The 144,179-nt window shown below is 39.9% G+C and overlaps 7 protein-coding genes across 8 annotated transcripts in view; 2 read left to right on the forward strand and 5 right to left on the reverse strand.

Annotated features, from left to right (window-relative positions):
* grm2a (glutamate receptor, metabotropic 2a) overlaps window positions 1–2,659 on the reverse strand; it is a gene marked incomplete at both ends in the record, with an annotated part of 20,203 nt that extends 17,544 nt beyond the window's left edge. The window contains one exon of one of the 2 annotated variants that reach the window (XM_079218529.1): window positions 2,132–2,659. In XM_079218529.1, the coding sequence (XP_079074655.1) occupies window positions 2,132–2,659 (528 nt within the window). The remainder of the gene's footprint in view (window positions 1–2,131) is intronic. The other variant, XM_079218530.1, reaches the window with a different exon arrangement.
* Window positions 2,660–15,113: 12,454 nt separating this feature from the next.
* Window positions 15,114–78,749, reverse strand: tex264a (testis expressed 264, ER-phagy receptor a; the record flags this gene model as incomplete). Its single annotated transcript, XM_079217773.1, has 4 exons — window positions 15,114–16,911; window positions 23,166–23,337; window positions 64,662–64,883; window positions 78,492–78,749. 4 exons carry the CDS (start codon window positions 78,747–78,749, stop codon window positions 16,547–16,549), a joined length of 1,017 nt encoding a protein of 338 aa, XP_079073899.1. The 3' UTR covers window positions 15,114–16,546.
* Window positions 78,750–81,086: 2,337 nt separating this feature from the next.
* On the reverse strand, window positions 81,087–97,677 carry fancd2 (FA complementation group D2; the record flags this gene model as incomplete). The annotated part of the gene is made up of 43 exons (XM_079219015.1): window positions 81,087–81,373; window positions 82,238–82,348; window positions 82,426–82,572; window positions 82,757–82,831; window positions 83,951–84,025; window positions 84,108–84,146; window positions 84,390–84,461; window positions 84,700–84,793; window positions 85,015–85,137; window positions 85,739–85,838; window positions 85,924–86,054; window positions 86,239–86,349; window positions 86,502–86,620; window positions 86,735–86,863; window positions 87,120–87,236; window positions 88,257–88,418; window positions 88,495–88,589; window positions 88,672–88,770; window positions 88,887–88,995; window positions 89,087–89,202; window positions 89,390–89,490; window positions 89,668–89,805; window positions 89,904–89,977; window positions 90,120–90,239; window positions 91,270–91,324; window positions 91,408–91,517; window positions 93,114–93,221; window positions 93,924–94,055; window positions 94,138–94,272; window positions 94,400–94,546; window positions 94,922–94,957; window positions 95,083–95,194; window positions 95,334–95,434; window positions 95,555–95,659; window positions 95,768–95,855; window positions 95,955–96,079; window positions 96,269–96,347; window positions 96,443–96,495; window positions 96,654–96,714; window positions 96,849–96,955; window positions 97,042–97,109; window positions 97,200–97,334; window positions 97,617–97,677. The coding sequence occupies 43 exons, from the start codon at window positions 97,675–97,677 to the stop codon at window positions 81,287–81,289; spliced, it is 4,362 nt and encodes a 1,453-aa protein (XP_079075141.1). The 3' UTR covers window positions 81,087–81,286.
* A 1,357-nt stretch (window positions 97,678–99,034) lies between these two features.
* On the forward strand, window positions 99,035–100,820 carry gpx1b (glutathione peroxidase 1b). The gene is made up of 2 exons (XM_079217659.1): window positions 99,035–99,294; window positions 100,202–100,820. Exons 1-2 carry the CDS (start codon window positions 99,070–99,072, stop codon window positions 100,550–100,552), a joined length of 576 nt encoding a protein of 191 aa, XP_079073785.1. The 5' UTR covers window positions 99,035–99,069; the 3' UTR covers window positions 100,553–100,820.
* Window positions 100,821–101,231: 411 nt separating this feature from the next.
* Window positions 101,232–112,802, reverse strand: usp4 (ubiquitin specific peptidase 4 (proto-oncogene)). The gene is made up of 19 exons (XM_079218370.1): window positions 112,676–112,802; window positions 112,365–112,510; window positions 111,528–111,589; window positions 111,216–111,362; window positions 109,969–110,086; window positions 109,674–109,847; window positions 109,427–109,585; window positions 108,884–109,108; window positions 108,589–108,672; window positions 108,397–108,491; window positions 106,373–106,555; window positions 105,916–106,250; window positions 105,592–105,813; window positions 105,422–105,492; window positions 105,222–105,337; window positions 104,988–105,137; window positions 103,975–104,078; window positions 103,512–103,600; window positions 101,232–103,303 (listed from the first exon to the last, which is right to left on the reverse strand). Exons 1-19 carry the CDS (start codon window positions 112,785–112,787, stop codon window positions 103,181–103,183), a joined length of 2,715 nt encoding a protein of 904 aa, XP_079074496.1. The 5' UTR covers window positions 112,788–112,802; the 3' UTR covers window positions 101,232–103,180.
* Window positions 112,803–116,849: 4,047 nt separating this feature from the next.
* Window positions 116,850–120,027, reverse strand: emc3 (ER membrane protein complex subunit 3). Its single transcript, XM_079218862.1, has 9 exons — window positions 119,915–120,027; window positions 119,304–119,475; window positions 119,153–119,210; window positions 118,913–119,006; window positions 118,549–118,653; window positions 118,335–118,416; window positions 118,136–118,215; window positions 117,695–117,777; window positions 116,850–117,610 (listed from the first exon to the last, which is right to left on the reverse strand). The coding sequence occupies exons 2-9, from the start codon at window positions 119,456–119,458 to the stop codon at window positions 117,482–117,484; spliced, it is 786 nt and encodes a 261-aa protein (XP_079074988.1). The 5' UTR covers window positions 119,459–119,475; window positions 119,915–120,027; the 3' UTR covers window positions 116,850–117,481.
* Window positions 120,028–121,436: 1,409 nt separating this feature from the next.
* LOC306736723 (RNA-binding protein 5-like) lies at window positions 121,437–131,702 on the forward strand. Its single transcript, XM_079218384.1, has 25 exons — window positions 121,437–121,490; window positions 123,642–123,694; window positions 123,770–123,935; window positions 124,051–124,209; window positions 124,743–124,812; window positions 125,190–125,263; window positions 126,027–126,110; window positions 126,868–126,928; window positions 127,070–127,141; window positions 127,231–127,391; window positions 127,497–127,594; window positions 127,828–127,915; window positions 128,237–128,305; window positions 128,390–128,459; window positions 128,550–128,647; window positions 128,764–128,881; window positions 129,004–129,095; window positions 129,215–129,370; window positions 129,461–129,610; window positions 129,993–130,067; window positions 130,159–130,338; window positions 130,635–130,709; window positions 130,794–130,894; window positions 130,975–131,104; window positions 131,298–131,702. The coding sequence occupies exons 2-25, from the start codon at window positions 123,678–123,680 to the stop codon at window positions 131,421–131,423; spliced, it is 2,490 nt and encodes an 829-aa protein (XP_079074510.1). The 5' UTR covers window positions 121,437–121,490; window positions 123,642–123,677; the 3' UTR covers window positions 131,424–131,702.
* The last annotated feature ends 12,477 nt before the right edge of the window (window positions 131,703–144,179 follow it).

Consider the following 144,179-nt stretch of genomic DNA (forward strand, 5'->3'; position numbering starts at 1 on the left):
CTGTCAGTTCCCCATGTTCAACCATGTCGCCATAGCAATAACGGTCTTTAAACTAACATTGTTAGTTGTCCTGTAAGTGCCTTGCCCCTAGGGTGAAAAACACACGCCTGACTTACCCGCCTGCCGCTCACACAGCGGGGCATGTATGGTACCCTTTCACACAGCCAGGTTGCTTCATTTAAAGGTCTGACTGGCTATAGATTATGCACAAACCATGCAGAAACAAAAGACAGAAACATTGTGTGGAGAAGGTTTCTGCAGAGCAACAACCAGCGGCAACAAAGAAATGCCACACATTCACATGCCCCAAATGCATATCTTAGTCCTCCAAAAATGCACATACACCTTATATTCAAAGGGCACATCCCACATAGCAAATCTGTAAAACATCAGGAAGAATAGATGTGTGGCAAGAAGGTAATTGAGTCAAGTGATTCCAAAAAAAATACAGTTAAAGAGACTTAGTTGTCTACAATGATCAGCTGCTCACAAAAAGAAGCCAAGAGAAAGATCTCACAACCAAACTGCACTACAATGTAGAGGATTATTCATGGTGAGAACGGGAAATGTGTCCTGTGGTGCGCTCCTACAGATGAGGAAGATTCAGTGAGGAGCTCGGGCAGACCTCAGACCTCAGGCTTGTAATAGTACGTCCATAAATAACCACAAGACAAGGGCACTCTCGCAGGAGCCCCACTTGCAGGGTTTCACTAAAATTAAAGCTCGTTTATCAAATCCTTTATTTCCAAACTGTCCTTTACACCAGGAATCCCAATATAGGTGCTCTGAATCCTTCTCTTGTATCATTTCCCAAGGGCTCTCACTCCCTGTTTAATGTATGTTTGGCCTTGCGTTGTCAGCAGTGAGGCCACAACATTTGTTTTACAGAAAACAGAGACGCTTGCAAAATCATAATAAACCTACTTTTGATAGTACAGTAACATTTAATCGCTAAAAAGAAAGTAGATACAACATTTCGTTTTTAACACACTGCTACAAACTTTCTCGACAGTTACTCTACAAAGCATGGACAGGGTTTTCGAGTGCCCACTTTTCCCTCCAAACATTTGTACGGCAGCAGATAGACACTGAAGCAGCAATGGCTGGGATTCATCTATTGTTGGCATATCAGTGCTGACATGTCCACGGCTGACAATACAAATCATGACTAAAAAGTAGGGAAGGATGCCACCGCTCGTCCAGTGTCCTAAAGTACCCACTTGGAGAGCTGTTAACAGCAGATTGACAATGGGTCCAATATCTATGGTTTATCAATGATCTGAAGACAATTATTTTATTTCTGGATGGGCAGAGGTGTGTTTCTGTCTTCAAACAAGCAGATATCTGGAACATGAGGCTGCACGTCTCGAGTGAGGTGAGCCATGCTCTTCATCCAAGACAGCAGACACGGTTTTCTGGCTGACTGAGCCAGGATGACAAGTTTAAGTTAATGCTATAAGGCACGTATATTTGTATGTATTTACCAATCTCAGTTCCACGTGACACACCATCTCTTTTCACAATGACTGAAAATTACACTGATGTGGCAGCCATATCACAGCTGAACATTTGGAGACCCAATTAGCAGCACCTTCATCGCGTCAGCTTGAGCGAGGCGAAAGGAGCACTGCTGCTGAAAGTAATCATGCTGTCACTAGTCATCCTGTCATCCCTACCCTTCTCGAGCACAACATCTGTAGCATGTCTCCCTCTGACAGGATCGCAGCCGAAGTGTGAATTACCGGGAAAGAGAAAGATATCCTCTAAATTAGATCAGCCAAGCACATGGGCGTACAGGTAAACAGATCCTCCTTGCGGAACCGATACTCATTAAGTCCCTGTGTTAACATCTCGCAAAGGGGTAATTGCACATGGTACTTAAGTCTAAATGGACAGTTATATTACCATCCATCACACTCTCGCTCTTGCTTGTACTGCCTTCTCTATGTCTCTCTCTCAGGCCTGTGGGAGCTGCTGATAGGTAAGTACACCTTTTCTAACCCCACTGTCTGTCTGACTGAATTAATGTAGCTTTTTTGCAACTCATTTCATGGTGTTAAACAAAGATGGTCTTCAACAACAGATATAAATTAAATTATTCTATTTGAGATCGACCCACAGAAGTTCCTACCTGAATGGAGACATCGCTGTAGGAGCCTCCTATGACCCCGGAGATAGCCAGAGGGACGTCATCATGGATGGCATAGGATCCATCGGGGCACGTGTACTCACTGTCATCCACTTTCGTGAGAGAGGCCCTGACAAACTCCAGAGACTGCTCTAGAGCGTAGGTGTCCTTAGAGCAAGTGTCCAGTATATGAGCTCCCAGTTTGATCCCAGGCAGAATGCGCTCATTGTTGTTGATTTCATCTAGTGCCAGCAGCATGGCCTCCAGTCTCTGGATCCCTCTCTGAGCATTGATCTTCCCACAGTCCTCTATTCCCTCACCCTTCTGGTGCACAGGGAACAGGCCGCCAATCATCAAATCTCCCTCCAGTGTGATCTCCCTCTTGGAGTCAGTGTTATAGCCTACCATAGGTAAACCCTGGGGAGCCTGGGCAAAGAGAGACACACATAAGCAGAGAAGGCTGAGGTGGGACAGCCAGAAGGGTCGGGGCACAGGGCGCACCCCCAACACAGGGGATTTCCCCAATGACATATCCCTGGGCAAAACAAGGTCACCGTCCTGCTTGTGGTTCCTGGTCGGCGTCTCGTTGGCTTTTAAATGGCGGCTCTGAAGAAAAGAACAGTTAGGCGCAGCAGCACCAGATCTCAAAGCATCAATGTTTTTATTCTGACAGAGGCCATTTACAGCATCAGCCCCATCCTCTTCGTCTTTCTTTTCTTCAGAGTTTTTTTTTTTTTGTAGATTACAGCCTGCAGATCAAACAAAGAGAAAATCAGTCACAGCCTTTGAGGTGGAGTACAATGATCCCTTTGTCTCACACACATTGTGTCTGCCAGAGACTGACTCGTCCCACGGAAATAAATGACATCAACATAAGTGAGTAAATATTTGTTTCCTTTGATGCTTATTGGTGATGGATGTGATATACAGTACAAGACAGAAAATATAGACAGGTCCTTATTAGTAGTCACCACAAGTGCTTCTACAAAACAGGTGTAAGCTAATCAACAAGGTGAGTTCACCATCAGAGGAGAATGTGTTTTATTTTGAAACCACTTTTCTCCTCCTGTTTCATTGTCTGACTGACCTCATACTTCCCTTCTCAGGCAGATGATTGTACAACTTTTTTAATCACATGTGCACATGCTCCTGTACACCGAAAGTCTCCTGTACCCAAGGATTGTTTGTCAAATCACATGAACTACTCACACAGTCTTACAAAAACATGATTTATGCACAACAAAAGCAAAACCAAATAAAAGGAAACAAAGTATTGAAATCTATTTCAAGCATACAAATGAATTTGGATACAAACAGATTTAATTTCGGTGATTTTATCTAGAGCAACTAATTAATTTGTTTTGCAGTCTCTAATGTGGAACATTATTTATTTGCAATACAAGGCGTGATGCAACTTTAAAATAATATGAGAACTTTTCATTCCCAGCAAAAAAAAAAAAGACAAAATGTGACTCATCCTGAGACCAACTGTGCACTTTGGGATTTCAGTGTTATTCGGAAAAAAACAACAAATGAAAAGATTTAAAGTCCTTGGATAATAAAGGCATTTACTGTTTGTGTTATTTAACCTAATACTAAATAATTTATAGGGACAGGTCAGAGATTAAGTTCAGCAAGATGGATTCCCTGGAGCTAGAAGAAAGAAGTGTAATGTCTGTGCAAGTTACTGCAAAACACAAATGAACCCAGATTGTAATTTAATGAGCAGTGAGTCTATTCTGCAGTACTGGCAATTGTTTCAAACCAGTCCTTCATGTTTGATTAGTTTAAGCCCACATCGAACCCCAAAGCTGATTTTATTAAATGTGTTTATTTATACTTTCCTTCTAGAAAAGTCCTTTGCCTGAAATAGTAGAATTTAGTATCAAGAAAGACTACAGAGTTTGGGTCCAAAGTAGAGCCCATGGATTCAAGGCGACAAACATAAATGATATGAATCATACAAATCAGAGACTCAAATCCTCTTAATATCCCCCCTTAATTAGGAACTGATTCAGCATTGGCTGGTAAACAGGGAGGGACAGTAAGCTGCATGTAGGCAGGGTTCATTATAGGTCATATAAGAGAAAAGTAGAAGTAAAAGACCTCCTTCACCCAGTTAAGTCATTAGTATCTTAAATAAAATGTGATTTCTCTAGTCACTCCAATTTGTCATGAATCTGGCATCAATATTGTGCAGAGCCACATCCCGATTGAATGTTATGCCTCACACTGATGGAGTTTATGTATGGATTTTCAGAAGAAGAGGCACAGGGTTTTTGTTCAGTATAGTGTCAGTCCCCACAAATCCCAGAGGCTTAATTATACAGAGTGTTGAGTGTGGGAGAAGTTTATCTGAGTAAATTATTGAGCCAGAAAGATCTGTCACATATCCACTGTTTCAACAAGTCAAGTACGCTGACAAGCAATAATTAACTGTATTGATGAGAGATTATGAAACCAGAGCAGGCGGATATTATTACTCATTACTCTTTTTTCCATTCCAAAGTACTGACTTACCTGGTGAAACAACGTATAGCTCTCAACAGGAATGTTTCTCTGATTCTCTCTCTCTCTCTCACACACTCTCACTCTCTCTCTCTCTTTTCTCTCTCTCTCTCTCTCTCGCTCACTCTCTCCCTGTTGTTTCCATGGAAACTTGCCGGTAGATAAAGAGGGGGAAGAGGAAGTGGAAGACAGACCAGGACAAGTGGGCCAGTCTGACCATGCATGGTTCTTGGTCCTGTGGGAAAACTAGGAAACCTGAACTGTGAACTGAGTCCAGTCAGAGCTCCTTTTTGTGTTCTGCCTTTATAAACACATCAGAACAAAAACTGAATGATACGACAATCCTCTGTTTCAAACCAGTTATCTGATCTTTGAACCATCACTTTTCTTACTTGTCCAGTATTGTCTTGGTGAAACACTGCAGTCTTTTAATAAGAAATAAGATGTGATATGTTGTATAACATTTGATAAACCGCCAGTGAAACTTAAAAGGTCCTTTTTCTTCCGCACAAAATGAGTGTGTGTTTATGAGACTTTGTCAACACGTGAAAGTTCATTGCAACAGCCTGTGCATATGGGCCAAGTCACTTTGAATTCCCTCACATACAAAGGCAACTGCATTTGAGCACAAACAAAAGAACGTTTTAATGTTTTGAGAGTGTATTCTGGTTGTACTGTAGCTCTGCAGCGTGTGAAACAACAAGTCTGGACTGTAAGCTGACTAAATGTGTTTATTTTGAATATAATTCTGCAGAAGGGAAATCTGCAATAACACTGGTAAAGCACTTAAGCACACAGCCTCAAGAGAGAAAGGTGACAAAATGATTTCTGGCTGTCAGTCTCCTTCCCGATCCTACATTCCCACAGGAGACCTCCATCTCACCAGTGGACTTTATTTCTCTCTCTGTGTCTTTGTTGACTACAATCTCCTATCTATCTCCTCAATTTGCAAAAGAGAATATAAAAGTATTTTTCAGGCCAAAGCAATTCCTATGTAGACTTTTACACTCTTCATTTGAAAATCACACTCGAAGCAATAGACATTTTGGAAATTTTTTGTCGAGAGTGAGAAGATTGACATCACTCTTATGTCAGTCTGTTGAATATGAAGCTACCACCAGCAGCCACTTAACTTATCTTAAAGACTTGAAATAGGAAAAGGTGGCTCTGTCCAGAGGTAACAAAATGTGCTTCCCAACACCTACTCACTAATTAACACTTACGTATTGACACAAAACAACATGTTGTGATTTTATCGAGGGGGATATTTTTATTTTTATTCAGGGGGATATCTGTATTATCTAATAAAGAATTATCTTATCTTATCTTATCTTATTTCAGTCACTCCCTGGAGTACTCAAGGTCAAGAAATAGTCCTGCGCATTACTCACTGTATAACTGTACACATGACAGTACATGTATAAATGCTATGAGCAATGCTGTGAACAATGCTTACACTTCAGATGTAATATCCCACCAAGGATTGTGTCTACATGTTAAGCTCAAAGAAAAAAGTATGCCTCTCATTTTACTCTCTCCTCCTATGCAGCCATCCCTGTTTCGCTCTTCACCAGATGGCCTTTTTAATTCAAGAGCGTAAAGCCTGCCAGCCTCTTACACACTTCAAACCAGACCGTGTGAAGGAATGGGAGGAGTGCCTGCCGGCCGAAAAAAAATAGAAAAAAAATAGAAAAAAAATACATAGCAGATGTGAGAAGGAAGGAAAAAATAAATTAAAAAAAGGTAGTGTGGGCAGCAGTGAAGAGGGATATGGGTGGGGTTTGAGAAAGATGCTATCCAGGCTGATTTTTTTTATGACACTCATTTGCCCCAGGAGTGGAGTGCAGCATTAATATGGTAATATACCCCAAGGCGATAGCAAGTGTTGAAGAGTGGAGGTCATCGACTGTATATGCAGCCCTGGGCCTGTATGAGCGTGGTTGGAGATCCCCAGTGGACTGACTTGGAGGCTGGCTAAGAGGAAGCAAAGGTAATGTGAGTCAGGCTTCCCTAAAATCACATTTCCAGCTGACAAAGAGAATGGTCTTTGGTGGGAGAAGACAGAAAATGGTCTGCTAATGGGACAGAAGGCTCAAGAGTGCACTCACACTTTACCTCACACGTGAAGCTCAAATCCTGGAAGCACCTGTGACAAATGGAAGTCTGCAATAGTTTACCATTTACCCTTTGATACTTGATTGAATTTTGTTTTTAATATTAAACTCTAACCTTAATGGCTGGTGATATTCTGGGGTTTTCTTGCGGTCAACAAATCCCACGACAAGACCAAGAATGAATTCATCCTAAAAAGCTTTTACTTTGTATGCCTATTAATTGTCTTTTAAAGACTGCCATTGTTTCAGAAGCCAACGTGTTCGTATATTTGCTCATTATCATCAACTAAGTTAATTCCACATACATTGTCCTGTGTATCCGGCGTAAAAATGTGCATGTATTAATCCTTAGCTAGAAAGGGGACATTTAAAAAATCTAGGGCTCAAAGGGACAGGTGCTTAAACGGAGCGTTTTTAGGTGAATACAGGTATATTAAGACAGCAATGTCTCCTCAGACAGCAACGTGTCAACGTGTCATGCAGTGTTTCGTATAATATACCACGAAAGGTTACTCCTCATTTATTGTGCGTTTTCCGAACAAAAGCCTTCAACGTGTCAATTTCTGCTCGTTACATGTACACCATCTTTTCAAATAAAATTTCCGTCTTTACAGGAAACTCAATTAGGTTTTAGGCAAAACAAACTATTTGGTTAGGTTGAGAAATAGATTGTGAAATACTTAGTTAGGTTTAGACAACAAACCTATAGTTATGTTTTGAAAAGATTGTTTTGGGGGTTAAAATAACCACAAAAGTGCTGTTACTGTACACAATGTGGTATATCTACAAAATACAGCGCATTATTTTTCCAGATAGTATGCAAAAAAACATGTATTTTTTAACACTACAGCATGTAAACATGTTCCAATATGAAACTGAAAATGAGCAGAATATCTCTCCTTCACAGATTTAAAAGTCTTGAATAGGAATAAATAGGCTCTGCACAGAGAGTCAGAGACATAGTCTCTCTGAGGTTACTGCATGCTGTGTTTTGGTCTTTTTATGATATGTGTTGATATTAAGACAAATATGGAATACTTTCAGCCTCATCCTTTAAAGATGTTTTTCACCAAAACTAGGAAATTGGAAGAGAGTGGAACTAGTGATTTCGAAAAAAAGGAGAAAATTCACATTTGAGAGGCAGATCATCACAACTGTTTTCTATTGTGTTTATAGACAACTGATTTCAGTTTCTTTAATTTGGCCATTGTAGTCATTTAGACTCCATGTTTGTCATCATATTGGATGCATAACCTCTGTGCAATTACTCATAATGACTCATTCAGAAAATAGCAAACAAGGCTCTTGAAGCTGTAGCACAATTGGTGGGCTGTTACATTTTAAAAGAGAGCATTTTCTTTGGAATATAGTGATTGCAGATAAGATATTTACAGGAAATCTGACATGGATCATCTCTGACTACTACAAGTATTTAAATCCAGTCCAATTAATGTTGAAAGAAATGTGACTGGATCAATAATAACCATTTAAGTTACATCACTAAAACAATGAAATGTCTCCCAAAAATACAACTGCTGACCTTTTCTGATAAGGTCATTTTTACAAGGAGCAATTAAAAAGCGAAGAGGTCCTTGAGGTTTGAATGTCGGAAGAGGAAATGTCACAGTATTTTTGCAAAGCAGCAATTAAGCATACAGGGATCAATTGGGAGGCTCGCTGCTTCCCTGTCAGGGCTTACTGTCGTATCGGCTGTGAAAGTCAGTAAATGGAAAACAAACCTCATATTCAGTTCCTGATTATCACACAATCCATCTCATTCAATGGATGCTTTCATGCTTCAATCCCCTCATCCATCTCCTCCTATCCCTCCACCTGTAAAAGGGGAATCCCTTGCATGTGCTCAATGGTCCCATCACCTCCCAGGAGCCGCATTCTGCCTTCCTCATCAAACATTCATCCTCTTTCTTTGTCTCTCACAGATCATTACTGCCATGCCTGTGATTGGCCGGAACACAGTGATGGATGTATATGGTACTTTTGTTTTAGAGGTTTTTATTGTATCTTTGCATTATTCATCATCACACCAGCACACTGTTAAAAGAAAGTGGCCTGAAACACCAGTTTTTGGGGGGGATTTAAAATCATTAGAAGTCCTGTTCCTGGACTGACAATAGAAAGTATTAAGCAAATTAAAATTATGAAGATTAGAGCTCACTTTTAATCGCATCATTTACATATATCCAAGAGCAGTACGGATTGGTTTTGCAATGTCAGTTTTATTGAAATTAGTTATTGCCTTTGCAAGATTAAAGTTTAATTGTATTCAGATTTGATATGTTTGGGTGAACAGTGGTATTTCCAACTTTATTTCAGAGAATCTCTGTAGTCACTTCGCTCTTTTCTTTTGATATTATATTTTTATAATTCAGCTGTCCACAAACACCCCAAAAATTATTTGGGAACTTGTGACGCAAAATTTCTGTTGATTCTGTTAATTTCTGTTGAGAGACTCTGACAAACAAAAGTGTTTACTTTAAATGTTCTCTATATGACATTCAGAGCATATATGTAACAACTATTAGAGTATTGGCTACCTGAGCTAAGAATGAAGTCTGTGTGTCAGTCCCTCTGTGTGTGTTGTTATCCAGCTTCTCTGTGTTCTAGCTACGGTCCACCAATTAAGCATACAGGCACTGCACGGCAAATACACCTGATAACGTCGTTCCGACCGGCGCCGTCATTGCAAATGTTCTAGCGGCCACCCTCCGGTTCCCCCTCAGATAAACACTGTTAGCTCTGTAAGCACTGTTACTGTTGTTCGAAGTGTTAGCATTGTTAGCACCATTAGGCTCAGCTGTTGCCATGCAAAGAGCCGTGGGAAGTCAATAGATATGCTCTGAATTTCGAAATTTGCACCTTTAAGGCATCACATGTACAAAAACGGGTTGGGAAAAACTGCATCAACATCAAGACTTCAAGACACTCAAAGCTGATATTTTTTTAACAGCTAAAACATTTTCTTAAACAGCCGATCAGCTGCTACCACGTTTCATGGTTCGAGACACTTTTAACACAAGAGTTTGTGTGTTTTCAGTTAATGGTAAAATGTTCTCATAAATATCCTATTTAACGTTCGGTTGTACTCCACCCTCTCGTGTCAATTCTGGTTGGATAAAAGCAAGATGGCGAAAGACAAATACTAACATAGAGACGGCGTAAATGTCAAACTGAAGGCTTCAAAACTTTAGTCCATAAACCAATGGGTGACATTACGGTGAGTACGTCCACTTCTTATTTACAGTCTATGTTGAGAAATCGATCTCGGATATTGGCAACCAGAATATAATGTTCATCTTTGTGCCCAAAATATGTTTTAATTAATAGCAAATACCTCACGACATTTAGTGCAAAGTCGTTTTCGCCGTGGAGATTTTTTGGACAGTTTGAAGCTAAATATCCATTGTTAATCCTCATATATGAAAAAGCTCTGTTCGTCTTGAGTAATTTGGATTAACTGCTCTCTTCCCGTTAATATTACTGAAGTCAGTATTTATTTCAGTAAGATGTGCAAGCAGAAGAAATTAACCATGGTGGATCATTACTCACAATTAAAATGATTGATGCAGCTGACCTAGGACTCACCTAGGAATGTCTCACACATACACAAATAGTGTAAAATAGGAATTAGTTATTTGCAGTCAGTACAGCCATTCATTTTGATCTGAGAGTCATACAGACACAATTTCACTTGGTTAGGAATCTACTGGATGTTCAGTGCTTTTTTTCTCACTTTAATGTGTGATTTAACCATGATTTTATCAGGACTGCATCATGAATGTATAGTAAGTGGACTTTACAGACTCATTGAATGAGTATGTTTGATCTCAAATGAAATGTATAGGGTGAAAAAACAATGCATACACATTGAAAACATTTCATTAATTCATTCTGCGCATCTAAAGGGCCAGTACTCTTTTCATTTGTTATTTTTTTATTGCCATTTTGCCTTTGTCTTTCACATAACAGCCACACAACGTATCTTATTACGAGTGCAAATGTAATATCAGCTCACGGAATACAAATCAGTACATACAGTAAATATTTACAGTGATGCAGAGGGACATTAAATATTAAATGTAACAGTATTTATTTTACAGTGTAAAGACCAGGCTTTAACTGATAAGATATTGGAAGACATCCAACTTCCAACCGATGTATCGTACCTGCACATGAGTGTGAGAAAGTACATGACCATAAGGAAGAGGAAGACAAAGGAAGAGGAAGCTGTCATTTTTGATAGGACCAGAGTGATTCATCGCACAAGTATTTCATCACTTGAAGCTAAAACAGCCCACAAAAACTAGTTGCTTGGCTTGTTGTAAACACAGACTTGTCTTGTCTGTAGAAAGATCAGGCATTTAAATTCAAGCTACAATGTAACATATCTGACAAAAAGCATTTTTTGCTTTGTTTTTTTTTAAGTATTTTTACATTGCTTGTTCCAACACTCTAAACATGCTGCTGCCTCGCTGCGGGTGTCCATCACCCAACATAATTAACATCGTTCTCCATCCACATGTTACACTGTCAATAAATCCAATGAGCATCAACTCAAAAGTAACAGGTGAGGCAGACCGCAATCAGGACTGAGCTGTGGAGGGAGCACAGGTCTGACAGCCTCAACTCCTCATACTTTTTTGTCTCTGAATTTAGATGAAGGCAAAGGAGCAGGGTCTTCTTCAGCCAGCAAGAACTGAATAAATGACTGTAATCAACATCTTCAGCAGTGAGTGCTGGGCTCGCACATTATTTCAGACTCTCAGTTGTATAGAATATGGACTTACACTGTTAATATCTTAAATTCTATGACATAAAATAAATAAGAAAATCTGAAACTCTTATACTAATGATCATTAAAATACTTTATTTATGTGCTAATACATTCAATAACTGTGTTGGATGAACTGATTACACTGCATTCTGAGGGGGTTTCTATCGTGTTGTATCTGCTGAACATGCAGCACAGATGCCCTTGGGACTGGAGGAAGCATCAACAGTACATTTTGCTTCCCTTATAATGACTTTGTCCAGCATTAGCAACACAGCCTATACATATTTGCGCATTGGGGTTTTCATTTAGATTCCTATAGTGTTTAAATATGTATTTTGAACTCCTGATGACATGATGATCGAAGAATTACAGAGAATCACTCCATAGCCACACACAAAAGCTCATTGTTTTCATGCCAATTTACAACAGTATGATACTAATCTGCACTGATGTTGTTCCATTATTTTGGATCATTATTTTATTTCGGGATGATAAAGACAGTAATAATTGTATTTATTATTGATTTTCTGAGTATCCTTAAACTATTAAAAAAAGACACCAAAGATTGAAACCAAACCAAACAATAAAGATTGTTCATGAAGACCATCTTCTTCTCTATAACACCTCACAAACTAATTATCAAGTTTTTTTCCTTCCGTTTTCCCCGATCATATTTTGCACTTTTTTATTATACAAATGATTTGCCAAATGAGCTAGATCGGAGATATGGTGGTTGTCGTGAGCTGCGGATTCTGTTTAGTAGTTTTTCAGCAACCTCGCACATGTGGAGGGTTGCTCAGCGAGTAAATGGCTGTGTAAAATGTGATCATTATACGGAATGTAAAAATCGTAAATACTGTCAATGAAAACAAAAAGAATAGTGCCGGATGTTGACAAATTACGCACATATTCCTCTATCCCTTTCGTCTAGATTCCACAAATATACTTTGAGGATGTGAACTACAAAGATAAAAGATGAGGTCAACTTCTTAACAAATTCAAACCTGAATACAAAAGATTTCCCTCTCTACAAACCAGCTAGTAGAAGTTCATAAAAATGCACCTTCGTGCATTCAATGTACAAATCAGTCGATACAAAAACCACACCGAATCTCTTACCTGCAGGGTTCCTCAGTTTCCAGCGCTGCGGTGTGATGAATGGAGCGTGCAGACCCAAGGCAAATCCTTTGCAGCAGTGTTGAGAGTGTTAAGCTTAAAACTAGATGTGAACTACAGTGGTGCTGGAAGAATGAATGAATGAAAATAGGAGGCGAGTGTGTCGCTGCCTGAAGTTTGAACCGCGTGCAGCTGAGCCGCGTTCCAGGAGCTGTCCGTGGTGCTGAAAAAACCCCCACAAACTACAACGACGAGCCTGACCGGATACCTGGAGGTCGGATACTGCTGACAGCGGTTCGAAATTCACATTTCCTAAGCAAATGCAATTGACGCCCACTTCATTGTTCTGATAGGGGGGGAAAGGCGTTGAGCATCAAGTGTGAGGTAATATAAATGTTAAAACCAATCTAAACAAACAAATGTGACGTTTATGAGCCTGATAGGGTGTCAGATGATCGGAAATAACGCGCAAGAAATTCGGCAATCGGAGACAAAGTTTAAAGTCTACCTGTTACTCAAGCAGTGACTGGTAATATTTTCAAAAAAAGATATTGTTCAGATGAGCCATGAACATTTTTGGACACTTGAACAAAGGCGCGGTTGATCCACGCATGAACAGTCCTGGAGATAGTCTGGTTCATCGCAAATGAACATTATGTAATTTAAAGCATGGTGGAAACAATTTCAGCCGCTTTGTTCTAGTTTGAAAGCTGTTGAATCGGATGTGGAGACGCTGTAAGAGTCGCTCCCTTTATTTGTTCAAGCGGTCAGGAGGGGGCTACATTACATTGTAATAATGATTCCTTAGAGACCGCTCATCTCCAGCGACGGAAATGTTCTTTGAGAACCACAAACAAGTTGTGACACGGCTCGGCAGAGTGTGAGGTCAGTCCCAGATGGCACAGCGATGCGCGCAGGGTGACATGCGCTTTTAGAGTGTGATCTGTGACCCTTTCCTCCACTGCCGAAAGCAGCTTCGGACACGCAATGGTTGAACATCTAATTTGCATGTTGAGACATCTCCTCCTCCGCCCTCCCGAATCTCTTTCCACGTGCAATGTAATGAGATTAATAATTAACATCATGGGAAGGCAATAGTACCCTGTCAAAGCTGCATGACACCCCTGGGTTTCACAATTAATCAAATCAGCTGTTGACCCAGTGTGTCATCACAAGTCTCTTCCAGGCTGATGTTCATTTTTGCCTTTGGACAAAGGTTGTGGTGCCAGGATTAAAAACTGAAAGTGCAACAGACATGTGGTGAGGGCATCTGTCCCCACAGACGGATCACACCTCTGTAGGCAGTACAGCCACCAATCTCATATCTAATCACAATACAGACTGTTAGGTGAGGTGTTTTATAACTTCACTTCTCTCTAGTAGTTCCAAATGATTTGTTCGTACAGCCAACAAGAGAGAAGATGCTTCATTTATATATTGCAGACATGCAAGAACAGAACAAAGTAAAGATGGAGGCTCAAATTAAAACATACAACATTAAGTATAAGGTTGTCCTACACGCCGAGGTGCAAGAATATTTGCAATGCTACTTGGCCTGGATTCTCAGAGTGACTGAACTCTTCTTCCAAACGATATTCTGATTTGTCCCCTGTGTATCTCGTGCTATTGACAATCTTTTCTGCATCTTAGAAAAGTCGACAATTGTCAGACCAATTTTGAATTTTGAAGGAACATACAGACATTTGAGAGCTTATAATAATAATATACATTATATGGTAGTGGTCGATATCCATTTCCTAAAATGAACATAGTATATACTGTGCTGGACATTTAATAGGTGATAAATAAAACTGGTCACCCGTGTGGACAAATGATGTAAGAATAACAGAGTTTCTAAATTACTTCAAATTTATCATTTCATATATTTATAATGTATATATTTATGATGATATATGCGTCATACATCCATATCCACCATTATTTTCTCCCTCTGGTTGATGCTGTATTAATCAGTGAAATGACTTGGCCTACTATGGTTGAATGAAAACATTTGTACGTATAGGTCACTATGCTCATTAAGGACTGGCTGTGTGTCCATCACACATCAATAGTGTGTTGAGGCACAGTCTTCCTCTGCTGCTCTACTCACAGCTGATTAAATAAACTCGACACAAATGCCAAACCTCTCATTCAAATGCTGCTTAGAATAACGCAGTTCCTGCGAAGGAGAATTTAGATACAATAACATTTTGTAATAATCTTTTAAGAGTGTTTGTGCTTTCCTTATGTGTATTATTTTGTGTGCATTGATTCAATATGTTAATGGTGCCAGGGGAAATTGCTCCCGCAGGAAAATCTTAGAATAGCTTTGCTTAATTTTCTGAACAGATACATAAATAATGCCATTATTGGCGCTTTCTTGAAAGTTTCTCTTTTATTCAGCTTTTAAATTCCATGTCCTTGCCTTTCCAAAAGAGGCAGTGGCAAGAGACAATCATTACAATGTGAAACCATGAAAGCAGTTAGCGCTTAAGAGAGCGCTTGGTAAGTTATTAGGGGCTAACTTTTAGACAACAATGGGTCCCACTGCCACCCACACTTTGTAACATTTCTCATATAAAAATGGAGAAGAATTTTCCTCAGAGTAGAGCAGTAATGAGGTGGCTTTGTTAAACACAACTTCAATTTTAGGTTTTAATACAGACAACTGTATAGAATTAGAGTTGTATGATTTTTGTGTGCAACAAAATCTAAGCACAACTTCTTCCTGTCGACTTTACTTTTCATTTGAAAATTTTAATACAGACAGAACGACACAACCATTGCAATGGGCTGTACATTACCTCCAATGTCTCACAAGACCAACAATTTCCACCTACAAACATTTCACAACTAGTCTCTGGAAGAGAGTGAATTTTGGCTACAAACAGAACTGTAGAGTTGTTCAATAAACCGACGATAGAGAACAGTACATTAAAAAAATAAAGCAATTATCCGAGCACAGTGAGACAATAAAGTTCTGTACACTACACTATCCAAGGGGAAAAGTTTACACCTTTGAATTGTATTTTAAATTATATTCCTGGTGACTTTGGCTATACTGTGAAGTTTCTTTACTGGTTTTGATGCAAGTTTTATTCTGCCTCAGAGTTTCCCCCTGTGAGATCTATACCGTCCAAATAATAATAAAAAAAAAAATAGTAACACATTTAATTAAATAGGCCCATCAAACATGTCTACGGCATTAGCTCCTGCACATTTTCACCCCTTCATTACTGTATATCAAGACACCAACACGTTACATACAAATCCTCAAACATAACCTTGAAAGTGGGGTACAATATCAACTTTCACACACAGGCAAGATTATGCTTTATTATGATCCAGGTTATCTGGCGTCAGTGTCCTTCTATTCAAGTGTATCATAAACTGAAGTGTCACCTCTAATCTGAACAGGAATGGAAAGGATTCACACAGGATTACAGTTTGAAATGAAATATAGAGTTGAACAAATCTTGGCTCTCATTTGCTGCACATGTGCAGAGAAAATTAGTTTTACTCAAGAAGACTTAACCAAATGGGGCTGTGTGTTGTCCTATCAGAAACAGAATTAGAACCATTTATTGTTTTCACATACAAGGAATTTGTCATAGCGGGTGGTGCATGACATGAAACAATAAATCCTGACACAATATAGAATCGGGAACTATAAAAAAATAAAATGAGATTGCACTATAACAAAAAGTACAGGCTTTAAAAAAAAAAGAAAGAGAATAATTAGAAGGCGCAGAAATACGGCATGGTGGTCATGGTATAAACAGCTTTAGATCCACCAACAAAATTACATGACATAACCAGTAACAACTGAGAAACTCTCGAGCATGCCAGTGTTACATGGCCTCATCTCTTATCTCTTCAGCATCCACCCTACTCATCTCCATCGCCCACGGGCTTCTTCTTCTCAGCCACCAGTTCAACTGCTTCTCTAGCTGCATCTTCACCCTCAGGGACCTCCGCCTCATCTCCATCTCCCTTCTCCTCTCGCTCGTCTCCCGCCTCCTGCTCCTCCTGATCCATGTCAAGCTCTTCAAAGGACGAGCCGCTGCCCATGGACTCGTTTGAGCCTCTCTCGCTGTTGTCCCTATGCTTAATGTCTTCATTTGCATCCATTACGTCCCTCAGAGGCAGGGAAGATGCCAGGGAGGCGGCTGTGGAAGCAGCCAGGGATGTCTCTCTGCTGTCCCAGGGCACACCGCCGCTCACGGAGCTCACATCACTGTGGGAGTCTGCACCTGCAGCAAAACGGAGAAAAGACACATATTAAAAAAAGGCTCTGCGTGTGATAAAAAAAACTAACAAATTACAGGCAAGCAAAACTCAATTAGAGTGAACTACAGGTGTGATGATTTATTATAACCTAATTTAATTTCCCTGTCAAATAAGTCACTATGTCCACAATTCAGAAGAGCACAATGACAAATAAAGCTTTAAATACAATATAATGGTTATTGTACCTCCTAAATGTTCACCCCACATTAGACACATGATTGGACATAGTGAGTCGTAAATCAAAGTGTTTTACAAATAAACATTTTGACCTAATAATGGAATCAGATGAAAAGCCACAAGGATAACCAAAGATATTACAATTTAGCCTCTGGGACAATAGTGCAAAACCACCCAAAACCACAAATCGACATCACTGTGGCGCTGGAAGGCTATACATATATGTCTGTACATCTATTATATACAATCCATCCAAATGTTTTTGAGATCATCCTAATTGGAGTATGGCCGGAAGAACAGCACGACAGAAATTGCCATTTAGAGCCGTGCACTTAGCATGGCTAAAAACATAATTATTTTCATAAAGGTTAATGATACAGTCACCAACATTAGCATTATACTTTGTCATAAACCTCATTGTAGATGATGCAAGGGTGTAAAGATGTGTGTATAAGCATTATCCTTCTCTGCCATCATTTGATCAAAGCTGAGCATAATAACGTTTGCGATATGAAACCTTTATGATTCTTTGGCCACTTAAAATTCACCAGATCAATATCTTTAAGTTACTTTAATATAATGATACTAACCGCGCTCTCTCTGCTTGAACCTGGTTATTAAAGCTCTTCGAGGGTCTATGTGCCAGCTGAGCTCAGACGAACCCGATTAAAGAGAGAAAAGATCTTTCATACAACTCAAAGACGAGTCATAGCTATGTTAGCAACATTACTTACGCCTGATGTTCCTCTATCGTGCTACGTTACAGCTAACTTTGCAGAAGATTTTTCTGCCGTCGTTTGCAGCACATAACACATATCTGAAATCATCGTGAACAACGTCCATTAGCTTAATTCATGACGAATTCCTCACTCACATGCTTTCAGCCTAAACCAGATTCTAATCGTCCCTTTGATCTATGTTTCTCTGTTACCACATAGCCATTCATTATTTCTTGCTACTGTTATTTTTAGGCATTTGTGTGGAAACGAACTAGAAGGTATAGCTGTAATGCTGTGAGCTGAAACACAATAACTGCAGGAAATGCCAGCAAGATGAAAATCTTACAGGAAGGTTGAAATGAATTAAGGTTAGAAAAAATAACAGCACTGTGTCAGATAGTCAAAAGATTACAAAAATAAAAATAAAGGATAATAATAACACAGTTATACATGGGAAACACATGACGGATAGGAGGTCTGTTGCTTATGATGCCTAACATTACAGATGAAAAAAAGGAATCAAGACTTAAAATTGTATGAGCCCAACACAACAAATATGACACATTGAGCTTTAAACTGTTGATCCTCTAGAATAGTGGTTCTCAACCTTTTTCAGTGATGTACCCCCTGTGAAATATTTTTCCCCCTAACCAGCGCAAAGCATTTTGGATTGAAAAAAACATGTAATACACTGCGCTGTGCCATCAGTGTTTGATTTAATATAGAATATATCAAACTCAGTTTCTGAAAGGATTTTTGAATGGATGGTAATTTTAATATATATATTTTTTTATCTCACGTACCCCCATTTGAGAACCACTGCTCTAGAACAGAGGTCCCCAACCACCGGGCCGCGGCCGGGTACCGGTCCGTGGGTCCCTTGGTACCGGGCCGCACAGAAAGAATGAAGAAAAAATGTATAAAACCAAGGTCGGAAAGATGTGTTATTTTGAAAAATGACAGGATACATCAGTCTGTGCGTAACCCCTCTTGACACATGTCAAGAGGTCACGTGATGTGTGATGTACGTTTCAACTCTGCCGGTGTTCTGGATTAAAATCAAGGCCAAAAAAGCTCTGAAAACCCTGCTTCGTCTTTGTGAAGCGGGTTCAAGTTACGCTGTAGACTGGACTAAAGGTTTAAGTTACGGAGTAGACCAGATATAAAGAAGACACGTCGAGTGTCGTTGTCTCCATTCACTCCGAGATGGGACCGGCTCGTTGCAGAGAAACAAGCTCAGGGCTCCCACTAATTCGGAGGAATGGTGAGTTGTATTCACTTTATTGTCCTCTTTATGCCGGTCGTATAATTTTATTACGTCTTATTTATCGCCTACACACAAAGGTCGGTCCGTGAAAATATTGTCTTACACAAAATCGTTCCATGGCGTAAAAAAGGTTGGGGGCTGCTTCAGAAGACACTTCAGAAACAGGAAAAAAGAATGTGCCAACACTTGGTCTGAAAAAAGCAGGTTTAAAACCTCAATGACAAATTCTGGGTTCAAGTTTGTCCAATGTTTGCCTCTCCAGTGTAGTATACTAAGGCTTTTCACTTTTTATATGGACTTAATATGTCTTATTTGGTTTGAAATGGACAGCCTCCATATAAAGTGTTTTCCATAAATAAAATCTAACTCGACTTGACTCGACTATCCCACAGGACACGAACACACTGTTGTCCGAGCCGTTTTCCTGCTGCTTTCACACTGCAAATAAATCTCATCCACACATCAAAGTGTGTTTGCACTAAATGTGTCATCTGGGACCAAAATACAATAAACAGGAAGTCTCCGCACAGCGCGCTGAGGTCAGTCGTTCTTTTTCATACATTTGAATCTCAACATCAATCAGCAATCTAATTATCACATGCAGCAGATTTGATCTTGTCAACAGTGAAGAATATCATAAATGGGAAGTCCTTTTAGGTAATTTATAATATCCATTTATAGGCCTGTTGATTAGCTAGCAAGTCCAAACAAAACCATTGGGAATTGTCGTCAGTGGATCAGCTCTGGTGTGAATGTCATGTGACTGAGATGTATTGCTTTAAAAATACATATGGTGTGTAGTTAGTTATTTATATTTCATTTGCATGTTGCAGTAAAAAGGACTGCTCCAGAGAGACTCATTTTACAATACAATGAATTCTATGGGAAATAATGGGTCTATTTAGGGTAATCGGGTGGACAGCCCCCCAAGGAAGAGCCTCAACACACTGGACAACTTTCACCTCCTCTACAACTGCAAGCAAGTCCTGAAATGGTTGAAGCCAGCTGTGCCTCTGAAAGTCTTTTAGATAACATTTGCCTAAATTAGTTGCTAAATTGGGCCCATTGGGATTATTAGCAGCGAATCAAGGTCTTGTTCTTCCAACTGTTTGGAACAGAGGAGAAGCTTTCTAAGGAGGTAATTAGAGACAGATAGGGCTGAGGCATACTGAGAGTTCGGAGAATCAGAGTCTGAGTGGAAGGAGAGAGAGTTGCGACAATAAAGTGCATACACAGAAGATCAAGAGCTGATGCAGTAGATGGATCTTCTTGTTTACGAATTAGGGCTGGAAGGAAGAAGCATTAAAGGATACTCATCATAAAGTAAACAAATATATTGTAAATATGAACATATATTGTTGTACATGTACAGTATGTCATGGTAAACGGTGTGTTTCTCTGGAAAAAAAAATCCAATTTAGTGCAAATTTGGAAATTTTGATGTTATTAAAAGGGCACCAGTCAAACCTCAATCAAACAGAAATTACGTGGCAAACATGATGTAACTAGAAGAGTACTTTGAGAGTGCAAGACCAATCCTCTCCCAAATGGAATGGTTCCTCTTTGTATATATATATATATATATATATATATATATATATATATATATATATATATATCCTCCTTGGTGGAGGTAAATATGGTATTTGAGTATCCTCATCAATTCACACATATCTGATCTTTCTGGATGCCACTATTTTTCATCTCAGAGGTCAACATCTTCTGTGCACAGTGGAGATGAACATTGAAGACTTTCACATGCTTCATGTCATAATGTATTCTGTTTCTATTGCACTTTATTGCATTTCCACCTCAGCCAAGTGTAGACTTTTTGCAACAAAAAAAAAGATAGATGGAAATAGAGTTCATGTTTCTTCTTAGTCAATAGGGTTAGGGCTTGTTGTAACAATCATCAAAACAGTTGATACCTCCCACAATTATCACACACTTTAATAGTGGATTATTACACTATGGTGTGTAATTGTACCATGATTACAAAAATAAAATATAAAATAGACTAAGTAGTAGGACACTAATTTCAAATTATTGGAACAAGCCTGCCATATTTTGTAAGGTTGTACCTTAGCTGGGTCCAGCCTATGCTATCAATTCTATAAAAATGAAGCCCATTTGCCCGTTTAAAACTGAGGCTGGTTTGTGTCCTCAAAAGAATAACAACTCGCAGCACTAACAGTGGCTGCTGTGAGCACCAGATTATCATAAAAGTGTTTTAATTGTGTCGTGTTTACTTGCTCTCAGTGTTCTGTGAACGTATAAACAGGACAAATGTCCGGGCACAAGCAGAGTTTATGGTCAAGACTATAATGTCTATAATGTGGGTACTGGAGCTGAGAGATGAAAAGTTTAAGGCAATCTCCGAGGTGCCGGAGCAGGATTTCCCGACAAAGCTTAGATCCACTGATTGATCTGTCTCTCATTAAGAAAGTTCAGCGGTATCTGGGAACATAAACACACTCAGTCTCCATTTCGGAGAGTGGAAACCCAGCCCTAAACCTCATGTACGACACCAACAAATAATCAAAAACCTAAACCAGCCATGGTGTAGGAAAACTGCACACAAATAGGAAGACATTCATACAGCTGCTTTCTTGTTGTCCTATGAACACATAATACCTGAGCTGACAGAGCATTTGTTGGGTACTGCACACTTTGCAATAGAAATGTGGTCACTCTTGAAACTCTATTTATGTTTCTGCTACCACCGATCACACAATAGCTGCTTCTCAGCGCTCCTGTGAACAATAAAGAGGCCCTGGGCGATGAGTGTTCGCAGAGGAACATAAACACATTCCTTTAAACAGAGCCTAAAGTGTTTTTATAGCAAATCAGCTACATTGTGATTCTAAAGGCTTGTGTTTACCTCAAGCTCCTCTTTTGTGATATTACCACTACTTGATTCCATGTGATGAACAAGAATTTGACTTTCATCATTAGATTATTGATAATTGATAGTAAATTGGTGATCTTTCAGGTGATTTTTTAATCAGGATATTACTTCTGTCTGACAGTTAAAGGACAACTCTGCATGCTTACTGTAGTTCTGTCTTTAAATGGTAAATGGATTGTACTTGTAAAGTGCTTTTTCCAGTCTCAAAGTGCTTTAACACTACATGTCATCATTTACCTTTTATCACTTATTCATACACTGATGGCAGGGGCTACCATACAAACCTGTCCATCAGGACTAACTAACATTCATACCAATTCATACACCGCAGGAATAGCCTGCGGGAGCAACTTGGGGTTAAGTGTCTAGCCCGACATGGACTAGCGGAGCCAAAGATCAAACCGCCGATCCTCCGATCGATCCACTCACATGTCCTCTGTGAGGACTCAAGGTTAGGCGATGTCCAACAAAACAAAAGTTGCCAAATATTTTCTTAATGTTTTCTTCTAAGCTATAGTATTAATAAAGCAGAAACCTGTGTTTTATCAACACACTTTATTAAACTGCAATAGGATGAAATAACAAATAATGACAGAAAACAACTTATCTATTTAATTGGTCCTCAATTAATCATTTTACTTTTTTTAATTGTTGCTGTCAGTGAAACAGACATTTCCTTTAGTCTCTGGAATTACGTTTTTTTTATTGATGCTGTAATTCTTTTTCTAATGAGGGCTCAATAACAACAGTGTTTGGTTGGAATTAGTTAGACTCACTGCATGTAGACTGTGGGTAAAAGTCTGCCATTGGCAACGTGTCTTATGCAGCATTCTGCTCCCCTTTGCTATTTGCACTGTTTTGCAAGGACACCACCACTGCATCCTGTGTTTTGCAGCGCCAATTACATTACATTACATTTCATTTATCTGACGCTTTTATCCAAAGCGATTTACAATAAGTGCATTATGTGATTGGTTTAAAGAAATACAAACAAGCCAGAGCTTTTTTTCCCCCCTTATACCAGAATGACAATGTGTGGAGCCAGACTTTCTCTAGCGCTGATAGAGCCTCTCATAGCCAGACCTTTCGCCACAGCGGAAGGCCTTGCTATGAGAGACTAGGTTGTATGAACAAAGTACACATTACCTGTAATGTCAGTTCCTCTGTCCTCGTCAGAGTCCTCTTCTTTAACATCTGTTTTAACCTCCTCCTTCATCTCTGGAACAAAGAAGTCTGTCTGGCGAGACAGTGGAACCATATAGTTGATGACATCTGAGCTACAGATCTCAATAGTCGGGAATGCACACAGCCTCCTCTCCTGTGAAAGGAGAAAGACAAAGTGGACAATTAGCTGTATGACACGAGGCATTTTTACATAGTTTGTACTCTGTAATAGTGCACAAAAAAACATAAGAAGATTGAAAATCGTTTTAAGTTTGTACAACACAGCTTGACAAGGATTTACAAGGCCGTCTTATTATGAAGGTAATAATTACACCTTGCTGGAATTGGAAAGAGAAAGAGACGAACATGGACGTTATTATAAAACTGCGACTAGAGTTAAATTATAAGGAAATAACTAATCAGATTAAAGTAGAAATGTGTAGAGTGTGCTCATGAAAGGTACTGCCATTTTGCTCAATCAACTGCTTCATACACTCAAAAGTATGCACAACATGGATGACGGTGATAGAATATCTCAGACAAGCAGAAAATATCAGTCATACTGTATGTAGCTTTAAAATGTCTTCACTTTGCTGACCTAGCACTATTTCTTTGGCACATTAATATGAAAATGCCCACCCATGTGAGTCCATTAAAGTTGCATTACCATCCACACCTATGTGTCTACACTTGCACCCTCCTGTGGAGTGTGCAGAAAGTGGAGAGTTTATAAATATTATACCATATTTTCTCTAAGGAGGACATACGCCTTACATAATTTTGCGTTATGCTTTTATATAGTCCTCAAGAGATTGCAGAGATGCGAGCTCTTCAATGGGCCGTCAGAATGCAGCAGGAGGAGGCCTGGGTGAGCTGCACAGGCTGGTCTCAGCAATGATCGGTCGCAAAGTGACACATTAATGTTTTAGTGTGAGATACTATGCAGGAATTCATGACCCAAAAGGTTTGACAGTAGTAGATTTAACTCAAGCAGTGCAAGTCCCAGTAAATCTAATTGATACACAATTTGCACAACATTAGTATGCTTTACTCTCCAATTTTATAAAACTAGTGCAGTGCCTGTTCGGAAAGCATGCGAGTTTGAAGCCGGCTTGATTTCTGTAAAGGCAGACATGTCTCAGTCAAGCTGCAGACATGTGGTCTCAGCTTGACTGAGTCTGCAGAGCCCTGACACCCTTTGTTTTAAGGAGCCGTTTCTCCAAGACTCCCTTCTCTTTAACATATACTGTACTTGCTCTAATACTATTTGCAAAGTAAAAAGACTGTATGTTTTAATTCTATAAAGTTGCTAAATGGTACATGTATGTTACACCTTTCTTTGTTTGGGGTCTCCTCTGGGTTTTACAACTTATATTTATGTTGACAGGTAGATCACACCCTACAACGCAATATAACTCCCTTTATTGGAATTGTTTTGCTTTCATGGTCTGGGCCTCTCTACGTGAGTGTTCACAGAATTGCGTAAATGTCTCGTCTCTAAATTGAAGTGATTGTACAGCCTTGCAATAGCGCCGTGGTTGTGCGACAAATATGTCTATTCTGGGCGATTCCGAGAGGGCAAAACAAATGTTGGATGGTCTCACACCAGTCAGTTAACTGACTAATTTTGCTCTGGGTCAGGGTGATCTAGTCTGATTGATTGGTTTTAATTTAATCCTCTGCAAAATAAGACTGTGGGAGCTGGTATGAATCACCTGGCTGCCACACACGGGGGCTCCAGCCCCAGAGCTGGCTATGCAAATGAGTACCCATCTCCTTGAACTTCCCTCGATAATGAGCTGGGAAATCTAGACAAAGACAGTTCACTGTCTGCACACACACACACACACACACACACACACACACACACACACACACACACACACACACACACACACACACACACACACACACACACACACACACACACACACACACACACAACACACACACACAGAGAGTCTCCAAGGGAGACTGTCACATATGAGAGAAATACAACAGCATGTGAGAAAGATATGTACCAATATATGTGTGTGCTTTACCTTGTTAAAACAGTAACTTGTTCATAATTATAATATATTCTCTCTATTAAACTCTCGTGCCAGCAGGGACTGCAGATTTTCCACTAGAGACAATCAGGTGATTTGACTGATTAACACACCATCGACCAGGTAGAAGGGACTCATGAACTAAACTACCTTGAGGCATTTTTTGGACTGGAGGAACTTTTTCATTAAATAGTTCTGCGAATCCCCCTTTTTTATGTGTTCACAATGAAAAAAATAGGAACTATTATGGTGCTCTTTTGAGGGGCTTTTGTAGTTCCTATTTCAGAGTAGGTACTCTCCAAGCACAAGAGGTACCATGTATAACATTAGTGTACTATGATTGGTTGAATCCATCAGCACCAACTGTCACCGTTTAAAAAAAATAAAACCTTAGCCATGTGCAACCGGCAACACAAAGCACGGACAACTCTTAACTAAATAAATGGGTGAAAATAAAAGGACAAATGTGACACCAAAGCTTAGAAGTTAACTTATTCATGACTACACTGAGCCAGAACAAGTGAGAGCTGCTGCTAAGCAAGCTAACGCAGTCGCACACCCAATGAGCCAAATAAGTAATTAACTAATTTAGTTAACAATATTTTCAGTGAAATAGGATTTCAGGTTTAATTTGATTTGATCAACTTTAAGAATTGTAGGTATTTTCCCATGTTTAATCTGTGATTATTCATTTCAGTTCTTTCACTTTCTTTTGATATCCAGAGAGTTTCCCTTTGATGTATTTCAAAGAACTCTGCGACTCCACATGTGACTATTAGGTTCTTTCTTATCACATTGTATTTCGGAAAACATATGTACAGTAGTCAATGGTGAGAAACAAATTTGTGCCATAAATTACACATGATGATTGTATTACATGGATAACTTGTAATATCCATTTTGGTCACATGCATTGTGCAAGAAGAGAAATGTAGTTTTAGTTTAGGTTCACACAAAACTAAATGATACTATGACAAATCTATGACAAACTGCGACTTTATTTACATGCAAAATAATCTTTAAAATTGACAAATATGTGCAATTCATGGCACAATTGAAACGGGATAACAAATATATGTGTTATTTGTCAGTGACTACTGTAGTTTTTTTCCACTATCAAAATAAGGTTTCTTGGGGGAAATGGAAGTGGCGCGACTTAGCCTCTGTAAGGGGGCGGGGCTTAGAGAAGTGTCATTTATTATTACTACATTCATTATATTATTACGGATTGTGTTTGTAATCAAAGTCATTATCAGAAGTTGCCCTATAAAATATTACATAAAATAAGCTCTTCCCTTCTTACATGTTATACACATAAGTATGAAATCTAGATGATATATAGATGAATATTATTATTATCATTAGTTGACTATTATTTAATTATTCTTGTTCACTGTCCTATTTGAGAGCCAAAAAAAGAGAAAAACACGACTAACATCTATTATTAAACAATGATACACTGCAGGTCTCATCTTTAGAAGGCACATTTCACTGTCCAGTAATTCATATTTCCTCTCACCAGGGAAATTAATAAAGAAATAGAAGATAGATTAACCATCCCCATCATAATAAAAACTCCCTCCTGGCATGCATGTTTTAATTATGACAAGCAAGATGTTCCATTTCCTCCCTGTGACCTTTTGTGGCCTGTCTATGTCTGATTGGGTGCCATCTATTTCCCTGTAGCCTATCATGGAGTCAACAAGCATTCACTTAACCTGGGTCTGTGTCCGGGAGTTGCTGGGTTTGAATGAAATGTGATTTCCTGCAGGAAATGAAGGAAAAGACTGAACAGTCAAAAAAACAGGTCAGTCGTTGTCTCTGTCACCTCAGAAGAGACTCAGTCACACATATTCTCTCATCACTGATTATTCATCCAGCAAATAACCAGCAAGTGAACAACCAGTTGGTATCAGCACCAATAAACTACAGACCATTTCCTGTTCCTAATTTATCATTATAGTGGTTCTACAAAATGGGTCACTTTCAGTCCTTGCCCTTCTTCTCTATGTTATGCAACCTCACTCTTAATAATTAATGGCCTTGCTGCACTGAAGTGTTTTGTCTAATAAACATGTTACATTTGAATTGGTGGAGATTAAGTGATAGATGGAGAATATGAGATCCTATTTTTATACAAAACATTATTTATTTTATTTCCACATGCAAATCACACTGCCTTTCATTTGAAGATAATATCCTCAAGCATGCGGAGGGGGGGCTAAAAAAATCACATCATGGATATATTTTTTAATTATGTGCAAAAACGTATACCGGTTTGAATTTTAACCAAATACCACACCACCTTTCATTGCTGTATGTCATAACAGCCTCTCACAGTGTTGGAAAGTATCCTAATTAGAGAAATCAGAGTGTAGTTTAGTTTGTGAGCCTCTTTAAGCACCACTTGAAATAACATGTATCTCTTTAGTAGTTTCTGCGTTACATGACAAGTTTGACAAAGTAAATGCAAATACCTTGATTTTTTTTTCAGGTATCATATTGGTTCTGTTCTGAAATCTGCTCTGAAGTGTCAGCCATACCTATCAAGTACTATTTAGCTTATTTATGAAACTGATATAATTAAATGGAGGCAAGACAAGCAAAAGAAACCAGCAACAAGAAGGAAAATTACAACACACAACCGCTGAGATTCATCAACAATGGAGCAGAGAATAAGAAGATCTAAGGATGCATTTTAATTAAAAAACAAGGTGACAGGATGGGGTTGGTGGTTAGAGGTCCTGTTCCATATTTAGAAGGTCACAGATTTGAATCTCACCATGTTCATCAATAGTTACGTCCTGTAAGTGTCCATGAGCAAGACAGAAAACCAAATTTTTCTTTAATTGGACTGGTAGCAACCAGAAAAAGAGTGACAACTAGAGAAAAAGCATAACGTTTAACTGTACAAATGCTTTCACTACTTTGCACTAAAGCTCATCCTTCCATCTATCTCATTTTTGTCACTGCCTTAAGCAAAGTCAGCAGGGACCGCTTTACTCTTCATCGATGTAAAGATCAAGGGTGACAGACTAATCAGGAAATGCTATTCTCAAACACTGTTCGTAGCTATAGCTATGCAAAGTAATGCACCGTAACTTGTATACGTGCAACAAAATCTATTTGTATGTATTGCAGATAAGGAAGTTTAAAGAGCATCAACCGCTGCATAGGGAGGGCTACTTTAACCCAAACAAAGATATTTTTGTAAACCTAAACTATAGTTTTGCTGTCTAAAACTAAATGATATTTTCTTAATCTCAACCAAGAACTGCTGTTGCCTAAATCTAACAATGTACATTTTGCTGGAGATTCGTTGGATAACGCACAACAAATTAATGAGGATTGGCTTTTTGTAAAATACCATAATACTCATTGCATGAGGATACAGCCATATTGTGCTTATATTTATCTCTCTCTTTCTGGCTTGGTTTTGGTCCTGTCCTTGGTCTTTGTCACAGAACTAAGAAGACCTCAGAAGAAATTACCTTTTGTTCTTATTCTTTATTATATACTATGATGACTGATTAAGACACAATTCATCTATGATGTCTGGCCTTATCCTGGAATGGTTTGATTCTAAAGTGTAATCTACATGGATAGACAGAAACAGTAAAGAATGTACAGGATCTCAGAAAGACTAAGTGAGAAAGAGCTGTAAAGCTGTCATATAACAGAGCGAAGGACACAGGTTAAAGCATAACTTCTGCAGAAATGCCCTTGACCAAGACACTGAATCGCTTGCACCCCCAGGGTACGATGCTTTAGTTGACCTTTTAGCTTACACACAGTAATTTCCCACTAAATCAATAAAAGCATCACATTTTTTACTATTATTGCTCACCAAGCTGCCTCAAAGGAATACTGTACTTCTAATTATAAAAATCAAAATGAGCTTCATCATCTTCACAAATCTTTGTCATTTAGGTGACAGAACCCAAACAGCTTTTCACAGAACAGAGGTGAAACAGAGATTGCACTCACACCAGGTGCAATCTCACGACTGAATTTAAATTAAAATTAAAAAATAGAAATACATTTGCACAAACTCATTTTATGGAAAATGTTGATTGTGTAATCTGGAATAATTGAGTGAGTGAGTGAGTGAGTGAGTGAGTGAGTGTGTAAAGTGGGTTGAGGGCCACAGAAACGGACCTATATGGGTGAGGGTCTCATGGGGCTTTATAGTGTCTTTGGCCTCTCTGGCAGCTGTTCCAATAGAAATACCAGAGGAAGGTAAACATAGATAACAACACCCCTGGAGCTTGATTCACTGCATCACTTAACTAACCCTCAAACATAAACATAGCCACGGAGTAACTGAACCATAAGTACAACAAAAGAGCTCAATACTGACGCTCTATGTTGTATTGCAGCCTTTCATATATGAAATGTATTCAGTCCTCTCAGATCTGATGAATAACACTGACGCAAACAATCTTCCACTTCCAGATGTGGCTTAAAAGACACACCATCAAGCAGCCATTTTCAAAGATTGATGCATTAGCTTCGTTCTTCTTTTAATGTCTCATCTCTCTCCTCTGTTTCTTTGCAGCTCAGTGGCTCTTTTGGCTGATGGCCAGAATAAAAAAGTGACTGGAGACTTTGGAGAATCTCCCTCTCAAGAGGCCTTCTCACAAAGTTGAGGGGCAAAATGCAGCAAATATCTAGAGGCCTGGCTGCAATTGTGTTTTTGGAGATGCACTGTATTTGTCTAAAGCATGGATACAACGTAAACATTGGATGTGCTACTGACGATGTACCCTGGATCCTTCTTCCCTAGTCTATTGTTTTCAGTCAGTTTTTTTTTGTTCTTAATGTCTCATCATATTTATAATATTTACTGCAACAACAATAACAGGATTTAATTAGATAGTTTCATTTTTCAATGTACATTTTTAGTGATCTATTATTAATGGTGCATATCAGATTTTGCTGTAATTTTCTCCAAATGGAAGTTTTTTTCGACACCAAAGTTTTGCATGATAGTTCAACAACCATACATGCAGGAATCAATAATAAATCAAAAACTAGAAGATAGTTTGTTACAGCAAGTAAAAGGCTCACACTTTTTTTGTTACAACTACAAAGGCACCATCCTGCTATTACTTTCACTCTCTCCACCAGCACATAAAACTCAGCTGGACACTGAAGGTCCTGTGGATTTGTCTAGGAAACTCAGAAGGTATTCTAGGAAATTCTGAATTAAATCTAAGTAGGCCAAGCAGGCGGAAGAAACATGTGGGCAACAAGAAGGTAATCACAAAACTTCATCACTACTCCAAAGATTCAGTGGGCATCCACTATGGAGGAGAGAATAAGATCTAATTAAAAAAACAAGGTGCTATGATGTAATGGCGCTTAGGGGTACTGCTCCATATCCAGAAGGTCACAGATTTGATCCTCACATTAAAAATGAGCAAGGCAGAGAATCGCTACTACCTCTTTAATTACTGTTAGTAACCTGAAAAAAAAGTGACAACAAGAGAAAATGCATTATGTTTAGCGACACAAATGTTCTCCCTAATTTGCACTAAAGCTCATCCTTCCATCTATCTCACTGTTGTCACTGCCTGAAGCAAAGTCAGCAGGGCCTGCTTTACTCTTTATATGCAGTGTTGGGGGTAACGAGCTACAAAGTACCGGATTACGGTCACGTAATTACTATTATAGGTAACGAAGTAAAGTAACGCATTACACTCAAAATATTGGTAACTACACTATTTTACTAGACCTCAGTAACGCGCGTTCCTACGTTACTCAAGACATTTTTACCAGTCCGAAAAGTTCTATTTTAGCGGCGCGCGAGTCACACGACACTTCCTGCATGAACAGTCTATCACAGAACTCTGATCTGAGTGATTTGAGTGACGTAGCTGCTGGTGCGTAGAAGGAGGGAAGAGGGGTGTGTGTGTGTTTGTGAGTATCCTGTTGTTTGTGGATTTTAAAGTGAGGCATATTTCTTTGGTCAGACAGTGTGAACAGGGTTGATGTTCGGTCAAGTTAAAAGCTGAGTTTTATATGCCATTTTGTTTTACATGTTTACAACTACAATACATGTGGAAAGGCTAAGAGATGCCCTTTAATGAAAATACAGTGATGAAAGGGCCATGATGTTTGTCCAGGTATCTTTGCGGTTAATTTGGACATTTGCTTAAAAAAATGGAAAGTAAAGTAACTAGTAGTGAAGTTACTTTTCAAATGCAGTAACTAGTAAAGTAATCTAGTTACAATTTTCAGAAGTAACTAGTAACTTGTAACTAGTTACTTTTTCTGAGTAACTACCCCAACCCTGTTTATATGTCAAGGTCAAGGGTCAAAGACTAATCAGGAAACTGAGTAACTGCTTTACCACAGAAAGATGATTCCCAAAACTTCTCAAAGTGGAGATAATGGTAAAACGGAAAAATACCTTCTGAACCAGTGCTTACCATGGACATGAAACACAGACAAATGTAGAATTGGATTAATATATTTGACTTTATTACTGATTAAAAGTGAACATTTAAAGTGGAAAATGATAAAGGTGGAAATGCAGCATGTTTGTTGTGCTTCCATAATAGCTCCTAGGCCACTTGGTCAATTGGTTTGGAGTCCTGGTCTTTCATGGTTCATGTTGGCTAACCTGATGCTACGTAGCCAAAAGGTAGCGAGAGCCACGGTGCCAATGTTCACAGGTTTGATTGAAAGAAAATAGTTCATGCTGCTTCCGTATTGCTCAAAGTTATTACTAATGGAGGAAATCATCACTTGAAAAAGAAGATGATGAAGTAGCTTGAGGGAAAATATGCACACCCAAAAATTTAATTACAACTCAGCATCACAGGTTGATAATAAAAAATACCATCCGAAGATGGATTTCTCCTTTAAACGGCCCTGCCTATCATTTGAAGAAACTTCTGATCCTTTGACAGAAAGAAAGTGTTGTCTTGCCAGCAGAAAAAAATAAGTGACAGCACACCTCCCCCACAGGGGAGAGACGTGAGATATGGCTGACGAGCGGTGGTGAATAATGAAAGAAGACAGAACGTTCACTCAGTCCTGTATTCACAGTAACAGCCTCCAACTAGCAAGGACCCAAGGAAATATATAGAAAGACCCTACCTATGGGTGTATGCCACACACACACACACACACACACACACACACACACACACACACACACACACACACACACACACACATACACACTCATACACACATCTATTTATAGGTGGATGATTTATCATCCTGGTCCCCAGGCACACAAAAAGGAAAATTAATATAACAGCCAGGCAACTCATGGTGACAATCCCGAGTTGTCTCTCCCCTGGTCCCTTTACTCCCACCGCACTAATACAGCCACCCTCCTCACACCCACCATAACCTCCTCTTCCCCCTTCCTATCTGTGGAAAGAGACAAAAACTCACTTCACACCTCGGTAGAGGTGTTCAATTCAGACTGTCCCTTATGGTCACACACTTCCCCAGAACAGTGTATTCTGCCTGCATTGGGGTTATTTTCTGCATCCGTCTCAACAAGCCCAGGCCTCCTTCCAAGACCTAGTGGAAGGGCACAAAGGTGTCTGTGGGTGGAGGTAGCGGAGATCTGAGGACTGAAAATGCTTTTGCTATAAAGACTGTGGTGCTGGAAGAGGGCAAGGCAGGGAGATGGGTTTATTGCCTCTCGCACCCGCGCAATCAATAAGCAGAAACACTTGATGAGCTTCGAGTATAGTGACTCTGTCAGCAGTTGCTGTGGACTCCAGAGGTCTTCGACAATTGATCTGGTGCGCTGGCGAGAGGCAATAAGAGTAGCTGGTCTCCCAACTGTGAATTATAACCCCCTAACACACATGTCACCAGGCCGAGTGTTTCACAGTCAGTCATGGTTTATGTTTACGTTTGGCATTGTGCACTTTGAATGCTCCGAAGTTGGAAATTTCAACTGGTAAAAAAGTGCAACCTCTCAATTATCTGTAACACACTGCAACCTTTTTGTTTTCTTCTTTGTTGTTTGGACCATTTCACTTACTGCACACGTGTCTTCGTAATAATCTACAATTCACCTTTGAAAACTGACTTTTTCAGAGTTATTTCAATTGTTTTGTGTAAATCCAAACGGCAACCTCCAATTCTCTGTAAATATTAGGTTATAGTCTAAATCGTTTACAGAGGCTTGGAATCTCATTTACATGATGTTTAGGAAACCAGTTTACTACAGAAAAAAAATAATAACCAGTTTCTTTGCTTGCATGCTGAGTGAGATGCTCCTTCTGAGCTCTAAATGCATCATTTCAAGGAGGAAACTTAATGTGCCTTCAAGGCCTAAAGTAAACACTCACTAAAAAGCAAACAGTGCCTTCACAGCAGCTGTGAGATTTCCCTCAGAAAAGTGATTCAACGGAGAGCACGAGGCCATTAAGAAAACCACTGGAGAGGTTTGCAGTCAATTAGTCCTGGCCATTAAAAGCTCAAAATTCAGTGAACCATTGCAAGGAAAGAAATATATGGAGATACATGAATATGAATTCATTTGAAACAGGCAGACAGATTCCCTCCACTGAATGAGATCTTAATCTGGGAGTCTAATGTTAGCGATATTCACAGCTCTATCCTAATTAAATACAATTAGAAAGAGGGGATGTGTACAGTATGTGTGATGCAAAGAGACTGGACTATCTATTATTTTTTCCTGCAGGATTCTCATGTACAGAGCACCTTAAATATATTCCACATAATAAGTCCTCTACACATCGTTGCAGTTTCTTTGCACCTGGAGGTGGGACTAGTGGGACCAGTGGGACTGAGCAATTATAGTGAATCATTTCTGACCTCTCAGAAGGCTTAATTCTGCAGAAGTGGTATTTTGTTCACTTTCAGCCGTAAAAATGAAGCTCACAAAAACACAAAACCTAATTGGGTCTATGTCACCATGGCAACCATAGAGAAACATGCGCAGCCAATCAATTTTGATATGTGCATTTTGTCCAGACATAATTAAAAGTTGTGAAAGGCAGCAGCAGAAGACAAGTATTGCTTCAGAAAAAGGTGTGATTAATGTAGCAGTAATTAGTTCTGTCTGGTATTTTGTGAAAATGGCTAAATAATGAATTGACAGACAGACAAAGAACAGTGAGTTAAAGAAAAGACCTGCACAGAATAGAACAGACATTAAAAATCCTAATCAAACGAGAGCAACATCATGTTTTGGACCAGGCTCCAAATCATCTATTGTCCTTCACAAAGTCCTAGTCAGCCTGGCCTTGTAGCCCTAGAAATAAGTCATCAGGCATTCTACCACCTCTCTATGAATAAACCATGGGTACCTATCCTTGGCATTCACACAGGAAGAGGGCAGCTCAAAGCACACATCTGACCATGCTGCACTCTTAAAATCAAATTAAACTGACAGGAATACAAAGAAAAAGGCTCCTTAAACCTTACTTTTCTCTTCAAATATTCAATTAATTTGTGTAAAAGTAAACTTAAATTACAATATCTGCTGGTTTTAATATTTAGTCATCCCATTTTTCTTTTAACAGCATCATTACATCAATAGACAATTCTAGATCTCTTGTGCATCCTTTTATGCCCACACACATTTCTCCATGACACAACCTGACATATTTGCTATGTTTGGTAACCCTGGCTCCTTAAGAATTAAGTTTAAATACAAAGTTGAACGAGACAAGCCACACAGACAGGTAACTGGTCAAACTAATTGCCACAAGGCTCAGCTCTTCTTCTGAGTCAGTAAAGTCCCTGTCTTTTTGTTTTTACAATTCTTCCCCTTACTCTTTTCCTGGGCATGTGGGTGATTGAAAAGCCCCAGAGCAGGACATTAAGACTTCAAAATCCTTCTTGTGTCTTGGAGCTCAACATGACATCTCCTTAACTAGAAAGCCTACACAGCTGAATCCAGGGCTGGGATGGAGAACTACATCTAAACATTTCACAGGGCCTGCCAGGTCATGTTGATCATCAAAAGGGACCCACAAAGCCATGAACATTTGCAGAGTTGAACCAGAAGAACTTTGTGCATGAAAACCATGTTCCTGTGCTTAATTTAAAAGCAAGCCATCCAATAGTTGGTGAGGCATTTCACTGAAACCCAAAAAGTTCAACCTCATGGTTGCACTAGAGGAAAATTCAGCAGATCACCAATTGCTTTCTTCATGTGCAGAGTGGTGGAAAGACATGGCCAATCCATTAGCTTGGCTAAACAACAATTTCAATTATGAGAAGCGCATGAATAAATGAGACCACAAAGAAGCAAATATGACTTCCTCATTAGTATGTAGACACTTTAAAACATTTGTCCAGAGGAGACTTAGTGCAGAAAAAAATATATCACAAAATTACAAGAAAAAAAGTGATAAATGTTGGGTGAAACATAAACTCTGCCCTGAATATGTACCATTCATGAAGAACACAGTGGGTTGAAAAATGCTACGGTACAAAATTGCTGATAATTTCCTGCTGTACACGCATATCTCTACTCTTAATATGAGCCAATATGACACCCATTACAACGCATAGTCGTCAAAGCAAAAGTATTGCCAATATCTAATTATGACACAGTACAGTGACTAATATGAATTTAATTATGTTTGAGTCTTTCAATTAACCCCCATAAACTCCCCATACTGCCAACAGAGCGGTCATCAAGAAGGCAAACAAACTGCACTTGTATGGCCACAATCAGTGTGAGAGAAACAGAGAGAAGCAAACAGGAAACCGGGACGTATCTTCCGACTAATGACATGTTTTTAAGAGGTAACAAAGATAACAATTTGTTACAGCTCCACGCCTCCATCCAGAAAGACCAAGGAAAAAAACACAGGGAGGGATGATCCGGTGTCAGCTTGAAGACAGAAGCTATTGGATCTGCGTTAAAGTTGCGATAGCCGTGCTGCTGTCCGTGGGGCAAGAGCCATGTTTAAACCATGCAGGCCACCCTCTGTCAGTGTGGCACGACGGCAGCCTAATGGTTACAATTAACAGTCCCTTCTGCTGACAGAGCTCCTGTGTGAATGCCCCCCATGCTCCTTTCAGCCTGATCCGGCTTTAATGACTGTGTTTTATTGGGTTAGTGAAAGAGAAACCCAAAACTCCAAAACATGGAGCCGGAAGGTGAAGAATACAGGAAGAACAGATTTACAGGAAAAAAAGAGAATAAAGAACAGTTAAATATTAATCTAACAGTTAAAAGAGCTTTGAGACAATAACAGGAAATGTGACTCTTTGACAAGCGACAGTGTGGAGCAATATGATATGCTGTATGTATTGCCAGATTGAGGATTATAAAAGTGATTTATAAAAAAAGAGGTTTCTTGTCACGATAAACTCAAACATTGGTTTAATCCAACCTTTTACAGTATTAACAACAATTTAAACAAAAGACATTTGATATATTGACTATTCTTTTAATATTGATAATGGTGAATGAATATTAGGGCTTAGAAACCTGAAAAGGTGTGTAATTTTCCACTAGCTGTTGTATTAGGGAGTGAACCCCAGGGACACTCACAAAGAGCTGAGAAGTGCAAGTTTTCCAGCATGCTGTTTGTTTCAATCCTTTCGTCCACTTATTTTAATCCAAACCCCCCCAATCCAATCTTTTAGTTTTAATGTTGAAGTCTAAACGATGAATACAATTGCTTGCCTTTTAATGCTTCATGCTTTAGTTAAGAATAACGCTTGCAGGGATATTGGCATTCAGAGGCAGACGGGCCATCTGGAGGAGTGGGAGTTTTCCTAGTGGGGCGGTCGACCGGTGAACTGGTGACGAGTCTAGCAACACCAATATAAAAATCAGGAAATAAATGTTTCATGTTGGTGGATCCTTCATTAAGATGAACGGCTGGCCTCATACACATGTGAGTCTGGCAGCGTTTGAATTCACATCTCATGAGTCCATCTCTCGTTCCCTGCCAACTCCACTTTGGTACATTTTGCCTCTAGAAACATCCAGCTGACAATGAAAACCTCTCTGGCTGTATTCACTTTAAAATTACACCTGAAGAGGTTTAACTATTTAAAAATGGCTGCCGTGTCTCCAAAAATAACGTGTATGAGAGGAATAAACAACAACTATGTTAGCATGTTTACTTCACTGCATTATTTCTGTCCGTCAGGCCAAAGTGTCACTTTAGCAACCGTCACTCCACTTTTTATATTTCCCTGGATGTGAAACTTAAACGTTTTAAGACACTAAAGCTACACATCAAAGACATTGCTTTGCACTTTGCTACTTAAGTTTTTTATTTATTTTTTATTTAAGGAGAACATCTTTCTACAATGTTGGATTTAAACTCTCCTGTATATTGTTGATGCTGCATTATATCAAAATGTAATAATATTCAGCATTTCCCGAAGTCGAGACAGTTGCTAACTTAAAACCACCCAGGAGACTTAACCCCAGACACACTGACACTGATGAGATGGACGCGTCTCCATTAAGTGCTGTGCTGCTGTATTTTATTTGTTAACATTGTCATCTTGGACCTTTAGTTTCAGGTCTTTCACATTCCTAACTTGTCAACAAGTACTAATTGGATCGTAGGGTCCCTCAGGAAACCAGTAAGGTCTATATGTCAGCAGAAAAGATGCTTTCAGTCAAGATCAAACACCATCAGCACTGAGAGGGCCTGCTCAGGTCAACACGAGAGGAACTGTCAGACCACATAAACTACATGCATGATTTAGTCTTCAAGATTTTGGATGCTCCAAACAAGAGAAAATCAATTAACTGTCTCTACCTAGCAGAATACAGGGTTTGGCAGTCCATAGGATGTAAGTTTTTTTTCTTTTTTACCATTTTCTAATGAGGCTGACATAACTTAGATGATGGAAATGTCAACACTGACTGCTTCTTTCAGTGAAACACATGGCACCAACTTCAGCCTGACAGTCGTCCTTAAAAGACACTGCTGCACAGAAATGTGAGAAAAAAATGAAGAGCTCAGCAGCCCACGACGCAATATGGTGTGAATGACAGCAGCTCGGAAGTACATGCTCACAAAATACAAAAGTAGGACATGTGCAAGACAAGACAAGACGACGCACCGCTAAAGTATGCTTGACAGCAGATGTCAATGGTTCTAGTGTAAATTACCAGTAGAAAGAAATCTCAATACTTGTATTGAGGAAGTCGTCATTAGAGCACTACAGTCTACTGTTTCTAGAAAGCGGTAAAGAGGGGAAACTTTAAGAAAATATACTAAATATGTTGGGGAAACTCTTGCAGCTCAGATAGTGAAATCAGCATGAGAGGAACAAAGATCCATCAGCCAGTCTATCCTTAAAACAGATCTTAAGATACAGGAGTTTTCTACACCATTCTCCTCCTGGTTGTCTCGCTGGGCCGAGACAGGTAAGTACTCCAACCTGTCAGCTGTCTGCCAACTTCCAGTTATGTGGCTTTAGTCAGCTGTGTTTTACCTCTGCTCTGGGCAGCTGATTTAACTGAGCTTGTTGCCAGGGCAACTGCCTCTGCCAAAGATCCCCCCTCTGTTTTCCATGGAGCCCAGATACTTTGATAATCTGAGGGATTCCAGAAGACGCGGGGGGAGCGTGGAGTGGCTGCCAAATGTCTTTTGAAGCTTCTCTCAAAAGAGCACAATGAGAAAAGAAGCAGAAATGCCACCAGTGCTGCTGTGTGTTATTGAGCCGTCTACACTTCTGTCACCCGCTCATTTGCAAGAGGTGTTTTCTTTCTATTGTAAACATACAATCCGTGATTTACTTTATCAAGTTTTTTATTCATATACAAGGAGCCTGCAACTAAACACACATGTATTTACGACGATACCATTATTCAATCCATTTGATCCTGGAGAGATATTGGGTGGAAATAACAAAATTCACTTAAACAAACGCTCAAGAATCATGACAATAACCACAATGTAATACTACAACAACAGTTTAACAACCTTTATATATAGCAAGCAAATTGTATGTGGATTACTGCATTATTGCCCCACATGTCCTGATTTTTAACACAAAGTAAGAATAGTGGCCCCAAGTAAAAAGATCTCCTTGCAACACTGGATGCTCTACAATATTCTCCATAAATGTGGCCATCAGGCAATTAGTTATGTCACAAGAGAAATGGCTAATCTTGTTTTGCTAAAAAATAAGGAAACATTTCCCTGCAGGTACAAGGCACACCATGTAATCTGTTTATGAGTTACTTTGAAGACATGGAGCAACGTTTCACTCAATTCACCACATTTTCCAGTCATTATATTGACAACTGTTTGTTGTTTTGCTCAGGCTCAGTAAAGCGGCTCTCTGAATGTGTCTAGTTTTCGAAAACTCAAGACTTAATTGTTCCTTTAGCAGAAACAAGATCTCTACTGTGCATGTTCTCTTTAAAATTGGAATGCCATTTATATTATTTACTTAAATATATTTACAAAAATATTATTATTTTGGTAATGGTTTCATTCTCAGTCTCTCTAAAAAGAAAAATAGGTTTTCCCCCAAGTCAACTTCAACATCTTAATCGGATTTGAGACAGATGAAAATTATGTTTAATATGCTAGTGAGATGATGAAACATTTTAGAGATGATTAAAGCCTGGCTCCCAAAATTGAAATAAGATCAAAAACACGGAATCCCATAAAAAAAAAGGAATTCCAGTAAATTCCCCCTACTTACCACCCAGTAAGATCAAATCAAACTCTTTCTTTGAATATAAGGACAAATTAATTTTCTTGTGAAATTCTAGCATAAAATAGAAATAAATATGTTGATAATACACCATCTTGAAACCATGGTATTCTGGGGATACACCTGAAATGAAAGTTAGATGCCGAATCACTAAGTGACATTATTTATGTAACGTGAAACTTCAGCATCAGCTATAGCCAAAAATGCTCCTTTAAATCCCTACATCACTACACTACATCTACTAAAGTAAACAGAACACAAACAGTCCAGCTGTCCATGGGTAGAGAAACACAGAAAAAGAGCATATATGGAAATAAAAAGAAGAAGAAAATGCAAATTTGTTCCCTGCTCTCGACATAAAACAATGAAATAATGTATTTTCATTTTCAGCCGAATATGAAAAAGTTCCCCAGATATGAGAATATGGAGAACAATAAGCTGCCAACGAGTCTCAGGGGGCAGTGGATCCATATGAAAGTATCCCACATAGCCGAGGCTCCGCTGGTGACAGGAGGGAGATAAATGAAGGCGTAGTAGATTGTTCTACTCTCAACTGAGGCATTATGATGCATTATGATGCCGTTATGTCACTACTAACGTTAATGTTAATGTACAGCAAACGGGGAGCACACTCGACTGCAGATCATCGCCTGATTAAAACTGTCAGATGAAGTGACGAGAGATATGACACGCATGTGCTCACACACACACTTTAGTTATAATGTGAAGAATATATTTGAAACAAATTTGACTTCCGACTCAGTGTGTAAAGGTTCCAAGAAAACTCTACTTATATTACTTTCTCTCTCATTAGCAGACGTGCAAAAACCAAAACAAGGTCTGTGCATTTTGTACCCCTTCACTTCCATTGGGGAGGAATCTCTTCAGGGTTAGTATGGACAGGAAGAATGATTACAGCAGACAATAACAATTTTAACACAGTCTGTCCTTTAGTTATGACTCTAATATTTACCAAGCTGACCTTCTGGGGTTCATCTGTCACACATCTCAGATGCTCCTTTATTTCACAAACTGCAGATTCTTACTATTTATTACGTCAATATTTCTTTAACTTGCATTGTAATGCATAATATACTTTTAGGTGAAGGAAATATTCCTGATCATTTCAAGACCTACTTCCAAGTCAATTCACAAATTCACTCTCATTCTACTGGTCAATCTTCATCCTCCTAAATTACTGACTAGCAGAGGTACATTTTCTATTAAATTTAGGGGAACAAAATTATGGAATGACTTTTCCCAACTATCAAAAAAATTTCCCTCAGTAAAATGTTTTCAAAATTGCTCAAAAGAAAGTCTAATTGCTGTTTTGTAAGAGTTTTTTTATGTATTAGTGTTAATGTCTTTCTTGTTTTAGCTGTTACACCTATATTATAGTTGTTGCACTCATGGTGACTTGTAGCATTACCATTGCTTAGGAAATACCACAGGGGCATAGTCCAACATCCCTGAACAAACATGAAAACCATGATTACTTTCGCACGCACGCACACACACACACAATTTTTCTTTTCTTTCTTTTTCTGTTTTATGCATATTTCATTTCATGTTTGTAATTTTGTAAAATTTGGTAATATTATATAGGTAGAGGCTCCAAATAAGCCTCTTCCTGCACTGTGATATTCATTTATCTCGGTTATGTTTGTTTATTTTTTAATGTTATTGTTTTAAATTGTACTAAATTTAAAAAATCGTTTCATTTCTGTCTTTACTGTCATCATCCCTGATCTGCAGCCCAGTACAGCTCACTGGTGTCCTGCTGCAAGGTGTGTCTGCTCCTCCGGGCTTGAGCCCAGTAGGTGAGCTACATGCCATAAGCCACACACAGAAGCAACCATTCTCACACACACACACACACACACACACACACACACACACACACACAGGAGGGAGGAGGAGGAGGATGTGTAGCGGTCGACATGGTAAAGCTCGCTCTTCACTCCTCTGCTCAAGCGGTACTCTTCATTGCACTCGGGTGCATCCCATCGCCTCCTGCCATCCTGCTCAGTAAACCGCTCAGTGCCATGAAGATTGTTGTGGTATTTCACACCATGCCCTGCTCTGCCTCATTCCTCTGAGCGACGGCTTCTTGAATGGCATTAATAAATTGAGTCACCCCGTTAGCTGTCTTCACTTCAGTACACAGAGGAATGAGCACTCAGTCTGCATTTGTGAGGGACCTCGGGTCAGAGGGGTAGGATGTCTGAAGCATTTTATCAGCTGTAAAATGCCCACTGCCTGACACAAGCCTCTACACTATATGCCTTTCTCATTATACTGCTGCAGATATAGTTCACTGAGAAATGTAAATAAATCACTAGTCTGAATGTATCTAGTTGTTCGCCTGCTATAAGCTTGATTGTATTCACTTTATCTCCCAGAGTCCATTTCATCATCCATGTTCTTAAAAGGCTACTGCTGGTCTAAAAGCTTCTACATTTTTTTGTTTTACCATCCCACGTTTATACATGACATGTTGCCTGTGTGTGTGTGGACAAGCTCGTCTTACTTTATAGGTGTTGGACCAAAAGTGAAAACATCAATTTTAATTATTTGTCTCACATGGGGCTCACAGGGCTGTTCGGATCAGCCTGACATGATTTCTGTGCAACATAAACCTTCCCTCCTTGTCTTATTTTTTCCAACCTTTGCAGACAACAAGAAAATTGTCCAAGAGTGGACATAGGAGGGGAAGGCAGGCCGATAAGGACACATGCAGTGCTTACATTGGTGAGAGAATATCTATGAGGAATGTGAAGGGCAAAGCAGCTGGAGAGGGATGTGCCTTGGACTGCTGATCCATAACCTGTGGCATATTGAATGTTAAAATACCGCATCTTCCCCTCAGATGAAAAGCTCTCCCCTCTCCCACTCTCTTCCCCAGTTAAATGATTTAATATTGGTGCCAGGGCCGAGTGCTTATAGACATATACGTCCTCTTTTCCCCACACATCTTTACAAATTAATTGGCTGTTATCCCTGTGCTAATTCCTGTTGCACGGCTTTCTGGATGTATTTTTAGGAATAGTTTCAGTCATATTAGCTGGGAAACCAATGAAATCTCAGCTATACAAGGAATTTTCAATAAATAGGTTAGAAATTCCAGAAACCTTGCATAATCCATTAATTTTATGCCACCAGAGAAGATACGCTGAAACTGATGAGTGACATCATATTGAATATAGGGAATGGATAAAATTACAGAAATATACTGTTAGGGGCCGTTCACATAGCACGTTTTTGTGTCATAGTAGATGTGTGGAAGGCCCCCCTCAAAAGCCACAATGACACAATCAAACATTCCCAAGCACCTATTTTTCAAGGCGCAATGGCTGCACCCGAGAGAAATAGATCAATTTTTGGAACGCTGCATGTCATGTGACAAGGAACAACCAATCCCAGCTGGCAGATAACTTTTCTTTCTTCCAAAAAAAAATGAGTCTACGATAAATATATGGAGGAGTAGAGACTCTCTGTCTCACAGGCTGTTTAACTTGCTTCAGCTTTTCTGTGCAAGGACTTGCCAACATCCGGATGAAAGGTCAGACCAACTGACAGCAAAGCAACTGTGTGGGATTTGTAGTGCTGGAAATCCATCCGTTTTTGATTTGACTTTGTTTAGTTTAATCAATGAGCTTACTGTTGAATTACAGCAACTTCATTGTCATTGCCATCACAGCATGCAAGTGTTGTTGCTTAGTAACGGCAGGAGCCCAACCTCCCAAACACCTTAGATAAAAGGATGAAAGCAGCACATCTGGTGTTTCTTTTACATGTTTTAAGATGCAACATGCGAACAGCCCCACAGTACAATATCAGTGATGGGCTTTTATGGTTATTTCTTTATTTTTCTGTTCGAAGCAAACATTGTGCTAAATGTATATCAGGCAGTGATCCGTAGTTATGATGACTGATTCTCTTCCTATAATTCTGTGACCCTTCATAATACATTTTTTATATTAAAATGTAATTTTCAATTTGTAACATAAATTAGTCAAATTAAGCAATTGCAGTGTGTCAGCTTTTTTAGTAGTCTGAAAATAATCTTTATCTCTAGTGTGATTTCCAGGCAAAAGGATGACAAGGTTAAGGAACCATATTCATAAACATTCTGAAAATACTCTAAGAGAGCTCCTAACTTAGCCTTAAAATCTCAAGCAGAAAATCTTAGCTTTTAAGTGATTTAGATATTTATTTGGTTACCTTTATTGACAACACTGGAAATGTTAGTACTTAATCCATTTAATATTAACAGATACAAAATAGCTCAGCTTTCATCAGTTTCTGTGAGTGAAGGCGTCACATGTAAATCTATAAACAGCGAACACTTTCTGGCATTATTGCGTTGCATGTGAGATGTGCCCAATCTAATCTGTAGCGTTTCATTCACTAATTGTCATGCGGCGTTATATTTCCTACTTCTTTGTCTTTCCACCATTTTTTTCTCTGCTTAAGAAACTCTTCAGCTTCTTAAAAGTCCTCCTCCCTACTCGGAACAGTTTGTCACCTTAGCAGCACTCTAAAGGGCAAGGATGTGTTGTGAATAACTTCTATCTTTACTAGGATCTAGTCTTAACTGGAAGTGGAGATTCTTAAAACACGTCATAATTCTAAGAATGTTCATAGAATTTCTTAAATAGGGGCAACTCTTTGTACGAGGAAGTTGTATTAACACATTAACACAGCCCCAGGTCATTGCTTATGATGACTGAGAAACACTTAACACTTTCAAATTGCGACCTGAGTTAAATTGACACTTATGAAAGTGTCAACAAATATACAATAAGCTTTAACAAATAGTTTTTTACCGGTCATGCAATATAGTGTCAATCAAAATCAAGCCAGCCTATGTTTCTCTGTTTGTAAAAAAAAAAAAAATGTGACTAGGTTCTTCCTTGAATTATTGGTTATTACAATTTTATTTAACTTTACTGGAAAGTGGAGAAACTCCGTCTCAACTCTCAAACTCTCATGCACTACTTACACTGAAAAGCTGAAGGTTTGCATGAACACAGCTGTAATTGGGTGAAGTTACTAAAGATTCAAACTGAAGTAAATCACACACAAAGTGAGCCGTCATATTTCTCAGATCTTATGGTATGCCCTGAACAGAAGCCGTCAGCTTTAGTTGCATGGAAAGCCCTGTGTAAAAGGTGTTTTTCTGTGTCTGTGTCTGCAAAGTGTGTTAATTGGCCTGTTGAGTATGAGGAGTGTGTGACCTGTCAGTCAACCCAGACTGTAACATGTCCAGCTAGCTACACCATGCTACTGCTATGCCAAGGAGGTTATGTTTTTTGTATGTTGGATTGTTTCTCTACAGGCCCAGTTTTGGAAGGGTGTATCATGGGTCAAGGAAAACACATACAATTGTGTATTGTGTCTGAATCAAAGAGCGGATACAGACATCCTATTTAATTTATGGAAACGCCCTTGGCGGGGGTCTGTGCTCTCCGAATGTCCTTTTAGTTATGATAGTGAAGATGAGGGATGCATATGGTTGACAGTGAGAGAGTCTAACAAACACAGTGGGTTTGAATATAATGTAGGTTCTGGTTCCAAACCTCTTTGATTAAAAAATGAAAAGGTAACAAAAGTATCACACTGTTTGATAGAGCCACTAAACCCCTTATGGCCAAGGCCCGTTCCCCAGCTGGATGATACTGCTGACCGCAACATGCCTAGGCTTTGATAGTGGAGCTGCAGCGGTGAAAGGTGAAGGATGAAGCACAGCTTTCATTGTCCTCTCAGGAACAAAGGCCCTCTTTGCCAGTTGTGACACATTACAATGGTACTCAGCATCAAACGTGGTCCATGCGCTCCATTAGATAACACACACATATCTCTCAATCCTGTTGGAGATCACCAAAAAGCATCCCCTTTTGTGATTACAAGCTTAGTCTTGATTGTCAATTTCTACGTATATTACACAGCCCTTTACCATCTTCTTCTTAAATCATGCTACCAGAACTAAAAACAGACCCCAGGGATCTTTCTTTAAACAGACTATTCTAACGCTTCATCCATTTTCTACTGTAAGCCATTCACTGCCTGTCTGATACTGCTAAAGAGCCATGAAGAATGAAGAGATGCATAAACCATGATATCAGCTGCTGCTCCGTCTGAATAGGAGATCTACAGGCAGTGCAGGTATGAGAGCTGTCAGTGTTATGCCACGGTAGGATTGGGTCTCAGGCATGCTAATGTGGCATTTTGGTTCAGAAGCGAATGTGACAGGAGTTAATGGGAGTGGACAGGGGACAGGCAGGACCCTTATTGCCCCCTGTGATAACCAGCTCTTCCTTTCCTCTCACCCATTTCATATGAATCTGAAGTCAACCATAAAACATAGATTAAACCTTGTGTTGTCTTCGGGTCAAAATGACCCTGTATATGTATGTGTGTTGATGGGTCATTTTGACCCCAATACAACACAAGGGTTTTTAAACAATACATATACATGTGCATTTTACTCTGTGATGTAATGAGCCTCTGACGCAGAACTGATCAATGTAAATAAAGAAGGGGTGTGCGCACCACATGGACAAACAAGTGGAAACATATTTAAAAACTGTGGGTTTTTTTGCAGAGAAATGTTTTGAGAAGGGGTTTCTTGTGTTTTTATTTTCTTCCAGCATGTGCACAAAGACGGATGGATACAAACACAGATGCAACATGACTGAATTAGTGGGGTATTGTCCACAATCTGTGGTGCTAATAGAGAATAAAACTGCAAACTGATGTAAACAACACAAGTTTCAAAACAAACAAAAAAAGCATTTGCAAATATTTAATTATGTAGGAAATGTATTGAAATCATTTTTTGATCTATGGAATTTATTTTCCTACTGCTTCATGCACGGACAAGGGGTACATTTAAAGACCCCAAATACAGTATACAATGTAAATTTGTCCCTTGTGGTTATAGTTTAATATAATGTACTGTATACTTATATATATATATATATTTTTTTTTTAAACACGACACATCTATCTTTTTTTTTTACTTTTCTCTCATTGAAATGATTGCAAATGTTTATGGTACAACTGAGGAGGAAGTTGTTGACACTGCTTTTAAAAAAATAAGTGAATTAAATCAGTTGTATTGCCCTGGCTGAAGTCAAAATGTCTAATGTTTTCTGAGAACATCCAGACCACTCAGCCACAGGGGGTGAGCGGATAGTGCTCGGGCCTCTGTCACTCTGTAACTTGTATTGATCACATTGCTGTGTGTAATCACCAGCAGTCTAACTTTCCTCCACCTCTCCATTCCTGCTCAGCCTATTGCCACATTAATCCCAATCTGCGATGGCTGCCGTAACGCAGATTGCATTAGCTACTGAGTGATCAAATTAGGCAAGAGCACGCTTACCCGCCTCTGCAATCAGTGGCACTTTCCGATAGAGACAACTACACGCTTACAATCAATTTGCTACCCTTATCTAATCAAGCAGCTCACACACATCTCTGAGCTGTATTTATTTCTTGCACACTTGGTGACATATATAAACATGAGTTACACACACACACACACACACACACACACACACACACACACACACACACACACACACACACACACACACACACACACACACACACACACACACACACACACACGCGCCCTTTTTTTCAAATATTCATATCCACACATGTCCTCATGCACATGCTTCAATACGTTCACAAATAAACAAATTAGCCTCCAGCCTCTCCCAGGAATGTGCTGCCTTCTTGTGAGGAGTTGGTTAAGATGTAGCGTAGCAAGAAGAGAGCAGGCAGAAGATGATGTTGACACAGTCTCTTAATCAACACCATTCATCACCCGAGCCTGCATTTAGCAGCTTTACAAACAGGTGAGAAGCAAGAAGAGCTTCACATCGGAAGAGGCATTGAACACACCACTATACCACTTTGGAAAAATGAAAAAACAACAGTGATTATTATTGAATTAATGTTTTGAAATAAATATGAATTCCTAGAACTACAGCGTAGCCGGAACATCATTGAATGTTAATGTTTAAGGCTTATAGTTTTATTTTTTAACCAATTTTCACATTTTTTGTTTTCATACATACAAAAGCTGGATTTCCAGTTAAAAAGACATAATTAAAGCAATCTTACAACTTCCTAAAAAGTCAGGCGGATTGGCAATACCCAATTTCATTCAATACTACTGGGCCTGCAACATTGATAAGATACGTCACTGGATGGATGACGGGCAAACAAACAGCCCCTTGTGGGCCCAAATGAAACTCTTCCAAATTTTCTCTCCACTCCCTCATCACAGCGCGACTGCCACTTAAAACTCCTGGAATCTCAAAAAAACCCAATAGTCACTAACTCTCTCAACATCTGGATACAATTCCGCAAACATTTTGGGCTGAACAAACCCTCCGCTCTGGCTCCAGTCTCTAGAAACCACTTATTCTCACCTTCAACATCAGACCCCAACTTTTATGCGTGGCGTGACAAAGGCTTACGTCAAATTGGAGATTTTTATAAAAATGGGCACTTTTCTGATTTTGCAGGACTGTCATCTAGGTTCAGTTTGCCTACATCTAACTTCTTCCGCTTTCTGCAGATTAGACACTTTATTAAAACGGAATATCCTCAATTCCCTAATCACCACCCAGGATCTATGGTTGACGCCTTGCTTACTCTAGAACCAGCGCAAAAACGCTCAATCTCAATTATCTATGGTTCCATTGACTCCCTTAATCCGGATCAGACATCTCATCTGAGACAGACCTGGGAAAGAGAAATTGGTAAACCAGTATCTGACAACCGCTGGGCTCGCAGTCTGGCCTTAACCCACTCTTCCTCTATTTGTGCAAGACATGGGCTACTACAATGCAAAATGTTGTTCCACGTTCACTATACAAACGCCCGTCTAGCCAAAATTTACCCGAATACCAATGACAGCTGCAACAGGTGCAAACTATCACCCGCCAACCATACCCATATGTTTTGGTCATGCTCTAAATTAAAAGAGTTCTGGGATAAAAATATTCGACACACTTGGGACGGTACTAGACCCTAGATCCCCTCACAGCTCTATTTGGAACACAGCCGCTGGAAGTAGTTGATCTGCCGTCCAAAGGACGACGCATCCTGGCCTTTACGACACTCTTAGCTAGACGCCTCATGCTACTCAAGTGGAAACACATTCTCCCGCCCTCACATAACAGTTGGTTAACTGAGATCCTAAATAATCTAAAACTGGAAAAAAATCAGATTCTCACTCAAAGACCCCAGTGACTCCTTCAAAGGGACTTGGGAACCTTTCATAAAGTACTTAAATGATGCTGAAATTAAAAAAGGAAACTGACAGAGACCCCCCCCCCCCCCCCCCCTTTTTATTTTTAATTTAATTTTAAGTAAGTTTGTTTTTTGTTCTTGGATGTGTTTGTTAGGTGAGTTCCATACTTGTATATATAATTTTCTTTCTATTATTTTCAATATGTTGTGTTGGTATTGTGGCTGTTTTGGGGATTTTTTGCCTTTTTTTGCCTTTTATCTGATTCAGCGGATTACTCGTATCTCCTCAGAGCGATGTGTTCGTTTGTTTGTTGTCTGTACTCAGTGCCAGTTCGTCAGTTACACTATCCCAAGCAATATGAAACTGAATGTAATAACCTGTATATGCTAACCTTGTTGGGACAGCCATGTTCACATTTTCTGTCAGATTTATTTGTAAAATCAATAAAAAAGATTTAAATTTAAAAAAAATAAAAATGAAACATAATTCACTGTAGTTAACAAGCAAACATGTCATCTTGCAGCACAGCTCAGTAAAATCAAGACGGAGATGGAAAAAGCTAAAATGAGCAGCTGAATATGCACAAAATCTCCTTTTTAGTAATGAAACAAAAATATATACGAAGTGTGTCTGCAGTACAAATAACATTAATTTAATTTTTTTCACTCAGATATTGCTCGAATTTATTCTAACCAACTTAATATTCAAAATGAACACAGATAAATGTACATGTATTTTATGTATATTACAAATTGAAAATAATGAGCCCTATGACCGCTGTCAACAAAACAATTCTGAATGACTTCAGTCTTTGATCACTAATCAGAGCAAATACTCCACCACATGCATATACAACATTCCTCCCACAGGGAGAGACTAAATAAAATCAATATTTGCACCCATAAAGCATTTCTCCAGGCTCTGCAGTACAAACCACTGATGTCTCATCTCTTTTAATGAGGCATGGCTCACCAGGCATCTGTTACACATAGATTGTTCCTACTGCTTGCTAGAATGTCACATACAGTAAGTGTGCAGTCCGCAAAAAGATGCAAGAAGGGGCTGAAAAGATTTGAACAGAACATTAACGCACGTGGAGTTGGTTCACATGTAGTAAATGGGGAATAAGGTGTTTTGTCATGGCATTATTTTGGATCATTTTTCCTGATTGTTACCCTTGATCTTATACAAGGCAAAACAACACTTGCAATGAATTTACAGCAAATGATTCAAACAAGGTGGTGCTCCTACTTTGGAAAATATGAGTTTAAGTATGGAAATACATTAACTGTCAACACAAATTGTGTTATTTAAATGTTGAACCAGTGGCATTTAAATGATAGGAGGCACGTGAAGTATGGTAACACTAGTTAGTACATATACTGGCTGCTGATGGGTACTTTTGCCTGCAAGTTCAGCTGCAAACCGGCTTTCAGTGCAGCCAAACATGGGAGGGAGGCAAATGTGATTATCACCAAGCAGTCTTTCGAGAGTTGTAAAGAATTAAATGAGTTTCAGCAACTAATTTCTTGAGTAGTGGCTGAAATCTAAAGTGAAACGTGACCCGGATGGTTGGGTACTTTCTGAGTAGAGTGTGCATGTCTCATGAGTTTTCCCCAGCTGCTCAAGTTTTCTCATAAGTACAAAGACATAAAGGTTAAATGAACTGGAAACTCCAAATTGTCCGTAAATGTGAATGTGAGAGTAAATGTGTGTTCATGTGTGATTAATGACCTGGATAGGACGCATTGAGCCTCTTACCTAAGTGTTAAAACTACATTAATTTACTCGTGGACGTCAACCTAACTTTCATTTTTAGCATCACAGCAATCCCTTGTGCATAATATTGTCTAATTTATCCTTTTTTGCCTGCAGTCATGCTGACATTCACACAGCATCGTCACAGTGGGATCCCCATATAGGTTTCTCTTTTGCTCCATTAATTCGCTGCAATGAGCTTCATGATGATGTGTAAAGCTACCAAGGAGTACTGCAAAGATGAAACAACGGAAGTTATTCAGGGTTGAAGATTGTATTTCTCTCGAGGAATGTAGTAGGCGGAATGTAATAGGCGACAGGTACCAAATTGTATGATGTACACCAAAAGAATCAGGCAATCACTTGTGTGAGTGAGTGTAAACCTCTGTCTGTCCAGGGCTAATGTCATATTACTGCAGGCCAGTTATGGCTGATTGTTAAAGGACCTCTTGTGGTTGCAGTCACTCAAACTTTCTCAAAAAACCTTTTATTGCCTGTTTCTTTCTGCCATTGACTGCCTGCTGACTCCTAACTCACCACTCTTCCCGGCCCTGTTGTAGCCACTAGTGAGGACACAGCTGAATGCATTGTGCTTCTCAGCCGCTACTCCGTGCCCACAGACGGGGTAAAACAGACTGCTCACTCTTATTGTTTTGGCTAACAGCTAACAACCGACGGAATTACCAGTGCACACAGTACTGAGTATGTCGCTGCCAAAGAGCCCCTGCTATGTGGGCAGACCGCTTGGTGAGTCTAGTTTAATTTTTGCAAGATATCTACTGAGTGCATCTGTCTATTTCCTACTGAGACTTGATAATTGAAAACTGGCCTTTATGTGAGAATTAACTTCTCAAAGAAAGGGATGCATACATAAAGTCTATAAGAACATAGACATGATACAGACACACACCAATGAGTATAAGAGAGGATGAGAGTCCTACGTTAACACCTGCTTAATTAAAAGGTATTGCACAAACTGCTCTCTGAAGCATACAGACTCCCCATCGCTGGCTGCTCAAGAAGGCACATAATGACGTTCATTAAAGGCTTAAATTACCATTGCACATTGGATTGCCAGGACAGGAACTGTTGCAGCAGGGCTAAAGTTTTGGAAAACAATATGCCAGAGATGGGACTACCAATCCAAAATCACAGATTGGGTCATACAGTTCAAACACCATTATAATCAAGACAACAACAAAAACCACCAAAATTAAAGATGTGTCCCCTTGGTGTTGCAATAGCTAAAAAGTGTCCACTTTTATGATAAATCTCTCTCTCTCTCATATATATATATATATATATATATATATATATATATATATATATATATTGTAAATTATATTTTGCAAACTGTAAAACATCTGGTAAGAAACTGGCCACACTGCCAACAAATGACAAACTTTACTCCATAGAAAAGGTTTGGAGTGACATTTAACTAACATCTTTCTATTTGGTTTTCTCTTTTGATCTCTCCCTCTCTTTATTCTTCTATTAATCCCATTAAATGGAATGGCAAGAAAGATGACATTTCCTTTCTCATGGAGGCAACAAGAATGGACCGCAGGTTCCAAAATAACATGGATTGTGAAGCCGCCTGGGACTGAGAGGAAGAACAAAGTGGCAGAAAAGGTATTTGACAATTACTTTCACATGAGACAACACAGCATCTATTGCAAGACCTTCTCCTCATTAAATCTCTTTGATTCCCCCTAAGATGCCAAAGAAGCAAGTGGGCAATGATGCTGGCACTGAGGAACTGGCCAAAGGACAACATTGAGACAAAAGAGATGAAAGTTCAGGTTTGGTGGTAAGAGATTCAGTGTTTTATCTAAACATTCTATGTAACTGCAATAAAGAGATCCGCTTCACACGATTTAATACTAGATTCAGGTGTGTACAACATGAGATATTTACACACTCTCACAGCCTCATTGTCCTTGTATGTAGTGTAAGTGTCACCTGTCTTGCACCTCTGATATTATTCCTGCTCTGTTTATTAAGATGGATAGTTTCTTTATCTGTCCCAGACAATAGTCAAAAATAATGTAATGTTATTTTTATATAACCATGGTTCGCTGATATAACACTGAAGTATATCCCTATTAGACTGCCCCCATTATCCTGACCTCCCTGTGAACTACAGCTTTGGTAATAGGAGGGCTCCTTTGACGCTGCTGTTATTGGGCTGTGGCAGACATGATATCTGTGTTGGAGCATCAGTGGTTTGATTTCTAAAAATCATTTAACAAAAACTTGAAATAAAGTACTTTATTTAAATAAGCCTAAAGCAAGAACATTTTCTCATCCTTGGTTTGTTTTTGTGAGATGGGCTTGTTCAAGTTTGCTATGTCTGTTTGCATTAGACATAGCAAACATCCCTAGCTTCATACATGTATGTAGTATAATTATAGTAATAACCTCTGAAGTAAAGCAAATGTCAAACAGGCAGAACATACATGCAAAATAAAGGAGACCAGAAGCACAGCATCATTGTTGGGCAAGTTACACCGCACCCAGCGTAGTGTTACCAGATTATTACCAGTTGAGCCACATAAAACCAGCATGCCCTGTCTCCCCACATAATATACTCCTTTCCCCTGCTGTTGGTACACTGCCCAAAGGCTAGTGTGTGTCTGTTTAGCCACTTTACATAAGCCCAGCATCTTAGTATGCATCCATTGGAGAACAAACAAACACACAGAGAAAGAGATCTGCAACATAACAACAGCCATAAAAGCAAGAGACAGAAAAGCAATACTTGTAACACACATTTTAGGAAATGTCAACAGCTGATCTGTTTTAACACCTCTACTCCTCCTCTTCTCCTGTGTCTATACAACCAGAGGGGTTCTGGATTAGCTGCCGTATGTTCCACCCAGAGGGGTCTTTCTCAGTAATCTGGCATCTATTTAAAATGTGCGCACCCACAGTGGCAGGGCGGTGTGGCCTTTTCACTGCGGGACAGCCACAGAGGCAAGATGACTGGGACTGGAATCATGAGGGCCATAGGATAATACTCTTCTGACCTGGAGTTCAGGTGTGAGATGGAGATCAAGGCTTTTTAATCAGTTGTGGGCAAACATAGAGATCTTGGATTGAAATGAGAATCGCGGCTGTGGAGGAGAGTTGGGGAGAATTAAAAGTACAGCGAGGTAGATTACATCCTCTGCTCACCAACACATCCACATGGGCTTGCTTTGTTATTCTGAGATGATACTGCTGGGGCATCTACAACTTGTTTTGTAAAGCAGGCATGAATGCTAAAGCAGGGATGACACACAACAATGTGCAACCAGCAATACGGACACTGACAGGAACACACTCACGTTTTCTACCTTATTCCAGTACAATACTGTCCTTTTTCCATTAACTAAATTGATGTTATATAAAATGAATAGTATATTCTGATGCAAACAACAATACAAAGTTTTCTTCATTAAATCATAGCTGAGCAGTATCCGTACATTACAGAACACTATGTCCTCATTCTTTTAACCGACCCACATTGTGCCTTGCATGTAGGGGTTCTGTGGTTAAAGTGCCCGAACAGGCCTCCCGGCTGCTCAAATGGGTTAAATCTATCATTTACCACCAAAGCAGTGAACTGTGTTGCCAGTTCACCCATCCGGGAGAGTTAGAAGCCATGATGTTGTGTGCGTTGTCGTGGACACATGTGCCATTTTCCTGATAAATCTGGTAGTTTTACTGTGAGGTTGTCAGCTATGTATCTGCCTGACTTACTTTGTCACGGTTGAGAGAGAGAGCGAGAGAGATGTGTGTGACCATGAAGTCAGCGCTTACATTATAGCTAATGTGCAGTGTGGGCACAGATTATTTGGTGGTAAATGAAAAGCTACAACTCAAGACCCAAGACAAGGTCCCATGTCTTGTTGCCAGCAACTGATTAAAGCGAAGTGTGTCATCGCTAAAGTAAGCAACAACTCCGGCTAAGGCTAACTTAAGATAAGGCTTAAAGCCCAGAAAGACGAGAACCCGTACTGGTCCACCTTGACCCAGGTCCAGGCTCAGGTTCGAAATGTTGATAATGTGATAATAACCATATTGCTCGGGAACAAGCACATTGGGTTCTGACAGTGGTTCAGAAATAAGACATTATTAGGTGTAAATTAAACATCTTGATTGTCTAACCTGGTTGCAGTATTAAACAGTCTCTACAGAACATCATGTACTTATTTTCACACATACTCCATTTAGAAGCTTCTGCACCTGTTTCATATAATACTCTCTTGCACAGCTGTCGCACCCCCAGACGACAGAGCAGCTTTTCACAGGCTGTAAGACTCCTCAGCTTATCCTCGGTACTCCATCATAAATAATGTTTTGCTTTTCTGTTCTTGTATATCATACAAGGTTGTGCAACCTTGTGTTGTAGAATGACAATAAATCAACCTTTAACAGATAGAAAGAGTGCCACAATTATATCTGATGTTTGCGATCAAAATAAAACTTCTCCCCACTCTGCTCTTTGAGATCTCCACAGAGCAGCTTCCTACAGCAGAATGTACTGCTTCATAGACCTCCTGTAAGAATGATGAGGCAAAGATAAGCCTAATATTCACAAACCCACTTTCCACCGTCTGCAACTTCAAACGGATCAGATTTAGACTGAGCCCAAAGTTACTACAGAGCATTGCTTCTAAACGGCTGTGAACTTCTGTTTAAAGGCCAAGATGTCCTTGCTGGCTTAGCTGGATATAATAAATTGAAATCAAGTCAATAAACCACACTGAGTTATCTGATGAACAAACTACTTTACACACACACAAACATGTGTGTGCAGATGAAAGAGGACAGGCCCACACATTGAAATAGACCAATATTGGTTGCTAGGTCAGAGCACGATTTTTAATCTCAGAAAGAAAAGGCCAGTGCTGAATACCAAGGGAACATAATGTATTACGCATTTATTCATTACAGGAGTAGCTAAAAGTGAACATAATTTCAAGGATACCTTCACATAAACTTGTGAACAAAATATCTGAATGCGAAACTTGCGGCTTTCTATCAAAACACACAAATACACCGTGCCTGAGTGACACTATTGCCATGGCAACTATTATTCACATTTCAATAGGTGAGGCTGAGCAGGTCAGACAAATGTGAGAGGCCAATTTAACAGCCAGCCAAACAGGAACACCGTGTGCACACACAGTGGAGCAGGAATACACACAGGTCACAGATACGACAGTGAAAACGCTACCTGTCAGAGTGAGCTCACAAGACAGAGTCTAATTTGCAGCATGGTGTGTGATGCACAGCTGGAGTTTCAGAGGGAAGAGTATCCCAAGAGGCGGAAGGGAAGCAGGAATCAATAAGAACACCACAAACGCTTTTGCCTGCTACCAACCTCACTTACTGCATCACTGGACTGTCACTAAGAATAGGAGCAGACTATTAGAATGATTAAAGCCTGGCACTGCTCAAATGTGTACATTGTGGTCTTAAAAGGTGGAAGTAAATCAAATACTTAAAAGGAAGAGTGTGGCATTTTGGGAAATAAGCTCATTTGTTTGCTTGTCGAGGATAAGACGAGAAGATCGATACCACTCTCATGTCTGTATTAAACATCAGGCCACAGCCAGCCAGCAAGTAGCTCAGCAGAAAGACTGGAGGAAACGGAAAACCACAGAAATAAAAATTAAAGTAGAAGAGACATTCCTATTCAAAACAACATAGCAGGATGGTTAGAGCGGCGGCCTTTTTTTTTTTTTTTACTGAAAATCGAAATATGAATATTAGTGGTCCAGATTAGAAACGCTCAGTGGTGGAAGACGTTTTCAGACTTGTAAAAATGCATATTAACTACGAAACTATTAGCAGCAAAATGTTCTTCCAAGTACAAAGTACCAAAATAAAAGTACGTATTGAGAAGAATAGCTCCTGTCAGCTTATACTATTATTATATATATATCATATTACTGGAATATTATTACTGATGCATGTAAGCAGCAGTTAAATGTTATAGAAGCAGTAGGTGAGGGTTATATGCAACCAAGGGCAAGGCTCTTGATAAAAACGATAATAAAAAAAAAGTATTGTAATGGAGGAAACAATGCGGTGGGATGACAGCATTAATAATAAAGGAGACTTATCTCGCTTTCATCACAACCTGCATTCAAAAGCACACAGTCTCAGACAGACAAAGAGCAGACAGGCTTGTGCCTCCTCAGACTCAAATGTTCACCAAGCTCCCAAGCAATCAGCCACACAGACACATGCTCGCTCACAAACTCACGCTTCACTTATTGACTCTCATTGGGCTTTGATGCCATCGCAGTCACAACTCCTGCCATCCTGCACCCTCCCACGCAGAAATCACTGAACAGAGAGCAGTTAAGGGAGTCTGCGCCCTGAGCCCAGGAGGCATTAAAGATGTAGAATCCTGTCACGCCCCCCGCCTCCATTTCTCTTTGGGCTGGTTTAAAGTCCTCATTGCCTGACAAAAAGAAGCTGCGAGGGTCAGCGTAGAACCATGTAAAACCTCAACATGCCTGATGATACTGCAGACGGTGTGGACCAATAATGCTGCATCAGGATCTGTGGTTTCGATTCTATAGGTAGAAAGCATACGAGTGCCTAATGAGGGTTGACGTGGAGTCACTGGGCAGCAAAAACTGCACAAAACAAAGACTTATGCATATATTATACGTGTGTGTGTGTGTGTGTGTGTGTGTGTGTGTGTGAGAGTGTGTGTGTTTCCCCCTCTATTTGTCTCAGGTAAGACCAATGCCTGCTTTTTCATGGCTTGAAGTTTGAAGGCAACATATGGTGAAGATCTCTTTGACTCCACAGATATCCATGAAACGTATAAGCTGCACGACACATACAGAGATGCTAAAAAGAATTAATAGCAAAAATAGTAAAATTCTTAAAAAAAAAAAAAAAATATTCCTCAAATATATTTTACTGCAAGCCTACTTTCGAAGACTTAGTTTGTGCAATTGCAGATTATGCTCTCATGCGTTGACCTCTTTCCTTGTGTCAAAAATATTCCCTTTTAGCTGTCTCTTGTTAATTTCCCTCACAGCTGCGGAAACAACCATCATCCATCCAGAAATCCAAAATAATTAGGAAAGGAAAGCCTATTAGCATATTGCATTATCATGTACTTTATACAATGAGACAGGTGAGAAAGGCAGGACAAAAAGGAATAAAATGCAATGTCTGAACAATGTCTCAAATAATCCTAGATAGATAATTAGATACCCTTGTATAGCTATTATATATATGAGCCTAGAAGCTTCTTTGGGTGGGGTGTCAACATTCTATAGAACAAAGCACAAAACAGAGTTGTTATCTGCATAACAATTCATTCCTCAGACTTGTACCTGAACTCATTTATGTCAACTAGATGTCAGGGAAAGAGCTGTAATTTAAGGCAAGATGCTCAGAAATGCGGGATGTGAGACAGTGAGTGGGCCGATTTCTTCACCTGACTTTGCGAGGAAAATAATTGGCTTTGTATCCACGTAACATGATTCAGGAATATTATTAATAAATGGTCTTTGTGTGTTTCAGTGAGGGGGTGTGTAGTAGAGACAGAGACACATTGAGACAGAACTGTGCTACAATGGGTGGTAGAAGTACACTTGTTTAACAGGAGCGCCCAGAGTCCCCATTAATTCTCCTGCTGGTTGACTGATGGGCAGTATACAGTTTATCAGCTGCACACACATGGTGCAAGACACAAAGACTGAGATAAAGACAGACAGGCAAAGAAGACAAAGTATATTTAATATTCTAGAAACCAAGACTATTCTGATTTGTTGACAGTAAACCTCAATGACCGTAAAGGAGAATATAAACAATACAGCTCCATAATTCACAATTCCTTTCAGAACCATCTAACCAGAGCGAAGAGCATTTCAGTTGCTGTTTCCTCAGTGGGTACACCTGAAATCAGGTCAGTTCCACTGGATAACCCCTAATCAGGCCATTGCATGAAATATAGATGCTGGGGACAAGCAAAACACATTTTCCATATTTAAAATTCAGCAAATAATAACATCAAAGAAGATTGAGACGAGTGACTGGTGAATAACCCATGAGCAGGATGCAGGTGAGGAATCAAACAGTTGCAGTGGTAAAGCATGACGGTGCCACTCACTAAAAAGGTAAAAACATAGATGAGTCACCTCCATTTCGCCAGCAAATGACACCAAAGCTAAACCTCACCGCAGTCAGAGGCAGAGAGATGCCGCTATTACGATTTTCATCTGAATTTTGCAGGTGATAATCTATATATCGCAGCCCAGGGATGTCTAATGATTTAGTCCCATGAGGACTGATGAATCTTTTAGAGCACGTTCAAGAAAACCCACCGAATGCTTAACAATGTCTACAATTCCTCTGGAGTTGAAGACCGCGGACGCAATTTCCCCTTTGGTTTCATTGGGTCTGCCCAGTTGTCTCCTATGTTACCCAATTCAACTCACCCTAGGTGTGGGATCAGTTGACCCAGCTCTCTCCTGAGTAGTACAGGAGCAGATATGATGGTGTTTGAGGCCCATTGGATGATAGTAAATCATCAGTCTCTGGCCTAAGATGCCCAACTATAAGTTTATCTTATAGCAAGGAGCTTTAAATAAGCGATGAGGTGTTGCCAACGGATGAAGTCTATCAGATTATTACTGTAAATACTAAGGTAAATAAGCGAGTCTCAACTTCTAAACATCTGTTTTTTTTCTCCTATAAGACAATCTGTTTTTTAAACATCATAGAGTGTGTAACATGTTTTTTTATGCTTTTGCTGCAAGGACACATTTATTTAACATCTCTATCAGCAATTGATCATGGTGATATGTTATGTATACATGGGAGTTCATCTTAATTTGAAATGTTAAGATTCAGTATATCATACATTACGATAAGTCTCCGATTCCGGTTTGTATGAGGAAGCTATTATGTCTTGATTATATTATAAGCATGCAAAATGTTGATTGAATGATGCAATTGGTGGTTTGTTTAAAGTCTGTTGTCGCTTTAATGGGATTTGTTTATGTGTTTATAGTGTTTTTAACTTATTGATGTTTAGTTTTTATGTCTGTTATCTGAGGTATCTAAAGTGGGATTATCCTGGGAAAAGAAAGACAGAATAAATACATTTTGAGACGTAAATGTTGGGGTCTGCACGTGGCACCCTCTCTAAAGCCCCATACAGAGACTCAAAGAAAGCTTGAAATTGCTGCAGCACACATCAAACCTTTCCTCACTGTGACACAAAGTCACATAGAGGCAACAGTCATGTTATCAGCTTCACCTGCTGTATATTGGCAAAAAAAACAAAAAACATCCACCTAACTGTGGGTGGATGGCCCTTATGGCCACATTACTACATTGGACTGAACTCGTTGTCGTTGACACTGGTGAATTGATCGGACTTTCTTTAAAGAGACTAAATTCTGAAAAACACAAGTATGCTTAAATTCTGATAGTTACATTTCCAATTCTGCGTTAGTGAGCTGAAACTAAGACTGTTTTGTCAGCACTGCCTATGGGTTCTCCTCCTGAAATAACATATTTCTTCTACAAACACAATATGAGGAACCATACAGAACAACAATGGGGACATCCAAACCGTACAATTGTGGAATACCCCAGAGGAAACAAACACAAGATATTTCTAGGGGGTTTAGAGATCTACATTTAATTGCTGTGGGACTTGCAAGGCAAACAAAGATGTGGCACATTATAGTATAGAGTTAAATGGAGGGAAAAAATAATGCTTTGGTGATGCTTCAAGCTGTATTCAGACAAATGGATTATTAAATAGATGGAAGCTATCGGTTTCTCATCTCGTTTCTACTCACAGGGGCAACTGCAAGTTTTTTTCTGACAAAGCCACCAAAATAACACCCACAATGATTGTTCACTCTCATTCTTTAGGTCCTGAAAAGGTGCTTTCACAAAGATCAAACAGGCTTGACCAAATCCTTTAATATAGCGTGAAAGCTACTTCTTTATCCTTTCATTTTTCCTTCCATCACCTTCAGGCTTTTTAACTAGGAGATGATACAATCCTGTGCATCCTGCGCTCATTCACACTCATTCACACTCATTCACACTCACTCACTCACGCACTGCTTTCATTTAGATTCACATGAGTACACAACTGCTGGGTACAAATTACAAAGATTGCAGACATTCTGTTGAGCCTACAAATGTATTGATACCGTCTGATTATTAACAGAACAGAACAACAACAAAAAACAGGATTTATTTAGATAGATCTTTTAAGCCACAATTATAATTCAATAATGTTCCAGCTATGCTGTAGTTCTAGGAATTCATATTTATTTAAAAACATTAATTAAATAATTAAATAATAATCACTGTTGTTTCTTCATCCGACAGTAAGTGGTATAGTGGTGTGTTCAATGCCTCTTCCGATGTGAAGCTCTTCTTGCTTCTCACCTGTTTGTAAAGCTGCTAAATGCAGGCTCGGGTGATGAATGGTGTTGATTAAGAGACTGTGTCAACATCATCTTCTGCCTGCTCTCTTCTTGCTACGCTACATCTTAACCAACTCCTCACAAGAAGGCAGCACATTCCTGGGAGAGGCTGGAGGCTAATTTGTTTATTTGTGAATGTATTGAAGCATGTGCATGAGGACATGTGTGGATATGAATATTTGAAAAAAAGAGCTTATGCATGTGCATTTGTGCAACTACAAGTGTGTGTGTGTGTGTGTGTGTGTGTGTGTGTGTGTGTGTGTGTGTGTGTGTGTGTGTGTGTGTGCGCATGCATGCGTGTGTGTGAGTGAGTGAGTGAGTGAGTGAGCTTATGTATTGCGGACAGATAAGGCAAGGTAAGCTGGGTGTGTAGATGACACTGTTGGACTGGAGAGAAAGCGTTCAAGTGAAAAAAGGGCAGTTATGCACTTAACCTTCTCTCTGATAAGCGCTGGGAAGCCAGGAGGTGTACCAGAGACTCTGAAAGCTGGGCAGGGGGCCAGACATCACCATTCTGCCCTACTCAGTCTTGTTCTTGGCAAAGGTTTGCTTTATTTGACCTTGAATTTTAAAGCTTAAAGGTGCCCCAATCAATACTTTTGTATTTTTTTAGTCAAATGACTAGTGAATGGTGATAATTAGGTAATAATTCCTGGTGATACATTGCAATTTAGCATGGTTTAGGAACTAATTTTGGTCCTCCCACAACTTGATTGTTCAGTCTCGACCTTCTCAGCTCCTTCCTTTCAAGCTGCAGCAGTTAAAAAGCTTGTATAAACCAACAGTATGCTAACTGCCCAGTACCATTAGCAACTAGCTGGTGAACATAGTGGATATGTAGCAGCTGGATATTTCCCTCAGGAGTTGGTAAAGACCAAAGCATAGCTAAAAGAAAGTTAATATTGGACTAACATTTGACACGCACCAAAAACTTGTGCTAATGTTTCTCTGTGTCTGCTAGATACTTTAGCAACTGATTCCACCAAGTGGCCACAACAAAATAATCAAACAATGCACAATGTACCATGTATCTGTATGTAAATGATACGATTGTGAGTAGATTCATTCAAATCAATTGGATCTACAGTAGACACAGAGTACAGAGCTACGTCACAAGTGTCTCTCTGCTTTTAAAGTCCGTCTTACTACTCAATTAATCATACATACAGCATATATGCACACATTCCTAGCACATTCATATACCGCCCTCTAACCAAGCCTCTCTAAACCATGCTCCATTATTAATTCGCCTCACTGCATAGTGCACTCACCCCTCCACAACCAAAAACTGGATGTTAGTGTGTTATCAGCCCATCTACTGTACAGGAGCAGCTCCTTAACAACCTGTCATAGAACTCAGGTCAATTGATGGACTGCGACAAGCACTTCTGCCTCATGGCGGACAAGTGTGAGGGAGTAAAGACGGATGCTTTCCCTACAGTGACATCAGATAGCTTGACAGACTACAGATGGACAGGGCTGCGTGCTCACAAAAGATGCGCACTTACACTGGCCATGATTATGTAACGACACTGGCGCCTAAAAGGGAATACTACTAAATTTCAACACTGAGGGATGCTATTTCTATGCCTTCAGATCGTTTAGTCTGTGTCAGTGCACACATGTTAGAGTTTGTCCTGCCCTCTGATGTCGGGTGTTGCAGTGTGCATATAGTGCCGCAGAGACCAAACTGCAAAAAAGATGAGATGGCTGGTAAATAATGATAATCTGACCAGACAGTGGTTCTTTGAAGATTAGAATGTGTAAAAAAATTATTGAAGCCTGCTAAGCATCGCACATTTGGTCCTCGGTCCTGTGACTTTTGTGATAACAACAAAAAACATTTGTTTTAGTGTTTGCAGAGTGGGAAGCCAGAGGGGGATAATTTTCTTGTCAAAGCACTAGTAATTTCTACTGGTTGGTTGAGCTGCTTGGGTGCGGGGTATCTGGGTGAAACGCCCTCAGGGCAGGTGAAGGGAGGCAGCTGGTGACTGGATGTATAAAAGGGGAAACATGGCAGACTAGAATATGGAGAATTAGACGGGGAGGCAATAGACAGTGTCGAGGTTCATTTAAATGTATGTCATTTAAATACAATACATAGTATATTGTATAGCTATTGTTTTAGTTTTTTATTGTCTTAGTTTTTTTAACAAATGAACACATTAGAAAACCCAAACATTGTCATCCCTGCCAGGAATTTTCCTGTGCTCAACACAACACAACAACAGATGGAGGGCTCAATGCAACGCAGTGAACACTAGGCCTATTCCGATATTCTGCATAATGGCACCACATTCTGATGATTCATTGGGTTTGTGCAGGCAATTCAAACACTGCAGTTTCCTGAAAAAATACCAGAGATTAATTCCAATGAATTTCAGCACTCATGGACCCCTCTTGCCATCGAGCAGTTTTGTATGAGCACCCTGCCTCCAACTTTCATGAAAATGAAAAAGAAAAGCTCCACTCAGAAAAGGCAAATGCGAGAAAAATCCATCAGGAATTCTAGACTTAATGGTAAATTTTCTGACTAGGAGGTGGGTCAGTTTTACCTTTCGTGAAGAAACAGGAGCTTGAACAAACAGATGGACAGATGTGCGTGCACACAAATGTATGCACTCACACACAAGCATATGTGGAGCATTATTCATGCAGTGGGATGCCCCAAAATGAATCCATGTGTGTAAATGTCATCAGTAAATGTCAATAGCTTTTTGAGGCCTGTCCTGAGGACATGGAGCCCAGCATATGGGCCATGGGACGAGGCATACCTTCATTTCCTACTACTTCTTCTATTCTTAATCTACTTTAAAGACCTCATCTGCTCATGTGAGGAATTAAACAACACATGAGTGGGGGTCTTTTGACAAGCTGGAAGCAGAAACAAGGACAGATATGTTCACAAGATGAATGTCACGCACTAAAATAACAGGAAGAGAAAAGAAGAAGCCTCCTGTTTACTTTTATATACAATAGCATATACACTTGTCTGTGTGGAAGAAGGTTAGGAAACAAGTAATGATTAAAGAGAATACTGGTAAAAAATGTGAGACATCCTGTAAACACTGGAGACATGCACACTGCCTAAACATTTTAAAACTGCCTAAATCCTTTTTAATAAAATCAGGGAAATCCTGAATAACTAATTGCAGATTTGACTAATTTGAGATAATCTACAGCGAAAGGAGGCTGAGGATGACTCCATCGATTACAGGTACATCCACATTGTGCTCACATGTTTTCATATCGTCTGTACCTCGATGTAGGAAGCGAGCCTGGGGTAGACCCTGTAAGGTCCCACCACGTGAGACAGAGGGGTGGTGCAGGGGAAGCTGGTGGTCACGGCATGGCTCACTTCAGGCAGAGAGAACACCTTGAAGCCATACTTCTCATACATCTTCTGCAGTTCTTCATCTGGTTTCTCTTCACCCTCACACAGGACACTGCCCACCACGTAGCGACATTTCTCTGCTGGCCTCTGAGGGGACAGAGAGGGAAAATATATGAAACATTTACAAATCCACTTCAAACCCTTCCGCCAGTCACCAGTAGAAACTCATACTTAATCATTGAACACACAGCAATAGGTAACGGTTCCTAAGACAATAGTTAGTGTAATTCTATTGTATTATACTGTAGCACATTTCTGTGAGATTTGAGATATAACAATTTATCTTATATGCACAAGGAAATGCAATTAGTTGAGTAGGCCACATTAAAAAAAAAACACTGAAAATAAGCCAATCAAAGACTGCTGCACCATGTGAAACCTTTTAACAAACTTCATTTTCATAAATGTTCTCCATTTAGTAAAAAAAGAGAGTGAGCCGGTTCGGATCTGACCCACGGCCCTTTGTTGCATGTCGTCCCCACTCTCTTCCCCTTTCCTGACCTTCACTATCCATTAAAGGCAAAAAGACCAAAAAATATATAAATAAAATATGTATATATTATATTGATATTAGGGCCTGAGGCTAGCTCCATCTTGGATTTGGCTATTCTATCACTATGCCATAGATGTTCCTTTTCTTTTCCTGGTCGTCGCGACTGTATTACAGTGAGATGATCATTTTAGTATTTTCCATCTTAAATTTGTTTGCAAAAAAGATAACTGAACCCTGCAATAGATCAAAGAAGCATGCAGATCCCACCAGTTGGTTTTGCCCCACCTGTCACACATAATTATACAAATAGCGGGGTGGCCCATTAGAGAGGGGGATGTTACCTGTGTGTCACTCGTGCTGTTAATGCTGCACATGTGTGGAAGTAAAAATAGTATTTGCTTGATTTTAACTTGGAGGGACGTTGCACCTTCACATAGTTTGTGTGTCACTGAATGCGGCGCTGCCAGCTGTGCTAAACATCCCACTCCAGATATCAACAGCCTGGTCACATTATATGTGACAGTTCAAATTGTATTTGTGCTGCAAAGCATATTAGCGTGCCACAAATGGTCACTTATTTTTACACTGTGCTCCAATAAAAAAAATATTATTAATAGTAGTAGATGTAAAAATATCACTATATTTTTATATTTATGATTTTGCATTTTACTGAGGTCAATAGTTTTTTAATAGGTATCAATCAACAAGTTCTCTTAACCATAAATAATTGTTCTCTTGCCTACTAAAATAGGAAAATTAGGAAATATTGATAATTTCCCGCCACCATGAGAAAACGTTGTCAAGAGGAGGGGCATCCGAGAGACAGACAAGAAGTTAGTAATTAGTTTGCATGAAGCCAATGCAAACCCCAGTGCCAGCTCTGTAACAGCTGCAACAGAAAACGTGCTGATCCGGTGGGGAGTCCCCAGCGCTGGGGCTTGTGCTGGATGAACGTGAGTTGCGACTGCTCAGCTAGCTGAAGGTCATCTCCTGGAGCTGCTGCACGCTCTCCTCCAGGTAAGACTTGTGCAGTCCACAGTTAGTGGCACAGACAGCTAACTTAAACTATACGCCAACGCCACACAGAAAGATTATTAAAATAGTAATGTTATTTTTACCGTCTGTCAGAGTTTTAGAAGCTTACTTGAATCCATATTCTTGTTCTGCTACTAGTTAGCTTCTTTGTTTTTTAATAACTGATGACTGTACATGTATATTGTATGGATTGAGTAGTAGAGATGAAATGTTGCCCCCTATTGGTTCGGAGCATGTCTACAGATCTTACAAATTGCACGTTTAATGTGCCCACATGTCTAAATGCAGATGTGAAAGAGACCGAATCAAAATCACTAAAGGGAAATTGTCAGTCAGACAATGATCTAACACAGATTCTCCTACTCACATATGTCTGCAGACAGTTAGCTGTCTGTCTGTAGATATATTATATTTTTGCATATTTTTGTCAATTTACAACAACACTTTACATTTCTGCCCTTTTTTCTACTTTTTGACACAGTATTTTAGCTAGAACATGTTGCCTAGCTTCCAGGCAGACATGGATGGGCAAAATATATTAGAATAATTAATTTAGACATGAGAACTGGCAATAATAATGATGATATGCACCGATTATCTGCAGAATATATTATTGGAATATATAATACTCAGAAAACCCTTCTGGTTTCCATTAATTTCTGTACATAAAATATATTTTGAGAGACTATCTAAGTAATGTCATGTTGACACGAGATGCAGGTTGTTTTTTGTATTGCTCTTAAAATTGGGAACCAACGGCAGCATTAGCCACAAAAAAGTAACTACATTAGATGTGATCTGAACTAAATGTAATAAAACATACAACAACCCTGGTATGGTCCCTCTAGACATGCTGCTGGTTTCTGCTCTGTGACACTGTGAAGGGCTGGCACTGAGGGGACACAGATGGGAGTCAGCAACACTCATCTTCATGTCCCTGGCGTCCTCGCACAATTATCACATCTAACCGCCACAACCTCTCTTCTTTTCCGTCTCATTTCTCACATTCAGGGTTATTTTTGACTGCATTGTGTTGCTACTACACTTCACTCTTTCCACTGTCCTACTTTGTTCCTACAGCAGCTTTCGCGCCGTAATTCAGCGATGTTGGCTGCCAGTGAGACTCCCTGGCTGAGATAAATCTATTTGAGGAGCTCAACCTAACCCTCAGTGCCTCTTAATGTCTGCATCATGTGGGTAATAATAATGACTGACAGTGCCTGTTGAAGATGAGCAGATAATCTTTACTGTCACCTGACAGGGCCCCTTGCAACCATGTTCAACAGTGAGTCACAGAGCACAGATCACATGCTTTTGACAGGGAATTATTCATTGAAGGAAACATGAGATACACTAGATCTATTTACAATGAAGCAATGAGTCATTGCAAATACAGGCAGTCACAATGGCAGTGTTAGCATTGTGTGGGTAAGTCATGACAGCCATGTGACAAAGACTATATATCTATTTTAAGGCCTTGTATATATATTGAGGAAATACAAAAAATGGTGTCAACATGATAACATCTATTTGACAAAATCATTATTGATATGAAAGCAGAAATAACTTTGCTATCAGGATGGAGTTGTGCGGCTTAAATCAATTCCATAGAATAATCCACATTAACAGCTACTGGACTGTTTCTCATATTATTATAGTATATTAAAGTATTATTACTTTGTCGTACCATAGGAACCATTGGGACAGAATTTGCAGGATCTAAATATGACTTTGCCCAGTACTCTTGGACTAATTACATGCAAAATGAATGACATTCCCATTATCTTCAGGTGTACTTGTACTATGTATATATGCTATGCTAATTATTTAATGGAAAATTGAACACGCAGACATTAGCAAAATATTGCTGTTCTGTTAACATGAAATCAGGCAGAAGGTGTACGGCAAACTGGATATCATGTTCGTGGACAAGAGCAGCACCAGTGTTTCCCTGTCGTTTGTCCACTACCTGAACATGAACCAACCCTTATTCCTAACAGAAGGGGGAGCTAGCATTTTTATGATGAGTGAAACACTATTCGAAACAGGAACAGACTTCGACATAACAGCAGCAAGTTATTTTAACTTTCTGCCAGCCTCTGGACGATGTTACATAGCTCCTTCACACCGGAGAAAGTATTTGAATAGTAAGAGAAAGCAGCATTTTATAGCTACATGCATTCCTAGGATAATTACATAAAATAGTTATATTCTATATTTATTTTATTTCACCACCATAGCAACGTAATGCATATTGTATTGTTCCTGTGCCGTCCAGCAGGTGTTTTCCACCTGCAGTCTGCCTGATTCCATGTGAATGCAGCATTAAGTACAGCCACACAAATCCTAATAATTCTTGTTGGGACATCTTTATCCATCACTTGTCAAATGTATTAAAACAAAACCCTTGCATGCAATTACAATGAACAAACTCTTCATAGAGGTAAACATACACTTGAAAAAATGTAATGATTTTTTTTTCATTTACCTTGGAATCATTAATTACACAATTTGTACGTGTATGCATACAAGGAATTTGACTCCGGATTTTCCGTTGCTCTTAACGTACAAACACAGAAATAGACAAATAAACAAAAGAAAACAAGGACAACAAAGTAGAACCGAGGTAAGCAAAACAAAAACCCCAAAAGTACCACAGAGCGCAGTACCGAGGCTGCCATCCGCGGCGCCATCTTGATGCCTTTATGTGCAGGGTTGGTCTACATCGCTGTCGGTTCCTACATGAACACATTAACGTATGGGCTGACAAACAGCCTCATGTACAGAGCTACTCTTTGTCAACACTGGTGCTCTATGATAAGACACAAAAATACCCATTCAAACACAGAAGGCAAAACAACTGTCCTCCCACAGTCTTCCTTCAGCATCATACCATCTCTCATGCTCTCCGCACTGATAGACTACAGTGTGTTAGCCAAGCCAGTAGTTCACTAATGATATCATTCAGGGCTCTAGCTATCGTTCACGTCCCACACAGTGGCAAGAACAAACAGCAGCCCTGACTGCATCGCATCTCTGCTTCCCTCCAGATAACACACCCAGAGACTACAGGCAATTAGGGAAGAGAGGAACACCAGCATGTACTTGACTTGTATTGTATTCCCCACCAAAGTTGTTTTGTTTGTGTCAGAAATCAGAACACCACAAAAAGGTAGAAATGCACTGTCCACGCTGGGCAGCTGCACTCTAAAAGTCAGCTACTGCCAAAGCTGTACTTTGTAAGAGAGCGTGTGATTCTATGTCTCGCAGGTAGCTGAGGAAAGCAGACTGTGGCTTTTGATTGACCTGGATGAGACGCAATAATGGGAAGACTGTGGCCATTTTACCACCGTAACCGAGCGCTGATATTATTATGCTTCTTTAGTAAGCTGCAAAAATAAAATAAAAAATTCAGTGAACAGTGACTTGTAAACTCCACGAAATAGTCTATACTAATCTCAAGCTATCTGCAAGATATACCCAAATGTTCAATTTCACCTGAATATGTCTCTGCTGATTTCATGTACAGCAAACATTCATTTCCTATATTTCCCTATGCTAAGCAAGCTTGTTAAATTGGGAGAAAAAAAAGACTTAAACAGTCAACTTTTGTAGAGCTCGTGGCCCATGGGACCCAAAGACGGCTTCCCTTCACAAATGTTGCCATTCCCATCTCTAACAGATTCCCCTAAACCAGGTCTCCAAGGAGCTGTTGGGAAAGAAAGTCATTTCAAAAGCAATTCTTTGCTTGAGGCAATAAGGGCCTTTTTTTTGATGGATGAGAGCACTCCAACAGTAAAAAGGTATAGCTGACAGAGGTAATTCCTTATTAGCAGACACATAATGAGGATTTATTCTCTTCATCTCTCCTCCTCTTTGCCCTGCATGTCTTCCCTCCTGCCTATCACCACTTGGTGTAGTTAGAGTTAGCAGGTTGGGGAGGACAGGGACGAGCAAGGCAAGAAGGCAACACTCTGCGTTTACTGTAAAGACAGCATCATAATTAGCACACCATATTCCGCCTGACCGAGGACCATCGCCACGCTCATTAAAAACACAACCGCCAAGTGACTGATCCTCAAAATGCAAAGCTAAACCAGCAGAGTGGGAGCGATTTAAAATAAAAGAGAATAACATCAGCTACCTTTTTAAACAACCCACATCAACTAGTGAAGGCAACACAGCAGCAATGCTCCGAGACAGGAAACAAGAACTTCAAAAGAATAAATACATTTCTCTCAGTATATTTTTTGTACAAGCTGCCTTGTAGTATGCCAGTCAACAACTAAAAGGTGTCATTGAAATACATTTTTTAAAAGGGGAGAAAGCATGCTTGTGTTGGCACACTGGGTTTACCAGTATGCCAGAATGGAGTTAAGAGGCTGTGATTGTACGAGACCCTTCACTGCACGGCAGACAATACATCTGCAAATTTTGAGCCTCTCTGGACTCGTTGGCTGTCTTCAAATCAACGCCTGCAGTGAAGCATGACAAGCAGCAAATGCAGCCCTCATAAAGAATGCACATCACACAAGTCGGTGACGAGCACATAATGACCCCAAAACAAATTTCACCTACAATACATAAATGCATCGGATACATTTATCACACAAACAAAACACTTCACTGCCTCTGCTGGAGAGCTCTCTGTCTGCTCAGCAGTTTGCAGTATAGCTGTCTTACTATATCTGGAGCACCGAGACAGATGGCGTTTGGGCGCTTCCACGAACAAGCATAGAACCTGACACATGTGGAGCAGGAAGAAGAGAAGACGACGGGATAAGCAATATCTCAACAAGATATCTTTTGCCTCAGTGTGTCAGAGCGATAACCCGTCTCAGCTGATTGGAAGACATTCGGCATCCAACCGGCAGACGGGGCAGCAGAGACAAAGTCACCAGGAGGGAAATGGAAACTAATAGTGTTACACAGCACTGGGACCACAGGTATGCTGTGATGGGCTGTTTGCTGCTAAATTAATGGAGCAGCAATTGCAGTGAAGCGAGTATGCTGTCCCAAACTGATGTAGTGAAAGCTGACAGATTCAGCATGGTAACAGTGAGGGTCAACAACAATCACACTGACTGATGTAACATTAAACCACTTGAATAGGTCACCGCTTGTTATGATTGGGAAAATATTAGTCAAAACATCAATATGTCCTCCTTTGAAAGGAAGGGGGCCTCAAGCACCCAAATATGATATATACAGTCTGCAGTGATGAGGTCCCTTACGTCTGGAGCCAGTGAACATGTTTTTTGGTGCCTCTTTCACCAAGTGCAGCACTGTGCCTGTAGGCTGTGCTCAGACTTAGCTGGTAATTACACATTGCATCCTGGGAGTCCTTGCATGTATAATTACTGGCGTGGATAAGCAGCCTGCTGGGGGCAGGACTCAGTTTTCCTTCACCACGGCTGTTGAGTTGGTTCACCACTCCTTGGCCAGCTGGACATAGTGTGGCCCTCCTCCAGCCAGATGTCACAGAGCATGGAGATAATCTTCTCTGAAAGGAGATATGAATGAATCCCTCCCTCCGCTGCATAGGCTTACTTCCCTCTCTGCAAATGTTCAACTGACTTCCTCCACCTCCTTGCTCTCTTTAAGCAGCTCTGATGAATATTTGTCTGTGCAATTAAATATTCTTGCGCATCATAATACTGGTTGAAGAGTCAATATATGTCACAGGATTGATGGCGCAGATGATTTAAAAAGGCATTCTTCACCAATTTGTTTCACTGACTAATTGTAGGACATCAGCTTGAGTTGAGTAATGTCTTCCTTTCTACACAGTTTGTAAAAACGGATCAAAAGGGCACCCTAAAAATAGAATCAACAGTTGTGTGCCAGGATAAAAAAACATTTAATAGATTTTGTCTGTATTTTTGCCTTCTCATTTTGCAGTTATCACTCAGTGTAGAGATGTCCATAAACATTAATGGGGTGCTTTACAATATGTCCACAATCGTGCATAATATTGACTTGAAGACCTGCGGGACCAGACTTCAGAGTATTTCTCATTTTATATCCACCTTTAAAAGCGGCAACTCCTTGCCAGAAGCCCCCCTTTCATGTTGTTGCCGTCGACAGACAGACAAGCGGCAGTAAAATGCGAATAAATTTGACTGGGAGTGCGGCGATGCTCGGCGCTCTGATCTGAAATTCCAATTGATGAATTGGAGCACTGCAAGGCTCTCAAGGTGAGTCAGACTCCTACCAATTTATAGCCCTCTTCCAAGGCAGTTCAACACCTTGCCTCATCTCTCACCGCCACTCCCATGCACGTTTACATATGACATTTCATTTTCTTCTACTTGTCATCAAGGAATGCCACGAGTGGGTTTGCTTCAGAAGCTAAAACAAAGTGGAAATTCAGTAGATCAGAGGAAGAACCAAACAGCAACTCTAGTTTAGCCTCGATACAGACACAGCATGTTATCAGTGTCAGAGGCAGCTGTATGTGTAGTTCTACCAGGTATGGATACATGTTGATCACATGTATTACAGAGGGCATAGTGGTTAAACAAATGGTATCCATATGAGATACGATACAATCATTACTCTCTGGTGGTTCATTGTTTATGATACTCTTGCTGGCCTGTGAGCATTCGCTGCCGTCCACTCTTTGTAATGAGTTTTTCTCAGGAGCAGTCTGCCTGTGGGTTTTTTAACTCCTTGTTATTCCACAACATAATAAAGTTTCCAGGAATCCACAATCCAGAAATTCAATGAGTTAGTGTGTCCTTTATCCAGACTGGGAATTGTTCAATACTCGTCTCCACAGCACCGTGTCAGACTGAGGTCAAATGAGTCGTCTGCAGAACCTCGGTCAGCCAGCAGGCGCTTGAAATTGAATGAACATAGTGGGGTCCTCGTGAACACGAATCCAGTGAACGTTTACTATAACCTCTTAAGGATTTGTTTTTATAACAGCTCAAATATGGGGAAATTATGAATATCATAATATGATAGATGCCGTTATGTATGGACCATAAACTATACCATCAACAGATAATTGAGAATTATTACATTTTTACAGAGCGCTTCTATTTTAACCGGTGCAGCTTTTCTAGCCTTTACGGCTCTCGTTCAGCAGTACAGGAAACGCCCCAACCGGTTACATGCGTTGTAACCCCGGCATGTTAGTTTACATGTTTGTATTTTGTTCTTTCTTATTGACAATTTGGGAAATTGAAGAAAAAAACAAAACATAAGCCATCTCACGTGATGCTGCTCGCCCAATCAAATATGTATATTCCGATAAGCGTCTCCCTCGATTCTAACGCGATATTCACACACACAGACACACACACACACGAAACGGGAGAGAGACCCAACAGTCTGAAGGGACAGAACAATAAATCCCCCAAAAAAGCCCAATATGATCAGAATTCTAACATTAATACACTGCCCAACAATGATGTTAGCAGAAAGGGCTGAAAACAAGTGGATTCCATAAACACAGATAAAGTCCCTGCACACACATTTTAAAATAGATGGGAGATGACAAATGTATGTTATGACATCACTTCACACCTGTATTAAAGGGCATGGACAATTAAGTTCAATTCATTTTTATAAAACTAAGTACTTTATTTGAAGAGTCACAAAAGCTTTCTGGTATGTTTTTTGTTTTTTAAATTCAGCCCTTATTTTACTTGAAATGAAACAAGGACATTTCATTATTATTATTAGAGTATGTATTATTTATAATTCTTCCAGTTCAATTTGAAATCTGACAATAAATAACGTTCAGAAATGATTCAATTGAACTTTCTTTATTTCATTTGACAGTCAGTTGTTGTTGACATTATTACAAATGTTGTCTACTTCTATATATATGGCACTAAATCAAAGCACAAGTTAGACATTATTGTGATGTTCCGGACCTTTGCATGAGGAAATTCTCTCTAACTGGACCTCACAGAATTTTAATTGAATACCCCTGCTTTACAGTAAAATCACATGAAAGTAGACGTGGACATATTAGGGGTCATCCTGACCAAGAATCTGTTAAGGGTCTGTTTTTATTATAGTTCAAATATAAGAAAATAATGAATACCACTGTGTAATTTGAGCTGACATTCCCTTTAATTTTTCTCAAAAACTGAACAGTAAAAATCACATGAAATCTGACATGGACATAGTCATGAATAAGAACCCATTGATTGTTTACTATAACCTCTTAAGGAATTCCTGTAATCAATGTCCAAATATGAGCAAATTATGAATGTGAATGCCATTTGAGCTGACTTTGCCTTTAATTGTCTCAAAAGCTGTACAGTAAAATCACTGTATGTTAGATGAACATAGTCTGGGTCATCCTGAACAGACATCCAGTGGAAATCTTAGCTAAGCAATCAAGGAAATGTTTATTACAGATCAACGATTATTATTTGATAACATTTTAAATTAAAAACAGTACAGTAACTTTACATTTGTATTATAATTGGATTTAATATAATGTACAACATGACTTGTTATATCAAATTGGGAAAAATGTAGGTGTATCTTCGTGCTTTTGGTTCTGTTCAGGCCGTAACACCACGAATGGACAAGCATTGCATTTCAAGCGTCGCTGGCTTGACCAAAGTTCTGCAGATGACTGCTCTAAAGAAAAGTCTAGTTCTGGTATGTGTGTATTCAGTGTGTAGCAGTTAGAGGAATCTTTTGGCAGAAATAGAATATCCTATTAATTGTATGTTTTCTTTAGTGTATAATCAGCTGAAAATAAGAATTGTTGCGTTTCCTTTACCTTAGAATGAACGGGCTTCTTACAGGGCTGGCCGCCATCTTTCTACACAAGCCCAAAACGGACAAACAAAATACTGGCTCTTGACTTGATAGGGCGCTCTTCAAACAGGAAAATATTTAGTTGATTGCAATCTGTAACCTGCTATCTGTAAACCTGTAAACCCACATACTGCATCTTAAACACAGGACGCAGCGACGTGACCCTTTAAAAAATAGATAGCGATGACAGTGGAAGGGGAGGAGACGGCCAATGGCAGGCTTATAACCACAGTATATATCTGGTGAGTTAGACTACTCTCCGGTTGACTGCCCCGTGATCCCTCAGGCCTTTGTGATAATAACTTGTGGCAATTATGAGCATACATGCAAACACACACGCATGACATAGTTTAGTGCTAATTGGCGTTGCCTGAAACACCTCAACTGAGTGAGGTAAGGATGTCCACCACACGCCTTTACCAGTACAGACCAGTGAAATCAAACAGTCCACTCTCTGAGTCCAGAGAGATGTCGGACCTCCCAAACATACAGTTGATTCAGCCACTACAACAGAAGCCTGCTCTACCCAAATCCAGTGATTAATTTGATCCATTGTTGTGGGATTACATCAAAACTTGAACGCAAGGTGAATGCAAATGAGTGCAGTTTGTTGAAAACCGGTGATACTAGAAACCCACTAGAGTAGTGTCACAGTGACCAATTAACACACAGCCACTTCCGTAGATCTGCAAATCCATTTTTGACTGAATTAATTATTAGAGGCTGAGTCACACTACTTATGCCATGGTAATACATTAATTATAAAGATTAATGTGGTTTTGAGGATGTGCCTACCTTCCAAACAACTCAGTTCTAAGGTCAATACTGCCATCTAGTGCGCAGTAAGCCAACAGGCTTTTAATGTTCAGTACAGGGTGGAGGATACTCGCTTACAACATTCTGATTAAATATTATAATGCAATCAACTAATATCTCATTTAAAAGATCTTTTCACAAATGTCAGAGCAGTTTTAGTGGTTTATGAATACTTCCTTGTATTCTAAATTTAATAAACAGCTGCTATTTAAACCCAACGCAGAGACCACCTTAAGTAAGGAGTCAAGTCTAAATACAGCATGGTGCAAAGTCCACTGTAAATCATGCAAAAGTAGCAACAATAGTTTACTTCCTAATCGCCTTATAACTTATTTAGTCTTTAATTGGGCATTAGAGTTTTGGACTGAGTCACATAAAAACAAGTACATTTACTATAAATTATGTCTCAGCCAAAGTTCAGAAAAATGGCATCTCTCACATTTTGAGTTTACTTGTGATGAGTAATCAGACTCTTGGCCTTTGAAAACCCAGACTGACTGTTCCCACTTCTAGAAGCCAAAGGCGGATGGAACATTTTAATTTGGGCTCCTAAACTTTTAATCGGTTAATGACAGTATTTTTGCACTATATTTATTTCTGTGATGTCTAATCAATCTCCATGAGGAAAGCCGAGGTCCATACATCTTCAGATTATCTGAAAATAAACACAGACCCCAGGACCGAGTCATCAGATCTGTATAGAAATAGTTTTCCCCTGCAGAGACATCCTATAATGGCCACTTATGATCCAGACTCTCCATAAATTCTGAGACCAGCGGAAACGTTTTAAAAGTTCCTCAATGAGCCTCCTGCCACAACTTTCCACTGGTATGACTCAGTCAGGGTTTCCCCAAAAATCATTTACTTCAAAAAGGACAGCGGGCTACATAGAAACTGGCAGGGAGCAGAAAGACAAACTCAAAGTGCTCCCGTGTGTCTCATTCTTTAATCAATTGACGTTCATCAATTGACTTTAAACGAACAATGTTTAGCATTATGGGGATGTATTGCCAAAATAATTTAATATAATATTAATAACTATGTTTTCTTTAGTGTATAATCACCTGAAATAAGAATATTTGTGTTTTTTCGTTACCTTAGAATGAGAAGTTCATACGGCCACCGTAGTTCTCCTACGCTCTCTGCACACTGTTGATCAGATGGTTTAACTTACCACAACAAACTCAGCACTCAAATGGACATCAAAGCAATTCAAGCTAAGGTAAGAGCTAATCAAAGAGCAAACCACATTATACAGTTAATTATGTTGTTAAGTCACGGATTAGGTTATAAATAGGTTATATTCTTCCTTTGTAAAGTTTTACCATGTGTGTACTCTTCTTGCATCATGAACTCAATAAACACTCTCATGTAACAAGCAGCTGTTGTGTACTAATTTCTTGTTGACAAAAAAACACGACTCGTGATGAACAGCAGAATGTGGAATGAAAGTAGGAGACAACTGCTGATCTCAACTGCGGAATGACCTATTTACATAAAATTTGGTTTGGGTTTTGGATAAGGATCCGAATGACGAAGGGGATTCATTGCTTTTCGCATCTGGATTGTGTCTGTAGCTTCATAACCATTTAGGTTAGACCAGTAAGGGCCCACGCAGACATGCATCAGCTCTCTTCAGACACATGTGAAGAGGCTGTGTTTACTCTTCTTGTTTGAGTCTGGTTACAATATTTGAGCTACAAGCAGACAAATGCTAAAGCAACCAGGAGCCACAGATGAGGAGGGAAAAATATCAACAGTGCAACGTGGCATTGAACAGCTGACTGGTTTCATCATCCAGGCTCCGGTCCTTCAAAAGACCGCTTGTACGTTTAACCCCTTGAGCCAATTCATGCTAAATTACAGTGTGACATCTAAGTTATATGGTACATTATATTTCCATATAAATCTCCAAGAACCTAAGACAGGACAATTTCTCAGTAGCTGGACAATTCTACCAGAAACTCACTGAAAGGGTAAAACTGTATATAACTTTTTAGAGCCAGATAATAAGTTGATTTGATTATTTGATGGAATGAAAGTTAAAGAGCAACAATTCTGATAACCATTTTGCCATTTATGTGGATTTTAGAGCACAAACGAAAAACATCTGCTTGTTTCAACTTATTAAATGTGATGATTTGTGGCTTTTCTTTGTCATAAATGGCAGTATCTGAACTATACTTGGGTTTTGGACTATAAGCTGGACGAACGAAGCAATTTAAAGACGCCAACTTGGACTTTGTGATATTGTGAGGATTTTAAAATATGTTAAAGCCCTAATTGTATAATACGTTCTTACCTCCAATACCTTATGAAATAACTGTTGCTGCAAACACTACATACACAACTCATTAGAGAGTCACTGAATAGGTGGAAATGAAAGTTTTAAATACATAACATCAACCCCTTTCTCTGACAGTTAAGACTCTGGCCAGGTCAAACAAAGCATATCACACCAGCTGTAACATCTTATCAGGAAACTCAGTACATTGGTTCGTGTGGTTATGTCATGAGGTCAGGTGTGTGGATACAGTGTTGTGGAGTGCTGGATCCCTCACCTGTTTGGGGTCATCGTAGAAGACACCGACGGTGCTCAGCTTTGGCCCGATGCTGCAGCTCTCTGTGTAGGCTGCACCGCAGTCCTTGTAGGATCCTTCTCTGAACTTATAAGCAATGGTAATATTTCTGACAGGTGGTGGCCCAGTCTTTATAACCACGTCACACAGCAGCCCCGAGTACACCACTAAGCCACCCACTGTCACAACCAGACACACCAGGAGGACGAGTAACAGGAGAACCAGAATGATATCAGACATGGTCTCTTCTCAAAGCGGTAACGTAAAGATGCACACAAACAAAATCTGTCAAGCCTAAAAACACACGTCGTCCTCCCGGGTCACACACAGTGAGTCTGTGGTCCAGCAGACCGAAACACACGTGGCTGTTAGAAAGACGGTGTCGAGTTTAGGGTTCACAGTCGCAATGACCTGAAATGAAAAAGCGAAAGACTCCTTCAAGTTGACAGAGAAGACAGTTTGTTTTTGGTATTTCCCCAAACACAGGACACGCTTCCTGGATAGACCATTCTCGTCCATAGCAGGGGGGTGGACATGAATGCGTTTTCAAATTATTACTTTGCAGTGTATTAATCACGCCGCCAAAATATGAAATGTAAAACTTATACAACACTATTCAATCAATGTGACTCCTCAAAATCAACGAAAGCCATAGTTGGTGTGTACAGCTAACGCATTAATGTAAAATAAACCCCCTCTTTTCTCTACTGTGGTTCAACCCAAGAGCTGCGAAGGAAGATAATAGTGCTGTCACAAAAGCGGGGATTTTCTTTGTTTTCATTAAAGTATGTTGTTCTTTCAATGACTCCCGTGCTCCATAAACCATGTAAGGGGTTTATTTGAAGGGTGTCCGTGCTACTTTTAGGGATGCGAACATTGAAGGGTTTGTTCAAAATAGAATTGCAAAATCCTGTTTATGTCAATTTCTTCAAACTGTGGAAATTCATTTAGGACAAAATATGAAGCAATAACAAAACGAGTTTGAGCAGAATCCTGTGGAGTTAAGGGTGCGAATGCAGATTTGTAAACCCAGACATGTTATGTAATCAAGTTATAACATAATCAGCATTACACTTTCATGCATTGTGTCATTTAATAGCATAACTCTGTTACTAGTTAGGCTACTCTCCAACATCAGAGGTGGGATAGATATTTCAATACAAAAAGTATAGCTTTCTTTGCTCACTGGGATTTGTTCAAATCTGTATGCCTGACCAGATTTAAAGTTGCATTGATACATTTTTGATCACTAGGGGGCAGAAAACTGCCAAAATAAGATGATGGTTACACAACTGCAAAAATATCACTGGCTTAAACAGCAGAGCATTGATACTCAATTCATGGCATGATGGCAGGGCCAGGTGTCCCATCAAACATTTTAAAATGTGCAATGGATATAAACAGATACACTATTTTTGTACTTTGAATGTATATAGCTTTCCAGAGTACATCGAAAGCATCAAAATAGCCAAATAGAGCTTGTTATTCAAATTGAGAGATGCCAAGGGGTTCCAGGCTAAGCCCTGAATGTCTGTTATGTGTTAATTAACTGAGTCTGGCCTGCTGTCATTTTGCAAAAGTGCCCTCCAGGCAAAGCAAATGACGCATTCCTGCAATAGAGGGCCTCACTGGTGGACTTTGGAGCAGGACCTGAGTTGGACTAAGTCCAAGTAATTTTCCATGTAAATGTGTTGGAACTCTGCTATGAGCTCCGACCTTAATTATCATGTGAGAAAAATGTGATATATTACGCAAGACAGAGCATGTGGACTGTAAAGTGCAGGTAAAAGTGACATGTAATGCAACTATTTTCAACCACAATTGCTTGTTAATTGGTTAATGGTCTTAATTTCTCAAGTTCTGGTGGAGCACTTAAAAGCAACCATGCCTTCTATAACATGTTTTCCAGTTCAGTGATAATTTGTGAATTTGACTGTTGTTAAGATAAACAGCAGAGACAGGTTTAAGTGATGAAGTCATCTAGAGACAAATCCTTAAACTGAGCAATGGAAAGAGCTTGGTTCCAATGGTTTGGAAATGTTGACTTTAGTGTCCAAATAGCTTACAATACATGTTATTACTATTAAATGGTGCATTTTTCCTTCCACGCCCATGAAGTTATTAACTTCTTTAATTTCGGCATCTTCCTACCAGGAGGAAGAGTATCCGAGCCTGTTGACAACCTGATTTATTGCTACATTTTGTATTGTGGGTTATAAAAGCAGAATCACATTCAAATGTATGCAAGTCTGACTATGTCAACAAAGCGGGGAGAATCGCTGGATACAATATACACAGCGGGAGTGACTTCATTCTCTGCTCAGGCAGACAGAACTCCACTCGTTCTTTATATTGCAAATAGTCTTTGCTGCTCCTAATCCTGATTATTGCACCATTAACATGTTTAGAGTCTGCAGGAGGTATTAAAGACATAGCTTGCCTTTATTTAAAACTATGTTTTCCCTCTTTATGACAGTGTTTCGTCTATGAAAATAGTCAGTGTTCTTATATTTATGTTGAATGACAAATCAGATGGAAACAGTCTGGTATAATCTCTTTTGTATTTTGTCAGCAACAAATAGAATAAAGCATATAGCACATTTCTTTAAAGAACCATACTTCACGTGAAAACACCTCATTATTAGGCAAGTTTTATCTTCAACAGAAAATACAAACCAGTGGAAGTACATAAATGCATTAACAGTTGAATAGCAGTATTCGATACATTAGAAAGTGTTCATGTAAAAAGACACTTCCAAACCAAGTTTATTGTTTGGTTAGTCAGAGTCCTCTATAATATCATCTGGATCCAAATCTTCCTCCCTGTTGACCGTCTTACTTTCCTCAGAGTCAGTCTCCACGGCCTAAAGAAAAGCACATGAGAAACATTTGGCAAACATGCTCAAGTCACGCTGTGAACCAGTTTGCATGAAGCAGGAAGCTTGAGGGAGAAACTACAGAACACGGGTTCTTGGGACTGACAGCACAGACGTTTAATAGTTTATTAACAGTTTGCTGTTAACTGTGTTACTAATCATTAGCGCGCTACAGAGCTCCAACAGTTATCTTATCTGCCCTTTACAGTTTCAACTGCCTGTTCACCAAACTGTTTGGTTTGAACTTCACAAAGAAATGACTTCTCAGCAGCCGTGGAAGCACGTTCTTTAGCCAACTTATATAACTGAGCTGCATTATTACTGTGCTGCTTGTACCTTCAAATAAAACCTGTGTTGTGGTCCCCACTCCCGACAATCTTTTCAGCTACTTTATGCTTACTTACACATTACTGTATTTATGTGTGTTTTGTATGTACTTACTTACATCCATTGTGGTTGTATTGTGGTCTATTGTATGTAAAAGGTTGTATTACATTTATTCCATTTCTCCTTTTGTTTACAACGTACACTTCCTGATTTTTTTTGTTTGTCACTGAATCTCTCAAATTTCCCAGGTTGTTGTTTTGAAAGACACCACAGTTTATAGTGTTTATAATATAATATAACTATATATAATATATATCATTTTGTGTAAACGCAATTGTAATTGCATTGTTAATACATGTTGGTCTCTTCAGTTTTTCATCATTTTAGGTCAAGTCAGTCAGTGCTGTTTGGAGTAAACTCTCGGTCATGATGTCTCAAAATGTCACAGAATCTAAACTTTAAAAATGTTCATCCAATCCTATTTTTGTATCAGATATGAACACAATGCCTGGACATGACAGGTACCTCATCCTCTGACTGGTCCTGAGGCAGCAGGGAATGTTGCTCCTCCTCCTCCTCCTCATCCTCCTCATCCTCATCACTTTCTTGTGACCGCTGAGAAGGAATCTCTTCACCCTGCAGCATAAATTGTTGGTTTATTGTTAATGAACAAATATGTTCAGACACTTACGATAAGTTCAATAATGTTGTACCTTCAGGTTGCGATTCTTCAGGTTGCCAATCCAAAATGCCTCCTGACAGTTGTTGAGCGTCAGCATGGCCTTCACTCTGTAGATAAACAGCTCGAGGCTCTTCTTTAAGGCTGGTACGTGATTGGTCAGGCTTGTATCCTGCAGAATCTGAGCACCAACACATTATGACAAGGCTACTTAGTTATAGAACACCAGAAGTCAGAGCTTTTTTCAAATTTAACATTTTAATATATATAACATTTTGGAAGATTTGGCACCAGACCATGCAGAGAGGGCTCCAACTAAAGAAATGGGAAATGAAGGAGCTATAAACTGGGTGAACTGTAGCTACCTTAGAATGTCCACACGTGTGATGGAGCTGCCGGGTGCTGCGCTGGAAGATTATCAGCAAGCTCCGGACTTCCTCCTTAAAAAAGCAAAGCATCACACAGAGTCACCCCAATGTCAGCACTTCAATATCTTCGCCAGAACTAAGCCTGGGGAGAAGTTATGTGTTTAGTCTTGTGTGCGACTGTGCGAGTCTGTGCGAGACTGAGTGAGCGGGCACCTCTGTGTCTGTCCACGACTAATCTTGCAGTCTACTGCAGAAAACTGCATAATATTTTGGGTGTCCAGTTATGGCTGCATGCTCAACGACTTATTACCTGACTGCCTGCTGACTGCTTACTCACCACTCTGAACTGGCCGCTAGTGATAACAGAGCTGAGTGCATCACCAAAGCACCGCCGCCAGAGAAACTGCGGGCTGAAACAGTTTGCTCATTGTTATATTTTTGGAAAGTGTATTTGGCTAACAGCTAACGGAACTACCAGTACACACACTGCCAAGTACCTCTGCAGCTCAATTTTATAGTTTTCTTTTGGCGAACCACTAAAGAAACTACCAGTGTTACGTGGGCATACAGCTTGGTGAGTTTACTTTTGTTTTGGCACAATGGTTGAAATGTGTTATATGATGACTTTGACACAATTAATGTAATGTAATGTTACATCGGCACTTGAAAAAAAAGTTTAAATTAAGTTTGTTTGACGACACTTTATAGCTCTGGTTGTGTTAATTCAATCACACAATACAGCTGTGTTCGTTGCAGACACACCTGGCAGACCTTTATAGTTTTGTACGTTTCACACAACAACACAGGATGTTGTGTTCTGTGCGTAGCCTTGCTGTAGTGCCAACCCATGTTTGAATAATATAGGGAAACAGGAGAAGAAAACATGTACTTATACATAAAGCAAGGTATGATTTCTGGTTCTGGGATAAACTCAAAACTTGATGAGTAGTTAATTCGTGGTCTATTACAGTAATTTACTTTTGTTCATATCAAATTAGGAACCTGGCAAATTCTTTTTAGTAAAGTGTACTGTTGTTTGCAGAAGTAATTACATCGTGAGGAGTATTTAAGAGTGCTATTGAGATTTCAAAGGCATACTTATTATACATCATTTCACAATTCAACGTTCAACTTAATATGACATTTAGCTGTATTAGGTGACAAGATTAGGTGACAAGATTTCATGCGTACCATGTGTTTTTTGAAACTGTGGTCCAGTAGTGGCATCCCCAACTTCAGGAAAGAATCCAGGAAAAGGCGGCCATACTACCAATAACAACATTATAATCAGAGTCTCAGCAGTTTCACCGGAATGACAAAACTTTTTCAGCCCACACAGCCAACTCACCTTTAGGCACACATTGAGCACAGGCCTAGAATCAAACTCCTGTGGAAAGAGATTAGAGCAAAAATATGTGAGCAGATGATCCTCACACATTTGTTAAAGACTAACAAACCCATAAAAGAATAGATGGGATAAGATTGAACATCTAATTTAACCTGCAGTATGAGTTACCGAAAACAAATCAAAATATGACCCAGTACTTGGCTGAGTGCTGGAAAAAGATGAGGTTAAATGTCATAAATCAGTTCAAAAGACATTCACAGCCATTTCAAGATGCTTACAGACCATCACTAGTTTGACCAGGATATGAAAATCGTTGACAGCCAGTTTCCATGTCATCAGCTTCTCACTCTGAGCCTAAAGGAGGATATGAGTCACATGTTTTATAGTGAAAACACACAGAAACTTACATACACTGTAGTTATGCAGAAAAATACAGGCTAATTCTCAGTTCAGAGAGTTTGAACAAATTGGCATTAAAAAGCGTTGCTCCTTTTTAGAAGATGTGTAGCAGTGTTTTGTGTTTATCAATACAATGAGCACTTAGGTATACTGAATACAGGAGAACACAGTGCACAAACACCTGATGGCTTACCTCAGTGTTGTCACTGACTTTACCAGCAGGAATCTTTCTGACGGCCTTTTCCAGCTCTGCCATCAACACTTTGTAGAATATCAGGAATGTTTGCCTCAAAAAAATGAAAGATTTACAACATAAATAACAACAATATGGATGAATACACTCTTTAATGTAATTATTATTGATTTATTGCAATCACAGTTAGCTGTCAGGCACACGAGTGCTGGATGGCAGAAGCACATGAATCAATCTAACTGCAATATGCTACTTTTGTATAATCACTAACTCACCTTTTGCTCTCAGAAAACTAAGCACAATGAAGTGATTTACCTGTTGAGAGTGGGCCATGATGCAGAGCTCTCATCTTTTGACGCATTGATGAGCTCAGAGATTCCCGTTTCAGCTATTTCCTCCACTGCCTTCAGAACATCATCGACATGCTCCAGGTAAATTCTGCAGAGAGGAGAAAAGACATCATCATTAAAACATTAAGATACTAGTTCACATATATAAGAATATTTAAGAACCACATAAGATCACAAAAGGTCAACTGTGACCTTTATAACACTTTAACATCCTTTAACATGTGATGTAGTCGTAGAGTTGTGTAACTTTGAAAAATGCTGAACAAAATACCATCTTCATTAATTTACTGTGTGACAACAAATACACTAAGCTACTTGTGTGGGATGTGGTCATACAGCACGCTATCCCTGAATTGATGCTTGTGTGTTTGCTTCGATTCATTTATTAAAGAGCAATGGGAATGTTTCCCTCAGCACTGCATTGCATATGACACACAAATACACAAAAAAAGACTTTTGAAAACATAAATGTTCTTTTGAAATGATGCTACTGATACAAATAAATGTATGTCATTTGATGAATTACCTTTACCTATTAAAAATGTAACTGGTGTGAATGATTCACAAAAGCTAGACCTATACTGGAATTTTAAGGACATTTGAGAAAGTTACGTTGTTACGTTCCATAGATTTTGTAAGCAACTTTTTTTTGGTTTTGTGCACAATGTATTTCTGAAATGTAGACTCACTTTAAGAGAGTGTGAAGTGCTTCATTGAATTTAATCCCTCGCTCCCTCTGTCCGCTGGCTGTCACCCAGACTTGGCCGAGGAATCTTTTTGCAAGGGAAGCTTGGAAGATAAATCAGGCATTTTTCATCACAGTCCAATTGATAGCAGATACATTTATTTAAGTGAGGCAACATGTCAGACTTACCAGTCTGCTCTCTGTAGGCAGCAGAGTTGCCTCCTTTCTCTGACACAGTGGACAGAAGCTGTGAGAGACACAGAGCTGTGCTGAGACTTGGCATTGTGCTGCGGAAGTTCACCAGGTACTTGAAGCTGTGTCTAAACAGGGCAGAAACGGGGTAAAGATACTAGATATGTAAGATGTGTATGTCACTGAGAAAAAAGGCTAGAGGCCACCATAGCCAATTGAAAGTGATTAATAAATAGATCAATAGATTAAAAAAATAAAAAGCATGGATCCTATTTAGTAGTTATTCTGCTGCTCTTAAACTTTATCACTTACTTTACAAGCTGATCCAAGGTCAACTCAGCACTTTTCTCTTTTAGTCGTTCAGCCAAAACTCCCAGCGCCTTCTTCAGTAAGCTCCGCTGCCCTGGCTGGCTGAATCCAGACCTGACAAATACACACATACGCAGATCCATTTCAGAGATAAAACTAAAAAGAAGCTTGACACACCGACTCTTCCAATGGCACACGGCTCTGTAATTCTATAGTTAAAAGATTCAATGTCTGGCATGAAATTCAGGGGTGCTGGTCCTCCTCACCAGCTGAAGGTGGCGTTCAGGACCTGCAGGAGCAGCTGGTAGCATGATGACATCAGATGGTGCTGCTGAACATCTGTGGAAGGTCCGTCCACAACACCATTGTTATCAGACAGCAGTGTCTGAGGGGGAAAAATGCACAAATGTAAACAAGTTAGTTAACAATTATTTTTTTTTATAGACAACTGGAAGAAAGAGACAAGGTCTTCACTCATATCTACAGATTTATTTTGCACCTGAAAGTGGTTATGGCAGTTCTCCAGGTGTGAGCAGAGGGCCGGCAGCAGCTGGACACAGTAGGAAGCAATATCCTTGGAGCTCCTCTGTTGTAGATGGGAGAAGCCCACGCTCTTATCGGTCCTTCCCTGCACAAGAACATATGTCATTACGTTTGGTCTCATATAAGCCTGCATACTAGTTTTATACAGTTATCAAAAAATATCATTGACACCTAAAGCGTCTTGGCAGACAGGACAGAAAATATACTTTCTTTAGGCCTTCATTTTATTTGACTGTATTAAAGAAAATTTTCCCTGCATATTGTCAAACAGTACATTTTGAAATCTTTAATATCTTCTCTGATCTGCGCTTATCACTGTATTTGTTAGCTTTTTTCTGTACCTTAAAGAAAGGAGGTCTCTTGGCAGGGGCAGCTGTAAGACTGAACTCCAGTTTGCGATGCATATCCTCCAGCAGGAACACCAGCTCAGCAGGACCCAGCAGAACCTCCTCCCGCACCTTAAACCACATAAAGATATTAGAGATGTATGACAAAAATCTGTGTATTGATATAAGTGGTGCCTACATTTGTGCAATAGATTAAAACGGCATAGACATTGATTTCACTTGATATATATATATATATATATATATATATATATATAGATAGATAGATAGATAGATAGATAGATAGATAGATAGATAGATAGATAGATAGATAGATAGATAGATAGATAGATAGATAGATAGATAGATAGATAGATAGATAGATAGATAGATAGATAGATAGATATCTATATATATATATATATATATATATATATATATATATATATATATATATATATATATATATATATATATATATATATATATATACATACATACATATACACACACACACACACACACACACAGGCATACTCTGAATAACCCCACCCGAACCTAACCTTAAAGGGTAACTTCAGTATTTTTCAACCTGGATTTCCCATGTTTCTATGTCTAAGTGACTAATGGGTACAACAATGTATTAAATAGGTCCAGGGTTGAGCGAGAACGCTGCCAATTTTGTCTGGTGCAAAGGAGGAGGCTGTAAATACACTGAGATGATAAGCGTCGGTTATCCTCAAGGACAGTTGCAAATGAGCTGATGCAGGAATCGTGATGAGGAAACGTTTGGAGCTTTTCTAACTCGTGTTGGTTTCTCCTCACGGCAAACGGACATTCTCAAAGCTCCTCTTAGTTCTACATTTCTTCAAAGTTCTACACCTCAAATTTGGTTTGGATCCAATTTGCAAAAAAAACATTCTGTCAAGATTAAAATCTATGTGGATACAATCTAGAAAACTGCTGGGTTTGCTGGATGTCTGAACAAAGTCTGGACACAAAACATAGGGAAATAGGGTCCAGGTTGAAAAATACAGACGTTACTCTTTAAAGTTTGAAAGCCTTAATATATTAAATAATAATAATTCAAATAATTAAACAATCTATAATTGTTGTAGAAAGCCCTACAAACCTTCTTATTCCTTTTCTTACCTTGGTGTGGAGCTCAGAGTCGAGCAGTGAGCGGGACAGCAGGCCACACTGCAGCACATCCAGCACCTCCAAGTCCAGCTCCCTGAAAAACTGTCTGTAGGACACCAGACTGACACCTTGCCGGATCTCCTTTTCCTTCTCCTTCTCCTTTTCTGGCTGCTCCTTTAGCACAAGCAGAATCACCTTTTTAGTGTGGTTCAATAAAAAAAAGAGATGAATACATGAGATAAAAGTTTACCTGCTGAGTTTTGTCTGCTTCAGTCATCTCCTCAAGCTGAGTGCTGCTCTCTGAGGAATTCTTACCAGGAGCCTTCCTTTTCTTTCCTGTGCCATCTAAAATAACACATGCGAGTTAGACAATTATGTGCATATTTATTCCTTATTCATTAATGTGGAGTAAAATATCCCCCGGTACCTTTCTTTGCCTTATTCACAGGAGCAGCAGAACTAAGTGTAACAGCATCTGTGCTTTCTCCGTCAAAGTTGGCAACAGGCGGAACATAGCCAGGTGTTTCTGAAACACACATCAAAGAAAAAGTACATTTAAAAAAACATTTTTAATAGAATTAACACCACGTGGCACAAGGGGAAGATCTTGAGCTGCTCAGTATTGATGGATCAAAAACTCACCTGCCAAAGCCCTCTCCAGCAGTGTCTGAAGGTAGGTGATGTTCTGCAGACGGGTCATCACTTTCATCTTCATCTCAGTTTCTTTTTGTTGACAGAATGCATTTATGACCTATCATAACACAGGGGTAAGGCATGGCTTTAGTCACATATCTTACCTACTTTTAAGAAAAGTGTTATAAAAACCAATAGAATGCAGTTACCTCTCTGAACCAGTTGATGGTGTGAAACAGCAAAGTACAGAGGAATTCCCTCTCAACTTTTGACAAGCTCTCCATTTTCTCTACTACATCCATGTCCGTTAGGATCAGAGGGCAACCTGTATCCCAGCGATTGCACACACACACACACACACACACACACACACACACACACACACACACACACACACACACACACACACACACACACACACACACACACACACACACACACACAGTTTTCCAGCCAGAGAAAATGAGATCCAACTGGTTTTCAGGAGGAATGTGTAACTTCCACTTCCTCACCTAGCAGGCCGTCAATCTCATCCAGGTCTCCCTGGTGCTGTTTGTGCTCACAGAGTCTCAGGAGGCGGAAAAATGGAGATAGACAGAGAGGAGACACGCGCCTATTGGAAACAATATGAAACATCTCGTTGATTACATGCTTTACATGTTTGTAAGATACTACAAAATAAACTGAAATTGCAAATCTGACTCTACTACATGTGAAATATATTATTGACTAAATATTTTGTCGTCACACATCAGATCTGGTTAGAAGTGGTGGGAGTGAGGTGACTGACTTGTGGGCCTTTGTGGTTTGACTCTGCTGCTCTCCTTTGGTCTGGACACTTTTGGCCAGTAGAGGCAGTAAGTTGATGGCAATGTTGTTTCCCTGACCTTCCAGGTCGTACATCACACGGGGCGTAAGGGGAAAGGAACTGAGATACACGGAGAGGACGGATTAATGACAGTAGTTATAGGAATGAATGTGATTAAAACGAGTAATTTCCTATGCTGCCAGCTGTCCATCACTAACCCCGGTATTTCTGGTTCGAGATCCACCACAAAGTCAACCTGGAAGTCATCTATGACACTCTTCTCGATGTTTTGCTGTTGGTTGGAGAAGAACACGACCAGAATGCGTAATGATGTCTTAGCTGTTTCTTGTGTTGGGTGCATGTCAAAGACACTAAACATAAAGAGATAAGAGGAGCGATAAAGTAACAACGGTAAATGTTTGTTTGAGACAGACCTGCACCTCTGGGTCCAGGGTAGAGCTCAGCATCAGATTGGCCAGTTCATCATAGTAGAGAGCTGCAGCCTCAGGTGAGCTTTCACTGCTGGACTTCACCAGCTCTAACAGGGCTGTCACCTGCAACAAGCGGTACAAACACACATGAAGATATCTACAGACCAGTCAACTTCAGTTTCTATCACCTCTGCGCTCTGATGACAGGTGTAACAGGAATGGAGAGAAAATACATCTCAGATCTCAACTAATAATATTTTTGTATAGTTTGTGGCAGGAGAAATTATTACTGTTGTAATGTTTATGCTTGCCCTCTTCCACAAGGAGGTTACAGCACAGGTTAAAGTACTAAAGAGCAAACCTGTAGCTGATGTGCAGTGTCTGAATCAAGACACTGACTCTGTACATAATTGAGCGGCTTGAACACGAGCCCCCAACCCTGAAATGAAGGGTTATCATATTTACTCTATATACCTGAAGGAGTGCTGACCATACCCAAACCCCCCTTGGTAGAACATGTTTAATATATAAAAAGGTATTCACAAATCCCACCACTGCTTTCTATAATAACGTGAAGAAGATGGCAAAAGTATAAAGACAAACCAAAAGCCATCTTATCAACTAATTTAACCAAATGAAAAAATAAGAAGTAACATGCTTTTGAATGTTATGTGGAAAACCTGAAAAAGATGTATTGTTTGTATGAGCTACCCTTATCCCCTATTAAACATTAACTATGGGACTGAAGAAATTCAAATGTTACTGTTATCTATATGTACTTGAAGTTATGGATTGCTGCTATGACAGCCACAAAAAAGTATTGTTCTGCTATCTATTTTACAAGGGCACTGTTGCTTCATCCTGACCTTAGCGCCGCCTATAAAACAACTGTGATGGACTTAAAGAAATACAAACAACCCAGAGGATTTCTTCCCCTTGTGCCAAATTACAAAGGCTTCAACCAGACCTTTCTCCTGCACTGGCACAGCGCTAACACTAAGTGTGGAGAAAGGCCTGGCTTAGCGAGTCTAGAAAAAAAGTGATATTGAAATGAAAATAAACAAAATTAAAACCACACTCAAGAGAAATCACAAACTCTAATATCTGTGCATACACATTGTTCATTGTGATTGTTTTAATGCATGATATGTACCTGTCTGAGTGTCTCCTGGGGTAACGATCCATTTTGTGCCTCCTTCACTTTAAGTCTGGTGGGGGCAGCAGAGAGCATGACTAAGATAAAGGAAGTAAAATACTGATGCATATACTGCCTGTGAGTAACACCTCTTACCTGGTGGCCCCCATGCTTCCTACAATCCTGACTGCGCCAATGATGCCAATGCGCTTGTACTTGGGCACAGTGCTAGAGAGCTGTTTGCGGATCACGATGTGCATGTCATCCTGAGGGGCAACAGAGTCAGAGAGCTACATCAGCAGGTGAAAGGATGTCAAGGTGTTGAGGATTGGGTTATGTAAAATATGAGTTCTTTCTCTTTTCTTTTCTAAGTTCTTTTCATTTTCTCTTTATGCATTATAGCTACATGTGCATTATGCTAAATTGTTTTGAGTGAAATAGTCTTTCATCACAATGCATTATAACTAAATAGTTTTGAGTGAAATAGTCTTTTATCATGCTGCATTATGCTACATTGTTTTGAGTGAAATTGTCTTCCATCATGCTTTATACGCTGTAGTACATTCCTTTTTTTTATGACATTTATATATCACATGACCCAAGTCTAAATATGGTCATAGTAGATCATGTGCCTTGCAGCTGACCTTTTGTGTTGTTTTAATCTGTATTCTTGTAGCTGTGGCCACAAACACTGTTGAACGTGTAAACAGATTCAGTGCGTGTTGAACCACAGACACCAATTACTCACAATGTCTCAAGTACACGTAATCCATCTGACACCTGTTCAGCTAAACATGACCCCATGACCCCCAGGCAGCATCGGCAGGTCTCACCTGTCAAATCTGTAAGGATACATAAATCTGTCTGACACTTGTTCAGATGCCCTCTTTGAAGTTGTTCTGAAACAGTAACTACAAACACTTTTGGGCGTGTGACCGAGTTCAAAACATATTGTAACCAGTGCCACACGCACCTGCTAATAAGTCCCTCCCACTATGTATTGATAAGGGATCTTCCCACACACTAGCCTATAAATACTATGATAAACTGTGTACTCTTCAGTTCCTCTTGGGCTCTGTCCCTGAGATGGAACCACTCAGTTTGAGAAATCAAACAGAGACTTTCCCACATTGTAATACTGGTAACTGCTTCTACGTGCTGAGGGGATTTCCTCCAAGACAAAAAAGAAACAGTTGATGAATTACAAATGTGACTTTTTACGCTTTTTGAACATATAATACTGGTGAACTGACTCTTAGCTACTGAGGGGAATAAACAAACCCCCAAGTAAAGAAAAAGACTCAGTTATGGTACAATGTGTATAATAACTCTTGTTGAAATAAAATGTATACTAAATATTATATAAAATAAGAGTGTAGAACTCTACTCAATGGGGACTCCCATTTAATGGAATAAGATAACTTCCAGACTTTTCGAGACGAAGAAGGTAACACCGGGCCGAGGCCATTGACCAGGGAACACAATCCAGCACGATCCTGCCTCATTTCCAGATCTAGACAAATGTAAGTAATCGTTTGGGTTGCACTGTGTGTAAAACGGTTCATCTTCCTTTCCTATTAGAGGAAACAGTTCGATGGATCACCGTGGCTCAATGAAATAGTTAGGACACGAGGAAAAACGAACAAATGGGGTTTTTAAAAACCGTCATTGTCTCTATAAATTGTAATAGAAAGCAAACTGAGAGGGAAACTTCAGGGTTCTAAAACGGGCCCTTCTTAGACGGCTGGCGTAAGGAGTAGGCACTCCCACAAGTTCTGACCAGGTCAGGGCTGGCCCCGTTACAAAGGAAAGGCAGAAAAGGCCTTGGACTTAAAAGATTGAATCATCTTGTGAAGGTTTACCTGGATGTGAGATCCCTGCTGCTGTTGCCCGAAGGCCAGGCTACTCAGAAGGTGGAAGAGTCTGCGGATCTGCTGGGGTGCGAGGTTGTCCATGTAATCCAAGATTCCCTGAATCAAATATAGTTTGCAGTTAAAAACTAAAGCAAACATAATGATATTAAACTTTTGAAAGAAAGCCATCAGGCGTCTGCTAGCTACAAGCTGTTGGTACAACCATTTGCATTTGAGCTCAAATTGTATTCATACATGTATACAATATTTATTTTTCTTTGAGGTTTTATTTTAAAGAACAATGAGAAACAGTAAAAAAACATTTGTGCCAACAGGAAACAAAAAGATGAAGAGAAAAAAAAGTATATATATATATATATATATATATATATATATATAAAATATGTATGTATGTATGTATGCATGTATGTATACATATACATATACATACACATATATATGTGTGTGTTCTGGATAGAGAGAGCTTGTCATCAACCATTCTTCCAGGGTTAAAGCGAAAATAACCTCCGTTTCCCATCTGGCTTTAAGATTCAGAGTATGGTCTCGTTAAATTGTGAAGAGCAAAATATTATTTAGATATTACCTTTTGGTAAGTAGTTTCTTTAGAGGCTTTTTTAAAAATTACAAAAATGTCTTTTACCATTGTGATGTTTATGATGATTATCTTTTGGAAATTTCTTGACCCTGATTCTACAGATTTAAGTTGTCCTTGAGGACCTGAAATCTCGTAATTTATGCATTGTTAAAGTGGGGTTTGTTTAGCAAATACAATAGCGGATATAAAGACCAACTCCTTACCTTGACAAAAACAGCATAAAGGACCATTTCTGTGGGTTTTTCTGTAACAAGGCCGCAGAGCAGCTCCAGAGCCATGTCCACCTCCCCACCCACACCACTGCACACATGGGTCACCAAAGAGCCCACCACCTCCTATAAAATATAGGATGGAATTAAAGTAACTCAGCTGCAAAAACAACAGTTAAACAGGCTTTTAAATGAATCTCAAACCCACCTGTTGGCAGTAAGAGTCAAAAGCCGTGAACGAGTGTCGGTACATGTGTCCACCAAAAGGCACCACACATGGGTCAGGGGAGCGCAACAAACTCTGAGCCAGAGCCAGGATGGAGGGGAAATACCCTCGCATGACCTAGAGTGTCACCATTGATAAATATAACCAATCATTCAAATAATAATGAATGCGAACAGTATAACAAATAAAATGCACTGTGCTCCTGTCTTTATATTTCAGTGTGTACATCTGCAGACTGACCCACCTGAGCATAGTCCCTGAAGGTCCTCTGGAGGAGAGCCTCCTGGATTTGTCCAGTCCTCACTTTCACCTTCAGCACCCTCTCTGCCCCCCGCCGGCTCTGGTTGGCGTTGGTGGAGTGGAGGATGAACAGCACCAGCAGATCTACTACCTGACATGGCCGAGCACATTTTAAGGGAGAGACAGATTCACATTCACATACACAATGTGAGACATGAAAATAGTTGTCCTACAGGTCCTTGACTTTAAACTTTTACGGTGTTTAAACTTTGTGATTGCTTTTGAAGATGACAGGTAGAGTACAGTATGTTATATTCTAATATTTAACACATTATATTTCTATAATTTTTCAGATTTCATTAACAACTGCAGAACTGTAGTCAAAATTAATAAATTAGTATTTACTTATTGTATTAATTGTATAGACATGTGTGGGCACATCAGCCCAGAATGGTATGTAACGATCTATTTACACATGTATATATTTAACCCATTTACTACCCCGAACTAAGGAGATGACGCTCACCTTATGGTCCTTCTCTTCGTCCACAGACTCTATTGCCTGATGAAAAACGACACAGTAAAAATTCAGTAAGCAACACTGAAATTGAGAAGACAAATTCCAAAGCGTCGGCATTTTTCAATCAAATAAAGCAAAAGGGAATAAAAGACTGATTAATTTCCCACCTTGAGCCAGGCCTCAGATATCATTTTCTGGAATCGCACTGCTGACTTGATGCCGTCCAGTATCAGTGTAACGCTATCTTGGCTGCTGCCAGCTGATGGTGTGGAGGAGGACCTGCTCCAAAACCAGACTTATTTGATTACACTTCAGGAATACAATTAAAACCGGAACCTACTGGCCTACTTCAAAATAGGTTCCTCACTAAATATGCTGACGTATAGTTGTAAGGGATTTGGAATCTGTGTTGTCTTACGCTGCTGATCCTTTGCTCTTTATGCGGCTCTGAGAGGCCTGCAGCACAGGAGGGAGAACACACTGCTCCAACTCTAACTTTTTACGAAGATTACGCACCACCTACACGCAGGAAAAACCCATGTCACATTCAAGATTTCAAAATATATGTACTGTAAGGAACACAATTACTATCATGTATTTTTTATGCAAAATGGTGTGGAAATAACTCTGAGCTCTGACCTCAGATGCATCAGAGGCTGAGACAGAATGCAGGATGAACTTGACCACCACAGGAAGGTCCTCCAGTTGCACAGCAGCCAAGGTGAGCATAACGGCACCACGGACCTGAGAGAGCAGACAGTAACAACACAGTGACATTGACTTGGTCTTTAACAATTCACTAAAAATAAGTGTAATATAATCTGGGTATGTGTGTGTGTGTGTGTGTACTACCTCAGTAAGTAATGAGGAACTAAGGTTCAGACTAGAGAGGGCATCCAGAATGGGCACAGTCAACTGAGTGTTCTCCTGGAGTAAAGAGCTACGGAGATGAAAACAGCAGCAATTATAATCATCAACTCTGCAACCACACACACAGCACAATAACCACAGATCTGTAGTAGATATTTACTGCACATACTTGAGCTCTCTGGCTATATCATTGTGCTGGGAGTCTTCCAGTATCTCTGGCAGACTGGTGATGATGTCACGCTGAACCTCCACTGGTGCTACTGACACCAGCTCCATGAGCTTCGCTGCCAACTCCTGCAAACAGGTCACAAAAAGGGCTGAAGTAAAGACATCACCATCTAGACATTGGTGATGACTGATATGAAGAAGAAACACATGATTACAGATCTGATGGAACAGGTCAGCAACATAAAAAAACGGTTATTATCTTTAAATGGCTATGACTGGCTCTTACATGCAACCTATTATCAAATAAATGACTACCTTGCTGTCCACAACTCGGTCTAGCCATTTAAACTGGTTGATAATTGTGTGAGGAATACTGAGCCCTCCATCTCCAGTACTGTGAGGGACAGAACAAGTTCACGTTTAGAAAAACAACACAGCGGCAAAACAAGTGTAAAATGGTTAAATTATGTAAAAAAACGAAATACTGACCCATCAAACATAAACTCAGGGAGCTTCTCGAGCAAGGTGTTGATGATGAAGGTCTGCATGAAAAAGAAAAGCAGATTAAGGATTAGTGGACAATTCACATTTGCCTGCCTTAGAGCAGAAAAATACATTTAGAATTTGTTTTTCAGCGTGACTTTCTTTGTGAAGGGATGATGCAGAGGTCTTTGGGAGAACCTATGAAAAAACATCTGACCTGCAGCATCTCAATGCCCAACAGCATGCGCAGCAGGCTTTCCTGAAAAGAGCTGACATGACTGCAACACAGAAGAAAACCTGTCAGTGTGTTACACCATACAGTCAGACTCCTGACATGACCTTGGTCAAGGACATAGCTGTACCTTTTATAAGTAGCCTCTATTAGCATTGAGTGTTTGTATATGAGAGTCACCTGGAGTCTCCATCCGACAGTCGTGGCACACATGGAATAAGGCAGTTCCTAAACCGCTCAGCGTCCTCAATATGAGACTCCAATCCAGCGGTGAATTCCTGTACAATCTGAGCAAAGAAATGTCAGTGAAACATAACTGCTTCATGTCAAATACCTTGATCTTGTGTAGGGACGGTGTATAGCTTAGACTTACCCCAGGGTACCTAGGACTCTTCTGGAGTTGCTTCTGTATCCTCTTTTGGAAAACCACTTGGTCGACAGCTAGAGGAAAAAATATATGAATATAAGTGGAAAAACTAATGTAATTTACTGGCTTGGTAGGTTTTGAAAATTTTATTGAGTGTGTTTTACCAATCTCATTGGATGTTCCAGCTTGTTTCAAGGTGACACCTGCTTCTCGAAGAAAAAGACAAAATACACTTTCATTTGTTTCTTCTGGAGCCGGTTCCTTTGATTTGCGACCAGTGTTGCGACTCTTCTTTGCCTCTATAGAGAGAAGAGAATAAACCTTTAATAGGACATAATATATTATATTATTATAGAGACACTATTTTAGACAAGGGGCCATCAGTGAATGAAGGGAGTGGGATATGGTGTTACTTTATGTCATACTCCTGTGATACTGATTCTACGTCCCTCTTAATAATGACAGGCATCTGGTCATTTGGATCTCCTAATTGTGGATCTGGGAAACTTCACTGGGAAATGCTTTACTAACACATAGGTTCGCTACCAACTGTTGTGATGCTACAGTGACATGACACTTACTAGTGTTCGCCGTTGCTGCCTCTCCTCTATCCACAGACGAGCGTCGCTTTTTACGATTCATCTGATGAAATATGAAGGACAACAGGTTTTTAAAAGCTGGCGTTGGACCAGTAACACCAACAGCAGCAAACAAGCTAAAGTATTGTTGTAACAACTTCACTGGGTGCAAATAGCGTCACACAAACTACTATACTATTGCTGTGTCTTTAGCTAACGCTACAATACAAACATGACACATTGAAGTATGTTATATCGAGGATACATTAAATGCTAAAAGTGAGACATACGTTTGGTAGCAGACAACACAAAAACGTTGATTAAATCTAAAGACACAGAAGTTACAAAACAAACGTCCGCGCCAAATGTGTTTCGCGCGTTACAAACCAGTTAGGGATAGTCTTCTATTTAGATGATCTTCATGGGGTTTAGGGAACTGACGGGGACAGCGGGGAAGAAATTAACTCATCTGAAAGTAATCTCATGAAGCGAATATAGATTGTGTAAATAACTCCTTTATACGTTAGTATGTTGACTGAAGTATAGGTTGCGCGTTTAAAATCGATCCATCGTTTTACGCTACAACGGCTACAACAGATTGTATACGGTCCCTATGTTTCTAGCATAAGGTGGGGTGTTTTAGACAATCGTGTTGTCCGTTGATGGGCGGGGTGAGAACTCTTTCGACATCTTTTCTCGTGAATTGTACTCTTTTTCCGGGATACGCCGTGTAACGAAACATGCGCAACCCCAAAGCGCTGTACCTGCCCAACTACTTCGAAGAGTGTATTTGTAGACGGAGCGGCTTCCCTGCTACCTGCTTCCTTCTTCGTCTCATTTGGTTTACTGCAGGATGCTCTTTTAAACTAAAAGTGTCGTAGCGGCAGTGAAACGAATAAAATGCACCTGCCATGAAATAAACCTCCTGTCCTGAGTTGAAACCAACAGTTCATACAGCAATCAGCTGGCTAACTCAACGAGACCGACCCACTTATTGCACTTTAATACAATCATGTTTTCTTTCATCGTTAATGTTGTTTGTTTAATTGCGTGCGTGGATAACTTCCTCGAGGGGAAAAAAGAGATGAAATAGTTAAAATGACCTGACTTGATAAACTGTCTAACTTGAGAGCTTCTAAATTAGTGTTATGTGTAATAACAATAATACTCAGGGTGTAGTAAATCAATAATGTTGACTTACTCTCGCACGAGAAAATCTAATCATGTTTGCTATACAATCATTGATGACTTTCATAGTAACGTGACGGTATATGGGGACATGCTAATCCAGTCCCGTGGGCTGCCGGATGTGAACCATCTTGAAGGTTAAATAAAAGATCTTTGATTGTGAATCATGTCTTCCTCGTGACGTATGCACAAGACACAGAATACATTGGAGTGACTCGGAAATAAAGGGATCATTGTGACTCTCAACAAAAGGCAATAGGTATCAAGAATGACAAAAATGACTTCCACATTTTACAACCTCTCGGCCAAACTATTAATGGGAGAAACGTTTAATTTCGCCTCCCTGAAGGGCAAAGTTGTCCTCATCGAGAATGTCGCGTCTCTCTGAGGCACGACCACCAGGGACTACCTTCAGATGAACGAGCTCCACGAACGGTACGCCGACCAGGGGCTCGTGATCCTGGGAGTGCCCTGCAACCAGTTCGGCCATCAGGTGAGGAAACGATTGTTCTCTTCACCAGATCTCCTCTCTGGACTTTCAGGCTTACTGTGGTTAGTTTTGTTTCCATTTGTTTTACATCTAATAGGCCTATTAACCCGGGAATAACTTTAGATTTTATTTATTGTCAATTATACTTAATTTGTAGGCTATTTACTCAGCTGGAAGAGTGTTCTTCCTGGTTTAGACATGATTTATATATCCATGTGTACTGGCTGGCTTAAGGTTTTAGCTTAAAGTTTTAGCTTAAAACTCAAGGATACATTTAGCTGTTGAGGAACCTAGTTCCTTTTGAGATGCAGTTTCTGCATTTCATATTTAGGTAAGAGGAAATGGTGGTAGTGTTAGTCACAAAAGGCACACCTAGTTTTAAAGTAGTCTTAAATTAATCCATGCAATTTGCTCTGCTTCACAGTTGTAATGCAGAGAGTGAGCAATCTGTCATTTATTAACTCTTTATTTTTATGACAACACATTAAATCATTGATAGAAGTGATGGTTCAAATAACAATCGGGGAGCGGTTCTTTCTGATCAAGAAAAAAGGCAGATAAGAAAATAAACAGTGGGCTCACAACCTGTTAGACTGGTTTACTGATCAGTCACGATCTTTAAAGACTACTAGATTTAATAGATTAGCACGATTTACTAGCCATTACATTTTCACCAATTTAAAACCTTGAGTAAGTGGTGTTGAAATGATGTTGGACTGCTGTAGTTTTCCATCCTACTTGAACTTCAAACCTTTGTTTCATGACAGTACCTGCTACCCTTCCCTCAAACATTAAAATGAAGTAATGTCGATGGAGACGTACTGTCATGTTAGACTTTATCAAGGACTTCTTAGACCTGCTTCCCAAAATGTAACATAACCACACCTAAAGTTCTGATTAACCCATTCAGGAGAACGGCAACAGTGAGGAAATCCTCCTTTCTCTGAAGTATATCCGTCCTGGAAATGGCTTCGAGCCAAAGTTCCAGCTCCTGGAGAAAGTGGAAGTTAACGGGAAAGCTGCCCATGCCCTGTTTGTGCTCCTGAGGGAGAAGCTCCCTTTCCCCAGCGACGAGCCGGCTGCCCTGATGAATGACCCCAAGTTAATCACCTGGAGCCCGGTAAGCAGGGACGACCTGGCCTGGAACTTTGAGAAGTTCCTCATCGGGGCGGATGGAGTGCCGTTCAAGCGCTACAGCAGGAGGTTCCTCACCAGCAACATCGAGGGCGACATCAAGAAGCTCCTCAGCCAGGCGAACTAAAGAACCCGTCCTCCAGAATGTTGTTCACCCGTGTAACCTTCACTCCATCAGGGGAAACACCTTTCCAGACCACCTGTGCTCTTGCATACAATGGCTGTGTTCTGTTATTTTACAATATGAAGGCGTCCTCTGAAACCAAGTTATTTGTGAGGGGGGTACCTGATGAAGTGTAAAAGCCTGAATGTGTTCAGCTGCATTGTGTGTATGCAAAGCACAGCAGTGTTTTGAAGTGTAAAGAGGAACAATAAATGTACTTTTTTCCACACATTTCCTGTCTGCCTCTCAGTGGAATTATGGTACCAATCTTTTAAATTGTTCTTTTGAAAATAAATACAAATAAAATATAAATAAAATGTCAAACTTCATGATAAAGACGGAACTTTGTCTGCATTTAAAAAAAAAAAAAAAAAAACTTGATCAAGTGATCTTGATTGTAACCTAGTTATTGTCGGTAAAATTTCCCCCATCCAGCCCTTTTGTTTGCAGTAAATGTATGATGACTAACTGTGCTGTTACAGCATAGTGCATTAAATTAAGGTTGCATCTCCCGTGCCAATAGAATATTTTTGCAATGGTTACTTCCCAATGTTAAGCCAGTTTTGTTAGTCACAGCTTTATTGAAGGCTTATTTAGAGTATTGTGTAATTAGTCCAAACAAACCACTTTGAGGCCTCCGGTCTTTATTGTACTTTGAATTCAAATATTTCTCAGTTTAAAAACATACTGTAGATATTGGCAATACGATAAATATGATGACAAGAATCTTTACACCTATTTTCAATAGTCTGATTATTTACATGTCTTCGGGTTTTTTTTTTAGGTTGAATTGCTGTCGTGATTAAGAGGGGAAAACAAGATTTGCTGCATTCTGCCACTGGATTTTGTTTTCAACTAAGTATCTAGGATTACAAATATGATGTAAAGCTTTTCTAGGCTTAAATGATCATAATTAGGTAGTCATCTCTGAAAGACATGATTATCAGGACCAACCAGCAAAAGGGTACTTGGAGGTCCTTCTTATCAACATGCTGTAATGCGACAAAGTGCAGAATCTATGCCACAGAACAAGACTTATGGGAATAGATCCATTAAGTACTAACTGCCACCTGGTTTCACCCAAAGACCTTTGAGACCAAGTATAAGTGTATTTTATACCCAGTCACACTCACACAGGACACCTGTTATAACTGCTTCCCGGGATACCTGTGTGTCTGTAAAGACCCATTAAGATGAAACAACAGGATTCTTCTCTTACGCCACCAACAGACAGCTTTGCCTCGTTTTACTTGACAGCTGAGTGGTGTACTGGGATCACTGGAAGCAAACGCCTGCACTCAGTGGGAAAGCCGTCAAGAAACTGCTGCCTAGACCCCATTTGATGACACATGTAGGTTCCCAACCACAGGGAGCAAGTTCAAGTTTCATTAATAAGAGCACCACTTTTATACTAGTTTATTTTTGCTTCACTCAGTGTGCTTTTAAGATATCAAATAACATAGCCATTTCAATACAGAGCTGCATTAATGTACAAGACTAATAAGGACAAGCCATTGCAGGTGAGCGAGGGGTCTGATCAGGCAGCAATCAAAATATGCTTATAAGACACATAAAATGATCTGGAAGTGTATGACAGACCATAACCCTTAATGCTAAGGCCAAATCATACAATCCTGTGATATCTTGATGCACCAGAAGCAGGTAGATAATGTACTCATGGAGAATTCAAAGTGCCCCCTTTTTAGTCAGGTTGCAGGAATCAAAAGGCCGCGTTTGCATTGTCATTACAAAAAAAGGACAATAAAAATCGTTAGCAGGGTAAGACTCCTCTCATAAGTTTAGGGTATGAGAAGCAGCAGAGCCCATTCTGTGCATCATATAACAAACAAAAAAGATGGCTGAACAAGAGCAAGGAAAACTGCTTCTGCCACAAATCATGTAAAGATGCAGATCTTAAACGTTGAAACAAGACATCCCCTCTGTGGTTTAGATTGCAACACAGATTTGTCAGCCTGGGTGCACATCAGTGATCCACTCAGGTGGAATAAGGTCACAGGATTCTTTTAACAAGCATGGCATGTATTGTTCTGTGTGCACATCACACTGTCAAGAGTCTGCATTTACCTCAGCACAGCAAGATTATCAGAGATAAATCCAGGCACAATGCCAGTATCCTGCTAATGTTTTAACAGTTGTTATTTTTCCATCATAAAAACCTTGGAACGCTTTGGTTGAAACAACATGTGCATTTGGCTTTTTTTAATATTTCTGACTGTTGAGGGCAACAGAAACATTTGTTTATCTACGCATTTGAGGGCACTTCTAACATTCTGTTCATCCAGTGAGAGGATCTATATCCATACTCCTCTTTAGTTCCAGACTAGTAAACTATGATCAGAAATCAGTAGGCCATCTGCTGCAGGGAAGAAGTCTCTCAGGTCACTCTTCTGACAAGGCTGTTGGCTCTAGATGACAACATTCGAGACAGAAATCAAGTAAGATATGGGGAAGGTTGGGTTAATAATGTTAAGTCTGTGGAGTCCTCTGTCACTAAAGTAGCTTTGTGTGTGCGTCCGAGTGTCTCTATTTGCCATATATGTTTCAGTGCGTGTCCCTTCGCGTAAGGGCTCCTCAGTTTGTGTCCATGTGGTCCTCGGCTGCTTCCGGTGCTCCTCCCAGTGAGGCCGAAGGCTGAGGTTTGGAGGGGGCTTCCTCGTCTCTGCGCTGATAGAACAGCACATAGGCTGCTTTAGTCTGCAAGGGGCAACAAGGATAGGATTACACTACAAAAACAGGGACACTCGACACCAAGGACAGAAAGCCAAGAGGGCTGAGGGCTTATCTTAGACAAACATCAGTCAATGACACAAAGGCCAGTTTCACCAAACACTGCATCTCTCAAGTCCAGGATACCCGTGCCTGTATACAGAAAATATATGAACATTAAAGAGTCAGAACTCACCACAATCTGGTCCTCTGAGGCAGAGGAGACACTGCTGTCATCAAAGTAATACCACTTTCCATCCACTTTATTCTTGCCATAAGCCGTGTCTGTCAGATGGAAATAAGTGTTAAACAAACAGCTACTCAGTTAATTTGTTTATCAGGAAGAGATAAAACCCACACCTCTTCACTATGAATGGACAAAGCAAACACAAAAAACCCTTGACAATGAGTCCGGAGGAAAAAGATACGCGAGTGTGACTGATAGTAGCCATGGAGACACGTGTGTATGTTTTAAGACAAATAAACTGAATGGGCAAAAGAACAAGACAGTGAAATATGAAAATATATTAGTGTTATGTTAAAATAAGATATTAACAGCATTTATGTTGATGTGGAGTTTTATTGACCTGTGATTTCCAAAGTGTTACAAGAAATTAAAATGACTGAGAAAAGTAGAAAAAAAATTAACAGTTACTTACAATGACCCCCTCCCATTCCTCCATAGTGGTTTGACACAGCAATGAGGTCATATACGTAGGGGCCAGCCTTAGGATCGCACACAAACTCCGACATGTTCAGATCCCTGACAAAGAAAATATCTTTAGTCATTTGGAAATAAAATGGCATTTCCACCAAAACAGAGTTATTAAACGTAAAACTACCTACTACTACTCACTAAATAGTCAAGAAATAAAAGAGAAGAGTATCTTAAAGTCATATTCAATGTAAAACACAACGTATGGGCCACTTTTTTTAGTGAGTCAAGAGTCAATATGTGTTGCGCACACAGTGCCAATCAGAGACGGGTAGCTGCAACTTCTCCATTTTAAAAACGCACAGGCAAATTTGTACCGAGTAAATGATTCATGCATAGCTGAAAGGCTACTTATGAAAGCTATATTAGTTACAAAACTAAAACAGATAAGGACAGTGAGGACACAGGTGTAATGATGCCAGTTCTGAGGCTAGAGTCCATTTCCTGAAAATACAATAAATACAGTATTTCCTCATTCAGACCTCAGGTCACTTTGTTCTGGTTTCAGGATACAGCGCCCCCTAGTGTAAAAGTGCCACTGATTCAGCACTTTCTCGGCACGATCTTCAAACGACAAAACGGTATGCTTAAAATTTAGTAAAATAATGTGCATCCAATGCTCCTTTTGTCACAATCTGATCTGTATTTCGAACTGATTTGCATTTGGGAGCAAATCTTTAACGCTGATTTTCTAAAGAAATGCATAACCATGTTAATAATTAACAAACAAAGGAGGTTTCAGTAATCAGATAGTCATAATGCTAAGAGCTAATACAATGTGAATCAATCTAAAAAATGTAAAAAGGCCCACACAACGACTGTCCACCTTCAGAGGTGACCACTTATCGGGACATCTGGAACAATGAAAAAGACACATCAGTGCCTTTTCTCATCAGACTAAAGCATTGTTCTTGAATGTATTCACAATAATGTTAATGAGCAATACTGCCTGCATACCTGATGGGAAAGTCCACCACCGTGTCCAGCTTGTCCCTCCAACACCGGTTGTAAGAGAACCGCTTTAGATGAACTACCAGAATCTGTGGCAGCGACCACAAGTCAAACTTTTTGGTGGCCTGTTGGTGTTTCTTACATGTTGGACAATACCTGCATAAAAAAGATTACATTTATATGACAAAGATTGAGACATACGTGGTGGTTTGACACTGAAATGTAGTTGTAGACCCTTACCATGGATCGTGTTCTCCAAGTGTCTCCATTGTTGTAAAGAGCTCGATGCATTCCCTCAGAGCCACAGTGGCTTTCTTCTTTTGGGCCTGGAGCATGCTCTCATTCTTCTCATAGGCCTAAACAAAATATTCACACAAATATAAATAGGCTGCGTGCATGTCTTGTCACAGGATTTCTCTGCTTACTATCAACCTACTGACCTCTGCTTCCTGTTCATCATAGCACAGTTTCTTTGATGCTGTGTCCCAGTCGATTGCCACCGTGGAATGTGCTGCAGAGATTAAGATGAGAGAGATGTTCGGTCAACACAAAGTGGCTTTGAAAAATAAAACTAGCGATGCAATTGTAAGTTCAAAGTTATAGCACTGACGATTAAGTTTGAGGACGTTTCCATCACAGGGCAGCGGGCTGATGTTAGCGGTTCCGTAAGAGTTGACTATGCTGAAAGTGAAGAGCTTGGCTGGTGAAGAGCGCTGCTTGGTCGAGTCTCCTTTAGACCCACTTTCCAAGTCAGAGGTCTCTTCTTCATCCTCTTCAGACTGGCCATTCTCTGGCTCGGGACTCACCTGGTGGTCCATGGCCTCCTCCTCACCTGAACAAACAACAATAAAATCTCATCAGTTTGCTGTTTTTTTCATGAGTGATCAACGTTCCCTTTGAAATAATTTAAATTTGGCGAATCTTAGCTGATTACCATCATATAACCCATTAGTTTCATTGCAGGTCCCCGAGTGGTTGCTGCCGTTACTGGAGCTGGCACTGCACGAGGCCCCGTCTGACAGGGGGCTGCCACAGCCACCAAGGCTGGCATTGAGACCAGACGATGTGGAACATTCAGGAGCCTGGCTGCAGCTGGCAACGGTCGCCGAGGCCGAGGCTGAGGCTGAGGCCGGTGCTGAGGCCGACCCCGAGGCCGGCGCTGAGGCAGATCCCGAGGCCGGCACTGAGGACAAGGCCGACGTTGAGGCCGACGCTGAGGCCGACGCCTTGCTTTCACTGTTAGGGCTTTGGGATCGTTTTACATAGCGCCTGCACCAGGGAACAGAGGAGATAAGTTAACCATCAAATACACTCAGAACTCACTTTTGTATTTTAAGTCACTGCACTACCATGCAGGTTCCTTCTTTTCTATTTACCCAGTAGGTCCTTACCCAACTCTCTCTAGGATCTTGTCATAAAGAACATCTGCTATGAGGTTGTGTCTGGGCACAGTGATGAGTAAAGGCTGGCCAAACAGCATGGTGCTTGAGGAACTGCCTGCATGCTTGGAGTGGCGCTCCCTGAAATAAACAGGCAGGTTCATCCTCTCACTGTCCTCCTCCTGCACCTCATACCTGCAAAGAGAAACACAAAGACACACATTATACACACACACTGAGGCTGTATTTGAAATTGCTACTGCATTCCTCTGATAAACACAGTATGTAGTACATACAGTATGCAGTACATACAGCAGTATGCTGCTAGGCCAGGCTTAGCAAAGGCTCTTAAAGCACTGGCCAACTAGAATTAAAGCCTTGCGGTTGAATGCCTCTGCCAACCAGTCATGTTGCAATTTACATCTATGATTGTCCAACTTAATCATGTTATCCTATTAGACGTCTGTGAAATTGCCAGTTAAGAATTATTGCGTTATGACCAAAAATATGTTTCGAGATAACAGGGTCCTTTGACCACCAAATTTCCAGAGATATCCTTTACGGATGTACGTACATACCAGGGGTCAGCAACCTTTCGTATCCAAAGAGCCATTTTGACCTTTTTCCACCAAAAAAAAATTGTCTAGAGCCGCAAAAAATATTTAATATCACTGCTTCTGAAGTTTTATATATAGTCATATTATATATACAAAAAACTATAGTTTGTCGTATTTATGAAATTATAGAACAAGAATAAAGACTTTTTTTTTTTACATTGTATTGCTATTTTACCTGTTTATAACTATCAAACAAAAAATAGTCATGTGTCGGCTACATTAAGGTTAATTAAAAACACAACTATACAGACCTTCAGGTCTATCTATATTTGTGGCTCATGTGGTAGAGTGTTTGCCCTGTAACTGCAAGGTAGCAGGTTCGATACCTGTCCTTTTCAGTGAGTTTTACATTTTAAAACGCATATCTTTTGCTACGTTTCCACTGAGCGTCCTCCTCACTAGAGCACCGCAAACGGAGGACGGATCCGTTTTTACTAACGGACGCCTCAGTGTCTCATGAGCTGACACAGAACCAGCAGCAGTAGTGGAGTTTGGAGACGTGATCCACTTCCTGAAAGTATATCTACTTTACTCAGTTTGCTGCAGCAGTTGAGTAATCGCTCTTCTGCACTCATCTGCGCGCGAGGGCGGGGCTCTGAATCACGAGTAGCCAGCTGCAGAGACGGAGGCTTGACAGCGACGTGACGCACATTTTAGTGAAAGAAATATTTAAACATTTATTTTTATTTTCAGTGACACAATATCACCTAAAACTCCAAGATAACAGGACTTCCCTTTAAAAGTTTTTCCACTGGGCAAAAAAAAAAATTGTCTTTCTTTTTTTTTGTCAAAGCCTCATGGAGCCGCAACAGACGGGCTAAAGAGCCGCAGGTTGCCGACCCCTGGTATATACCGACAATCCGAAAACATATAAAACAAACCCGTAACACTATTCCAATATTATAGAAGAAAAAAAAAAAGAAAAAAATTTGACTGAACCTGCTTTTTCAATTACAAAAACAACAGTGGAATGACATCCCTACCAATATTAGAGTCTATTAGTTTTAATCAGTTCAAAACTCATGTTCAAGAAGAGTCATGTTGTCTCAACTCGTATCTCTCTGCCCTGTCAGAGGCTGCCTGCTGCACTGTAATCGGTCTGTAAGTCTTACTGGCCAGCTGGCTAGGAAGATAAGTTCGCAAGCGAGCGTTTTACCTCCAAAAAAGGCAGATGACCACAAGTTCCAGTTAATTGTACAATGGAAATTTAGGTTGTGATATTTAAACAATCCATGTTTCAACAGGGAAGTCTCTTGTCTATGAGAATGATCTGCTGAGAGCTCCAGCCAGCTCACAGTGAGTGACTAGCCGGCTGGCGACCCCTGCAGGCGCTTCAAATACTGAATAACTGAAGTATTAAACAGTGTACACAGTGACTTACTGAATATATCTCATATTTTAGTCAACAACATTACTTACACAAAGATGTCATCTTTTTCCATGATTTGGTTGAGACCATCATCGCGTCTATAGATTTTATGGAACCTATGATTGTAAACGTCAGCCACCACCATCTAGAGAAGTAAATTGCAACATTAGTACATATTATTTATATTTCAACCTCAAGACAACGAAAATGTAAAGCTGGCATAAAAAGAAAAAAGTTCTCACGTTTTCCTGAGGGAATCCACAGAGTTTGGATAAGGCGCTGCACAGGTCGGTCACTGTTCCCAGTTTGGGGACCACCACTCGATACTGTAAGACAAAGAAGAAAGAAAAAAGATGTTATGAACCAGACAGTGAACTGCTTATTTAAATGCTTGAGCTTTCAGAAACGTCAACAGAGGTACAAAGCAAAGTCTGTTTTTATAAACTGGAATGCTAGTATTGGTTAGTTGGTATTAATTAGCATTAGTTAATTTGTAGGTGTTCCAAGTCTAGAGCTATAACTCTAATTCAACCTCACCTGTGTTGGTCTGGATTGAGGGTCTGATCGCACCAGGAAAACTTCCATAGTACGGTCCTTCTTCATGGGCAGAGGCAGTGTGAGGTAGCAGAATGGGTCAAAGGTTACAGACACCATGGAGCACTCTGGGCACACCAAAGTGGACTTGAAGAGGCCGTGGAAAATATCAACTATGATAGAGTCATTGCGCAAACGGTGGTTTGTCAGGGCTTCACTTGCAACGATCTGTAATTCCACAAATAGGGGAAAAACTTTCATTAGATGACAATTTAAAGCCTCAGAAAGAAAAGGTGTCACTTGATAATGCAAAGTAGTTCATCGAATCATTTTCTTCTTCTGTTCCTCTAAAACAGAACACACAATATGGTCCTTCATAATAAAAACCTATGCCCTCAATTGCAGCTCAACCAATCTCTTTGAAATTCAAAACCAATTTCATGAATCAAAACACAACAACGCTGGGAATGCTGAGAATATAAATATTTAAGCAGTGTTACATTCAGACACTAGCATGAGTCTTTGCCCGTTTTCTTTTTTTCATACCTCGTCTGGACGGCCCTCAGCATCCTTCAGGGCCAGATAAGGCTTCTTCTTGACACGGTTTAGATCTTCATGGAGCCCATCGAGCAGGAACGCCAACAGCTCCTGGGAGTCCTGCTGCTGGTAGCCTGAAAACTGGGGGGCAAAACGTCCGACCTGTGTCTGGGGAGAAAAAAGGTAAACTTTGTTTGTACCTTTAAGATTATGAATGGATGATTAATATGTAAATATTCAATTCAAAGCAACTCACTTTGAAAGTACGTGGGGCCACATAACTGCTGCGGCTCAGCCACATCTGCTTTACTAGATCTGCGTAGGCCTCTGCAATCTCTCCCCTCATTCCCAGGGGATTCTCTCGGTTAATCTCTGCCTCATACTGGTCATTGAGGAAGTACTCTGTGAGTGGAGATGCATTGCTCAGGCACTGGAAGAAGAGGAATTATAAATGGATAATGTGAACAATGATACAAGAAAAGAAAAAAATGGCAACTGACTTTCTCTTCATGGAAGTTGGATCCATGGCATTACTAATTTTTTTTTTATACCTGGAGGGCAGAGTTCATGAAGCATGTGTTGCCCAAATTACTGAGACCACACAGGCCAGGCTGTGACTGTGACTCTCTGTAGTTATAGGAGGAGCTGTATGAATTGTAGCCCCCCAGTCTGTTGGAAGAGCAGATGGGTTACTGTTGGTATCCTCAAAGACATTGTGCTGTGATGACGCCTCATGTGTTTAAACATGACATTCAAATAGGGTACATGGATTGACAAAATTCCACGTCATGATGACATGTCATGACCACTTCATGCGTATGAATTGACAACAAATAATATTGCCACGCTGTCACCACCACACTCTTAAAATACTACCGAAAAACTCACAATCATGCAACATCTTAAATAAATTATTTATTTAGTGTCTAATTAAAAGAAGTCTCTATGACATGTGAAAATTCAGTCAAATTTTCCATTTTAACTTTGATATCAAATTGTGTCTCTAGCATGAACACATTTAGTCACTAGGAATCAACGCTTCAGTAATCCTACTGAGCTTTAGGTAGCAGTGAACTTTAGAAAGAGCAAATGCAAACACCTTAAGGCCCTAATGCTTTTTACATTAGGCAAAGCACCTAATGGACCCATGCTGCAACAGTACACATTACATGTTCCTCACCATGCAATATGATTGACATTAAGCTGATACAGCACTGTAGTGTATGTACATATTTGATATCAGCTCGCCTTCAAATGGGTGTTGACTCATTGCTTTTCTGGGCGACGCACAGTGTTGCATTTAAAAGCAAACAGAACACCCAAAACAAATTTACAATGGAAAAACTGACTAACTTAAAATAATGAAAAGCAGAAGTACTATAAGATAAGAACTAATGATATTATGGGAAGAGGGAAAGAACATACTATTAATTCTTTAGTGTGTAACAGAAAAGTAATTATCTGTTCTTTCTTTTGCTCCGATGGTCTGTCGCGGCTGAACTGACTACAGAATCAACAAATGTCTTAAATGCAAGAGTAGTGTGCAGGACTGTCCTTTAAATCTCCTCTAGGCACCGGCATGAGAAATATTTGATGTGCATGTCCAATCATAACAAACTTTCTTTAGAGCTGTAACAACTGGATACCACAGGAGGAGTTGGTTCCAAACCCATGTGATCATAACTGAGAAGTCCCGTGCCACATAAAGCACACAGTAAATGTGCAGGAGAGGTGAAGGACAGCACTATGTGCATGGAGGAAAAAGTGATGTGGGGATGAATCAGAAAACGACACTTGCCTGTTACCAGAGGATGTGCTGTTGTTAAGCGTGTAGCCAGGACTACAGCTGCTGTCTCCATTGGTTACTGTTGAGGAGATACTGGCTGTTGAGTTGGAGGGGAGTTTTGGGGAGGTAGTGAAATTCCTCGATGGGGTCGTACTGGATCTGGTGAGCAAGAGCAAGACCGTGTTTAACATTTGTTAAAAAATGACCAAACTACTTTCAATGTTTGGTGATATAATTCTCAAAAATGATATACTAGTATACAATGTATATTATTTTAGGCTTTTTCAGAATGACAAAAAAATAACTACAAAGGTATTTGCTTACTTGGGATGGGAGGCTTGTCTGGGCCACGTGCCATCCTCATTCTTTCGCTCAATCACAAGCACCTGTGGGAAAACAAGCTGATTGAGAGCCAAGCCGGCAAAACTGACCTTCATGTCAGAGCTATCATGACTCAGGCTTGAATTTAATACCAACGTGTGCCACATGCTGCCACCTTTAGCAGCTGTAGGTAGATATGTCAACCGCACTTACTTCAATGTGTGATTAAGTCTACTTGTTTACAGTTTTAGGAAAATAGCTGCGGTGATAAATTGAAACGTTATCTGTCACTTTTCACATTGCAATGTGTGTCAATAGTGTACATGAGTATGGGCACAGTAGCATGAACTAATTCAATAAAACAGTATTGAATAGTTAAACTTCCTTTTCAAGGAATGGGAATATCATCAGTAACATCTGATATAACACATAGTTTGTGGACTGTGTTATGTGGCAAGATGTAATTATCATCTTACCTACACCCAGTCAACCCCCAATTTATATGAAGGGAACCCAAACTGTTTGTAATAGCTTTCATTACCATTGCAATAAAACACCATCAATAACGTCATCTTAAAAAAATACCAAACAGCTGAAGCATAATCTGACATCTCTGACAAGATTTACACGTTCCAACCTCAACAATATAGATCTTATTGCAGGGCTGATGTATTGTATTGCAATAGACTCTTACAGTTCACGTTATTCTGTACCACGCCTGTGAATTAATTAATTATGTATGCACTGTGAGTACCAGTATGCTACTGGGCTGTGGTGTTCTACAAAAGAAATAATAAGAATAACCTTCAGTAAACTGAAGGTTATTTGAATAACACCTACCTGCCCCTGGAAGAGACCAGCATCCTGTACAGTGCTGTCTGGCTTGTTCAGCTGCTCGTAGGTGTTGCTCATGTATTTGTTCCAGAGCCGTGTCTCCTTCTCCGAGGAGATATTGAACAGCGTTCTCATCTCCTTCTCTATAGTGTCTGAAAAATAGGGATTTGCAAGGCTGGATTATCTTTCGGTCTTATTTTTATTTATTTTTACACAAAACCCATTCATGACAACGTATGATATTTCCAGTGTGTAGGCAGCAATCTATCTCGTCATTTCAATACAAAGTCGAATACATAGAAACTGTCAGCCCTCACCAATAGTATCAGCTTTACTGAAATGACGCGTGACAACATTGTCCATGTTGTCATTCTCACACAAGTTCAGCTCCAGCAAATATACCTCCACCTTACAGTGCTTGACAAACATGCCATGTTCAACAACCTGGAGAAGAAAGAAGACATTTAGGTGCCAAAACCACAAGTGAATGGTCAAGTAAAAACTAAATCCTTAACAGCATTACCTTCCTGACGATGGGTCTCTGGCCCTCAAGACAGCCGTACCAGCTGACAAGTTTTTTCCACGCCTCAGTGGGTACAAGGACATAGTCCAGCTCATCGATAAGGTGCTCTTTCAGGGCCTGAGTCTCCTGGTCTTTAAGGAGACAATAACACAATGATGACTACAGGCTAAACAGCTCTTTTAATTTATATGTGGGGTTTATGCTGTTCTCAAGAGCAAGCAAATCAAAGCCCAATAGATGTTTGTTTACAAATGAAGATTTTACCTGAGAAAAGCCCGGAGTTATCAATTGGTCCTGGATAGAGGCTACGTTCTCCAACATTGTACATGTCCCAGCTGTCAAATCCAACATACTTCTTCCATTGTTTGAACCACCGACTGTCTATTAGATACCTAAAACCAAATAGGATAGTAACAATTAACAACAAACATATTACATTTCGATAGACACTTGATTATGTTTATGATATCGAGCTAGGAGAGGACAGGATCAAGGGGTGATAGATGGGATTTGGAGAGACATTGTACTCAGTCACATGTTAACCCATAAAATTATGCAATCCAAACTACCTTGGCATTTGCAGATATAGAAACAAAGTAAATTTGACTTATTCTACTCCCAAAAGAATGTCCTCCAACTAATAGACAAGCATTCACATAGTACAATGTTAGGGTCATAAAACTCTGTTTTGTTTGACCACTGTCAGTGAAAAATAATGCAACAGCTTCAAATAGGACGTGTGTTGGTCAAAGTAAGATTTAGGATATTTGCCTTTTACTTTTTAACTTCCCCAAGCTATGCAACGGTATAAACATGTGTGGAAAATCTCAAAATTTCAACTTGAATGCCATGGGATAGTTGTCCATTTATATTTAATGATACTACAGTATCATGAAAAACTATATAGGCATAAACTGACTTTCAACAACTATCTGAATGTGTTGTTAGCTCAGTAGCTAGAAGCTGATAAGCATTATAACTGTGGCATGTTCTTCCCTAGCTGCCCATTTCGAAAGAAGGCAATTTATATTCTTATCTCACATTTCTATGTTGAAAAAAAAAAAATAGTGAAACCCCTTTAATTCACCTTGCTGCATTGTGCCCAGGCCTGGACGGTTTTTTAATGATGTGAAACATGGTTAGCCAACACAGGAAGCTGGCCAGTTCAGAAACCTGAGAGACAACTTCTACTGGTATGTCAGTACAAACAGGTGACGACTCGCAAAATAATCCTGTCAACGGGCCCATTTCCTGATAGCTGGCGTTATTTATCTGACAACGAGCCGGTCTGACTGGCAGGTAAACTTACCATCTGAATCAAGGGCCTATTCTACCAGCCGACTAGCTACCATATCAGCCAACGTCACTTAAGTTGTCACAAAACAGACGTTAAGGTTTAGAAATGACCCACTTAGTCATGTTAGTTTCGCTGTACACAACCACCCACAGCTGTTACCACAGGCACCATGTAAACTGTTAAGTCGAGCTAGCTCGCAGCTAGCGGGCTAACTTGTTAAACGTTAGCTGAACAAAATATCGGTAGCACAGCAGCTTTCGATTTCAGACTTGCAGCCATCGATTTCGTTAGCATGCTAGCTTTAGCGTGCTAGCATTTCTGGTTTCTCACTAGCTAACGCTAGCTAGCTATCGCGAGCTGAAACACACAGATAACGTTGGTGATTCGTACCATTCGTCTCCCTTTCTTAGAGTTGTCTTCAAAAGTGACCCAATAGTCTGTTTTTGATTTTCGGTTGAAGGGGTTGGCATTTGTGCGGCTACCGGCTCCGAGTCGGAGTCCGCCGCGCCACCCGGCTCGGGTCCGCCTCCCTCGGCCATCATGTAGCGAGTGTGCCGGTATCGTGAACGCGCGGATGGAAGAGGCGCGCACTCGACTTGTGCGAGCTTCAGAGCTCTGTCGGGGAAATGTTCTCCCTCTACGGTCAGTGATGATGTTACACAATCGAGGAGCGCTGATGTAGCACTCCATTGCGATTGCCACTAGCATCACCATTCCCAGACCAGTCAGTCACAGAGTAGTCAAAAGGTTCCAAAAGGGCTACTATAAAAAAAAAAAAAATAATATATATATATATATATATATATATATATATATATATATATATATATACAGTGTTGGGGTAGTTACTCAGAAAAAGCAACTAGTTACTAGTTACTTCTGAAAATTGTAACTAGATTACTTTACTAGTTACTGCATTTGAAAAGTAACTTCACTACTAGTTACTTTACTTTCCATTTTTTTAAGCAAATGTCCAAATTAACCGCAAAGATACCTGGACAAACATCATGGCCCTTTCATCACTTTATTTTCATTAAAGGGCATCTCTTAGCCTTTCCACATGTATTGTAATTGTAAACATGTAAAACAAAATGGCATATAAAACTCAGTTTTTAACTTGAACGAACATTAACCCTGTTCACACTGTCTGACCAAAGAAATATGCCTCACTTTAAAATCCACAAACAACAGAATACTCACAAACACACACACACCCCTCTTCCCTCCTTCTACGCACCAGCAGCTACGTCACTCAAATCACTCAGATCAGAGTTCTGTGATAGACTGTTCATGCAGGAAGTGTCGTGTGACTCGCGCGCCACTAAAAGAGAACTTTTCGGACTGGTAAAAATGTCTTGAGTAACGTAGGAACGCGCGTTACTGAGGTCTAGTAAAATAGTGTAGTTACCAATATTTTGAGTGTAATGCGTTACTTTACTTCGTTACCTATAATAGTAATTACGTTACTGTAATCCGGTACTTTGTAACTCGTTACCCCCAACACACACATATATATATATATATATATATATATATATATATATATATATATATATATATATATATATATATATATATATATATATATATATATATATATATATATATATATATGACCTCACAACATCTTGTGGAGATCAACTAATTTCAGCACCGACTTCACCTTTAAAAATAGATAGCCTTACGGAGGACTGACATAATTTGTTTATGTTACGTTTGTTTGCGTTGGTGTGCATTGCAACAAATAAAACGGTGTGTAGGAGCTATTTACTAATATTATAAGTTATTTTTGTTCACAAGTGGTATTGTTTATTTATAGTTGTTTTACGTAGGTTTTAGTTTGTTAATTGGGTAATGCTGTGGGCACCTGGTGTACTTAAAGGAGTAGGCGGGTACAGGGATGCACCTGGGTAGGCCTATGGTTTTTTACCAGCCAGCAGCAGCGACAGCGACAGGTCAGCACGGGAGAGGCCGCATGGGGCGTTTTGTTTGTTTGATTATTTTAAGTTACAATAATTAGCAATAAAACCAGACTCCCGCATTGGACCCTGCATTATTTTGGCTGCGTCAATAACATAACCTACGGTGCATCAGTGGCTTTTGATATTGGTTTATTTTCTTTAATTTATATTTATATATTTGGTTTACGGGACAAATGGCCACTACAACAGTAAAAAAAAAACTTGCCTTTGAACCGAGGAGACGGATCCATCAGCGTTGAGCCAGATGGAGCGTTTTGGATTTTGAATGGATGGACAACAGGAAATGTTTTATTCATCACTCTTTTGGATCATCGACGGAGAGACGGCTTTGGCCCAGATCAACACGCGACACGAAACTGGTATGTGATTGGACTTGCTGTATAGAACAACGGCTAAACGACTGGAGTTTAAAGTCAGTATTCACATCCGTGTTTCGTGAAGTTTGAAAAAGTTTGACAGCGCTGAATCGCTGCATGTGACTATTGCGCAATACTCGCGCACCACCACTCGGCGGCTTTCATCGATTAAAACCGACTTCAGTCTGTGTCTGTGTGATGAACCCTGCATTATTTTGGCTGCGTCAATAACATAACCTACGGTGTATCGGTGGCTTTTGATATTGGTTTATTTTCTTTAATTTATATTTATTTATTTGGTTTATGGGACAAATGACCACTACACGGTTTTTTGTCAAAACAGGCTTTATGCTGTACAAAACACATAGGGGTTACATTACAAAATAAACCATCTACATAGTTTAAAAACACAATATTTCAATCACACAAACATTCTCTGCCAACAGCTAATCAGTTATGGGTCTATTTCCAGCTTTAGGCAGCTGACACAGAACCACTGATCCATCTATCTAAAAGAGGAGTCAGTAAAGATTGTTAAAGTATAATAAAATAAACGTCTATTGTTTAAACATGACGACACATGGAAATTGAAACAGCTAGCCTAGCAGTGCATGACACAATAAAAAAGAAGCACTAGGTAGTTCACATTCTATTACCTAATGGTATGATGGCATACAGTTACACGCTAATAATAATGCATTCCAATAAGCAAAAAGCCACTTAATGTCTCCCAAACATTTCCATGTCTCTAAAGAGATGGAACAGCAGCAGAACCAGTGTATTATTAAGTTAATTCAGAATGGAAAGGTAATCATTCATGTGAAAAGACAAGGACAACAAATAAGTGAATGTAAACTTTGCATAACATGAAGGGATGTATTCAATGTCTGGGGCTCTAATCAAAAACAAATCCCTGCAATGATCAAAATTAAAATTGAAGGCTCCGAATTGAAGTGACCGGGACATCAGAAGATGCCACTTGGTAGCTCCTTGCTAAACATGCCATCAAACTCCAGCTCTCTGCTCATCAGGTCCTCCTCTACACTCTCTAGCGCCCACTGATGGTCCGTCAGTTCCAGTGCCTCCCACTCAGCCTAAAATCAAGGACAGACATCACATGAACAACCGAGCAAATCCCCACCACATTAATTATGCTGAAACTACTGCGGTGTATATACCTTGAAAGCTTTATTTGCATCTGCAGGCATGGCCATGGCTGCACCACTCATCTGCTCCTGCATGATCCTCGACTGATCTGCACCTGTGGGGATTAACAAAAATAGTTGAAACAATCATCTTTTGGGAATGAAAAATAAATTATCTGAATGCAAAGCTTTTTTTTGGCATAGAACTCATCAAAGTCACAGGCCTTAATCATAGGGCTGAATTGATTTATAAATATCACTGACCAGGATGCATCTATAGTTAAATCTTAAAATTAAACTCTCAGATTGTGTGTATTGAAATTAAATATTACAATCAAATAACTACTTGTAGTATGACATGGTTACTGTTGAAACTTCTGAGAATCCTCACAAGTTGAATTCACATGTTCACGTTATCAAACAATCTGACACGACAAAACATAAAAAAAATATCTTTAAATGAACAACAATTACCATTATCTTGGCCTAGAATTAATGAGTACATGCTTCGTAGTCCAAACACGTTCAGGAAATACCATGACGCCGAGCTCACCCTAGATGATAAATGCACAAGACAGAACAAATGTCAATAGAGTCACAAACTAGCTTCAGCATTTTGAGATTAATACACATAAAACGGTACATCTCTACAGATCTTGTTCTATTAGTTTACCAGGAGGCATCCAATGAAAGCAGCTCTACTCCTTGCTGAAGCATGGGCTTGAAGCGCAGAGTGAGAGGGAAGGGAACCTTAGCTGTGTGAAAGAGACGAGAGAACTCAATGTAGGATTCCATTACAAACTATATCTTATCTGAGCAAGACGCATTCAATGTTGTCACATTATGCCCCACAAGCTGCCAGATCAGTGAGAGAGAGACATAATTACTTGTTACAAATCCTGAAAAGGTCCAGTTGATCCAGCCTCCAATGAGGATCATGGGAAGAACATTGGTGACATTTCCTTTCATCATGTCTGTCAGCATGCTGGGATCTGTGAAAAGATCCAGTGTGCAACAAAATGCACTTAATTAACTTCTTGCAAAGTACTGTGTATGTGTGTGTGTGTGTGTGTGTGTATATATCTATCTATCTATCTATCTAATTTTTGCTAAAATAAATTAGGCAGAAAACACTGAGAGCTTAATTGGAAATGACAGACATTTTTATTTTCACCAACTTGCAATGTGGATTTCAATGCTAAAGACTGCATCATCAGATCATGTATCGTAGTAAATACCTAAAATGATTACCTGTCATTGGAGAGGGTGGAATAACCTTTCTTTTGGTCTTCTTGAAAAATCCATCATCTTGATTATTGAAGAAGAACTTCCTCATCAAAAAAGACTATTACAAGGAGAGATATTTAGTAGCATTGTGACAAATAAAAGCAAAAAAACAGTAGGTGTGTGTGTGGAGAGTATATTTAATATACGGTAGAAATAACATAATAACTCGTAAAAGTGTTGGAGATGGATGATGAAATGTGCTACCTGTTTAGGGATGTATTTTCCATTTTCTCTGAGGATTCTGCTCCGAATAAGAACCTGACTGCATTTGGAGAAGAAATAAAATGTATTAATTCACATGGATTTCAAATGTGTTTCATTAATAGGATCCACCTTACAATTAAAGATCACTTACCTGTCAGAAACCTGTTCTAACGTCAATTTCTTGTCACTTTGAAGAAGAATGGATACATAATGCCGTATCACACCGACAAGAAACGTGATGAAGACGATAGGTAACACCACCCAAAGTCGGATATTGGAGTCCAACAGAAGCTCCGGCTCCGCCATGCAGCCTAGTAGCTCAGCTGGAGAATGAAACACAGCAACGCGAGCGTCAGCAAAATACTTTAAAAACATAGCGGGCAAGTTAAACACAGCTTTTATCGGTCTCAACTATTGGGGTGAGGTTCTAACTGATGGAAGCCATTTTTATTGCGGTCATTTACTAATTTAGTAAGAAGATGTAACTTAACGTTAGCTACGTCGAGCTACGACCAAGCCTCGAAACCACAGAGGGACGAGCTGTCAGCCCATTTAGCTAGCTAGCCGGCGTCATGAACCTAACGTTACTAATAGCTGACGTTATCGAGGCAAACGTTAAACCACCTAATCAAACTTTCCCTTCAACGAGTAAAAACAATATATTGTTTGTGAAAACCCGCAGCGGTAATTAATGTAAACCACAACCGATTAAAACAGCTGACGCTAGTGGTCCGCTAACGGTAACGTTAGCCAGCTGGCTACCTTCCTCCTGGTGCCCGGGTCACGGTGTGTGGCCGCTGGTGAGTCGTCTTAGCGCAGTGGAGACCACTTGCAGTGTTTGTAGCGCAGCTGCGAGGGACGCAAATCATACGCTTTGCGAGGTAAATCTAGTTAAAAATAATGAAACAACATTTAACAGTTAGAATCCACTGATGCGGCCATCGCGCTGTGTTGTTGAGGGATGGGAGCCTAATGTCTGTGGATGAAAGCACAGTTCTGCTTCTACTTCTGCAGCTCACCCGCGCCTCGCCGGGACTACAGCGCCACCCCGCGGTGATGGGGGGAACTGCCTGCGCGGGCCAGCCAGCGCTGATGTCAACCTGAAGTCCATCGCAGTGCCAAAGGGCGAATTGCACCAGAGGTTGAAGATATACTCTGTAACTTAAAGATCGCAATATCACAGCATACACGTATTCTACAAGTAAAACGCTTACATTAAAAAAAGTGCAAAAGTATTGACATCAAAATGCACATTAAGTACCAAAAGTAAAAGCACTCATGCCCATTTCAGAACCATATATATTATATTATCTTATTACAAACATTGATCTACTAATGTGTAACTACATCACTTTAAAGTTGCAGCTGATAAAGGTGGGTCAATCAATTTACTTTTGATAATGCTGGCTAATTAGTACATTTACCTTAAGGATGAATTAAGTATTACTTTAAGTGGTGCATCCAATTGTATTTGTTGAGTATATTTCGTGTTAATCTTAACCAGCAAAGTAACGAACTAAAGGTATTGAATTTATGTAATTGATTACAAAGTACAGTATTTCACTTTTAATTGTAGGATAGAAGTATTAAGTAGCAGAAAATGGAAATAATCAAGTTAAGTACCTTACATGATTAAATATTCTTAGTTACTTTTCAGCACCGAACAGGACACAATACATATTAGGTGGCATAATATAGGTTACAGAAACCAAATACAGGAGGAATATAATTGTCAAACTCTTTCTGTGTTTGTGATCTGCTTCTACCATGGCTTGCATAGCCAGACCTATCTACACAGATTTAGCCAACACTTGAAGTGATACAGTATTTCTTACATATTATTGCATAAATGTATATTATCAGTTTATGTTTATTTTAAGTACACTAGATGCAGTGTTGGGGGTAACGAGTTACAAAGTAACGAATTACAGTAACATAATTACTTTTATAGGTAACGAAGTAAAGTAACGCATTACACTCAAAATATTGGTAACTACACTACTTTACTAGACCTCAGTAACGGGCGTTCCTACGCTACTCAAGACATTTTTACCAGTCCGAAAAGTTCTCTTTTAGCGGCGCGCGAGTCACACGACACTTCCTGCATGAACAGTCTATCACAGAACTCGATCTGAGTGATTTGAGTGACGTAGCTGCTGGTGCGTAGAAGGGAAGCGGGGAATGGAGGAGACGGAGACGGAGTGCCCGGATCCAACTGGGAGGTTCTCTCCAGGTTCCCTAGGATTAAGGATATTGCAAAGCAATACAACACTCCAATACCATCAAGTGCACCTGTCTGTAATGACGTGGAGCTTCTAATGAGGACAAGACACGTCTGGTATGAACGGAATCACTTTACTGGTGAACTGCAGTATTACAACTGTTAAAGCGATTGAGAACGCGCTCTTGCACCCGACATGTATATATTTTCCACACGTAACATCAACATTAGTTAGCGTCAACAAGCACGTATCATTGTACTGTCTGCCTTCAAAGTAAAAGCACTTCCTGTTTACATGCTCTTCACAGTAAGAGTAAATCATGGAATAAAACAAGTTACAACACTGTCGAAAGGCTTTTCAGCCTGGGCAGTATTGTTAAGACCCCAAAGAGGAACAGGCTGTCGGATAAAAGATTCAAGAGACTTTTACTCATGCGATACAATTGCTATTTTGAAGAATAGAGAAAAATGATAAACTTCATAGGATATAGTGCACTTTCTGTTTATTTAGGCAAAGATGAAGTGGATTTTCTGTTTATTTAATTGCATTTTCAGTTTCTATTTTTTGGGTTAAGTGCATTTCTGTTTCTATTTTATGGGGAAAAGTGCCATTCATTTTTCTATTTTTCTTAAACCACTACAATGATTCCTATAACAAGCTGGTTTTGTTCTTTGGAGTAGGCCCCCCATTTGGTTTAGTGGGGTCTCATGTTTCCAAAAGCCTGTTTTTAATGTGTTATGCTGTTTGACCTGAATGTCCCCACCATACACAGCCTCTTGTATCCTGTTGTTTGTGGATTTTAAAGTGAGGCATATTTCTTTGGTCAGACAGTGTGAACAGGGTTAATGTTCGTTCAAGTTAATGGCTGAGTCTTATATGCCATTTTGTTTTACATGTTTACAATACACTATGTGGAAAGGCTAAGAAATGCCCTTTATTGAAAATAAAGTGATGAAAGGGCCATGATGTTTGTCCAGGTATCTTTGCGGTTGATTTGGACATTTGCTTAAAAAAATGGAAAGTAAAGTAACTAGTAGTGAAGTTACTTTTCAAATGCAGTAACTAGTAAAGTAATCTAGTTACAATTTTCAGAAGTAACTAGTAACTTGTAACTAGTTACTTTTTCTGAGTAACTACCCCAACACTATATATATACACATTATTATTATTTTTTTTTATAGTAGCCCTTTTGGTACCTTATGACTACTCTGTGACTGACTGGTCTAGGAATGGTGATGCTAGTGGCAATCGCAAAGGAGTGCTACATCAGCGCTCCTCGATTGTGTAACATCATCACTGACCGTAGAGGGAGAACATTTCCCCGAGCAGAGCTCTGAAGCTCGCACAAGTCGAGTGCGCGCCTCTTCCATCCGCGCGTTCACGATACCGGCACACTCGCTACATGATGGCCGAGGGAGGCGGACCCGAGCCGGGTGGCGCGGCGGACTCCGACTCGGAGCCGGTAGCATGGACATGTTTGTCCATGCGGTTAATTTGGACATTTGCTTAAAAAAAAAGGAAAGTAAAGTAACTAGTAGTGAAGTTACTTTTCAAATGCAGTAACTAGTAAAGTAATCTAGTTACAATTTTCAGAAGTAACTTGTAACTACTTACTTTTTCTGAGTAACTACCCCAACACTGACTAGATGTCTTGCTAGGCGGACACAGTCGTTTCCACAGGGGTAGGTCGTTAATATTCGCTCGTTTGTTGTGTGCTCTGTATTCTCCAGATCACTGGGTGGCGCTATAGCGCAATTAATCCGTTTGCCTTAAACAGAGAAGGAGACTCTGCTGACCGGAAACAGAAGAAAAAAAACTTCTAGCTTGAAACAAATCCGGTAACTAACAGATACAAGCAGTCTGTGTTATCAAAACAGTATGTAACATGAATGTATTCATTATTTTTTTTTCTGACATTTTTTTCTGCTAAGTGATGTAAGGTCACGGGAGCTGATCCACACGGTATCAAACGGCAAAGCTGACGTCAACCGCACATCGCGAGTCAAACTGGCCTGCTCGCTAGTGTGTTAGTAGAGGTCCGCGTCAGCTGGGGCGCTTGTCAAACCGTAACACCGGGTCAGCAAGGAAACGCTTTGCAGTCCGATCTGAGCGTTACACGACCATTAGACCGGTTTACGTGCACTTCCATCTGACACATTTTATGTCAGTCGTTTCAAATCAGGCCTTTTGTATCCGTGGCTTAGAGTGTTCAGGACAAACCGACTTTTTAGCTATAACGTTTCGATATTTTTTGTATTTTTCTACAGAGGTCCTTGATCAAAAGTGTCGCTTCTCCATTCACCATGGGAGCTGATAAAAGGTAAGATGAACATTATACAATACACAAGTGGCACATGTTCAGTGTATTCTCAACGACACTCTTTTTCTGTTCCAGGCTGAGTCGGTGTGAACGTAGTGGAAGATATGGCTCTGATGGGAGGAGGGAAGATCCTGCAGAATGGCAGGAAAGACGGAGTAGAGATGTGGAGAGGGATTATGACCGACAGTGGGGCGATGACAGACACAGAGAACGTTTTGATGAGTGCAGAGACAGTCCAGAGGTGAGGGGATGCGAATACATTTGCCAGCTTAGGTTGCTGTTACACATGTAACAGAAACATACAAAACATACATGTCATATTAACAGACAGTATTATTTATGTTCTTTGTCTGCAGCAGAGGGGCAGAAAACAGCGCAATAGTGACAGATCTGATGATGAATACGATGGGGATTATCCAGACCAGGACTATAAAATGGAGCAGGAGGAGGAGGAGGAGGAGGAGAGCAAGACTATAATGCTGAGGGGTCTCTCTCTTCATATCACAGAGGATGATGTAAGCTCACAAGCCTCACTGATGCTTTTTAAGGCTAAAGCCACACCAAGTGTAAGGAGATAGGAAGAGATCTGCTGCCTTCTGGTTAATTTGTCATGAGGAACAGCAACTCCCTTGTAAAGATTCAAATTGAAATAAAATTGTTTCAATTAGTTTAATTTGTTGACCTACATTTTCAAAACGTAGGCTGGCACCACAGTTTATCAGCCATCAAGCAGCTGATTGTGGGAGGTTTCGGCTTTATTCGGTCTGGCTTTACCACAGTGTCTGAGGATTTCTTCAGGCAGTTTGTATAGTTTCGGAAGATTAATTCGTTAGAGGAATGCAACTAGTATCTGAATTTTGTGTGTGTGATGCAACTAACCTAGTAAGAAAGAGGCAGCTGACCTTTTCTCAAAATGGGGAAATTACATGAAGTTTGCTAATAGGGTTCGCTTTATGTTATTGAAACTGATTGCGAAATATTGTAAATGTTCGGCAGAACAGTGAGAAAGAAGAAGAGTTATATTCGCGTTAATTTTGACCCTCTCCAGATCCGCTCAGCACTCGAGCAGCTACAGGGGCCCCAGCCTGTGGACATTCGCTTGATGAAGAAAAGAACAGGTGAGTGTTGAGTGTCTTACATTCACCTCCACGCTCTGTCATTCAACCTACATACCTATTTATTGATGCAATTCATGGAAAAAACTCATATTACAACTATCGGGGGATCCTTTGTGTCACATAGATTGTCTGGTTTTCATAATGTCGCCAGGTAAGGAGGTAACTGTATGTACTATTCCTCCACCATTTTTGTAGAGACATGAAATGTTATGTTAAACAAACCCCCCCCCCCCCCCCCCCCCACCATGACCTTGTAAGCACCTGCCCCCTCTCCATTTTGATTTGCATTGGCGTGTACAAGCCCATTGTGAGTTTGAATGTTGACCAAAGCATTCTCACTAACACGCCTCCCGTCTATATTTGAATGCTGTCTCTAGGTATAAGCCGAGGTTTCGCCTTCGTGGAGTTTTATCACTTGCAAGATTCTACCCGATGGATGGAGACCAATCAGGTTGCCTCAACAATCACCAAGTTTCGAGCTATTCTTGGAGATTAGAGCCCCAACTAACCAATATATGACTGATCATTGAGAACTGTGCATATTTGCAATAGACAGATCTTGAAAACTGTTGGTGTTTAGTTGCAGGACTGTATCATAACTGTGGTCACACAAAACTGTGATATCAAACATAAATATGTTTGATATCACAAACTTGGCTCATTTATTTGTATACAGCAGCTTTTTCAGACATAATAGTCTCTCAACTGCTTAGTTTACTCTGCTAGGATTTAAGTGTTGAATCACTGTATGTAGGTTTCTGCTTTTGGAAATGCAATGAAATCTTTTGTCGGCTCTGTTACAAATATTAACCAAGGCATGATGCAGAACATATTTAGAACCTTAAGCTAAATAAGCTTTTGCCCCTCATGAAAAAAGACAGCGGTTCCATAACACATTCTGCTCCAGCTCAGTCACTTGGATATTTCCTCATCTCCATTTATAATCCGAAGACTGGAGTGAGACACGGATGAGCTGGCAGCACTCCGATCCCAAACACGTAGAACCTTGTTATATTTGTTTTGAGACCTCATTCCCTCATACACAGAACTGCAGCTTTTTCTCTGAACTTCACTTTCTACTTCTGTTCCCTTTTACTCCCTGAGACACTCTACCTAAGCAGCTAAGAGTGTAAGCCTAGCCACTCTTTCCCGTTCCAGCTGCTCTCACTCTTCTCTTTGGAGTTTGAAATAACTGGTGGCTTTTGACTTCGCAGACCAAGTTGGTGATCCAGGGGAAGAGTATTGCACTGCACTACAGCAACAGGAGGCAGAAGTTTGAAAACTGGCTTTGCAATGCAGTGAGTACAACTTTATTTGTCTTTGGAAATATTGCATGCAATATAGCTCTGTGAGAGTGGAGATCAATTCAGTGGCACACACAAGTAATCTGTTGCTAAGTCTCTTCTCTTCCTCTCTGCCTGGACACCATTTAGCATACAGCTTTTACTTTATATATTCTAATTAATGCAATACTTTATTTCAACTGAAACATGGAATTATGTTGCTTCACTAGATTTTAATCATAGTGAATACTAAAAATTATAAATAAGGAAATAGGTTATGTATCTACTGTTTTCATTTTTGTTGTATGATAATATAACAAAACTCACAATACATATGTGTAAATAGGCTTTATATTTACTAAGCGTTGGTATTATTCAAAGATGCACATTCTTTCCATTCTTTATTTCCATTTCACCTTCCCAGTTTTTTGTGTATTTTTTCCACTATTTCGCTCATGTGTTTCTCCCCGTAGTGAACATGTTTGCTTTGCTAGCAGAGTTGGATTGAGAGCAGGCGAAGAGCCCACGTTGAGTCATTAAAAAGAACAAGAAACACAAAATACCTCGGTCATACACTGGGTAAAAAATAGGATAAATACAAAATTACATTTAAAAGAATTTATACATTTGGTATTAAACAGTGATCCCAGAATTATATATATATATATATATATATATATATATATATATATATATATATATATATATATATATATATATATATATATTCTTCTTAAAAAAAGACTGCAACATTTTCGTTGGTTTATCACAGTGTGGCCTGTACAATTTCCGGAAGAGGCAGAAGTGTTTCAGGTGTGGAGCGGCTAAAGTCGGTGAGTTGCTACTTCAACAAACTACAAGTATATGTTTTTTGTTCTTTTCACTAAGTACCTCCCACTGGGTCCTGCACTATTTGCGTGGCTTGCCCTGACTAATGTTCACCTGTGTGTCTCTACCTACCTTGTCTCACACAGATGGGGAGCCAACAGGTGGTTTAAATGGTTTAAATGCTGAGTCTCAACAACCAGGAGATTACAATGGAGACAGTAAGGGAGTTTTCACCACATATTTACATAGTATCTTCCTCCAGTGATCATATTCTACATTTATTCTTGGACATCTTTTTTGTTTACAGCAATCATTTTGAGAAACATTGCCGCTCTTTCAACTGTTGATGGAATTTTGAACATTTTGGCCCCATATGCCAACCTGTCAGCGGGCAACATCCGCCTCATCAAAGACAAGCAAACGGGACAGAATAGAGGCTTCGCCTTTGTTCAGCTCTCATCTCCCCTGGTATGTTATTTCTGTAGTCCATATGTAGTTATGATATAAGTCTGTATGTTTCTTCTGGGGGTGTACACATGTTAGACAATTTTGCATCTTTTATTTCCTGCATAGGAGGCTTCTCAGCTGCTCACCATTCTCCAGAGCCTTCAGCCACCTCTAAAACTGGACGGAAAAACTATCGGTGTAGATTATGCCAAGAGTGCTAGGAAGTGAGTACACACACACACACACATATGGATACACACACACTGTTTGATTCAGCTCTATTATTCGAAAGTAGCGCATATAAGCTCTTTTGTATCTCTAATTACATTTTTGTGGGTGCTTATTTGTTCCTCCAGTAATTCAAATGCAAGCATAGTTGAAGCTAATCAATGACTCATTTTCATCCTGAATGTGCTACAATTTTCAGGTTTGACTAATTGCTCTGTGTCCTTTCCAGAGACTCAACTCAACCTGATGGGATCAGAGCAAGTGCTCTCTCTGTTGCCAGCACAGCTATTGCTGCCGCTCAGTGGTCATCCAGTCAGGTATCAGTGTTTCATTTCTGCTGTTTTGTACTTCAAAGTCATTTTGTTGCACTTCAAATTCCCTTAACTCAGTAATGGAAGATCAAAGTAAGAACACTTGTGGCCTGAATTGCTTAACGGTGGACTAAAGATGTGCAAACCATACAAGTATGCAGATATGTTTGTGTTTTTAATGTGATTTATCAAGACTGAAGTTGGTTGTGTGTAAGAATAGCTGGTTGAAATATGGCATCTTTAAAAGTAGGAATCACACTAAAACTTGGGGTTACTTGTTGGAGATATTGTGTGTTGCTGCTGACTTTTCGCTGTATTTTCTTATAGTTACAGCAAGGTTCTGGTCCCATCTCTGACTACCTTGCCCTTCCAGACGGCTATGCACAGCAAACGCAGGTCAGTTTACAGTCGACTTTATTAAGGCAGTGACTTACACAAGGAAGACGAGTGATTGACGCAACGTTTTTTCCTCCCATGTAGGGACAGACTTATCAATTATGGCAGCAGCCTGAAGCATTGGCTCCTGTCATCGGAGATGGGTTACTCGGAGGTAAAAATAGCTGTCAAATCTCTCCGAGGTATTTGAACTTTTTTTTTTTTGGACTGCAATTGCTAATCTACCACTACCAACTGTCTTTAGCTGCTCCAGGAATGCAGACATTGATCCCTGCAGGTGTGGTCATATCCCAGATGGCTCAGGTTTACCAACCTGTCACTATCAGCCAGCCTGCCATACAGGTAGACGGTGTATTAACAGCATCTATGTCCTAAATGTAAAATGTTCAACTCTGGTGTTGTATGGTGGCTACAAAATAAATCATGATTTCTTCCCTCCTCACTCTCTGTCTCATCAGTTAGTGCGGGCCGTTGATACAGCACAACAGATTGCTAGTGTTTGCACTGCACCTCTGGTAACACCAGCAGCTTCCGCTGTAGCAGCGGCCGTCTGTGCCGCGACTGCTCACACAGCAGGTGAGATTAGTTGGATTCACAATGGCTCCTCTGCACGTGATTGAATAAATCAACCGTACATTTATTCTATGTGCTTTATGAGGCATGTTTTGTTTCATATGTGCCTCTTGTTGTTTCTGTAGCTGCCCCCGACACCTCCACATACCAGTATGATGAGTCTTCAGGGTACTACTATGATCCACAGACCGGCCTGTACTATGATCCCAGCAGTCAAGTATGTTCCCTGTAGTCTTGCTTTATGTGCAGAATATATTGCTAAACACAATGCTTTTGATTGTTATTTATTTGATTTAAAACAGTTAACATCCCTTTTCTTATGCTTGTCATCAATAGTACTACTTTAACTCGGAGACTCGGCAGTACCTCTACTGGGACAGTGAGAACGAGACCTACGTCCCTGCACCGGCTGAATCAGACACCAGTTTAGCCACAAACAGTAAAGAGCCCAAAGAGAAAAAAGAAAAGCCCAAAAGCAAGTCTGCTCAGCAGGTAAAATGCTACTTTTAAGAAGTTATTCTCTGTATGGATTATATCTTGTCATTTAAATGATATCCGTACTGACTGACGATACAATTGCAGATTGCAAAGGACATGGAACGGTGGGCAAAAACCTTAAATAAGCAAAAAGAAAGTTTTAAGAGCAGTTTCCAAGGCTTTGGACCATCCAAAGAGGAAGAAAGGAGAGAGTCTGCAGCTGCCAATGCCGGTTTCTTCCTCTTTGAGAAAAAGGTATTTAGTAGTTACTACTAGGCGTTAGTATGTTTTTTTTAGATGAGAACTAATCAAGCTCAGAGGTTTTCATTCTGTTTTTAGCCATGGACCCCTTACAAGATCGGGAATATACCGGGGCACCCTTGTTTATGTCTTTTTTTTACATTAGAATGTAATATATGATCTATCACACCGTAGATTTGTAAATGAAAATATTATTTGTAGCACTATAAACCTTTAGTTAAAAACATTTTTTTATACTGTCTATGATCATTTTAAATGAATGAATCTGAAAACGTTTCACAGACGCCTGACAGAGTGCCAGGGGACCCCACTCTGAGAATCACGATATAGCTCAGTTTGAGTTATTTGTTGATGAAATTTGTTGCTTCCTTTTCAGCAAATGGGAGGTTTTGAGATGCCATCTTTCATGATTGAACAATTCAAGATCCCAGAGCAGGAGCCTTCAGCTAAGGTTTGTTTGTGCCTTTATTTCCACACTCCACAAATCATTAATAAAGATAAATCCCACAACATGTAATCCTTTATCCGTTCTTATATTACAGAGCGGCCTGGTTGCTGCTTACAACGGAGACAGTGACCCAGAGGAGGGCAGCTCAGATAGAGCAGCAGATGAGGAGGGGAAAATAACCGACTGGAATAGGATGGTTTGTCTGCTGTGTCGACGGCAGTTCCCCAAAAAGGATGCGCTGCTGCGTCACCAGCAGCTCTCTGACCTCCACAAGGTGAGGATGGTGAAACAGCAGGCGTTTAATCTGCAAGTAGCTGTGAATATTCTGGACAGTGCCATCTGTTCAACAGTTAAAGCTTCAATACAAAATGGAAAGGACATTATTGATCTTCTGCAGTCTTTAATATATATTATGTGAGCACATTGAACTGCACTTTTATTGCTTCTTTTTGCACTTCTGGTTAGATGCTAAAACTGCATTTCGTTGTCCTAGTACAAGTACAATAAAGTTAAATCTGAATCTGAATGTAATATTTATTTGGCAATTAAAGTTGCTTTCATTTGTTGAAGCAAAACTTGGAAATTCAGAGAAGATCACAACTCACAGAAGCTGAGCTGGAGGAGCTGGAGAGAAAAGAAACTGAGGTATTGGTTTAAGAATAAAAAATGTTTGCAATGAGTTCACAAAATGTGAGGACACAATAAAGTGTCATGGTCCTTTTTTACCAGCTGAAATACAGAGACCGAGCTGCAGAGAGAAGGGAGAAGTACGGGGTTCCTGAACCGCCTGCTCCAAAGAAGAAATTCTATAAACCACCAACTCCAACAGTGTAAGAATTACATTACATTGCAAACATCTGTGATTGATCAAAAATTCATTTTAAACACATCTGTCATTCACATTCAACAGAAACTATGAACAGCCGACCAAAGACGGCCTCACAAGTGATAACATCGGAAACAAAATGTTGCAAGCGATGGGCTGGCAGGAAGGCAAAGGTCTGGGGCGCCACCAACAGGGCATCACCGCTCCCATCTCGGTGAGGAGGCCAACTGCAATTATTTTAAATGTTGCTTGTCTCCCTACCAGCTCCTGGCAGATGGAATATGCATGTCAATGTGTTTTTTTTTTTTTGTTTTTTGTTTTTTTTCACTCTCAAAGTAATTAGCAGTGTTACCTGAGGAGTGTCTGCATCCAATCTGTCTCCTCTAATCACCATATTTCCCCCACAGGCTTCATTAAGGACCAAGGGCACAGGCTTAGGCATTAAAGGAAGCTCATATGAACTATCAGCATCTGACACCTACAAGGATGCTGTTCGAAAGGCCATGTTCGCACGCTTCACTGAGATGGAATGAACTGGAGAGGGAAAAGTAATCCTGCTGAACCAGGAAATATTAATATTGTGGTCAAATGATACTGTGAAAAGAAAGAGCTGCACAGACTCAAACTGTAATTTATATCTCTGTACATAATGGTGTTTTACATAGCAAGATATTTTGTCATCCAAAGTATCTTTTTAGTTGACTAAACATGTAAATATTGTATAGTGTTTGTACATACAATTATTCAGACTTGCTGAGATTTTGTTTCTGTGAAAATCTAAAGAATCAATGTGACAATAAACTCAACCTTTGTGCTCAAGAATACTTGATGATTTCTCTTTTTTTTACATGAAACACATTGTCATGAGAAGAATAATATAATACAAAAAGGACGACACAGTTATTAGACAGTCTGAGTTAAATGTTTATATCAAGGCACCGATATGCATTGAGAATGTTTCTTTCGTGTCTTGGATATATATAGGATCAGAAGTGGAGACTTAATTTAAGAGGTTAATAATGTTTGAGTATCCCTCAGACATCACAGCTTCAGCCTCAGCCGTGGCTTTGTGGTACAGTATGTTCCTTAAATCCATTTATAGTCGTTCTTTAAGAGAACACCAACATGTTGACTTTAGCCTGGGACATCTCTGAGCTCTTGTTTCTTTCAGCACGCCACAATCCTTAGACTCTAATGATAGGCTGGGCTTGTGTAAGCAAACGCTCGTTTAATCTTTCATGAACATATAGTACAGGTTCATCATACACATGCCCCCATTAGATATGTTGTCCATTGTTTCTGCCAGACTATTGGCTGTCTTCATATCCTCTTTCCTGAGGCCTAATGGCTGACATGTTTTACCACCAGCTCTCGCTTCAATGGGGATGCCAGTGATTGTGAAGATGCCCGACACAGAGTCTTTGCTTTGTTTGTTTGGGGGCATTCCACCTCTGCTGTTTCTTAGAAGAACGATGCTAGCTTGAGGATAGACTGGTGTGTTCAGCCACAACGATCCAGTGCAGTAGCTCCTGCCAACTTAATGACTGTTCCTAATCATTTAACTCTAAAGAAAGGCCCAGGGTGTGGTTGTTTAGTCCTTAATTCCTGGTGAAAGAAAGTGAAAGAAAATATTTTAGAGTGAATGTTTTTGAGTTTGTTATTTGTCCATTGATGTCCCTGTTGTATTTACAGGTGTTTTAAACGCATACATTCACATTCATTTCCATCACTAGAGGGCAGTGCTTCAATCTTTCACAATTAAAAAATTATAAAGCCTTTCAAAAAGTCTTTAAAAATGTCCTCTGTTTTTGAATTTATGGAGACAATATTGGCTTCCAAAACTCTCATTTTTAATAGTACACAAATTATGTTAAATGTATCTTTATGCTGATAATAATGTGAGTTTTAATGTCTTGTTGGATCAAATATTTTCTCCATCTTGCTGTGCTTCTAGCTTTGCATCTGTATAGCAGGTTACATCAGCAGCCTCCCTCCCATTTTTTCTTGGAGAAATCCTCCCCTTTCTCTTCAGTCAAGATTTCGTACCAGGTGGCCCGGGGAGTCAGGAGGCCAGAGCTCAGCCAGGTCTCCTCTTGACTGACAGCCAACCAGTGCAGCTTCACGGACCCTGTAGTAGCAGAGTGACAGCTTTGATCTGCCTGTTGATTAATACCACAGCACAAAATGAACTGTGCTCACTGTGTCACAGGGACACTTGTGAATGCCGACTCAGTTTTCAGCATGGCACTGGCTCAGCTTACCAGAATCTGTGTCAGTTGACTAAGCCGTTTTGCATAACACAGTCAGTGACCACACTGGATAAAACTGTGAGAGGATGAGGTTGGAATGTACACCATGTTCCAAATGTATAGAAAAAGTGATGCGAATAGGATTTCAGCAAATGCACTCTTTTTTTAGTCCTAAAAACAGCCTAATTGCTTTAAGTTCAACCTGATTGGACAGGCCATATGTCCTTACTTTGGTCCCATGTGTCATGCTGGAGCAGGGCAGATAACTTAAGGAATGCCTTGTGCCTCACCAAGTAGCATTTTGTATCGCGTTTTACATTTCACAACTGCAGAGCAACAAATTAAATCTCTCTCCATGAAACTCAATCGTTATATTAACATTTACACAGAAAACGGAATGAGAGATATGAAACAGCTGAAGTTGCACAAAGTTTAGCTTCAGTTTTCTGTGCAGCTCTAGAAAAGAAGGCATTTAATCTAACATCCTGACATGTTGACATAGATTGGATGATATGTTTTGTTTCAACATGACGAGTAGTGACATGGAAAATGGAATCTAAAAAACAAAATCATAAGGCAAGCTGAAAGGAAAATGTTGCATGTGATGAGTACAAGTATGACAAGGAGGTTATACAGTCATAACAAAAGACATTGGACATGTGTGAAAAAACATGAGGAATCTCTATCCATTTTCTGTTATCATATTATTTCACATCGTCTGTCCTGAACACAAACATGTGAATTAAAACCCTGTCTACTGTTGGGTTGCGGTGAAGCTGTACTGATTCAAAGTACATGCTGTAGTGTTGTGTTTGTCTACATCTGAAATGTTTGTGTTTTTTTCCTCAGGGATCTAAAAGGAAGTACATCTAAGACGATACTCTTAGTAAATGCATGACAAATTACCACACTGGTAATACTGGTGTCTCATGCAGGCAAGTCGCTTAAAACTCTGACCAGCTGTCCAAATAGGAGGAATCTGAATTCAATAACTGAGGAATGTATGAGCTACATTCATTTAGAAAGAGTTTAGATATGTGATTAAATCTGAGCGTTCATAAAACAAGGTATTTAAACTTCATTATTTCCTTATTATTCCAAAATGTTTGGATGGGGCCCTTAAGACAACTTTATGATACCATCTATTTGGAGATTAGAAGTTTGAGTTTGAATGTTATTAACCAACAAAGGTTACATTTAAATACACATTTTTTTGGATAACATGGATAACATAGCCTTTTTGAAGAATGCACCATTTGATGCACACTTTTTGACTAATTAAGTATTCTCTTACAAGCATTGTTTTGATGATTACATTTATATTGCATGGATGAATAGGAGTCATCCTCCGGGGACTATAAATGTCTGAACCAAATCTAATGGCAATCCATCCAAAAGTTATTGAGCTATTTCAATCTGGACCAAAGTGGTGGACCGACTAACTGGCATTACCATCCAATGAGCCATGCCACTAGTGTGGCTAAAATTTCATATTGCCACATTAAATCTAAATTTCAGACTATCTTTTTGTTCATGAACTTCACGGTAGTAAACACAAAACAGCACCAGGACATTTTTTTAAATAATTCTGAAATGTAAAAGTTCTAGTGAGTCCATGTGTAAGGGATACATAATTTAAATGGCAAGCCAACCACACTAAATGTTTATCTCAGAATGTGTTTTTCTTCATCGTTGCTGGCACCCTGACTGTCTTCCCTCTTTGGGCCTCGATGTACCGGGTCCCTCCTCCTGGAATGGATAAGCTGCTCCTTCAGGGAATTCCTCCTGCAGAGAGGAATAATGGGGGGGGAGTGTGTGTGTGTGTGTGTGTGTGTGTGTGTGTGTGTGTGTGTGTGTGTGTGTGTGTGTGTGTGTGTGTGTGTGTGTGTGTGTGTGTGTGTGTGTGTGTGTGTGTGTGTGTGTGTGTGTGTTCAATACAGTGCAGCTTCTTTGATGGTAAAAGAGGAGGATGGGCAGGTGGCCCAAGTATGTTTATGTGTGTAGAAGAGGGGCCACTTTGTGAATTTCTTCTGTAAAAACGTTCTCAGATGATTGAAGTCTGGCGAGAATAACAAACACCATCCCCCCGGTATGACAGATGTCTCCTCTTGATAAATGCTTCAGAAACTCCCTGATTACTCTAGCTTACCACGTCATTATGTAATATTTGCTGTTGCTGACAATATGTCGTTTTGTTATAAACCGATGTGTCCTATTTGGTTCTGTGAAATTAAATGAGACTATATTTTCCTAAGTGGTGCTTTCTGTTAACTAAAACAACATGTAAAACAATGCATATCCATATCTGTTTTAAACAAACTAAATCCACTGATGAAGACAGTGCGATATGGTTGAAAGCAAATAATCTAGCAAGTCAAATTTTAGTTGGGATTGTAAAACTACAACTTCAAAAGGTCAAGAAAAAAATGTTCATGGTTATCTTAAAGGCAACATAAGAGGTCCTTAAAGGGAAATCAGCTACTGAGCTCAAATATCAACAGTTCCATCTCCAGCACCTCGGACCATTGATGAAGACCATGTTATATGGTTGAAAGTGGGGGGGAAGCTAGTGGCTAATTGGGTTTGTTGTGTCACATCACAGAAAACACTGAAAAACACTGAAAAAAATGTGTGTCCATTTGTAAATGTTGTGGGATCAATTATAGGGTTAGAAAAAAATGTACTCTCAGTTAAACCAATGCTGATAATATAAAGAAGAAATGAAGCAAATTAATGACTGTGGACATATTAGATATGATCATATTCTTCTCCTGTGTATTTAATCATTGTATGAATGTACACAAACATGATCAACTCAGCAGGCGTCTCATTTTCTTTAACACCTACAAACTGACTCATGCTCGCAGTCACCAAGGCACCGTGCCGAGTGCCGTCAGTGACGTCAGTGTTAGCTGATGTTCACACAGCGTGACTCTGACTCACCACCACACTTGATTCACAAAGCATTAGTAAAACCTTCACCCAACTGCTTATGGTCCAACATAAAGCACCATCTCACTGAAACCTGCTCTCAAGTAATTGCATAACCACATAATTTCCACGGAACGGCCATTACTTGCTCATCCATGAGTGGACCATGTTGCTTTGGATAAAGCACACAGTGACTAGCATCTCCTCCCCACATGATGAATGCACTAGAAGTTTGACCTTAATTGAGTTTGATTGCATCGTCCAGCAGGGCTCAGCGAAAAATCCTGAATGGGTTTAGTGGTCTGTGATTTGATCTTTTCTTCTTGTTTCTCCTAATTATGTACATGATGAGAGCTGTGGAGGATGGACAGGAGGACACAAAGTAAGCTTGGCATAGTTTTAAATCTCATTAAAGTCAATCGAGTAAGAATGAGAGAGTTGTTTGTTGAAGGGTGCAGGATAATAACAGTCTATGGGAAAGGAGATTTGTACAATTTAAAATAATTGGCTGGTTTTATATTATTTTTCTAGACCTGCCTTTGAAAAGTCTAAATCCACTTAAGTATTTACAGTCACCAAAAGTTATAAGCTCTTATATTGTTAGGCAGATTTGCCTGACCTCCCAGAAGTCACAGTCTCCCATTGTTTTCAGAAATCCATTCAAAGCTGTTCAGAAGGCTGCACTGCTTTGTTGATGTTCAATAGTGTGTGTATTATGCAAAGGTGATTTATAGCTTTTTGCGATGAATGCCACCACATTCTTTTAGTGAGAGCAAGACTAAATGAAATTGCTTTTTAAACTGTGTTTAAGACAAATAGACTGTGTTGTCAAAACATAGAGTAATAAAGTTATTTAAGTTAAAATATTTTATTTATAAAAATACATGTGCAAAGTAAAAGCATATATGGAACTTCTTAATCTGTATTATTATCTATAAATGAGTTTCTGGGATGTGGGGTAAATGAAGCATCTGACAGATCATTATGCACATTAACAATCTCTGAAGTCTTGGAACTAACTGGAAGACACACATTGCATTGCATGTATTTTAGCTCATTGTTGTGAAAACAGTGTGGTCAAAAACTGCAATGAAGTTGTTGATCAAAGTACACCTGTGATCTCTGCACAAAGACAGAAATAATGGGATTATTTTCATTTACCTTGTTTGTGTACCTTTCAGTGGGCCGGTCCACGACTTGTCCAGGATGAAATAACTCAAAAAATATTGGATGAACGCCATGAAATGTTGTGCAGACATTCATGCCCCCACATGAGTCATTGTAATAGCTTTGATGTCATCTAGCGCCATAGTCAGATAACATTTGTATTGTTTGTCAAATACTTTGGTTTATGAGTAATGACTGCAAAACTGACATTCCCATCAGCCTCAACTCAGTTGGCAATTTAGAGGGAGGATGAGAGGGGAATGCCATCCCCTTTGATAGCAAAATGACCAAAATGCGTCTTGTGTTGTCTTGGGGTCAAAATGACCCGTGTACGAGTGTATATGTGTGTTGATGGGTCATTTTGACCCCAAGACAACACGAGGGTTAAGCAGCCATCCCCCTCTCCATCACCCAAAGTGCAAGAACAGAGAAGTTGTTAAATGTAGTATGTTTGTCTAGTCTGCCTGAATTGCAGAGCCTTTATCTGATTGTGTTATAATCTGTGGCCCCACCATGGCTCAGAAATATCAATAGCATAACTGTGCTGTTTATTGATAAATCCACGGCACTGTCTGTGGTGCTGAAGTAGCAGACAGATTTTTTTCTGAATCTAACCTGTCTGTCAGTTTTGTCTTTGATCATAAATATTCTTTAGAATAAATGAAATTTAGAGCTATTTAGCAAATATGTACATGCTAAGCCAAGACATTTAACATAATAATCATCAGCAAGCTAGGATTGTCACGGTGATGTTAGCATGACTTTATCATTGAGTTCAAAGCTCTGTTCCAAAGTAAAGCCCGACAGAATCTCTAGCATGACTGTACTCTTATTAAAGTAGATTTGTAATGGTTTTTCTGTTATCATATATTACTATTTGAGATAAGTATTTTGTGCACAGTGACCCCCATTTCAGTTACTTGACTTATTAGGGACAGAGTACCCTGACCGGAATGGCATTTGTTATCTAAATACACTATTACTGCCATACTTCATTAGTTATAGCATCTCTGCTCAGTGGTCATCAAAGGTATGTTGTGTTGCAACCTTTGCTACATATACCCAGTTTCTATGGTTACATCATACTGTGCACTCCTGGCATTCAGAAATACCTCTGGAGCACAACGCATGAGAACGAAAAAGAACGAACTTCAGAGTTCATACTGAAGGAAAATGCTGTGCCTTCAGAACCATGTTGCCAGATGTCCTCTGCCTTCACCCTCTCCTCATTAGTTTAGAGCTTACATTGGCATAACGTGTTAATTGTGAAAAGGAATAGGAACAACCAGAGGACAGCACTTATTAAATGAAACCATTAAAGCACACACATGTTAAATTCTGTCTTTGAACTATAGCATACAGCATACATCTGTTGAGCTTCTCTGTTGACCTCTGGGATGCACCAGACACTTTCTCAGCATCTCTGGCCCTTTCCTCTATGGGTAGCCATTCCCCACTGGGTCAACCCCAGTGCAGATGTTGAGCTCTATCGTCCCAGAGGTTAAATGTCCCCTGCTTTCCACAAGGTCAGGTTTACAAAGGAAATTGCGATTCCTGGTTCATTCAGGGGTGAGATGGCAGTATGGTATTTGTGGGAGAAAGTGTAGAATGTCTCAGCTCATAATTGCATTGGGGAAAAAACATTGCATGTTTCCAAATATAGGTAGATGTATACGATGTGCGTGTTTGCATGAAGGTTGGGTAATGAATGCCTTATAAATGAGTACTATGGAAGATGTGGTTGGCTCTATTGCCTACCATGAATACAGACAAAGGCTCATAGGATGAGGGGACCTAATCTTATTTGGCTGCAGGTGTGTGTCTTCAGTGTTTGAACATGAGCTAGAGGAGAGTGAAAAAAGACTATCCCCGGAGCAATGTGACATCAAAACGCGCTCTCGCCGATGACCTAGAAATGGAGCGTGCGTAGGCAACAGTGAGCTTTTGTCGCACATGGTTCAGGCTGCTGTTTACGTCGATGAGTACGTGGGAAAAAATGAATTATTTAAGAACCAATTAAAGGGGAAACACTCGAGTAGATTGAGTAAATTAGTAGTGAGTGGTCTCACCCACTGTCTCAGTCTCGTTGTCTCATAATGCGCGCTCAAGCACGACGATAAATCCAAGAGCAACATGAAATATTCCCCCGCCACCATCACCGCGTGAAAGGACAGATATTAGCTATATATCCAACACGTAAAAGCAGCGGAAACGACCCTTTAATCGAGCCACGATATCAATATATCGCGGGGTCATCGTTACCAAAACGATTAAGAAAAAGGCGCGTGCCAAAGAGGGGGGATCTCGTGTGCCAGCGCGCGCTGGCTTCGCAACAGCAACACACACACACACGCACACACGCACACACACACACACACACACACATACACACGCAATCATTTGATTGGGGTCGCTGTGCGTGCGGTAGGCGGAACCCGGGCGCTCTTCACATCCCACTTTTGAGAAGATTACGCGGACAATTCAGTGGGAAACACATGACATGAACGCAGTTTGGAGGGAAAGCGGACGGATGTAGTGGGACAGAGGCAGGTCGACACGCCACGGGTCCAGACACAGACACAGTCGAGCAGCACGCGGAGGCGAGATCTGTGTGGAGATATTTGGAGTTGGAGGAGGACACTGGTACTTCTCTGGTAAGGCAATGACAGGATGCTGTACGCTTTAACGTTGACGTTTAGCCCGCACGACGTTACGTTTCTTGTATTTTCGCCTCTTTTTTTTTGTTCTTATGAACGAACATGTTTTTTCACAGATTCACCTTTTTATTAGAATACATTTGAAGAAAACAACATCAACCGAAACGACGCTCTTTGTGCGTGTGCGTGTGTGTGTGTGCGTGCGTGCGTGCGTGCGTGTGTGTGTGTGTGTGTGTGTGTGTGTGTGCAGCAAAGCCCGCTTGATAACGGTCCGCGTGCAGGCATTTATTTAACAGCTTTAAAATGCAAAGTAAAAAGCCGAGGAGAAAGGTGACATTACGAACCGTGCTGCACTTGATCTGCATGTGTAGCTGGATAACAGTACTGAGATTCAGTGCTCCCACTTGGACTACAGGCTCCCTTTTGTAAAGTGCTTTCTTCATTGCGACTTATATTCCAATCAGCAGGAATGATTTGGTACTTAACTGGATCCTCCAGTTAAAACAGTGATGCCCTCTCACAACCAAATAGCTTAGTGAGATCAAACTTGGGAATTGGGGAAATCTACCGGAAGCTCCCTCGTGACTAGCTGCATGCTTTTATTTTTTATTTTTTACAAATGATCACTCTCCAAACAACAATTTCACCGCATGAGTGTCACTCAGGCCTTATGACGCTGTTTCAGTAATGCACGTTTGAGGCATCCAGTGGCTGAGTTGCTATATAAAGCTAGGCTCCTGCAAATGCACTGCACAGTTTAAAGCTTCATTTTTGGATTGCCTGTCTTATTTTTAAGTCGTGCCAGCGACGCATCCACAGCTGGCTGACACCACGTCACAGCTCGGCTACAGGTGCCATCTGGTCCTCATGTCTGGTGATCTTGCGTAGCCTAATAGACACACTAAGGCCTTTGGTGGGATGCCAAGTCTAAGTAGGAAGTGGCCAAAGCAGAATAATATACCTCATGTGCATATATATACAGTATATATATATAATATTGAGAAGGGAAAATACTGCTTTTAAGTATTTGCATATCACTTTTGTTTGATTGGTCTGATTTAAGGCAATACATGTACAAAATGAATTATGCACACAGTAAACTTGATTTCTCGTTTACATAGAATTACATTTAGCAAATGTATTTATTTAACATCCCGTAGACTGGATAAAACTCCTCACAGCAGCATGCTTTCTAGAGTCACCTGCAGCAGTCATTCACTCATTCCTCCACGATGAGTCACTTCAAGGCCTTGTGGGCAGCAGGTGAGACTGCGACTGCTCGACTTAACAGTTCGGAGCTGCGGAGCGATCACATCTGGCCAGCTTGGCCTCTGCTGTTATAATTGACTGATGCCTCTCTCTGGCTTGTCGTGGGCCCATGTGGTGGCTCTCTCCAAACCCCATCCCAGAAGTAAATCACAGTGAGAACAGACTGATCCAGCCTCAGCCGGCACTGGGTTGTGCTGAGCTTTTGATACGATGTGTATGTTATCAACACCTGCACGTCTGTGTTTCAGACGGTATCATTGTACATGTTCGACAGTAAAAGCGTGTGTGTATGTGAGTGGGAATGCACATGCAATATTAGATTAGAGATTGAAAAGATATTGTGAACTGTCATGGCCTCGCCGGTTAATTACCAAATGTATCGATTGACAAGGAAAGAGGGAGGAGTGCTAAGCAATAAAGGTCTCAGACCTCATTCACAACTACTATAGTTAGTTAACATGATTGAAATCCTGGCCAGCAAAAAAGAAGCTGTCAGAAGTTGCTTTAGTATTTCTTCTTCTCTTTCAATCTCAGGCTAGATGAAACATATTCATGGCTCCTTCTCCTGACTTTTCTTTTCTTCTCTATTGAATAAGACATATTCATATAAGACATATCAAGTTCCTGTTTGATTTGATCAAAGCTCGGTGTTCCATGTATTCTTATCCTGCTTCAGTATTGGTTTAGTTTATTGAAAGGAAAACATGAAGGTACGGCTGTAGTTCACCGTGGGAAGAAAAGACCACCATGCTGGGACTTTGTCGACGGTATTAAACTATGAACAAACACAAGCTTCTGGACTTGAGGTTTTACAGGGATTTGATTTTGGTCTTAACTCGATCCTCACGCTGGTTACCAAAAGCAATTGTAACAATTATATTGTGTCAGTTTCTTAGATGACCTGCTTTGTGTTTTAGAAATGCATCTATCCCCCTGAGGGCTTTAAGTAGTCATATCAGAGTATTTCTCCATTTTCTAAGTGCAGATTGGTTTATGAAAGAGTTGTTTGGACATACTGCAGGATATCATAGATGAACTGCAGCTTGCATAAGGTCATACCACTTAGAGCTCATCTAACCAATAGGCCGGCATTTATCCAAAGTAGGAGACAATTATTGTACCCTCCACCGTGTGCAGTTCAGTAATGAGCAGTAGATTAAGCAGCGTCTCACATTTACGTCTTATGGGAACAGCTGACTAATGTAATTGGAACTTCATATTGGCTGAAAAATTTACATGTTTTATCAAAGTGGGACTGTGTGCATTATACCATATTAACCCCAATATGAGAGGGCTCCTCAAAGGGTCTGTTTCTATGAGTTATAAGCAGTTCAATTAAAGAGTAATTATTTTTCTTAATTAATTGATTAGGCCCAGATAGGTGACACTACACAGAGAAGGAAAGCAAAGTTATACCAAAACGTTTTATTCCAGACTTCCAGATTGAGAACCACTGCCTTTCACTTGTCCTCCTCATAAGGAAGTCAAGAGTAAAAGGTCAGTTGGTGTGAGTCTCTCTTGGTTCTGGTTGGGGTTGATTAAATTGCTAATGACACTTCAGAAGGACTGATAGAGGAAAGTCTTACCCCTGGGCCACCTTAAACACCCCAACGTCTAAATACAATCTTCTGAGTCTCAGCCAGAGCTGTATTTTTGCTCATTATCCGTCGTTGGCTTATTGTACTCAGGCAATTCTTAGTTCTATGAGGGATTTGATACTTAAGCCGATCATTGATCTGCTTACAGTGGGTGCCTGCTGTGCTCCAGAGTCCTCTGTCAGTGGATTGGGATTTGGGCGTCCATGGTGCTGCGGCATGTGACAGAGTCAGCAGTGCAACATCCACCATAGTGGTCAAACACTGCGTGAGTTGTGCTTCCAGCTGAATGAATGCATTCGTCCCCATTCGACACTCTCATCCTTTTGCTCTCCTCCCATGTGATGAAGAGGAAGCAGAAGGGAGACGAGTGGCCGATGCCAGGAGAGGATGGTACTTTGTTTTAGGGCGCATGATTGAGAGAAGACAGAGCTGGCATTGAACAGTGTGGCGTTGAGGGAGCACTCTCTGGATGAGAGGCCGGTGCTATTGTTCTAACTATACAACTGGGTACGGTGTGTCACTAGGTTCAGTCATTAGACAATCTGCTGATGGAGACATGGTGCAAAAGGAGACAAAAGGTCATATGCTTTGTATATTAAGTAAGACCTGCATGGCCCAGGGATTTTTGAGTCTGTTTCTTGTTTTTTTTTGTAAGTTCTCTCTCCCCCTGCATCATGTCTGGTTCCGACCTGTCTTTGTATGTTTTCCCAACTGTTTTTGCCGCACCTGTTTTTTAATTTATTAATGTCAATGTTAAGTCTTTGTCTTCCCTCTCGTTGGGTCAGTTGGTTGTCTTACCTTGTGTTAAGTAGTCCAGCCTGTTTCCCAGTAATTCAGTGTTTCTGGTCTGGTTTTGGACTCTTTAAGTTTATTTCTCAAATTACATAACTCAAACCACCTGCTGCTACCTCGTCAGGTGATCTTTGCTTCTGGGCCCAAAACGTTTATTCCTGAACTGTGATACCTGATGAACAGGTTGATCCGTAAGAAATAGCTGATTCATCGATCGGAAGAAAAAATAAACTGAAGCTATTTTGATAATGGATTATTCATTTAAGTCATTCTTTAAACAAAACTGTCACACACTTGATGTTTCAAGGTTCTTTCATTGGTCTTACATTATAATGAATTGAACATTTTGGGGTTTCGACTGTTAATTGAAAAAAATCAAGACATTTAATGCTGTCACCTTTTGCTCTAAGATATGATGGTTATTTTCACTGTTTTCTGATAATTTATAGACCAAACAATTAGCCCTATAATCAGGGACTTCTTAAAGGAGCAATGTGTAGATTCGGTCTGAATTTTAGTTGAACACGTTAAAAAAACAAACGTATCAACAGAATGCGAAGAGGCTACAGTGTTGACTTTATATTGAAATAATATATAATGGCGGATATTAGCTTGCAGATATATTG

Source organism: Taurulus bubalis (assembly GCF_910589615.1).
Source record: "Taurulus bubalis genome assembly, chromosome: 5".
Taxonomy (NCBI): domain Eukaryota; kingdom Metazoa; phylum Chordata; class Actinopteri; order Perciformes; family Cottidae; genus Taurulus; species Taurulus bubalis.

Coding starts and splice junctions, on each gene's coding strand:
- usp4 (XM_079218370.1), bottom strand. CDS start 112,787: ATGTTTGTCAAGCACTGTAAGGTGGAGGTATATTTGCTGGAGCTGAAC. Junction 112,511..112,675: donor CAGTAAAGCTGATACTATTG/GTGAGGGCTGAC, acceptor CCTATTTTTCAG/ACACTATAGAGAAGGAGATG. Junction 103,601..103,974: donor AGGAATGGGAGGGGGTCATT/GTAAGTAACTGT, acceptor TCCATCTGACAG/ACACGGCTTATGGCAAGAAT.
- emc3 (XM_079218862.1), bottom strand. CDS start 119,458: ATGGCGGAGCCGGAGCTTCTGTTGGACTCCAATATCCGACTTTGGGTG. Junction 118,654..118,912: donor TCCACCCTCTCCAATGACAG/GTAATCATTTTA, acceptor ATCTTTTCACAG/ATCCCAGCATGCTGACAGAC. Junction 118,216..118,334: donor CTTTCATTGGATGCCTCCTG/GTAAACTAATAG, acceptor TTTATCATCTAG/GGTGAGCTCGGCGTCATGGT.
- LOC306736723 (XM_079218384.1), top strand. Junction 126,111..126,867: donor AAAACTGGCTTTGCAATGCA/GTGAGTACAACT, acceptor GGTTTATCACAG/TGTGGCCTGTACAATTTCCG. Junction 128,648..128,763: donor TCAGCCAGCCTGCCATACAG/GTAGACGGTGTA, acceptor CTGTCTCATCAG/TTAGTGCGGGCCGTTGATAC.